The sequence below is a fragment of the Ischnura elegans genome, chromosome 12 (genome assembly GCF_921293095.1).
Source record: "Ischnura elegans chromosome 12, ioIscEleg1.1, whole genome shotgun sequence".
NCBI lineage: Eukaryota > Metazoa > Arthropoda > Insecta > Odonata > Coenagrionidae > Ischnura > Ischnura elegans.
The window spans coordinates 71630323-71774501 of NC_060257.1; the positions used below are offsets into that span (position 1 = coordinate 71630323).

Below are 144179 nucleotides of genomic sequence, written 5' to 3' on the forward strand. Positions count from 1 at the left end.
TTGAATAAGAAGTTCGAGTATTGCGTTTGCTTACTTTCGTTGGTTTAGTTTGCAATCGTAAATAAATAGGGTGTATGAGCCAAATAAAGTAAATATCAAATATTTATGGTAAAGAGTTTTATGTAGCAAAGTAAATGCGAAGTAATTCGAGTATCTAATCGGAAAGATTCACGCTCAGTCTAGTTGCGATCATTCAAGCGAACGAAGAGTGAAGAATCTAACCCTTCTTGTCGTTACGTCACGGCTGGTTTCTCAGGCCTTGTCTCTCGGTGGCTACGGCTGAATGCGGCACCGTTGGGCATGCTTAAAGACGGACTAAGAGACTAAATACTACAAGGAGAACGCGTGAGGTTTGGCAACATTTCTCCAGTAGCAGATTCATGATGTTAACATAACGAAGGTGTGAGAGGAACTGAATTTCTGAAGCGCTAGGCCACGCCTGCTGTCTGCTGATTGGCTAAGGGAAAGTCACGTGTCGAGAAACTTTCCTTCCCCTAACCCCCACTTAATTGAGCCACGCCAGCTCACCCGCAAAGATAATATGAGTAGAGTCAAGTCGGTGGAGTGGTACGGAAAGTCGTAGTTCCGTGGTTCGAATTCCGGTACGGTGGGGACTTTTAACCCGTGGTAGTTTTCACATATTATTTTCCTTGTCTACATTTAATGCTTTTGGAGCAGAGATTAAAATAGTTGTTACTCGCGTTCTTTTAGCAAAGAAATTTAGATTTTTTAGGGAAAGCATTAGTATTGACATGAGATACTCCACTAGGGTTGCAAAATTGGTCGTTTTCTTGAGAGAACAGAGCAATTGCTTTCACGGTTCCCCCTACAATGTCTCATGGGAGTATGTCAAAACCGAAAAGGTAAGATGGAATACATTTTGCTATCCCTTCATTGTACCACTACTACCCGGGAAATATCAATACCCTAAATTTACGGTTATGTCGATTACTTCGTAATCATGACCTCCCCAAAAAAAATATTTTCACGCTAATTAAGTGAAAACGCTAATTAAGAATCCTTAGATATGATAGCTTTACTCCAAAAAAGGCCAAGTTTCACTTTTTTCTATTTTTGATTGGAAGACTTAAAACTTTAAAAAAAATTTACTCCATGCTTGTTCATTATTTATTACATGCCTGCGAAATTTTGAAATTTATCGAACGATGGCCCTCACAGAAAATTAACCTTAACAAATAATATCAAATATTACATCAGAATATCAAACCATTCCATGATATATTGGTATACTAACATGACAGAAAATGTGGGTGTTTTTTGATGCCTAAATAATCTCTGGATGTTACATGCATCTAAAAGACGAGAAAAGAGTGAAAACATTCACGAATGAAAAGTTTGGTAGATGGCTGCAATATGTAGAAGGCTTCATTATACATTTAAAATGAGTTTAATAAACTTCTACGAAAGGGGACCTTTTGGCGATAAATATAGGGCACTTTTAAGGCATGTTTATTAAGCAATGGGTACCTACATTTTATTTATTTGAACTTCATCTTCTCGATAATTCTCATGTATAGCAGATTCATGAAGCCTTCTCACATTTTAATTAATTGGTATTAAAAAAAACAGGAAGGCCTGTATCTCGTGTTTTTTATCGTCCAAGTAAAGCAATTTCGGCTATCTTCGCGTTGGAATGAGTAAGATGGACTATGACGAGGAAATGTAGGTAGCATGATGAAGATTCATCTTTCATCATTTTAGTTTTATATTTTCTTATTTCGTGGAGAACCCTTGGGATTTCCTCGCCTGGGCGGCAGGCGAAAGATTCTCGTGCAGAGGAATGGAGGTCAAAGTAGGGCCGACTCAATTTGCCCGTACGTTAAAGAGAACTTGACCTCGTTACCGTCCATGTGTTGCTCTTACGTAATAATCTCCGTCGCGTGCAGACATAGGTCATGCTGTAACGCTCCACTGCTCTTTTTGCGTACCTTAGCGTAGCTTCGAGCCGAATTCACACGATAGTACGAAATAACTCGAAAGACTTGCTAGGTAGAGACGGACAACCAATAAGATACGGAAGAATCTTGAGAGACGGTGGACTCTAGAAGGTATGGTATTTGGAGGAGGCGACCGACAGCTGAGGTCACTTGCACCATGAGGGAAGGGTATGGAAGGAAGGGTGGAGAGAAACCCGGCGTCGGAATTAGCCGGCTCTTAACGAAAGGCGCCAAGGGGACCACGGCTTTACGTCCCATCCGACGGACGGAGAGTTGCGCTTGAAATGTCCTCCACACACAACATTCAAGCAGGGATCGGGCAGTCTCTGAAAATACTCTGCCACTGCCGGGATTTGAACCCGAGCCCGCCGGGTGGGAAGCCAACACTCTAGCCACCACACCAACCCGATCCCCCGTGGACTCTAGATATAAGGTAAAACTCACTCATAACAAACCTCATGGGGATGGCCCCATGAGGCCCCATGGATGTTATATTTTATCATAAAAGGGATTTCGTGTGAAATTATATCCATAATAAAGGAGTTTCTCGTATTTGTCATTAGATTTCCCGAGTAAATCGTCTTTTTTTGAGCAAAGCAAAGAATTAACCTTTAAGAGACCAAAGAACAGTTTGTAAGAGCGGAGATTTCGTATAGTCCAGGGAAATTAACAATGGCGATCGTAGGAAAGTCCGGAATCACCTCGCTATAAGCGGGATTTCGTAACTGTACCTCCTGTAGGGAAGGATTTTATGATCAACGGTAGAACTATGTGGTTATGGCCACACGTTAGAATAACTGATGATAAGGTAAGGAACGGTTAAGTAGCGAAGATAGCCTTAATTTCTTTATAAAAGAGGGAATAATTTCCCAAGGGACCAAAGACTAGATCGTACCAGCGGAATTATAGGAAAGTCCAAAGTACTGGAATCACACCTCATTACATGCGTGGTCGTTAAAAGAGAGTTTTACTGTCCCTAAATATGCTAGAAAAAATCGCTTTATCAAAAGGAAATGGCATCGTTCACACTCACCAGAAATAACTGTTCATTTTAGAATTTTGGTTGACGGAAGGGTAAGATAATTTACTACGAAAACAAAATATTCCCCATTTAGTAATTTTCTCGAAAGTTTACAGTAAGGAAACGCGACATTTACCGCCCACTTTTCAATCGGTTGGTGACGTCACTGGAATTATTGTTTATTTAGTCGGTCAAATAAAACAGTTACCATGGGACTGGAATCTCTCGCGTGCCGAGATAGCTTATGCTGAAACGCTCGACTGCTCTTTTTTGGGCATCTTCGCGAAGATTATTAGGATTCATAAGGTAGTACCTCGCTATGCTAGAAACATTCGCTTTTTCACGAGAAAATAGGCTCATTCTTACGCACCAGAAATAGCAATTTATTTTTTTATATTATTGGTTGGATGATTAAGATAATTCATGACAAAAACAAATACAGTAGTCTCTCGTTAATCCGGCAGGTATCGGACCAGAGTACTGCCGGATCACTGAATATCACTAATAATGACGCAATTAAACGAAAGAAGTTATGTTTTATCGTATACGTAGATGCACATATTGAATTTTATTTTACATACATTAGTACATACTCGCAATTGAAGTTATAATCTAAAGTAAAACTAGAATAACTACGTTCCCCCTCCCTTTCCACCATTGGACAACTGTTTGTGCATGTCTCCTTTCTCAGTAAGCTTTACTTCCCCTATTTTCTGAGTTGAACTAGTCTCACTTGCTAAGTAGACTACTTTAAATTACCTAGCTACCCGCTTGATGGCTGCTTGTATAAAAACGCCGGATTACTAGCATGGAACAGTGAAGTGCCAGATTAGAGAGGCAGTACTGTAATCAATATTCAGCCATTTTCTCGTAAGTAAGATAACGTGAAATTTACCACCACATTTTTCCTGAGTTGGTGACGTTATTAGATTTCTGGCTCATTTACTCGGTCAAGGAGAACGTTTACTGAGAGATTGGAACCTTTTTCTTCACTAAAAAGCAACGAACCGCGCGAGGCCCATGCGTGAGGTCGAGGAGGAGCTGAGAAATCAGCCACCTGCTCGGTATGAGTGCGTGACGTCATCTGCAAATATGTTACTATTGGTAATTTTTTATCAAGAGTGGTTCCAGAAGTAGGCGACGACTTAAAAAACGGAAAAAATAAGTCCTTTTATCTTTCAAACTCGAGACGATGCACATTCTTATTAGGACGTATTAGCACTTTTTTTTACCAATGAATTGACATTCTTTAAAGCTACTTACAGGAATACCTGATGTCTACTTCTACGATTCCAATATTTTGTCGTATTTATGCTCATTTAAATTTTTGTTTCAAAATTAATAATAGTTAAATAATTAATTAATAAAAGTAATGAATAGTTTAATTTTTCAAAATGAAAAAGTAATTTTCATCTAACAAGCCCACTTTTAATGTATATTTTTCAATGGTTTTTTAAATTATTTATAGTGTTCGTACTCTCATCGTTATTTTGATATGTCGCTAATTTAAATTATATCTTTATTGGGATGCTAGAGTTTTGTCTTCACCGATTGCAAAACTTTAACAACCCAGCAGGTATCGTGTTTGCTTCATGTTCTAATTAGTGATTAGGGCTTCTTGGCCCGTTGAATAATGACTGAAACGAAATATGCCGGAAAATTTTGAGAAATTTTAATCTCTCTCATGGAGATGATACTGAAGTTCGCATCAGTGTGTGTACACGGAAGGAGGAATAGGTCGTCGGGATGAGAGACAGCGTGGGTTGGAGTGGGATTTTATGACGTGAAAAGGTGACGTATCCTTGACGACCGAGAGGGTGAGAAGGTTAACAGGGGTAGCGCAAAAGGGGAAGGGTAAACCCTGGATCTTTGGAGGGAAAAAATTGGTGTTTAGGGTGCTTTTCGGAGCTGTGATGGGGGATAGGGTCGTTGGGAGTTTGGAAAGGATTGAGGGAGTCCAAAGAAAATTGAGGGTAGAGAGAATGAAGGCTTGGAGAAGGAAAGGTAGTGTGGGTCAGACCTTTTTCCTTCTCGTGTCGTTCGGCGGATTCTCTGATACACAAAGGACGGCGCTCTCTCAGCTATATGAACAACACCCAATGTAGTCCCAGGTTCATTTTCTCGGGATAAAAAAAATGTCGAATCGAGGAAGATTTTTATACGCCGCTCCCATTCCGAGCCTTCTTCATTATTTTTCCCTCCCTATCTTTGAACTGAACTATCTTTAATCTGAAGTTAAAAATTGCGTATCAGTTAAAACATTTTGAGCATCCAATTTTAATTCCCTGTAAAATGCTGTGGCAAGTTTAACCCTTTGTATCACTCATGGGCGTACCCAGGTTCATAACTAGGGGGGGGATTAAGCCATGGTCTAGGGAGGGGGAAACCATGGTCTAGTGGGGGGCAAGCCATGGGATTTATGAGATTATTTCCATGAAAAAAATAGTTTTATTTTAATTACATATCTTATGCTAATATATATCATTTTTCGTGAGTTTAAATATTTGTTGAATACTTTCGTTTCAATTCAGTACTAATTTTGCTTAAAGACTTTTGCGATTTTTGCTTCTAGGGTGGGGCTGCTGTCCCCCTTCCCCCTTGTCCATCGCTGGGTACTCCCATGGGTACACTAAATTCACTACCGGTTATTTCTGAAGAGCCCAATTCTTCCTCTCAAACGGGGCGTATCAGATATGATACGCCCCGCCGCTACTCTATGTAGTTCTCGAAGCTGTCATCAGGTAATGTAGGTGATCAGTTTCTCATTATGTAGAATGAAGTCCGCTCTCCGTATAACAACCCGAAGCCATCTGTAGAGTAATCAGTAGGTATAATAATGTTATCATTATAAGAAAGTAATTTGTAAAGGTACGGGCGCCGATGAGAATATTTTGAATGAGCATGTTTATCATATGTGATACATATACATGCATTGAATTTATAAGTTTATTGAACCATTATTTATCATAAGTGATAGACATTCAAATTTTCGTTAAAAAATTAAAAAATAGCCGAATAAGCTAATAAAATGTAATTATTGAAGCGTTTCTAGATATATTTTATGGGAAAAATTTTTTTTCTCGTATTTAGAAATTCATGCAGTTGAGGGTTAATACACAGGACTTCATTGCTGTTAGAATCGCTTTAGTATACTTCACTTTTTAGTAAATTCACTAAAAAAGTAATATAACGGCGCAAAAGCGAGGATACAACAATAGAGTCAATCAACCATGTCGTTTCCATGCAAAACACGCACTGAACCTTTTTATTTCCTCAGAGTATATTTCTCAAGCAACGTTTCTAAAAGAAACATCGCATAACTAAAATGTATGAATCAGGAAATGGACTTGGCAGCAGCTGATTATCATTTTAATGGGATAATAACGCATTATATAACAATAACAGAACCCTATAAAATATCACGCATCTTCCCGTAGTTCGGATATGACAAAGCTAATATTTGTATAGGGATGATTAGTTGCAAAGTTATATGTTGCTTGTTCATTGTGTCTGACACTAGTTCCCACATTTTATATCATTCTGGAAGTTGCCAAACATACCTAATGATATGGTGCTGTGCAGCATCTTTACGTTACATAGGCAGGTAAAGACAAGTACTTAGGGTAAATCATTGGTTTGCTTGCATTGATATTGTAAAATATTATGATTATTTACTTTCTCGGGAATCGCATAAGTTACTGAGAGTTTTTAATTGTGTTCTTGTTATTATGGTTCCTTTTTTTTCTGTTAGATTTTGTTTTTTGTTAAGTTAAGAATTCAATAAATTTTTGTGGTATATCAAATGCGACTAACTCGATTTTCTTTTTTTTTCTTAGGTACATGCTTTTGCTATGTTGGTTATGCTATGATATGGGAAAACATAGCTATCTTTATATTTTATCGTTTTTCTGAATAGCTGCATATTTTTCAATTTATGTGCCTGCAGATTGAATCTAGTGTTTTTGTTCTTACGGATTTTTGATACATGCTTTTGCTATTTTTGTTATTCTATGATATGGGAAAACATAGCTATCTTTATATTTTATCGTTTTTCTGAATATCTGCATATTTTTCAATTTATGTGCCTGCAGATTGAATCTAGTGTTTTTGTTCTTACGGATTTTTTAATAAATATTTTTTGTCTATCTTCTGATGAGAGAATAAATAAAATGGCGCAAAACATAACGATTTTGAATGTATTGAATACTAGTGCTGCGACCTGGAAGCAATGTTTCGTTGATTTTTTTCCTTATATGTCATCTCAGTGCTTTCTACGGATGCCCCGGGTTTATTGGTGGAAAAATGTTGGTCAATATTGATTTTTGGAGAAAACGATTGTTAATCGAAATGAAATGCACGAATTTTAAATAAAAATCGAAATTCGAACCAAAATATCGTTTGGTCGAAAAAATCTACGGTTCTTAAAAAATAGCTTGTACAGAAATATGTTTATTATTCTTTCTAAAAATCCTCAAAATGCACATTTGTGTAGGAGAAAAAATCTACTTAGGATACAACCTTAAATTATTAGTACTAAATATTTATAAATGCACCCACATTTAAGTTTCGGGAACAACGCTTGGTACACGAAATGGTCAAGATCCAAGTCGAAAAATCGAGTTCGGACTGAAACTCGAATATTATGGATCGATATCGATTACCTCGATCTTTCAATATTTAAACTCGATTTTCGATTTAAATCGAAACCGATTTTTTCGTCACTATTCGGGTATTACCAACGGCGGTTGGGCATCAATCGGAAAGATAGGAACGAAGGTAATCGGAGGAATTGGAGTTTGCCGGAGGATACGGAGGTTTTCGTAGCGGTAAGTCAAGCATGGATACGTGCATTGAGTCCTAAAATTTACTGATGCGCCATGTTTTCAGCGAACTGTATATTTACTGGCAACACTTTTATGCGCGATAATTATTACATTTGATGACCGGCCGGTAAAATTTTTCTCTGACCTGTTAGGGGATAAATCATTGGCCACGAAAATGAGGAATCTCATCGATTCAGAGCCATTTTAGACGCTTATTCAGGAAGAGTTTTTTTAGCTTTACGTCAATCAATTGACCGACCAAAAAATTATGGATTCCATTAATCGTTATGTATATTACCAAAGTAAAACTTTCATTTTATTCTATAGGTACAAGGATATTTTTTGCACTTAACAAACTTGCATTATCTCAAAAAAATTTAATAATATATCTCATAGAATAATCAAATTCGAACATTAATTATTTACGTTTTCCAGTTGCGCCGGATATAATTGTACCGTTCGTGAAATAAATAGAAAGACATTTGGGTGACATAATAAATTATTAAACTGTCATCCACACAAAGAACCTGCGGAAATGTTATCACCTATCCTTCGTCTACCGCCTTCATCTATTTCAGTCGTTATTTTGAACATCCAATAGTTATTTCGTGTAAAATGTCTGTAGCAAGTTTAAACAACAATACTTCATTGCAACACCATATAAATAATAGGTCACGCATCTTCCTTACGTTTGGATAGGATAAAGCGATTTTTTTGTATGATTAGTTGCAAATTTACATGTAGCTAATTAATTATTGGGCCTGACACTAGTTTCCACATTTAATAATATCAATCTGACGGCTGCCAAACAACCGTAATGGTATGATGCTTTACAACAGCTTTACATTACAGTGTACAGGTAAATACAAGTACTTCTCTAAAATCATTGGTTTCTTTTGCTTCTATGAAGAAAAATATTAATCTTTCATGATGCACTCTTCCATAAAACTTAAGGGAAGATTTAATTTGAATAAAACTCCTCATTGTGAAGATTCTCACTTCAAAATTCCGTTCAAGCTGTTTATCATGTCATATAGGATAAATAAGAGTGTACCAATTAAAAAATGTTATTTACATTATTATCAACTGATTGATGACTTAATTGTTTCGGATGCCATAGTTTTTTTAAATACGTTGCCAATAACTACGAGGTACTCTACCTCCTTTGCAAATGTGCGTAACTCTCTGATTATCGTGCGCTATGGTTATATCTTGCTGACTTTTTTGTGTATCTAATGAACTTGATTACCAAACCTTGAGCGTTGAACCAAACATTAATTGAATAGAGTGTTTAGTATGTAAAATATTTCAGTTTTTTGTGAGATCGATGATATTATTCTTTCATTAGTAGGTATATTTTCACCTGATTGTAAAGATTGGATATTGGGTTTGTATTTCACTTGGTGTAATAGAACACTCTTTCCTTCGGGTGAATTGTTGATATTACACGCTGCACTATGTGAATAAAATTACTTTTGGTTGAAGAAATTGATGGTATTGAGCCATCAAAGGAAACGCGGCCGTTGGACAGAAATATATTGAACTAAGGCGCAGTTTTCTTTGCCTTTTTTTTTAATTCTTCGCCTTTCAATATTTTCCGTGACCCAGTTTCTGGGGTTACTACGGCACCAATTAGCCTAAGTCACGTTTATCTAGACCTCTCTCATGCGCTTCGAAACTTCCCAAAATTGCTTTTTACTCCTTGAATCTATTTTATATTCTATCTCACGGTTCGAGCAAAGTTTAAAGCGGCATCTTGCGTTGCGTAAGAAATATTTCATATAAGGACGGAGTGGGATCCACCTTTTATGCTTTGATCAAAAGGGCCGTTTTTTAGTAAAATTTTGCACGCAAAAAAAAATGAACTCTTGCGCCAGATTGCCTCGCCTGGTGATTGCGATTCATGAGCAGCGTGAGAAGGACAGGGTTGAAGGCGGGAGCACTGTGATGTATTTCCGCAAGGTTAATCTGTTCTCGCGCCCTTACCGTAGTCACTCGTTTTTTTCCCCCGATCCTCTATTTTTTTCCCGCTGAATCAAATGCATGCCTGGAGGAAGCGGAGCCACGTCAAGAGAAACTAATTACAGCAGGTCGCGTACCAACGGCCTTTGCTTTTTGGATGCCAGACTCTTTCAGGGGAGCTTTGTTCACTGCTCATTATCAGTGGAGCGGCTATTTTCCCCTACTCTATCAACTATCTCCTCGAATATTAAAAACGGAGGAGCAGAGGAAGTGCTGACGTCTGCACCATTGAGTCCAGTACTCGTATACATCACTTATGAGCTCAGGACTCACGAGAAATATCAACATTCTGGACATTAATATTTGCTGTATTTGGGCTTATTTTCCAGTGAAATTTTTTTTGCAATTCAAGTCACAGAGGATGGGCCGACGTCTTCACCATTGATTCCATTACTCAGATGTGCAGTACATATCGAGTCCGGTACACTTATGAGTTCAGTGCTCACGAGAATATCAGGCTTCGGGACTTAAATTGTTGCTATCTATGGACTTCTTTTCCAGTGAAATTTTATTTTCAATTTCATCGTAAGATGTTTCTAACGCATATACACTTTTCATTTGAATGCTCTTCAATAATCTTTACCTGAATATTTTTTCTTGGCTCTTAGGATGCTAGCGTAGCATTGTGTAGTGGTCATCTACTATTTTCCACAGTCATCATTAAATATCCTCTAGAATATTAAAAACAAAGAAATAATCATAGGAAATTGGCTGACGTAAGGCACATAGCCAGATATTATCTTCAGGAAGGGGGGAGCCTGGGTGATATGCGAGTTGCCCGTACATGTTATTTGTGGTCATTTGCACGCATCGGAAAAGCTTACATTTAATCATACCAGCTGTAAATTTTGCTTTCAGAATGATGGAAGTTAAAAATAATTGTAGGTTAATTTCAGACATTATAAAATGTAGCTTTATCAAAAAATGTAGCGTCAGAGGATAAATTCGCCTAGCTTAGCAATGTCCTCAGCAGATGTACCGCGGGTAGTTCCCACAAAGGAAAAAATCGGGGGTGAGAGAAGCTTAAACCTCCAAAATACCCCTGAATCTGAAGTCATTATTAATGAGGTGGTAATGACCATGCATTTAATGTTAGATTTGATGCATAAACGGTTCCTTTGAATTATTGAAATTGAACGTATTTGAGTAGAGACTTGCGTGTTAATTATTGTTGTCAACATTTTTCCCATCAAGCGTTCCATAAATCAGGAATCAAGTCAGAAAAAGAAACCTATGCCATTTCTTTATAATTCTTCACCTCAGTCTGTACTGGCTCCTTATTCCGAGTAACTCGCATAGAGATGAAAAAATGCAAGTATGCCATTTATTTATAATTCTTCACCTCAGTCTGTACTAGCTCCATATTCCGAGTACCTCGCATAGAGATGAAAAAATGCAAATGCCTAACATAAAATTCGAAAAAAAGAACGATTTCATATTTTTTAAAGTAAATCAATGGGTTAGATTTATGTTTTCTTAATATATATGTTTAATCCTCATTTATTCCTAAAATTATAGTAAAACTGGGTTGAATTTTTTTATGATGGTTAAAAAAAATGTTTTCTATGCATATTTTTGTATTATTCTGGAAACTGAATCTATCTTCATTCCCTGAATTAAAATAATTATTCCCATAGTTTTTATGGTTTTATATGAAAGTGACGAGAATAACTTCATGGTCGACTATTAATCATGGAAAATGATGGAAAACAGTAGCACAATAACTTGGTTTTGAGTAGTAGTAAGTGGATTTCTCATGATTATTGGTAAGCAAATAATTTTTGCCGATCATCTCCTTAAGTTCTGAATTATTTGAAAATTATTTACTATTGGCACAAAAAAAGGTAAAAGGCTGAACTTTAAGTATTTGAATAAATACCTGCCGAGGCTCAATATGGTCGTGTAATATATCGTTTTGCTCATTATTTATTTGAATACAACAATGAATCATTAAACATTATTTAACCGTAAACGTTAAGCTTTACTGTCAAAATAGTGAAGAAGAAAACGCGGCATTGTACAATACCAAAACGGCGATTTTCGTCTTTTATAAATGAGGAACAACATAAACATTTCCTTACATGAAAAGCATAGAATCGTTTTTTATGTATATAACACTTAACATCGATATTCATTTTCTTTTCTACACCGCGGAAATCAAAATCTACCTTTCGTCCATTTTAAAAATCAAAGAATGGGTAAAATTCAATTTTTTAAAGTTATTTGTGGTGCGAAGTGGTATTCTTTCTATAAAAAAATACAATACAATCCACCAATCCCGTGACGAGATGAAGAAAACGACCGTTTCGCCGTTCCCATAGTTTTTCGTATGTTCTTCTTCACCCTTTCGATCGTACAAGCTAAACGTTTACGTTTAAAGAATATGCAATGATTTATTGTTGTAGTCGAATATAGAATGAGTAAAACGATATATTACACGGCCCTATGGAGCTTCGGCAGGATGTCATACAAATGTTTAAAGTTCAGCGTACTACCTTTTTTGCGCCGTTAGTAGCTCAAATTTGGCTCAGCATTTTACTCCTGCATATAAATAAACGTATACAAAGCGAGACAGCAACTAAATCTAAACTGTAGTCCTTCTCGTCTGAAGAGATTGAGAAAACTGGTATGTAACTGGGATAATAGCGTAGCAGCTGCAAATTTATAGGAGTTAACGTGTACAAGGTTCCTGTTATTTGAAAGGCAACACGTTTTAGAAGAGTCAGAAAACATTCTAAAGGGAAACGTTCTCTTTAGAGAGAGAAAAACGAGGGGCAATTACTCCGAACTTCTTTGATAAGTCTCAGCGTTGTAGCGTGTGATTGTGCATTTAGTTACGAAGAACCGTCATTAAGAAAGTTAATATTTTCCACGTGTTTCAGTTTATCCTATCGCTGCTTTGTTATGAATTTCCTTTACACCTTTTAGCGATGTATTTTCAGTCAGGCAAGAGTATTATCTCCATCTTTTCATGAAAAATATTTTCGAGCGCTACGCATTCTATTGGGATAGTAAGCTTCATTTGTTTCATCATCCAACAGCCGTGTCATAGCCTTAGCAGCAATCAATATCCCAACAATATCCAGACAACGTTTTTCGCGTCAAGATATGACATCTGTGCAAAATCCATGTTAATCTAATTAACGTTGCATGGGTATCTGTCAAATATCCGAAAGACCCACAATACAACGTTGCAGTGATGTCCAACAGTGGATATGGAGGTATCTCCATATACGAGCATCTCTTATATACGAGGGTGCATTGAAAAGTAAGGCCTACAACGACGCCATTTCTGAACACGATTCACTAGGCAAAATTAGACTACAGCAATGCAATCCTTGGTTCGTTTTCCATAGTGCAGAACTATCCACGTGATATTAAGCCGCTCAGTCGCTGCGTAGCAGTGATTTTGGATGGAGCTCCCGCTTTGCTCGCCCGCCAGGTGCCAACTACGCTTAGTCATTCCATTTTTTAAATAAAAAATGTTTTTACAGATAGCATTTTGTCACCAGTTTATGAAAGTGTACGGTGAGAAGTGTATGGCCATCAAAACATTGGGAATTAAGGGCCGAGAGTTTTCTGATGGTCGGGAAAACGTCCATGATGAGCATCGGTCGGGTAGGCCGAGTTTGGCAGAATAAAAGGCGGCTCGAATTGACGATATGGTGCGCAATAACCGGAGAATAACCCTTAATGAGGTAAAATAAGGTCTTAATGAAGAGTGCGGCTACTTCTTTGTGCAGAATAATGTGTCGAAGGTCTTCGGTAACAACAAGATGTCCGCCAGGTCGGTCCCTAAGCAGCTCATCTATGAACACAAGAAAGAGCGCGTCCACATCTGTCTCATCAAACGATCACGCCACTCAATGAATTCGGTTGGGATATCATCGACCGCATCCCGTACAGCCCGAAAGATGCCCCTTTTTAGCGACTACCACCTTTTTCCCGGTTTCAAAAAAACTCCTTGGAGAACAAATTCTTATCACACGAGGGAGTTCAAGACGCAGTCGTCAGTTGGCTTCATCGACGCGGCGGGAGAGTGTTGCGACGCCGTAATTGAAAAGCTGGTTGCAAGAATGCCAAAAATAATTGATCGCCGAGGCGACTACGTAGAAAAATATCTATGCTCAGTAGAGCGGATCGGAAAAATCGATTTTATTTTTCAAATCCATCTGGCCCAGGGAAATAAAGTTTTGAAACCGATCAAAAATAAGGCCTGAAGGCTTTGAGACCTCTAGGTGAACCCCTGACCCTCGCTCGAATGCAATTTAGGGGGGGAGGGTCAAAATTCGAAAAATATAATATTTTATGGCCATTCTCCATAGATATTGCCGAGTTACTGCCCTTATAAGGCAAAAATTTAAAAGAGGCCTCTTCATTGACCATATGCTCCTTGCCTGCGATCTCGGATCTAAAAATATTTCATCACTTCTCTAAAAGCTTGCCTAAATTGCATTTGAGCGAAGGGTCAGGGGTTCACCTAGAGGTCTCAACATTTTCAGGCCTTTTCTTTGATCGGCCCCACAACTTTTTTTCATTGGGCCAGACGAATTAGAAAAAAAATCGATTTTTCCGATCCGCCCTGATGCTTTCCAATGATGTACGCAAAGTTGACAAGAAATTGCTTTTCGGTTTTTTTTTAATAGGAGACCTTACTTATCAATATACCCTCGCACTTCATAACATCTAATACTTAGATATTTAAATAAATAAAAGATCGTAGCACTTTTCCACAAGATTTTGTACGCAGTAAACTGCTACGATATTTCATTTATTTAATTATGTCTAACTTCCACCAATTGAAGCCTGAATCTGTTGAACTTAATAAGTAGATATTTAGAGTGCTTATTATGGTTTTTGGTAATCCCCAGACACACAGAAAAACATTTTTGCTCTTCTGTTCTGTACAGAAAACTTGATATTTATGGGTACTGTTTGGAATAACAGTTTTTCAATATCACGGATGTTACACCTTGGATATTTATGCACCGTTATTTTTACAACTCGTCTTCAATATTACAATATGTAACGCTATCAAAATATTCATCGTGTTATGACAACGTGTTTCGGATATATCAACCTAATTTAGGTATCCAGTGGATATCGTCTGCTGCTTGGGAGTTTAGTTTGCATGAGTTCTACGAAGCGGAAGAAGCGTTAGAGAAGTTAGATTGAGGCCGTCGATAATACGTCTCGGTTTAGCTCCGATGGAAAAGAGGGTGGAAAGCAGCGCAAGTGGAAACCAGAAGAAAAAAATATTTCGTAGACGACATGGTGGAGAGTGGGTCGAACGTAAAAGAGGATGGTTGCGATGCAACGAGTGTAATGAGCCGCGTATCCCGGAAACCGATTGACGGATGAATTATCGAATTTATCGATTCGGTTGTTCTATCGCCTGAGAGGAAGACGGGAGTGGATGGGGGAAATGGAACATGCTCCCTGTATCCCTATATCTAACAGAAAAATTCGGATCACGCCATGTTGAATGGTGGTGTAAAGCAGAGAAAAGACGTCGAGCAACCTAGGGACATAACGAAATGCTTGAGTACATGTAACTGCGTTAAGGTATGGTGGATTCTTTGTAGCCACTAATGATGTATATATTTTATTTTGAGATGCAGGAATCTCTTGAATCAACGTATTGATACATTCTACCTTCCGTTTATCAAGTTATTCATGTCTTTTTTTAATTTCATAATTACTATATTACCTATATATTTATTGAATGACTTGTTTATAGTCCAAGTAACACAATCATAGATGTCGGGTTATGTCTGTATTATTACACAGCGTAACTTAATTTATAATGGAATTTACAACAAGTAGAAATCTTATTAGAGCCCAAGAATGTATAAGAAGTGTCTTAGGATATATGCACTGTTTTCAATTTTTTTGTAATCCAGTGTAAAAGACGCAGATTCGGTATATATTAAAGTTTTAGGAAATTTATATTACCATTTCTGGAAATATTCATTTAAGTTTATGAATCAAGTTTTGTGAATAGGCGATGGTATTTTTTAGTTTACCCGACAGGAATGAAATATGCCGCAATAGGAATCGATAATTTTACACTTACAATAACGAGAAACGTGTTAAGGGTTTTTATTGCTTACACTAATTTAAATAAAATAAAAACTTTGATAATTATATACTTTAAAATTTTGACATTGATATTTTATTGAAAAATATTGATAAAAATAGAATGTATTGGCCCTGATCTACCTCCCCCTACCCCACATTCCCGTGGCTTTTAAAACCTGGAGAGGACTCAACCCCACCCCCGCCACCCTCCCAACTTCCACCCTACTCCCCCCACCTAAATTCAACCCCCCCTCCACTCCCTCTAGTTTGTAAGACTATCTCAAGTGTTACCCTCTAATATATAATATGGTGCCCCAATTCATTCCTCACCAGAAGACGACGTTAACCGTCGAAACCATGGTCGTGTTTTAATAAAGATTCCGTGGAAAAACAAAGTTTACAAAAACTTTGTAGTTTTATTCGTCCAAAATGTTCGGAAATTTCCACGAATTATCGCCGGAAACCACCAACTGTAAAAATAGGATATTGTAAAAATTTTGGTATTTTTTTCCTCTTAGCACTTAAGATTTAAACCAGGGTTGGTCGGTGAAACGAAAAGAAAGGCAAAATCAGTACAATTTCAATAGTTCCGTTCCAGATAGCGGAATATATAAATGAAACGAAATGGATTTTAGGGAGCTAAACTCGGGGTCGGAACGAAATCGGAGTCAAAACTACTTTGGGTTGAAACTAAAGTAAAACTCTGCGACGAAACGAAGCGCAGACAATGTTTCGCACCGCAGGGATCACGTGCTTCATCTTCGAACAGTTTAGTTTCGACCCACATACTGAGTGAGAAGTTTGGTTGAATGAAGTAGAGGTTCGGCCTACCGCCATTAGATGCATGAGGCACTCCTATTTTTATCACTAAGGGGAGAACGGTGAACGCAAACTGACCATTCGATTTTTAAGCTCAATGTTTTAACCTCTGTTAACAAATGTCAAACGTAATTGGTCGAAACTATTCTCCCTTACCCCCCTCCATTCAACTTTTGGGAACGAAAATTAACTATGAGCTGCGAAGTTTCGATCAATTTAGTTTCGATCCCGGGAGTAAAGTTTCGTCCCGGGTCGAAACTAAACTCCTTGGTGATTTTAATTTCGTGCGGGAAAGAAACTAAACTTGGGCCTCTTGTTTTTGTTTCCCTCGGGATCGAAACGAAACATTATCGTATCTTTTCACTTGCCAACCCTGATTTAAGCATGTCATTCGAGGAAATGATATGACACTGCTCTACTGTTCTAGATTCAGCGCAAAAGGTTGTTGTCAATCATTTTCCCATATTGGCGGCTGGAATCAGTTTTTTGACGCTTTATTACCGGGACCTCTATGTTCTAGCTCTGAGTGGAAGCACTCTATTCGGTCAATACTGTGCGTCTATTTCAGAGGCCCTAGCGGCGCATTTTATAGTCGGAAGCGTAATGTTGAATGGGGCGGATCCATTAAACTTTTAGAAGCCGGAAGTCGGTCTAATGAGTCTAGCGATGAATAAATACGTATCGAGTTGCGATTCTGGGGAGGGGAAAATCCGCCCGTGTTCAATCGACGGTAAAACATGGCAGCCTTCCGTTTCGGCAAATAAATGACTGGTGGTGGTACGTGGAAAGGTAAAACACGTGCAATCGAAGACTCTGGGCGGAGATGTAAAACATCGCGGATATTGGAGATGGAGGGCTAAATATATGGAGAGGAAAAGAAACGTTATTAGATCGGCTTTATCGTTATCGAACAGGAGAGAAGTTATAAAAGCACCAAGAGGCATTCATTCCTAAACCGAAAAATATTTTATGCTGATAGGACACCTATATATAATTTTATTCGCTCTGAGAGAGAATCGGTGACCTTCGATGGGAATATATCATAACTCTTACTTACTCAGTGATTCAGCCCTTCGGTTGGCTTAGATAGAGGAGGATATAGGTCACTTAAGGTATCATCAAACTTCTTAATAAGGAAGTATTTAGCAAGTGCAAAAGCCCGCGGCAACAAGTATGGAGTTATACGGAAAATGATTTCCCCTTAGCGATTCAACTGAAATGTTCTTCAGAATTATGAAGATGGAGCTCAACCCAGACTAAGCCACAGGCACATGAATAGAACATTTTCAGGGTAGAGGGCTCCAGTTCCTTTTCTTAGGGAACCATCTCTTTCTTTCACGGCTTTCTTTGGTGGTTTTATCTTGATACTGAAATATTGGAATTACCAACCTCGTAACGAGGATGATTGAATCGAAGTAACTAATAAGCTGAAATAAATCTTTGTCGAATATCATGTCAATAAATGTGGCCGGGGTTTCTTGCGACTTAATCATTATTCATTTGGTCGAGCCATTTGGTTTTCATCACTATTTTTGCCTTCTTATTTTCCATCCTTAAATTTTCTGCAGTTAGTATCGTCCATGTTCGCACATTTATAAGTTTATGCTATATAAAGGCCCAAAATTTACATTAATTATCTCATAATCGCAATTATTGTAAAGGAAATCATTATTTCACCAGTTTACCTGTGATCGGACTGAGAAACGATCGCATTGACATGGATAGCTAAGATGGGCTTTCTAACGACGGTATAGTTCAGTGAGGAATGAAATATTGAGGTCGTTACCTTGATAAGGAGAATGCTTGAATCGAAAAAATTAAGGATCCAGAATTGACGAGTGTTAATTAATCCAACATATATCAAGATGTGGTCGATGAAGCTCTTAATTTTTTAGTGCGACTACCTCTTTTAACCTTCTTTTTTTTACAAGGTTTTTTATTGCTCACTCCGATTAATCTTTTAAAATTTCATCATTCTTTCGCAATGGAAGGCTTCCAACTCATACTTTTCTGTTGTACTAATCGTCAGTGCTTCCGTAATTCATGCTGCCATTTCTTTTAAAGGTCTTAAAATTTTAAATTGAAGTGGACACATTCTTTCCTCTCAATCTGCCGTATTTTGTCTATTTTGGTATTTAGGGTAAATAGAGTACACTGATGTTAAAATTTACCTGCGTCTCAAATATGAAAATATTACATCTTAGAAAAAATTCGGAAAAAATATTAAGGAATTTGAGATATTACCAAACGTTGCCCAGGGTCTATTATTTATAACCTGAATATTTTTAGATGATAGTACAAGATTGAAGCGAGTAATCCGTCACCAAAAAGGGAAGAATGCATCTTCTTAATGATCTCGTAGACATAATTATGATAGATGAATGTCATTTACTTTGCCGTTATACCCTTGGGTCGAACCGAGATACGATCATATTGAAATGGATTGCTTAAGATAGACTTGTCGGAAGACAATATCGTTAAGTGAGGAGTGAAATATTAGAGTCGGCGACCTGATAAAGCGAATGGTTTAATCGAGGTAGAATGGATATTGGAAGGGAAGGGATTTGATCGAAATGAAATGGGATGAGGAAGTGATGGAGGATATCCTGGAGCGAAAAAGGCCGCCCTTTGGCAGGAACAGGGCCGATCAAGAGGAAGAGAAATACTGGGGTGAGATGCAACGCATTTCCAGGAAGAGAGAGAGAGAGAAGATGACGGATAAAAAAAGAATAATATTATCGAGAGGAAGGGAGTTGCCACCCGGAAGAGCCATTAGGTAGATGAAAGGTGTGAAGGCCGTAGGAGGAGGTTTTTTTTCGCGTGGCCTTCCCGAATATTTTAAGGTTCCCTGGACAATTGGTCGTAGTGGTTTCCTATCGATCGGAAATTCTGCTCCCCAATCTTTCCCCGCCTCTTCGCCGCCCACCTCTCTCTCCCGAATAAATTCTTTCTCACCAATGCCTTCGCTCCCTTAAGCCTATCCCGCAATATCTATCTTAAGAGGTCTTGTCAATCCAGTGGCGGATAAATTTGGGGGACAGGGGGCGCCCCCTCCTCTTGAGGGGTTGACCGCATTTCCGAACGTTGCGAACCACAATTCGCGATTCCAGCCAAGGGAGACACCACCTGGCGGAGAACGCTCGAAACAGAGGAACGATGGTCATGACGCGGTAGTGCTATGAGGAATAGTGTATATGAGACCTTTACACTGTTTTATTGACTAGTTACGGGGTGATACCTACTTTTTGGTTTCAAAGCAATTATTACCGTTACTTGAGGTTAAATATTCTGTAATTCTACGACCTTGTATTAACTGCAGCACAAGTGGAATTGTTTCAAAGCGAGGCGACGGCTGTTGTTCCCGCACGTAGGTAGGAGCAGAAAGCTCTTGCTTAGGACGATTTTAATGGAGATACGTTGGTTTTACATGTCATAGCTATTAATATAGTGTTATTTAAATTGAAAATCGTTCATGTGTCAGGTTACGCAGAAAAAAGTAGAAAAATAGCGTATATCCAATGCATCAAAGTATCCGATATCCGTGATCGCTGTTTTCAAGATTTTCAATATAACATACTCAATATTTACATCGCCATTATTATGATCGGGATGGTATTTGCCCGTGTTAGTCTGATAAATGTGTTTTTTCTTCTGTGCGCGATGTGCTATTGAACAATTTACCTAAAGTTGCTGAATATAGTAACTCTAGATTTACGTTAAGTTTCAATAGCAAGGAGGATGAACCTACTGTACCATTGAACGTTTGATTTTTAACAGCGTCTCACGATGTAAATTAGTAATATATGCACTATGGTAAACATTGTTAGCTTATTTTGATTGATTCCAGGTGTCAATTCGAAGTCATACATAGTCACAGAACATAGTGATTTCAGACAAGAAATGGACGACTTTCACCTATTCAAGGCAATGCCAAGTTTCATTTCGACTTTGAAATGTAATAGTGGGCAAAGAAACTTAGTCCCCAAATTCCTTTCCCCGTAGACAGTTACAATAACTCATTCAACCGATTATTATTTAACTGTGACACCCAATTTAAATTCAAAACCTAGCCAATTTCATGTGATGCTCTGTCAAATAACCATAAACTGGTGTTAATAAGATTGCTTTAAGTAATATTGTTTCTACAGAATATTACAAAGATAATATTGCAATTCCTTTCTATGAGGTAGCCGAACGACTAAAACTAATATTATTAAGACAAGTACAACATATCATACTATGACATAATTCATGTAAAAATATCAGGTAATTCAGTTTCCTTCTAACCATCAGCAGTTGGATATCTAAAATATGCATTGTTTCTCTGTATGGGGTGTGTTTAGTATTGAATCCACCATAGTAGTTTAAAATTTGCTTTGTACCCTTTCAGTTGTAATCATTTACACTTTATAATATGGATGCCATATAACTCTGTTAAATTCGAGAATATAGGGCATACTAGTTCTGAATGCAATACTTTGAGCAAATGAATGTGTTTTTGTTACTCAAAGCAGACGATTTATAGAACCTAACATACATACGAGCCTTTTACAAATTATTAATTACAACCTATTAATTACACCAACTTGTATATTTTCATCTGAGGAATTATTTAAAAAAATTATTAAATATAGCTAAATTAGTAGTAGTAGACATTATTTATCTGAAACCTTGCTGTTCAGTAACTCGTATGTACATACTTCAACATGGTGATAAAGAATGAAGAACTATCGTCTCCATGATTTTACCAAGAACAGGGAATCAACAGTAAAGATCCTTAAGTCGTCCTTAAATTTCTAAATCATACCAAACAATTTCATTTCCCAATGGTAAATCACATCACATCACTATTTAGTTCATTTCTTATCCGGAAATATGATAATAATATAGGTGAACACAGCAATCCACATCACTGAAGCAGACGGCTGTGGCACGCAAATACAACATGAAAACTGCCTGAAATGGATTATGGTTCCATGTATTGAAGCGGCAGATTGTGTATAAAATACTATTAAGTTCTTTTGTAGTGTTTTCCATAGAAATGGCTAAGAAGTAACGCGATGCGAGTCGGATAGAGTCGAGAATCAAACCTGACTCCGTAATGATTAGGTACATTATTAACACCTTTAGTTTTATCGTCAAGCAGTTTTCTTCAGTTCTAGATCTTCTTACGGACGAAAGAAGCCGAGAAATACACCGTACGAAGGTTTTAAAAGAATATTTCTATCTTATTAGCTCTTTATATTATGGTTTATGTTCTCTCCGTACGCCAAAGCTTTATGATTGTTTTGATTTTACCATCACTCTGGCGGCCATATTGGAAATTGACGTCACTGACAGCAGCGCCGCCATCGATCATTTGAGTCTCGAATAGAGTAGTTTCCTTCATCAAAGAAAACGAAGGCATTGATTGCGATTCGTTACCTACCATTCGTGTATTCATAATATACAAAATATTTGGTTTTAGAAATCCCAGTTTAGACGAATGGCAATGGTCAATTTTAACTGCATTTGAAAAAGGCCAGATTGGCGCCCATGCGATGCCACTCCACGTGACGTCACAGGGCCTAGATTCTATACGATAGGAGTGTTACATCGTCTGAGATTACCAATGCATGCATGAGGCACAGACTTCAGGGAAACATCTCTAATAATCACCTATTAAAACTGGCTATGGTCGGAAAGCTTCCTTCGTTTGATAAGGTATTAATAACCCTTATTTAAGCCAAGCGCTACCTGCTAGCAGGGTACTCGCCGATGCATCGCATCGGCACACACATCCTCGCCCCAAGGTCACCTCACAATGCGGCAGCGGTAACCAACTTAGCCATCGCGTTTTCACGTGCTTGAAAATTTTCAACTTTCATTTAATCGCGATAAATAGATATCGTCATTTAAAAATCTAAAAGCGTGAAATGCATACTCCAGAAGTACTAATTTCTTGATTTGGGCAGTAAAAAAATAATAGGAAACCACCCTATTGTTAATTTTTTATATCATAAGATAGCACTGTCTTGTATATGCGTATGATCAGTATCTATATAAAACCATCTTAAACTTTGCATGTAACTTGATTATTTTGAAACGATTTTAATTTCTCCTGGTATATACTATTGACGAATTCTTATCGGGTTCTCAACCAGGTTAATTCTGTCGTATAAGCCAACGTTTCACAAGACGACTTGTCCACCATCTTCAAGGCCGTATTACTCATTAAAAGTCCAATTTCACAATAAATTGAAATTGGACTTGAACTAAAGTAATTGTAAAATTGGACTTTTGATAAATAACACGGGTTTGAAGATGGTAGGCAAGCCGTCTTCCGAAACGTCGATTTATATAGCATTATAAACTGACGTTTCGAGGGACGACTCCCTTCCTCGAGGCCGTGTTACTCATTGAAATTGTAAATTGAAGTGAAATTGGGCTTTCAATGAGTAACACGGCCTTGAAAATAGAAGACAAGTCGTCTTCCGAAACGTCGATAGTTACGATATTATAAACCGACGTTTCGGAAGACGACTTGTCTCCCGAGTCAAGGCCGAGAGAATTAACTTGGTTGATAACCCGAGAAGAATTCGTCAGTTGATTATTTTTCATTACGATAGAAGTATAGGTATTTCAAAATATTTATTTCGTCCCCCTTGAGTTTTTTCTGTATCCCACAGTGCGTCAATTTTGCTCGCCCGGTCATTTTTGGCCAATTGATAGCAAAATGTTATTATATATTGCTGACGTACTACGTAAATAAGATATTATGAAGAGTACATGGTGTTGCGAAATTTTAACAATAGAACTATCCGCAGAAAACTGGAAGTACTTACTTCATAATAACTCCATCCGTTTCCTTTTAAGCCCTCCAAAAGCAACTACATTGCAAGATACCATTTCCGCTCATAGTTATAACCAATTCATTACCAATCTACAAAATAATTTTATACCCAGGCTCGGGGCAACAAAAATTCATTACTTACAGACATTTGGAAAACGTCAAATCCAACAACATATACACAGCCTCTTCAAGCAACTCTTCCATGAGTCGTATGTCTTTCACTCTTCTAGGATTTAGATTTTGTTTTTAATTGAATTGTTCAAATCATTTAATTATTGTTGAACATATTCGTACATAATTTAATAAAAAGAATGAGACATGAGTCAAAAGAATAATATAAAATAATGAAAATGAAAATTTTGCTACTCGCAACGAAACAATTTTTTTTATTAAAAAGGTATGTATACTTATTACAATATTAATAATAAAAAATTACTCATGGATCATTTATTATGATTGTGAAGAAAATATAAAATTCTGTTCAGAATATAATCAATTCAGTTTTAAGTTTCTGCTGGCGCATACTGCTCACAACACAAGCATATGCGCAAAATGTAAAATTAATATTGTAAACAGGCTGGTAGTGGTGTACTTGGTTCACTGGGATGATGGAAAGCGCACTTGCTGCGCGTCAAATGATGTGAGATTGTTTTTGGTGTTGTTGTATCGGGTGTATCCCACGTACTTATTCGATATGTCACCTGACGTTTCGTGGCCATTGCTAGTCACTTCTTCGTAGGGAATAAGGATTATCTAAAAAAATAATTTACGATCATAGCAAACCGGGATGTGTCGGCGTAGCTGAAAATGCTACACAGCAGTTTCGCCTGTCGTTATTCTGGCATCCTAAGGGGAAGGATGTCGAGAAGTTCTCTGCTGCCCTCTTGTGGGGTAAACCTGGAAATGCCTTGTCCGAGAGAATAGTTTTCCTTCAATCTTCTGCCTCCTGTGAGATAATTTTCTTCCATGAAATGTGAATTGGATACTCGTCTTCTCAACTGAAGAACATAGGTGACTTGATAATGTCTACCTTCTGACTTCCCTTACGCCTTCCTAATTATTAATTAAAATAAATCGCAAGAGCCGAATTTTCGAGATTCAGATCCAAAGAAAGGTCATTTTGGCAGCAAAAAGGTTTCTATCGAAAATTTAATCTAAGAAAGTGTGTCTAGTACCTACCAAGCTATGAAAATCTTGGAATCACTCGGAGAACTTGGGGTAATGTCTTTCTTATTCAACGTGACTTTTAATGTTTAATTACTTTTAATGGTTGTATGTCATTAGTTAATGAATCGGTAGTTTATATCCCCCTAATAATAGCAAATTTCATTGCGTGCTCCGACTCAAAATATGATTAAATTTACAGGTTATTGAGCAAGGAAGCCTTTAAAGATGCATTATTTATTTCTACTGCCAAAATTAACCTGGCCTTAAGAAAAAATCGTGGGAAAAAGGTGGAAGTGAAGTATATAAAGGGACGGCCCCGAGTGAGTTACATAGGACAGATTACGTAGGATGTAAAGCAGACGAAATATATCACTATTAAATGGCTAGCGGATTGAAGAGCAGAATGGAGAGGTGAAGCATAACAATATTAGGATTGTTGTCTTTGATGATAACAAATGTTTAAGAACTTGTTAATTGTTTTTATTTCAACAAGAGATATAGGCATTCAAATATTTAACATTCCCGGCGTGTGATGTACTCCGTAAGTTTTGTCATTCTGTTCCGTATTGTTATCGATTCTAGTGAATATGTTGTTCTTTTAGTGTCAAATTTGAACGCATGACATTTATTTGAAAAAATAAGACCATATCGTTAGCCTTTTGAGGCAAACGTTTGCTAAAAACCTGTAACAAAGAATTTTTCCACTTTGAGGCCAAAAAAAGCGGGCAAACGTTTTAGTACTCATCCATTTCCCGTATTCGGTGGGACTTGTGCATTTCCTCTCTGCATTAGCTTCATGTTGAGTTAGATAATGGATTCCGATGTATTCATGAGGAGTTTTTGCCGCTGGAGGAGGAAGAATTACTCTCCCGCTGCAGTGCTGAAAATAAGGTCATCTGAGGATTGGTGTTTAAAAGGCATGAGCCCATTAACATCCAAGGCCCAACCTTGGCAGCGACGTTTCATTTGTTTTTTAACACTTAACTGGCGCTAGTACACGGATAATGTTTTTATACCCTACGACTGTGAAAATAAAGATTCTCTCAAAGTAATTCTGTAGTATGGTACGATCATTATATTTTCGTTTTTCTTGTTCAGTTTTTTTACTATTTTATTTTTTTGCTGTTAAATATTTTTGTTGCTCAGATATTTCCACATATTTCCCTGTATTTTCAATTGCTCTAAGCAGTATTGATCGCTAATTTTTCCACGTGCTACATTTATTTTTTTGTGCATATTTGATGTGTGTACAAATTCTAAGCCCAAAAATTTGTTCTTGATATTATTCCCTACGCTAAATTAAAATTGAATACAACCTGAATGCGAGGTGAATCTGTGCAATACGAGGTCGTTCGCTTTGCCAATTATTCCTTTTTTAATGCGTATTTTAAAAATTCATTAATTTAGTCACACAACCCCAATGTTATTTTGGATATATGAGGGCAGTCCTCACCTTGTATTAACTAGTTTGGTGCTCATGATGCAACATCTACAACATAGGTGCCGCTAGCGAGTAACCGAGGATGAAAGCGTATAATCCAAAATTGGGACCAAAACCTCCGTGAAAAGTAACGGTAACGCTCGTTATATTTACTTTAGTGCGCTTAAACTTATAAAATGGTATCAATTAATATCATTACCAGGGAAGCAAACTAATTTTGGATGTATCATCATGTTGCTTACAATCTTTTTCATAAAATTAAAAGGCCTGGTTGAATTTTCACCAAAATACTGTTTAAGAGCAAAAAAACAGCGGAAATAAAGAAGTGTACTGCGGGAATGTATTAATAATTAAGCAGGATACTTGCAAGAATAGAATTTCAAATTTATGAAAAAAGAGGAATGATTAAAAAAAAGAACGAAAGCAAGGTACCAGTATCAAAATTAATTATATGGCTTTGTTAAATAGAATTAAAAAATACCACAAGGATTGCCAAAGTTTCAATCACGGAGGATTGTCTTTAAATATGGTAAGCATGGAATGCGTTAAGCCTGGTATGTCAATTTTACACATTCAGGGTAGCGGAGTCAGTTTCTCTCCAGGACCACTTCCAGGGTATTGGTTTGGGGTGACCGAAGACTTAACCCGGAGATTGAACCCGGCTCTCCTATATCAGCTTCCTAGTGGTCCATCCACTAGTTTATCTCGCTACACCATTTCAAAAGAATAATTTTCAAGCCCAATTTTTTATAAATAAGCAATTTAATTTCGTATTTTTACATAAATTTCAAATTGTAATTCCCTGTTTTTTAGGTTGTAAATTGCAATAAACTCTTGAGTCATCGGTTCAAAGGTTAGCCCTTGAAAAGGATCTTTTGAAATCAATTTCACCTTGTTTTTCCTACACCATGATCTCTTTTCATCTCTTCATGTAGAACAGGTAAAGCTGAAATAGTGCTGAAAGTCCCGTCGATTAATTCACTCCCGCAACAATTATTCGAATGAGAAAGAACTTGAAAGGGCCGATTCGTGCCTCGCACAATCTCTTAAAGAGGTTGGTATAAGAAATTAAAACTGTCATGTTAATAACAGAGTCAAAATATGCTGTTTCAATTATGCCTCAACGGTGTTGCATGGTCATTACTTTAAGTGTATTCTCATTTCGTGTCGCATTTAGAGGCAAAGAGAATCCTCGTAAAAACCTTGATTAGTACAAGAAACATGGGTACCCCTTATGCTAACCTCAAGGTGAGTTCTATCCTCGCATATCCAAACCCTATTGGCCGTATCTTGAGACATGATGGCCCGATGAAGATAATCTAAGGGAGACAAGTACAATTCAAGGATTGAAATGGAAGACAACGAATAAATTTAAGAGAGCAGGTGAAGAAGGAGGTGAAATGGAAGATATACGTAGGTGTAAAAACATTACCTGACAGGAGAATTCAGTGGAGGTAATAGCGTCAAATCTTAGACTAGGGTTGATGATGACTCGTAGCCCAGGCAAATGTGAAGTTAAATTGAAAATTATGATTCCAATGCAGTACATATGTATATTTTTAATTCTATAAAACTTAAGCGTGGTTTCCTAGTGGGCTAAGCGCTTGCCTGCTTATCGATTAGTCCCGGATATAAATCTCAGGTGAAACATTAGGACTCCCCTCATTAATTGGCGAAGTCCGAGTTGGCGCAGGCAGAGGATCTAGCCCCCCTGTATCCATATCTAGCACCCTACACTGAATGGGTGATATTCACACGTTTAAGGCTACGCTTGGGGTGAGTTCTATCCTCGCATATCTAAACCAACATGGAGTGAGATAGTGAAGACATATACTCAAGATAGCTGAATAGGTGATAATAACAAATATCAAGAAGTAATAAACAATTATTCATTCACAGTGAAATTAGTGTAGGATATAGGTTTCAAAGCTATATATTTTCCATTTAATTAAATTTATTTGGAAATCTAGGCTCGTTTTCTCTTGCCAGGGGAGGTACAATGCCCCCCCCCCTCCGAACCAATTAATTTTAGCAGAAAAATATTAACCTATAAAGCAAATTTATTCTGCACCACCAATACGTTTTAGCAAAGCAGCTTCCCGATGACCAATCAATTTTGTAATTTTAAGTGCCAAAGTAGTACAAAATGTGATTTCTAGAGATAAAAATTTTCATATTTTCCCCATAGTGGGGTCCCACCTCCTAACCTCCGGGGTCGTGCCCCCCACCTTTCAACACATATTCCTCGCTCTGTCCCTGGCCAGTGACGCAGCAAGGGGGGGTTTTGGGGCATAGCTCAGAGAAATTTTTAAGTTTAATCCATGTTACTTATTTGAATAGGTATTACTTATAGAATAGCGTTAAGATTTATCAAATATCCCTCAGAAAGCCGTAAAACTCGCCATTTTGAACCATTATTCTTCAAATTTTTCTGGAGGAGGGCCCCCGCAACTCCTGCTTACCCTTGTGGGTATGCAATACCCCCACACTCGTAAATATTAGTTGCTCCTAAAACCCCCCCTAGCCTCAATTCCTAGCTGCGCCCCTGTCCCTGGCCATACCTTTGCGCGGTAAGCAAAATATCACGGAATGATGCCTTTATTCTCTTTTCTCCTCCTTACAGCTTCCTTCTACGGAGCGAGCTATGTGGCCGTCCCACTGCAGGATGCCAAGAGCACGACGGACCTCAGGCTGCGCTTCCGGACGAGGCGCTCCGACGCCATGTTGTTCCTCGCCGCAGGAAGGACCGATTACTGCCTCGTGCGGCTTGAGACTGGACGCCTCAAGGTAAGTGCTGCTCCATAGCTGTCAGTCTACCAACAATCAATCTAACAGAAGTATCAATGAGTAAACCTAATTAACTCGTTTCTTTAAAGGCGGTTTCACACTGTCAAATTCACGTCAAATTCCGTTCAAGACTCGTTGAACAAGCTTTCTCGAATGGATATGACGTCATTTTAATCGTCATGACTGCGGAAAATTCGTCTTGAATGCTCTTGAATACCTTCGTTTCCATCAAATTCATCTTGTCTTGAAGGGTTCTAATTTCTTTTCGTTCTCGAATGGTGTTGAAGCATTTCGTGAAGGTTGTCTAGCATTTTCTTGCCCTCCCTTCGAGATGGGATATTAATAAGTATTGACATCATGGCCGCTCCCATTCAATTTTACGAGGGAAAAAGGTGTCTATATTAAGTGAACTACTGCATGAAGTAGAGGAGAAGTTTGACACTGAAAGAAGTTAATACAAATTTGTTGCCCGTGCGTAAAATTTTGATTTAAATTATCTCTCGGTCTCGCTTTTCGTTATGCCCATTTCAATCATATTTTCTATTGTTATTCAAGTGAATTCAAGCTTTTCACAATAGTATTAACTCTTTTCAAGATATGTTGAATAATTATTGTTGAAAGGCCGTCTCGAATGGTCTTGAATATGGTTTTAGCGTTCAAGACGACGTGTTCCACGTTCCTTGTTCAAGATATCTCGAGTAGTGTGAAAGATGCTTAATTATAATTTATTTATTCACCAAAAGCATCTCATATTTTATGCAAAACAATACAATGTTTATAAGAAAGGTTTAGTGCTTTCCCAGCCGATTGACTGCAGGCAATAATGCAGTTCCTAACCTGGCGGCGATTACGAGAACTCTTTGCGCAATACAATGTTTGTTTTTATAACAAATACAAATATTAATAAAAATAAATGTATTTATATCATTATTCACAAATTTTTATATTATGAGCACCGTAAATCCCACTAACATATAAATCACTTTCCATGTAATTCTTCGCGAAAACGTTCCTGGGTGTCCGTCAATCTAGTAAAATACTTTTCGGATATTGGGAAATTCATCGATGCCTACGTGGCCCCAACGCTTTTCAACCAATGTGGTCACTTTTTGAAGCAATTTTATTGTATTTGCAAACTTTATTCCCTTAATAACCAACCAGCATTGTTCGAGAAAGTTTTGGGCCGCTTCCACTCAAATAGTGACGCGAAGATATATCCAAAAGATTTCGGCTGAGTTAATCTCCATATTCTTCAGAGTTCCTGCTTCCGACTGAGTTGCCGTCTTCAGGGAAATAAACCTTTAATTACCTCCAATATCATCACTTAAATTCACTTCAATTATCAAGTACCTTTGTATGAACATTTTATATTAATGTACAATATTTCCTGTACAGTTTCAACTAAGTTATAATATGCCATATTAGGTGGTTCCTTCTTCAATCATATATAATAAATATGATTGAAGAAGGAACGTGCAGGATTTTCTTTAAATCGTATACATACACAGTCCATAACATGCCATCACTTGGCGTACTGTGCATAGCTTAAACGATTTTTATTATGCTTAAAATAAACTCTTAAGAGCAGAATTGAATATTTCAAATATTTTTATGCTAGTATTAGGTCCGAAGAATTATTATTATTCGGAGAAAATTAATAGTTATAAGGCTGGCTTACCTTGAAAACAGAGTTGCAAAATGCAAATTATTAGCGTACAGTGTAAAAATAAAACAGACAGTTGTACAGTTGACCATCTACTAGTAAAATCCTAATAAATATACACAATGATCCTCATTAAATAAAGAGAGCTGTGATACGGGCCTTGAGTTTTTAGGGTGAAGCAGAGGTAAATAATAAAGGATACTTTTGATGGAACGATGGGTGATTTTCTCAAAGCCAAATGGGATGGAGTAGGCGGTGTTTGCAAACGATTTCTACTGAAAACCTTCCAATAGTTTTTTTCCGAACAATGTTTGCTTTCCAAACCTCATAGGCGCATAAGAATATTTAAGATATTTAGATAGAGATGTCACCCATTAACCCTAAAGTTACTGTGAGTAATCCCATGATACTGTTTACTTCATGGAATTAAGTTTCAATCAAATCTTTGGGTCATTTATTTATCAAGTAATGCCTCAATGTTTGTTCATTGATTTACTTCCAATCCTGCAATAACGTAAATGGATCGGCCGATTGTGACCTGAAAGGATTTAAAACTTGGCTTGAATATCGGCGCATTGTAGGGTGCGCCTTTAAGCCTGACATTGATCACTTGCTCGAGCTTGGTGGTGGCATATACGTCTTGGAAACTCCATACTGCAAATCCTGGGTCACTCCTTCTATCCCGAATATTTTCCTCTCTGAAATATGGGTTTTCTGCGCCTCTATATTCAAGAAAGTTTGCCCTTAAAAGCTTTCTAAACAATCTTTGTGCCAAGAATTTCCCAAAATGAAACGAAAATACGGCGATAAATACTAATAGTTTTTCAAAAAATATTCAAACGATGGAAACCTCTGGATCCAAGGTCTCCCAAGAAAATAAGTATTCCAGGAAAGTGGCTGAAAATGCCAACTTAATGGGTGCCTTAAATTTTAGCACTTAGCATTTTTATGCGCGACGCATAACGCACACATTTTTGTTCGCGAAAGTTTCCGGGAAAGCAATAAAAAATAAATTCCTTTTCCGGGAGGAATCTTACATAACGCCTAAGTGATTACCTTTTTTAGTATGCAAAGAAAGTCGTAGCATATAAATTTCAATAACCTTCTTGAGTCGCGTCGTTAAAAATTTTATCCCCGCGGAATAAACTAAGCGCTTAAGTTGGGGAAATTAATGTTTATTCATATTCTTCCTCGAGAGACCATCTATGTAAATGAAATTTTGAGCTACATTACTTCAGACCACTATATTCCGTGTTCTAAAAGTTGCATTTTCCCAAGCTAAAGTTACCAGCATACTATGTAGTCTCTAATCTGTTCAGATTTCTTACTAAATTTTTACTTTGCTTAAACGCCCTCTCCGAGCCTTAAAATACTTCCTCAGAATCTGTTTTATTTCAGTCACACCAAGGTATTTATACCAAAATATCGACAGAGGTCGGTCAAAAATGGGAAAACAAAGTGATTTCTAGCCTTTTAATCGACATGTAAACTGTAACGACATTAATAAACTCATGATCTGACAGAAATGTTCTTCTTTTATATTACATTTTATCAGTGTTATTTTTATTAACTTTTATACATTATTCAACATTTCCTACGGGATGAAACGTACTTTATTCCACTGGTTTTGTGCTGTCATTTTGTACATACATATGAATAATCAATTTAATTTTACAGTACTGAATTTTGAGTCATATTTCAAAATTTTACATGACATAATAACTTCATTTATTAAAATACAATGTTTTTTTATTTAGTGAATATACTTGGCTTTACATTGGCTTTGAGTCAATGAAATAATTTGACTTTACTAAGTTATTCCTTCAAAAAAATTGTCATGGTTTTTGATTTAGTACCGTACTCTATTATCATCACTTTGAATTAAATACTGCGTTTCTATTGATGACAGGTGCACATCAACCTTGGGGCTGGCGAGTCGGAGGTGGCGTCGGCGAAAGGACTTCGTCTTGATGACCTCATGTGGCACGACGTGGTCATCACGAGGAAGGACGGGGACATGACGCTGCAAGTGGACACCATACACATCACGAGGTGAGACTGTTCTTAGTCTCCTGCCAATATGAGAATATGCAATCCGCCTTATTGTAGTGTTTGGAAAATGCGTGATATTCAGGAGACATAATGTTTTCAGCATGTTCACTGAAATTTGATTTTCGAATATAAATACGCTCTTTGGCTGCAGGACACATCTATGTGCCCTTATACCACAAAGCCTAAAATTCTAATTGCAATCATGGTGTAAATAATTCCTAAAGCTCCCAAATGTTTCCCGTTTTATCTCTTTCCTATGCTTTAACGTTCGTTACGTTAAATAATAATAAAATGTTAACTGCTGTATGTCGAAATGGCTAAAATAGATGTTGATAAGTATAGAATTGGAACTCCTCCTTCTGCTTAGTAGAAGAATGGTGTATTGAAATACTTCCCTGGAGTTTTATTCAACGTATATTGGCAAATCAGTACAAAATGCATGGTTTGTGTATTTTTCTCTCTTTTTCTTTCTCTGTGAGTATCAACTCAAAATCTGAATCAATGATCCCCATCATTGCATTTTCTGGGTAGCCGATGACCGAATTGTTGTGGGGTATCAACGTGGCGGCGACGCATTTTTTTCGGCGCGGAATCTGAAGTGAAATCTTACTGGGTGCGAAAAATCTACATAGAAAAAGTTATCACCGTGGCTAGTCCCGGTATACTTAAATTACTTGATAGGAGTGAAAATATTTACTTAATTAGTGTAATCCTTTCTGGTGCTGTTCCATGAAATAAATACTCCATGTTAATACAATCGTGTATTTTTGATGATTCCATATATTTGCTAAGTTGATAATTTTATTTCAAAGGTCAAATCATTGTTTACTTAGATTATTTGACTAGAAAATCCAATTAAGGAAATAGAAATGATTCTCGTTATCTCAAAAATGATTTCGTGCAGTTGATTCAATACGATGGCTTTGTCGAAGAGGCGAAATCATTGGCCTAGAAAATAACATTTAAAAATTTGTTCAAAAATTAGTAATGATAAAAAATATCAGATACAGCTCTCTGCATTAACAAATTAGCGTAGCTCCACATAAGAATATTATTCATATAAAGGAATGCAATCGAGGAAATAAATTCCACCCTCATTCAGATATTTTTGAAATTATTATCATAACGAAGAGTCAATTCAGGCAGTTCACCAATCACGCATATAATGGAGAATGTGTACACTTATTCCATTAGCTATTTTTAAAATGAAATTTCATTAATTTCATCCCACTAACACCTTCACTTATAAGCCTATATGATAATACCTAACTAATTCCAAAGTCTATCAATTAGACTGGGGAACAGCCTATTTATTTTCCTAGATCTGAAACATGTTTTTTGACCTCTGGATAAGTAAATAGCCGCAGTTTTCAATTATGCTACCAGGTTAGGGGCAGATTTAGGTTATTCTTTTGACGGTTAAGGAGTGCGGTCCATTATTTTCCGCGGACTCTTAGTGGTATTCAATACCGGTCAGCGCTAATATGTCTGAAGTAAATTAAGTATGTAAACCGTAGTCGAAATTGCTAACGTAGCAATTCAATTCATTAAGACTATGAGGTTTTATTTAAACTCTTGGAAATAGAAAATAAATTGGATAAATACATTTTTTCTCTATCGATCAATGCGATTTTTGACGAGTGCGTCGATGTTTGGTTTTATATTTGTAGTTGCGATAGATATTTTCTTTTGCCTGTAGGGACCAAAATAAATAAGCCGGCGGGCCGCATGTGGCCCGGGAGCCGTGGGCTGAAAACTCCAAACTGCTATAGAGTCCATCCAGTCCATTTTAATTATTTTCATAATGTAAATTTTCAGTATGTCAAAATTAATAGTATGCTATTTTCTGCACTCTGCTTAGCAAGGGCATATATATATTGATTATTGATTATTTGTGCTGTGAAATCATGTTCTTTAGATAATAAATCAGTTATTATATTTGAGCATTAGCTTTTATATTAAACGGTCTTTTTACATTTTCCAGGGAGGCTTTGCCTGGTCGATTCTATGAGCTCAACATCCACTTCGGCCTGTTCGTGGGTGGGCGCGGGGACTTTTCGGAGCTCTTCCTCGGCCACGTGGACAACCTGCGCGGCTGCATCGCCGACGTGGTCTACAACGGCGTGGACGTGCTCTCGCGTGCCCGTGAGCGCATCGGACAGGTTGACGTGCACGGCGTCACGTGGAGCTGCGCCGAAGAGTTCGACGCAGGAAAGGATCGGGACATCAGCTTCGTGGAGGAGGGCGCGTTCATGGCCCTACCCAACGCCATCACGAGGACAGGGGCCAGGTACGTTATGACTATAATTGCCCTTATATTTTACCTCAAGGCAAATTAAGCCGTTTCCTGTCGTGGTAAATTAAAGTTTGAGGAACTATTTTCGATACCTATTCCCGCCTTGCTCAAAAAAGCGTTTTTTTTTCGTGGGGCTTCAATTTTCACGTTTAAATTTATTATAAAAATATTACGCGTCAAGTTAGATTGTAACGGTGGTAAAAACATTCTCCAGGCTTGATTGAGGCTCATTAGTTAAACTCAATTTATGGTATCCTGAGAATTATTGTTATAACTCAAATACGTTCCTACTTGTAAATTAATAAAATCCACAGATTCAAGTGTGATGGAGTGGAATTTTTCTATATTGAAATAAAGAAGTTGCAATTTTCCACGATTATAAAATTTATTACGACCTAGGTTTCAAAGTTACTCCATCATCTTCAAGGTGAATGCATTTATTTTAACGAAAAACACTATGTCTTTCCAAAGGAAAACGGAAAAAAGCTTGGGAAAAAATCCTTGGAGAAAAACTAACCACGACTAAAAAAGGTTCAATTCGTCATTCTTTCCTATCTCGTAAATTCTAAATCATTTTCAGTGAGGTGGTTATTCAATTATTACGCAAGTATATTTTTGCTTATTTTTGACTCCTGCCGTCATATTAGCAAAAATAAGAATTCGCCGAACCCCAAAAAGAAGCAAACTCGTTACCCTCACTCTCCCAGAAGTGCTTACGTAATACCTCCTCTTCCCCTGAGAATCAATTTATTGTTTCGCTAGAAGCGATGTTTTGAACTCAAATTTACTGGTAAATTTTCTTTCTCAATTCAGTTCGGAGAAAGATATTTTTGAGGTATCTTTACGTACGGGTTCTGAGGGGCTTTAGCTCCGAACTGCATGAAAATATCCTTCTCGGTCGTATACTGAGAATTGTACCTCGATCCCACTTAGCGTGTCCGCCGTCATGTTTGGAGGGATGCATTATTTTGCATGTGCGGCGGATTTGAAATGATTTAAGGCTTGTCTCGCTGCCCGGCTCTCAAGATCATGAGTGCGCGCGATATATGGGTCAGAATCCTGGACATACATTAGCGTTAACGGCCAGCGGGGTCGACGTGGACATGAATTTATTACCAAAAGGATAGAGGAGGAAGGAAGTTCCGGGTTCCATCCATCGGGGGCGCCACTTTCTGTATAGAATTGAATCCAATGCTGTAGTTTCGTAAGTGGCAGAATGTTTCGCTGGGTTCGTGAGGAAGTAAATGAGTTTTGGACGTTGAAATAACTGAGAAATGGAGCATTCACGGAATACTAGCCCAATTAACTAGAAATACTTATTTTGATTTAGCACAATTTCAACTGTGTGCAAGCATTAATAGTTTACGTCACCATCTTACAATATCTGCTTCATTGTTATATAAAATATAAAATATTCCTATAAAATGTAGAATTTTAGTTTTTCCCGGCGTATTGCTTGAAGGAATAATTCTCGGGCTTATAAACGGGTGTGGTTTTGAGTAATTGGTCCCACGTTTCGACGGCTGAGTCTGCCATCGTCTTTAGTGGTACAATCCGGAGCCAAATTCATTTCAATATTTTTGTTTATTTATTTATTTTCTTGGTTGCCTTATTGTTGTTTTCGTATTAAGCGTATTCACGTACAACCAATGCAGCCGAAAATCGCCGAACTTATAAAAATATGTCTAACCTTAGCGGCTACCAAAGACAAAGTAAATTCTTCGTAAAGTTACTAACTGCAATTACACCAGGTTAATATGGTTGGATTGTGCTTCACTAAAGCAAGTTCTGCTATTTTTAACCAACTAAGAGTTCCTTTTTTCCATATGATACCATAAATCTATTTTCTACGTTTCATCAATTAATATACCACTGGAAATATTTTTCAAGTAGAAGGATGTGATTTAAATGGTTGGCAAACACGCAATATCACGTGCATGTCGATACGTGCCCATGTTGTGGAAATAATATTAGCTGGAATTAGTTCCACCTGGGAAATATTCCCAGGGTAAATTTATAAATAAGCCTTGTCGTATAAAAATCCTTCTTGCATGTTCTACGTACCGTGAAACCTCGGAGGAAATAAGGTTCCCTTTACGTCAAACGTGTAGGCAAAGGTCTTGTTTTGGATATGGGGAGAATTCGTGATTAGCGCATGTTGGAGGGTAATTGCTCCCAGATTTGCCTTGAGCATTACCATAAGTACATTTTTCTGGGCGGAAATTGCTTAGAGAAAATAGCCATTAGCATTGTCCTGAACTCGAATCAAGTTCCTCGGATTCGAAGCCGGATGCTTGATGGTAAGATAGTAGTAATGTAGATCCATGTCTACTTGAGTGTCAGTTTGTGCGGATGTTATTCGTCTTGTTCTGTAAGTACAATAAGTATCCTTAAATTGAAAGATATTTTTGGAAATTAGCGCGGACTAGCCAACGGCCTACGATTATAGTCACCCTCAAGTACACCTTACATGGGAAAATTTACCAGAGAAAAATAATTTTCTTTATCCGGGAATTTAATAGGAATGTTCAGGAAATAACGAGAATTGACTTTTTTTAATATTTATTTATTCGACTACATTAATGTTGTAGTCTTAAAAATAGTTCCCTTTATATATTATATTGTGCCAGCACTTCTTCCAATCCACAAAGCACTCCTCAAACACAGGGGTGCCGACTTACAAAAAATATTGGGGGGGTCCAAACCGGGGATCTTGCTCCGGGAAATATTATGAGTAGTGAGTTTTAAGGTTTTTAAGCATTTTAGAAGAGTCATATGAACAACACTAGAGCCCTGATAACTAGAATATCGATATCTGGACACTCCAGGGAAAATCAGCAAGCCTGACACATTTTTGCCTCACACCCATAACGAATTTTTGAGGGGGCTCGGGCCCCCCCAGGCCCCATGGAGTCGGCGCCACTGATCAAACACGATCTTTAGGATAGCATGTATCCCTTCAAGCGATTGGCTTTCAATGCCATCTATGCTTGTAAAAAGACGGACTTTTAAAGTTTTATTTATTTTCGGAAATCGGAAAGAGTCAAACGGAGCCATGTCTAGCGAATATGGACGCTGAGGCATCGTTACAGCAATGTCTTTCACCGAAAATTTACGAACAAGCACTGCATTTTAGCTTAAAATCACCGATCTCTTAAAAAACGCGTCTTAATGGCACCCCAGACAAAGTGAACAGTGAAGTCTGCGGAAAATATTATCTTACTTCAGGGTTACGTATGCCAACACTATGTAAAAAATTGACTATCGGACTCTACAACCTCCAAGCCCGTGAAATTCAGCATTTTTCCGTTATTTATTAAGGCATTACGTTGATTTGGTTTCGGGAGATCTGGTTTCGTATACCGGTCGAGGAAAATGAATTTTCATTTTTCGAGCCATTTGCACTCACATGGGAAGGGATCACATCAGTATCTCATTTTTTTGGGTTGTTCAACTGATATCAGAAGTCATTTTATGAAATTTCCATTATAATCACACCTTAATGAATTTGTGATTAGTATAGAAATTAATTAATAGAAAATTAATTAAAAGAAATTAATATTTGCAATTAATTAAGAAATTATTGCCCATTAGTACCAAAAGACATTTTTAAACAACGGAATAGTCTAGAAACAGTTTTCCATCCGCAGAGGAGACGGAGGGCGTGGTCACTGGTCAGGGATCAAGAGGCTGATGCATGGTGCTGCACTTTTTGCTGCCTTATTTTGTGTAAATTAGCTCTGCAATGTTCTCTTAAATGGTAACACAGTAATAATTAATTCAATCGAAGTATGATATAAATAATACTTTTTATTGTCAAATTTACTTTTTAAATCATGAGTCATGACTGAACCTATGAAAAATACTCTATTAGATTGTGTAACACATATACGACTTGCACTGTAAATGTTCGCGCATTGTTGGAAGCATATCACGTGACCCCTAGGCCAAAAATAATGTTAAACTGAAACTCTTGAGTTCAGAAGTAGTATTATTTATGAGATATAGAGAATAAAATGCGACAGAAATTTTCCTGAGAACAATCCATGAAATCTAATTTTAATGATTTGTATTGTCCATATTTTAATCATACAACTCCCCCTCACAGTGTGTTTTATATTATTAATGCCAACTGGGATCTACTGAAATTGTTATTTATGCCGAAACAGGCATGCTTTCAACGAAATCGCTAACGTATAAGGTTTTTCCTCTCCGACTTGCCGTATAATGCCTCAAGTCACGTAAATCACATGAAAATCGTCGGCTCATAGAGTCTTAAAAAGTATTCCTTTAAAAATAATTAATTAGTTCGTTGGTTTGGCGTTTCGAGTACACTGGTGGCGGGATTCTGAAGTGGGCTCGGTATGGATCGCAGATTTTTGAATTATCTGTCCTAATCCCAGAAAACATTGAGTTACCCAAAACATTTGGTCAATGTACCCCTTAAAGTGACCTCCGATTCTCAAAATGTCCTCCCTCCCAACCTGTATTATAAAATATTCCATCTTCGGCCTTGAGACACATTCTTAGTCCCTGTATATGTTTCATTATCTACCTATGGAAGGTTTAGTACTAAAAAAAACATCAGTGGTTTGTTGCTCTTATGAATGAGGTCACGCGATTAAAATTTAGGATTTTAAATGGTGATATGCGTGCTTCGCTTCGCGTGATATGCGTATGGCTGTTATCTGATATTCTAAACACTTCTACCGCGTTGCCCTAAACAGCACGAAAATTACCACCGTATAATTTAATGATAATAAGCGCACTTTTTTTGCCTAAGATTTTCCCTTTTTGCTTAAGTCTAAGACAAACTAATCACATTTTATATTTTTATCAGATGTTTTATTAAGGTACGTTTACGTAACATGTTATATAAACATATTATTTGTAACAAGTTACGTTTAACATTTGTTTTATATAACATTTGTTTGATAACAAAAGTCCAGTGGAGCCAAAAATGCACAAATGACATGTTACGGATTCAGTCTGGCTTGACTCTGGCAGAACTGGCTATCCCCATAATGCACCTCACCGCTTTTCTGTAACAAGTTATAAAATAAATGATGTGTTAGAGCACAATTTATTTCTATTGTGCACCCAATCACCGCGTTGGAAATTTTTGGCATTAACCACTTACATGCATTTATCGGTGTATTTCATATATATTTTAGAATCTTCATTTTATTTTAGGCGTGATGTGTTATTTATGGCAAACAACGTACGTTTGAAATCGAATCGCCATGCGTATTTTTTACATCCCGCCAAATGACTCTTATTCAAAGTCTTAAACACGGAAAGTGCCCCTGTGACAGACCAAGAGCCCAAATCTATCTTCTCTCTGATCCCCTCCTCACGGATTCTGTCGGATTGCGTATTTCCACGTCAATGGTGAAATAAACATGAGCTGGAGTAGTTCCAGATGCCTTGATGGATCTCGAAGAAAGTGTAGGTGGTGGACCCACTCAGTGAATGGGCAGCACGTGAAAAATATGTAGTGAGGAGAAAAGGAAATACGATATTATTGCTATTTGAAACAATTTTAATTGCGGTGCAAAAAACATTATGATTATTTTCGTACTATTTGATGACAGTTATCGTCCTCGTTTTCGGGTGATTTTATGTCAAAGGAATCAGAAATAGTGCATAGAATTCGACTGAAATTTTCTCGAGAAAAATCAATTATATTTATTCTCATTGTTAGTTAAAATGGACATGCAATATTTTCACTGGACTTATTTCAGCACGGCGCATTTCGTTGTTATAAAGAAATTCTCAGGTATTAGTTAAATGAGACAATGAAATATTTCACTGAATTTATTTTAGTATGATTTGTTTCGTTGTTGCAGCAACATTCTCAAGTCCAACAGCGAAACGCGTTGTGCTTAAATTAATTCAGAGGAAATATTTCAATGTATTATTAAGCTAAAATTATTTTCTTCCGCCACATCGTGCCACATATCATTCAAGTTATTCTTATTGATCTATTATATGTAACGGTTGCGCTTAATGCTCGGCTCATACATTGAATTACGTTTCAGGGTATAAAAAAATGTTTTGCACGTTTCTTGAGGTAGTCGCCATTGCACCATGCCTGAAAGGCTTCAAGTGAAATAAATGTCAAATTTAGTCAAGTAACAGAGTTTCCCTTCAATTTATCTCATCGTAAGGGCGAATTTCAATTTCATTTTGTTTAAAAAGTTTAGAAAATTAAATAATATGATTATAAATAGATTAAAGAACATCATACGAAATATAATTGCTTTGACATTTACATTGAAAGTGCAGTCCCCTACGTAGCGACGAGGAAATACTGAGCGCCGCAGCGGCGCCGTAAATCCAACGACGTAACTTTTTTCATTAGAGGCCAATAAAATGTAAACTATCAACGCTATGCAAACAAAATTTTTTATGTAGACGATGAAAGCAGAAAAAATACACAACTGAAAATTTCAAAATGATCCATCGGAATGGAAAATTTTTACACCACTTTTAAAACCACGAGCGTCGCTAAGGCGCAGCGAATCCATATGAGGGTTAAAAATATCATCGCGAGAATTTCCAGGAGACACAAAAGGGATCATTGAAAGCCCTATTTGCGTTACCCACTTCTTTTGTGTTGATAACAAAACGCTCTGAAACTCACTTTAGTCAGCCATACAATTTCCTTCACGTAGCGCAATGATGAACCAAATCACTCCTAACTCTTCTCTTCCGTAGTATCTTTCATTATTATTTTTTTCTCTCTCTCTGACCTCTCTTAGCCTCTATCCACTTTTGCGACCTCCGTCAACTATCGTATCTCAACGCCGGCATGGTGTAAACAGGGAACGTAGGAGTGTTTCCAGACGGCAGAGGCGCTGGTTTCAGATTAGTGAACCAAGGGCACGTGGGCTGCGGTTGTAAGGGATGGCTCTCATAAAGCGAGGGAAGTTCCATCGCATCGGGCGGGAATTTTGGGGAGACGCGGGTTAATTTAAACTCACCGAATCTATTCCGATCCCTCTTTGGATGATGGTCGGTTATTTATAAGCGGCGCGAAGAGCCCACTACGCGTAGGAGTCCCAGGAAGGAAGGGCTGCCTCGAAATCGAGGCCATGTGTTATTACACCTCCCAGTATCATCGCCTTCAGCTTGTATGACTTGAGTCAGTTACTAGGAAATATTGGCACCCGAAGTTCGAAAGGGGAGGGTGGTAGTTACCGCCAGCACTAGCTTGAAGAGATTTAATTGAAAGAAAAAATGTCATCGTTATCAAAATAATTGATTCAAAATATTGCATTCTGTCGGTATTCAAGTTACTTAGATAAATTTTAATAATTTGCTGTTTTTCTGCGTTTTTATGCCGTATAAAAATTCATTGTTGGTGATAATTCCATTCTCTAGAGCAGGGGTTCCCGAACTGGGGGGCGCGCCCACCCAAATGAAATAAATAAAAAAATGACAAAAATAATTTCCTCAGATCCTTGAAATAGTTTCAGAGAAAGAAGTTGTGCCTTTTTCAACAACATACATGTGCGAAAAATAGTTTTCAACTCTTGTGGCGATCAAAACCAAGTACCGCAACAAACTTGATGTCGAAAGTGACCTACGCTGTGCTTTGTCTGAAACTCAACCCAGGATCTGTCAACTTATCCAGAACATGCAAGTGCACCCATCTCACTAAAATACATTTTATGCTTTGTTTTTGTAAGTAGGTAGGCCTATTGTTTCACCTTCCTTAATTTGAAAATGTATCTGTGTTACAATGTTAAATTTTGTATCAGTAATTATATTCGTTTTTCGTTAAACACTTGTTTTAATTTTCATCATACGTACAATTATTGAATCTTTCCATTCTGCGTTACCGCACTCAACAGTGAACAAAAAAATCTACCTACTCACCGTATCAAGTAGGCACATACTCGTACGAGTACAAGTACTTGTACAAGTAGGAGTTGGTATGTACGGCACCGTGGAAATAGGGTATTGCAAAATGGAAAGCTGATATGTGTAGCGGGGGGGGCGGGGTACAAAAATTTTGGGAACCCCTGCTCTAGAGAGTGTTTTCTATCATTGCTGAGAATAGTGAAACGCGACAAACGCATGTTTCCTTGCACTGATATCATGACTAATTATAATACATTATGAGTCTGTTACGTTCTGCATTACTCCTCACTGATGCTTGCTTTCCAATTTATAAAAGAAAAAAAGGGAAATCTTTAAATTACGGAACATTGGTTGAAATTCACTTGTCATTTCGTAAAATCCATTAATTAAAGATTAACGTTTACCACACAAAATAAATTACTTTCAGAGTCTTGATTAATGAATTATACCCCTTAAGAGTCACTCCATTAAAAACTTGTTCTCTTTGGATATCCTGTCGGCCTCCGAAACTAAGAAATAAGAAAGCCTTCTGAAGGAGAAGCGTAAACAACTTCAGCTATGAAATTCTTGGAATTACTTCACCCTTTAACTCCATTAACGCTGCTAAATTCAGTTCTACCTCGAGCGGGATACATTTCAAAATGACCCATAGTCGTGTAATGAGTTTTGGTTGTCCAAGTTAGTAGCTCTATGGAGTTCTGGTATCTACAGTTTTTTGAAGGATGAATAATCGGATATGCGAAAAATAAACAAAATTGGGTGTTTCTTGATAGAAAAGCACGGGGGGGTGGTCCCCGTCTGGGGTCACACGCGAAAAACGCGGGCATGGGAAAGGGTTCGTGGTACCTGCCGGGTTTCCTGAGTGGCCATGACGTCGATAGACGACGTGCCACAGTCCAATACGTGCGTTGGCTTCACCGCCAATGCATGTTCTGGGAGGGTGCAACTGTCATTCAGGCATAATGTAGGTGATTCGTAAAAATAATATTGAAATACATTTACCACAAGCCTAAAATATGATACAATGGCCAAATAATCTATGGAAGTTCTGAATTGGGAATTTAAACCGAAACGTCTGCATGTGAAATACTGCCTCGCTCGGGGTACATGATCTTCAGTGTTGTGCACGATGGGTCCTTAGCAACCCATGCAAGATTGAACCCTAATATTTTTGTTCCCACTCCACTTATACGAAAAAAAGCTTATCTATTACTTTCTTTGAAGTTATACTGGTTAAGAATGACCATTAGGGAAAAATATTTCATGGATAATAATATTTAAGCATTAATTGTTCAAGGAGAGGCACGGTTGCATCATAATAAGTTTTTTTTAATGCTGTAAATGCTGTTTTGCGCTTAAATACGTAAACTCGTTGAATAACATAAGCTTAATGTTATAACAAACCAATAAAAAATTTTAACACTAAATTCGAAAATATTTTATGAGTTATAATATTTTTCAAAGTCAGTCGCTAACGACCCATTGTCATTGGGCAATAATGGGTTAATGAAGTCTCAAAGATACGCTTTGATCTGAACTGTTAGACGTCGATGATAATGCGAAACCTTAAAAAGTGAAGTACACGATCAGGAATATTTTCCGCCCTAGTATCTTGCTTCAAAAGCAAGTGAGTTCGTCTCACTTTTTGCCAAGAGAACCGTTTCACGGTCATGGATTTTTCATTTCGTGGAGACCAGAGGAAATTTTATATGTTCATAGCAGGGCGTGCAATTATGAGATTGGTACTCCATTCCTCTCCATTTCGTCTTTCCAAAGCAAGTTCCCAAATTCCAAAGTTTCCCAAGTGTCCCAAGTTTCTTTCGTTTGTCCTTCATCTCCCCCAATCAAATATTTCGAAACTTTTCTTCTGGGTATCTGTCCCTCTATTTTTACCTACATTGCATGTTGCTCGTAGTCAGTATGTCGTATAATCTAGCCCATCTCCAGTTCTTCCTTCGACGTATGGCATTATGTAGCTCCCCTATTTCTCCTTCTCTTCGGTATATCTCCTCGTTTCACGCCCAGTCAGTCTATTTCATCATCAGCATTCATTGCTAGCACCATGCGTCAGTGGCTTAAAAAATGTGAAATTTAGACAGGTAATTCAGTTTTTCATTGATTGGTCTTGCCTTTGAAGCAGTCTAAAAATCAGTGAGGGAATTTGTATATGGCGAATAATGTGTCATTCTGATTTTTAATTTTGTTTTTGAGAAATGAATTCGTCAGGTCGTGAAAATCAGAGTGGAAGTGGAAAGCAACAAAATGAAAAATGAACGAAAGGAAAAAAAAGTTGAATGATGAATTAATTTAGAGTAGCGAGCTCATAAAAGTGAAGTAACTTTCGAGGTCAAAACGATGAATATCATGCCTTCAAATCCGTGCCGTCCACGAATATTCTGGAGTTGGCAGTTTAAAACTCCTCAAAATTACCGTTCGTGGCGTCAAATTTCTTTACTTTTGGAAAATATGGTAGACACGTGAAATATTTCGCTTTATTTCTATATATGTACTCACATTGGGTACGCTAAAGACACAGCCAAATCATGTTTATATTTTCAAAGTTCTTTATGCCGATTTTACTCTTGAATTAGGATTGTATCCCTGTCTTATGAGATGAATACCTGTCATGGGTGAAGAAATTCATGAGTTTTAATATCCACAAGTTAGTCAAGGTTTATAAAGTATAGTCTAGAAGTACTGTGCAAATTTTTAGAACATGTACTTGAATTTCTGAATGAAATTTTAGAGAAAATAGTAGATTTCAGTTTTTGCATGATTCATTCTTGTAAGTGCTAAAATCATAGGCATTAGGCATAAAGCAGTCCTCTGTTTCTTCTTTTCACAAGCTAGTTTCAATTCCCTCATACTCTTAACGCTCTTAACCCTTGTGTCCTGTGTTGGTTCCAAGAACTTATATCTAGGTCTTACTCGGTTCACTTTTACTTCAGCTTTTCTTCCGTTATATTAGTCGTGTATCTTCTATGCCTTATAAAATGATCTTTCCCAAGGGTCTTTCTCTGGCGTACAGTACTCCATAGTTCCCTATCTTATTCTTCGGTATTCTTCTTTGCTTTTTCACCCTATTTGCTCATTACATCTTCTGCACACACCACCGGCATCAAGTCTTGAAGACTTCCAAGTATTTTCTATCCAGGTTTTCTGACTGTCCAAGCTATTGATCCATAGAGTGGAATACACGAATGTTTTCATCCGCAATTTTCTTTTGCCTAATGGGTGGTTACCATTTTCTTTTGCTTTAATTGGTGGTGATGAGTGAAAGAGTGGTAAATCAAGAAAGAAAAGGAAAAACTATTTCAGAAAAACGAGTGAACGGACTGAATCCTAAATTAAATTGAGAAAGAAGAAGAGGAAGCAAACAATGGAGAGCTGATTTAAAGCTTCGTGTTTTTCGAAGCGAAATGAGTTCCTATGGAGACCGAAACGGGAAGGAAATTGCCATGAATGTAATACGATTCGAATCCGTGTCTTCTGCGATTCGCCCCGGCAGTTGGCGACATAAAACTTCCCAGAAGTTTATCAAGCTTTGTGACCGTGAAATCCCTCCTGTTTGAGCACTTCGGTCGTTAAACTGAGCGTCGCACGTAGCTGTTTGATGTGGAAATCCTGAGAGCAGTTTGCCGGCAGCGTTAGGAAATGCGCAAGCGAACGAAGTTTTAAGTTGGTTTCGTGGTGAAGCGTTTGATGACTTCTTGAAATGCACTATCTTGCTGCTTGCTACCGTTCAACTTTTGTCATTTGAAGTAATTAGATCGCTGAAACTGTGGATGCCTCTTACGCCAGGCGAAGTTATAGAGTCATGACTCAACATGCGAGTATTACGGCCTCCATGCTTCGTAACAAAAATTATATTTATTTAAAAAAAGTAAAATATTTAAGGTTAGTTCGTATTCTCCGAGGCTAAAAACCCATTTTTAACTTATGGTTTATATAAAAAAGAAACGCCGGCTTACTACCGACATTCTTGCTTAATATTTACTCCTCTTTTATCATAAGAAGTTTCTTGGCATCCCTCTGGTTATAGCTGGATAACTTCATTATTAACTAGGAGTACAGTTATTTCTTTTCACCAGAGTGTACGTCAAATCACTTATCGGGTGAGGAATACTCATTCATACTTCAGGCGTCAAGCACTCAACACAGTGCATGAGAAAAAGATGTTAAATATTAAATAATAAACTTTTATTGTTGTGGACCCTTATGTTCCTAAAGGCTTTATAGGCAAACACATTTTTCGTGCTTTTACAATTAGAAAACTATAAGAAATAATGATATATTACAAGGAACTTCATAAAAAAGTTAATAGTATCATCCACATTGCAACAACAACTTCCACTCAATTCATAACTAGACCTGAAATAGGAAAGAGTTTATCTAGAGCAGAATGGAATTTGGAAAAAATAAAATTGGGAAATTTCACATAATATAAAAGAAAAAGTGACTGAAGCGTGATACATATACAAAAGATACCATATCTATTTACCATTTACAGGAATTCGAGGTTTGCATTTATACAAAAGGAATAAACCGATGATACGTATGATGATGGGAAGACTTTTCCTTTTTCACAATGTATGAAATATAAATAAAATGTATGAAATATAAATAATGCTAAATTTTCTCTAAAAGAAAAACCGTATGTAAGGATAAGATTACATTTATCACCGATAAATTAGAGAATTGTGTTAAAAGTATTCAAGAATTCAATGACGTCATGATTGTTCCTTCTGGTAACATACTCTCTCTAGACTGTATTGTGCAAGCGTGAATTGTGTTTTTTTTGCAAACAAACAAGTGTGAAAAAGGTACTTAATGTATTACTGAAAAGTACTTAATCTTCTTCTCTATTTAAAACCCAATTGCACTGTTTCCTTGACATACTTATTCCCTGCTAGCGTAAAAGAACGAAATTTTCACTTGGATTACCTAGTAACATTTATTTTAATATGTTTGTCAACGTATCAAATAGAATAGAAAAAGGTTCGAAGTAATGCGAATCATGATAGCACTAATATGCAATGAAAAGTAATCCCAATTTGCAAACATTGAAAAACTCAAAAGTGTTGAAATGAGGTTGTATTTGTATTACCTGCATTTAAATATTTGGCTATCATAATCAAAATTATAATTTGCTGTTATAAACTAGGAACGTTATGCTATGGAGACAAAACTTCAAAATGAATTCATTCACCTCGGCATTTTGCCAGGCTCTCTTCTCTTAAATGACTCTTAAACAAGGAAATTTGGTTTCATTATACGTATTTTGAAATTAAATTACGGTTATTGTACGTTTGCAGAGATATTTCGTCATAAACCCAAACCCCATATTTTATGATTAAAATATCTCAATAATTAAACTGTTCAGCTTCATTAGCCTTTTTTACTTTAATTCAAAAGGCTTTCAAAACCAGCCCAGTCAATCAAATTCGTATATTAGTTAATTATCTCCTGTGTTTTAATTTTATCTCGTCACTAATGATTTCTCTTTCTCTTCATTTTCCCATTATTTTGCCTGTAATTACGTAATTATAGAGTCTAAAAACACAGTTCAGATTTCAATGATGAAATTTTGTTCTCTGTATTTTGAAACTTTTCAAATCTAAAATAATTTTGCTCGACTTCTTCCTAACTTAACCTTAATGGCGTTTGCAATTAAAATTTATTTATGGAATTCAGCTTTTTGGCAATCAGTAACTGATGTAATCTTCCCTTTACCCTAAGCTGGTTTACGTATTAATGAATCCAAATCTTACCTCACAATAATGAGTTTTGAAGGGTGATGTAGACAAAGGGCTATGGTGAAGATAAATAAGAATTTGGATTACAAACCTACGTTAACTAATGAAACCGGAATGATCGGGCAACCCTCCGGAAATGTGTCAGTATGCCTTCACCACGAAACTGGAACAAGTTAAGACTACGTTCAATACACGAAATATATTTTTAATTAACTCAACCAGTATTGGTTATGAAATTGAAGATGGCCAAACGGGGGTAGCATAGTAGTACTTATCAAACTTCTGGTTTGAGCAGAATAATTCTGGTAAATCCGACGTATAGTATGATCGTAAAAACAGCAATTTTGAAATTAGATGTACAGCTGCTTTTTTCGATTGCCGCTAAACCCAAACAATGGTATTTTTCCTACGACGAGGCATACGCCTTGTTCACCATGTTATTCAAATCGTGGTATAGTTTTGAAAATGAAGAGACCCTTTACCGTTTTTCGATCTGACACCTGCTTCTCTAGCGATTCGCGGTGAAAAATCGGCGGCCTTCCGAAGGTGGGTTTATGACGTCCCGAGCTCATACCAAACGAATCACTGCTTCTCAGATACTCCTTCGCCTTGTGCACGATCATCCCGTGGTTCATCGTCGTGAAGGATTCCTTACCTAGTGTGAGGACGAGAATATCTCTCTGAACTAGTAAATGGGACAGAAATCTAATGATGTCACTAACTAATGAAAACTGGGCGAAAACTTTTTAATATTCTTATTTTCTACTTCCGAGATAATGGCTGGTTGGTGACGATTTTTTCTGTATAAACAATCTTTCCTTTCCATCTCCCGAATTATATTATTGAATTGTGTTTGCGGGCCTAATTGAACAATCCATATGTTATTAATTTTTTTATTATTTAAACTAATATCGTTTTATAAAATTATAAGTCCTAAGGATTACGTTAAGAAATAAAGAAAAGGAAAAATTTTTAACTTGAGTGTGTCAGTGATAAAAAAAATAACTTTAGGCGTACAAGCATTCTCATAATTAATCTTTGGTAACGCAATCCTCTTCCTAGTGTCATCACTGCTGTATCAGATTTCCCTCTGTGTTCTGTCCAAGCAGTCGAACCGCTCCACTTACACAGGCTTGTGACTACCTACTTCTATCTTGATCATTACATTCTTTGCTCGCGGTGCTTTAAAAAAGCACATAACTTCGGTCCTCCCTTTTAAGAGTTAAATTTATAATTATTGCTAAGTTTATGTAAGACCCGGCCTTAAAAATTGAAAATTCAGTGGAACTCCAACTACCCGAATTCCAAACATCCGCTTTCAGAAAAAAAAACTTTTTACTCCGAAAACTTATAAAATTTGCAAATTAACGGTTCTGCCTTATAGTTTTTTCTCTCCACGAAGGTAGTATAGGCGCTGATGATGATAAACTTTTTGAAAATGTGAGGGAACAATCTGTTGAGGAAGAAGATGACGATAATGTGGATGTTTAAGTAGACATGGGACCATCAGCTAGCGAAGCGTTTGCTCTTAAACAACTTAAATGAAACACTTTTACGTACAGTAGTATGCGCAAAATAATCTTTAAAAGTGTTCTTTTTACATTTAAAATTAATTAAAAATGCATACAGCACTGAAAATGAAATCTTTCTTCATAATATCCCAGTTTTCGGGAAAAAAATCGATTATCCAATTTTTTTTATTACCGAATGGGTTTCGGTCCCAATTATAATAATAATTATGTTTCTTTATTTTACACAAAAATACAATTTTTGTGGTGCTTGTATAATTTGGAACATAGGTAGGTACTCCATTGGATTTAAGATTCCGTTTAGGGGTTACCGACCCTTTTTACATTTGGATCTTTGGGATGTGTTGTTATTGTTGTTGTGTGTCATTATATTTGAACAAAAGAGTCTCAATTCTGGAAGTTACAAGAGAAATCCAGTATTTTTGCGAAAAATTCACAGAGAAAAAATCATTCGCCTTGACCGGGGTTCGCACCCGGATGCCCAGTCGGGTGCTTTTAGCCAGTTAAGCTACCGAGTATCTTTACTAGCTAAAATCACTCGCTAGCATAGGCAGTAGGCGAATGATTTTTTCTCTGTGGATTTCTCGCACAATTGGTCCATCTTGGGTGTCTACGTTAAGTTATCACCGTGGCTAGTCCCGGCATACTTTAATTAAAAATCCACGAGTTGAACAAACAATTGATTCAGATAATTCTAATGTATATTAATCGATTTAGGTGGCAGCTGGACTTGAAGACGTCGTCTCGTCGGGGTACCCTCCTGTACAACACCGGCCCTTCCTCCCGGTCGGACTTTGTGGGCGTGGAGCTCTGGGAGGGTCGTGTTCGCCTCACGGTGGACAAGGGCAACGGGCCCGCGGAGTTGGTGTCGGAGGCCACCGTGTCGGACGGCCGGTGGCACTCGGTTGCCGTTCAATTCAACCCCGCATACCTCGAGATCACGGTGGACGGGCGCGTGTCCAGCCTGAGGCTGCCGCTCACGGGGTCTGGCTCCAGATACCTCGACCTCGCCGAGACGGTCTACGTTGGCGGCATCGAGCTGAACAAGAGGGCCAGGGCGCTACACCAGGTATGTATATATGAACGGTTGTGGAGTAATTGAGGAGGTTGGTATGAGAGACGAAGTATATTTCCATGAAAACTTCGAAATATGATCTTGTAATTATAATTCATTTTAACTCGCATTGGCATTCGTGGATACGATATGTTTCTCATTCATTTCGCCAATATTTCGTTCCTTTATTGAGGCATCATGATATTTATTAATTTAATTTACTTTACTTTAATAAATACGTATAAAATATAGGTAAATGAACGCTCCACGGCCGTTTATGAGTTGAAAGAAAATAAATTCCCCTAGGCCGTACTCTTTGTTGGGCAAAAAAAGGGGGGGGTGTACAGGCGGGCAAAAAAAAAGGCGGGAAAAGGCGGATCAATCACGAGTCACCTGATCAGGAGTCCAAACTATATAAGTCGGATCACTCAACTGGAAGACATGCCCTGATGGCGATGGACGACACGGCCATCGAAACGTTGGCAGAGATGGAGAACCTCACCCGGTGGAAAACCCGAAACAACTTCAACATCATCATACGCCGGGAAAACCTTAGGTCTTTCTTCACTAGATAGAATGGTTATTTTTGTTCGGACCCGCATTACTCCGGGGAGTATACTCCATACTTAGTCCCCCCTTGTCCCTATCCTGGATCCGCTACTACGTGGGGGTATATGTTCGTGTGCACAGCAGGGATTGCAAGTGAAACATAACGAAAATGTTTCCTTTCGACCTGATGGAAAAGGAAAATACGAAATTTAGTTTCGTTCCTGCACGAAATTAAAATCACCAAGGAGTTTAGTTTCGACCCGGGACGAAACTTAACTCCCAGAAATGATACAAAATTAATCGAAACCCCGCTGCTCATAGTTAAGTTTCGATTCCAGAAGTTTAAGGCAAATCATGAAGGGGGATAAGAAAGAATAGTTTCGAATAATAACGTTTGTCATTTGTTTACAAAGTTTGAAAAATTGAGCTTAAAAATTGAATGTGCAGTTTGCGTTCACCGTTATCCTGTTAGTGGTAAAAATATGAGTGCCCCATGCATCTAATGGCGGTAGGCCAAACCTCTACTTCATTCAACCATACTTCGTACTCGGTGTGTGGGTCGAAACTAAACCGCTCGAAGGTGAAGCACGTGGTCCCTGCGGTGCGATACATTATCTGCGTTTCGTTTCGTCGCAAAGTTTTACTTTAGTTTCAACTCGAAGTAGTTTTGATTCCGATTTCGTTACGACCATGAGTTTAGCTCCCCGGGTTTAAATCCATTTCGTTTAGTTTATACATTTCGCTCCTGGGAACGAAACTATTGAATATTAACAATGAAAACACTTTTTTACTTCCACAAAATACACAGTTTCTATTTATTACCGGTTTCGGCTATTACACCATTTTCAAATACTTGATGTAATACTTGGTGTAATAGCCGAAACCGGTAATAAATAGAAACTGTGTATTTTGTGGAAGTAACAAAGTGTTTTCATTGTTAATATGGAACCCTTCCACCACGTAAATGCTTCAAGTTTTTATTTAAGAAACTATTGAAATTTTACTGGTTTTGATTTTCGTTTAGTTTCTGTAGCCATCCCTGGTGCACAGGCAACTGCAGGAAAACAAGTATGAAGTTCTTATCTGCTGTCTCATTCTTATCTGCTGTCCCATTCTTATCTTTTTACCCCATATTTTAGCTTTCTTGATACGGGAAATCGACGGCCGTATTTTTTTTAACAAGATAGTTCACCCTTCACACAGCAAGACTCCCAATCCATCTCTGTGCGCTGTGAAATTTTCTTTCATTTATCTTTCGTTCACTCTGGTAGTCTGTCTAGAAAGGAGTAAATATTAAATAGATCTTGCGTATCGAATGAATCAGAAAATTACGAAAAAAATACTTGATAAAACCAAGTACTTTGCGTGGTATTGACGTAATATTACGCCACGTGAAATACTTCGATTTAAGCTGCGGGCGTAATATTACGCCATCCGTCTTTTAATAAAGTCGTATTTTTCAATTTTTTAAGCGCTAATCTTTAAATAAACAAACGAAATATCAAAAGCTAAATTCATTCATTAAAATGATATCTACCAAACACTTATTCCTCGCATCAAAGGTTGGTTGTTAAGGAATAGCACAAAAGTATTGAAAATCAGTACACGTAGATTCGTACGTACAGTACAGTATCAGCATGGTAAGTGCTCATGTAGAAAGGTAATTCGAAAGGTGTAAATAATTCGGTTAATGATTTTTTTACTCCCATAGTTATTTTATGAATGTGTCTAATTTTAAGGCAAATCATGTTTTCCATAATTTTAACGAATTTTCAATTTTTGATTGTTTTACCATGAGTGGTGACAATACGAGACTGATGAAAATAGAATTTCCGTTTACATATTTATGAAAACTATTTTTGGGGAACGTCTGTGTTATATTAGATAAAATAATCATAATTTTCTTCTGCAGTACCGTTTTATCTCAGTGATTTAAGCGGTTTTTAATGAATATGATTATCGACAAAATAATTACCACTGTATCGCTGTACTTTCCCTAAAAATAGGCTTGTACAGTCAGTTGCGGAGTTAGTTGGCCGAATTAATAAGTCCCAGGTGTTTTCTTCGTGATAATTGAGGATAAAAGCAAACAAAGTGGAGTTGTGAAACTAGAAAACTTTTATTTCCATCTCGAAATAGCGGGGAGCATTTTTTTAAACGACTTTCATATCGACCAATTTTAAGTGTTCAATTGTTTTTTTTTACGAGTGCTCCTATTCGCTTCCATTAAAGCATGCTGTTATTTTTTTCATTGCTGTACTCTCACCTTGACCTACATTCATGTTGTGTCGACTTAATACGCGTAATAATACCACATCCCGCTTTTAAAGGGTCTTCCTCTCTCTCTCTCTCTTTCTCTCTCACACACACACGAATAAGGTTTTTGAGTCAGGCAATTGGCAACTGCTCGTGCTACGTCAATATTCGTTGCCCCGCGCGTATTTGCTGCGAATTAGTTCTCTGCCGGGTACCGTTGTTTGTTACGATTGGCCTGCAGTTAGGGACGAAACACGTCACCACTTACCTTACGAGCAGCGAGACCGCATCAATTCATTTTCGCCTGGAATCGACTCGCGAGCCATGTGCAAAAAAATAGGAATGCGATTCCTGTGTTCCAATTTTGGATAGAGTGGTACTGGGATGTCCGTTGGTGAACTTGTAATTTCCACGTTCAAAATGACACCGCTAAGCCGCTCATTGAATATGAAACATCGGTGTAACCATGACGACATAACCAAGTGGTCGGCATCGTCCGGCCGACCGATGTACTAGAAATAACAAGTTCCTCCCACCCTTCCTCTTGTCTTTGCTAGACGTCATGTTCGTATCATTACCTCATCAGCGGTGTACACGTAATTAGCCGCTTTCAATTGAGGGAAGCGTTTTTCTCTTTCACAGTCCATCAGAAAATTGCCTCAATGAATTTAGCGCTCCTGTTCTGTCGCTCATGTGCCTCGAACGCGCATGTGAATGCTTCAAACTAGAAATCACATCAGGAAATCGTTCATCGGTTCCTTAATTTCATTCACGGACAAATTAGGAGAGGTAACCAAAACCAACATTTGCTTAAATCACTATGTGACTGGCTTCAAAACATTCAATACAATTTGGACCAAATTTCGATTAAAGAGAGATGATTTTCTCTGAAAATTTTGATACTCGTGTAAAGAAAATGCAAGGGGTACTAAATAAAATATTAATTTGCAATGTTTGCCGTAACATTATTGTGTAAGATATTTTTTATATATTTGCTCGTTATCAAACTTTTATCATTTTATTTTTTGGTGACTAATTGAAAAATTCAAAGTAAAAAAATATGAAGTCGATAGTTATGTAAATGTTTTCACTGTCAGTTATATATTCCTAGTTAGTCTAAGAAATAAGTCTAAACAAAGGAGTAACAACATTATTTGAAATTAAAAAAATACCTCCGATTTAGTATTTCAATTGGGCATCTAGCGACAGCGTTACGAAAAAAGTCATTTTTGGATGGCTATATATCTAACTAAAGATTAAATTTTTTCATTATTTTTGTTTTCTTGTTTATCATTTGAACTTGAAGATCAACGTAAAATCTATAGGAGTCGGAGAAAACCTTGCATATCACCACGTCTTTAATCATGCATCACAGTGTTCTCTGCAAAGTGTCTACCTATTGAGTTCCATCCTCGGAGGGCTCATTGCAGCATGAAAGATAACTGATATTTGGGTCAAAATACTAAATATTTTATATCTTTCACTAAAGCGTGCCTGGCTTTTATTTCGGGAGTCTGATCTTGGAGTGCCACTGGATTCATATATCGGACTTTTAAGAGTCTTCATCTACTAAAAATGGGGTGCGAGCGAAGTTTACGAATAATATTACCACGCAAATCTGAGGTGTTAACCCTCCACTCCAAACCCACCAACTTCATTTAATTCACCTTTCTGTAGTGTGCTAGAATTCGGAAGGCACAATGTAAAGTGCTACTAGCCCCCAAATTATCTCGTAAGAGGATGGATCTGAAGTGGATTATCTCTTGTACTCGTCTAAGTGCCAGCGTTCATTCCATTAATATTTATTTCATTCCTTGACATGTCTATAAATAGATACAGAAATTCGAGTGGCCCGTAAGAATTAATAAATATATAACTCTTGACGTCACTATTTTTCAACTATTCCATGAATTGATATAAGAAAGTTTTATTGCGGAATGTGACCTCAGTAGGTTTTTTCATCGTGGCGAATAATCTTAAAAATATGCTGTTTTTAAAGCATTTCATTTTGTATGCATGAGAGTCAAACCTCGGTTGCGTTGGAAAGGTACTTGAATTTAGTAGGGTAAAAAAGTTTTGAAGAAGTGGATCTCAAATAAAACCCAGTCAACTCAATTTACTCAGCCTGTGAGTCTATGAGCAATAACCTCAAGATGATGTTCCGGCAACTATAGCTCAATAGCAGGGGCGGTCTGGCCAGGTCGGCTGGCCGACAATCGCCGAGGGTCCAGAGCTTAAGGGGGCCCCATAACGCCCGCGTCTATCGCGAAGCGAATATGAAAGATGTAATGAAAAAAGACTCCCGATCACTTGAACCATATTTTTTTGCAATTTTTAAATCCTACGTTTTCAATATGCTTTATTTTCAACATACTCAGTCTAAAAATACATATTATATAATATTATAATTAAAATAAATAAAGAAGTCAGAAGACAAAAGAGAACCTGATGATTTTTGAAAGGGCAATTCAAAAAGATTATTTTAATGTTTTTACATATCAGTGCAGTGTAAAGGAGCAAATTCACTAAACATATTATAGAGCCATAATACATTTTCAAATTTTTAATCTGTGAAATTCTAACTTTAACTAATATTTTTCTTGCGAAATTGCCATTTTTATGAATTTTTACCTAGTTTTTAAAGGCCTGAATAGCAAAAAATGTATTTCCGGTGATGAAATTTCCTAAACTTTTCCGGGAAAGGACACCCAAATACTCCGGTAAGGAGGGCCCCACTATGAGCCCTAGACGAGGGCCCCTAATCACTCCAGACCGCCCCAGCTCACTAGCTAGCTGGAGTTCTCCTCGGGAAGTCCTGATCCCTCTAGGCATGCTTTCCGCCAATTCCTCACTCCCATTTCTGTAATCAATATCTCACACCACAATATTTTCTTACCCTGGCTCCACCCATGCACCTACTCGCGTGAGAAATCACGTTGGCTATTTATTTCCAGTCTTTATAAATTCTTTTTAGTGCGGTACATGAGCACAATTGATTTTAGCCGCCTTTCCCAAATTTCCATCAGAATTGAAATCTTTGCACTTCTCAAAACTAATATTGCCCGTTTCCAAAACATACGTTGTTTTTCTGCTGCTTACAGAGGATGCGATCCTCCAATATCGGGAGGTATGCGTCCCGCTTAACCGGTATTTTTTTAGTGACGTATTGCTCGAATTCAATCATTGTTCATTACTTTTGTAATTACATTTAAAAATTAAGATTTGCTATCATAATAGTCCAAGGCAGTGGCGTAGCCAGGGGGGTCCGAAACCCCCCAAAATATAAAATCACAATTATTTTCCTTCATGATAGAAAACAAATAGGTATTGAAAAATCATGAATTTACGAAATATTTCTTTTACAAATGAGGTTTTTTCGATAATAAAAAGTGTTCAAAGTAGTTTAAACCCCATTATTACCCCAGGATTACTTAGTAGGTACACTGTTTTTTTAAGTTTTCTCCTCTGGTTTTGGACACCTCTCTTCCCCCCCTGCCCCCTACCGAAAGTCCAGGCTACACCACTGGTCCAAGGGATCGGGAACTCACCTCGTTATAGGCGGATCGTATTTCGTTACATAAGTGATTGATATAAGCGAGTTTTACTTTAGTTTTAATTTTAATATTTTAAATTTTTTGTGAGCTTATATGGTGAGAATATGCTTATTTTATTCAACCAGGGCGTGAGGTCTGCGGAGGAGAGCTTCAAGGGTTGTCTGCGCGGCATGGAGTTGGACGGCCGTCGGCTGGGCATCCCTGAGGCCAGGGTCACCATGGGCATCCGAGCGGACTGCGTATGGGAATACCCCTGCACGGGCGACCCCTGCGTCCCTGGGGCCGTCTGCCTGCAGCAGGGCGTCGACTCGTTCCGCTGCGAATGCGGACAGCCCCTGTGCGTCAAGCCAGACTACGCCACCAGCTACAAGGTGAGTGGAAAACATTCATATTTGACGTGGTATGGGTCAAGCCTGTAGCGTGAAGGGCGGAGAAATTAACGTTAATTGCCGCGCGAAAATATTCCCCTGTAGCGGGAATCGATCGACGAATCCAGCAACGTGGACATCGGTAAAATTGTCATGGATCTAATTGACAGTCGAGTTTTATCTTGTAGCCAATTTTTATGTCAAATTTTCATCAAATTTAAGATTTTTCACGTATTTCAATTTCTAAAGTATACTAGATGTGGAAAAAAGCGCTGCAGAGTTGTGAAAATGACTTCCAGCACTTAAACTTACTACTGTTTTGATTGTGTGCATTGCCGCGGGGCTATTTTAGTCTTTGTGGTTTATTTTAAGTAAGAGGAACAATATCGATATTTCTTTACATTAAAAGTTTAGATATATTTTTTACATATAGCATACGTAACTTCAATATTCATTCACTCTTCTAAACCTCGGAAATTGAAATCTAACTTTCGGCCATTTTAAAAATCAAGGATTGGGTAAAATTTAATTTTAAAAAGCTCTTTATAATGGAAATATATTTTTCCCTTTATGAAAAATATAGTAAAATGCATCAGACGAATATTTTTCCCGTGACGAGATGAAGAAAACGACCGTTTCGCCGTTCTCCAAGTTTTTCGCGTGTTCTTCTTCACTCTTTCGACCATAGAAGCTAAATTTTTACGTTTAAACAATGTTTAATGATATATTTTTGTAGTCAAATAAATAATGAGTAATACGATATATTACAAGACCCTATGGAGCTTCAGTAGTATTTTGACCTCAATAGTGTATTTTAGGTGTGTGCGCCGACGTTGAGAATTCGATTGTGGCGGAGTCTAGAAAATATTTTTTTGCGGCATACGACACGCTCCGATATCCACGCCCTAGTCCACACGGCGCCAATATCCAACAAATGGTTAAAAATTGAGTTCCCAGCATCATGAAGTGCAAAACAAATATTTAATAACGAGCACAAAATCAGCGGTGAGCTTATTCTGGACTATTCGCGATCTTATTTCCGTCGGGCTCTGCGTCGGCGCCTCGGCAAGGGGTGCCAACTGTGTAATATATTAATGGCCACTCAATCTAGTACGTACTCCAAGGATAGATGGCGTTATCTAGTTGTCACCGGAAAATTCAAACTAACCTTATTCCCATTTCCATTTAAGTTTTAGACTGAAAATTTGTACATGGAGATTTCAGTCCATAGAAAATCAAATTGTAAACAATTCAATAAACTGGAGGTAACTTCAATTTTTTTACCGAAATATCCATAGAAAAACCTCTCCATCATTATTAAGCAGTAGACAGCGATTCTTCCGGGTTTCCTTCCGCGTTTATCCATTTTGCTATACATCTATGCCTCCTTGATGATCCAAAATCGCCAAAACACCCAAGAAGGGGACACCCAAGGTGTCCTCATCAGAGTTTTTCTTCGGTATGAAAAAAAATTTACCCCGCATTTCATTGAAAACACTCTGAAATTTTTTTAAGGTAACTAACAGTGAATTTATGGCACAATATATATTTTTTTATTACACACAAAACCAACATTGAAATATATATTACCATATTTCACTAGATACATCAAATATATCGTCGTAGATAACAGGCGCAGATATCACACGCAGCAATGTTTAAGATATTTATGTCTTCATGTCAGAGTTTTCATGACGAAAACATTACCCCACATTTACTTGAAAACACTGTATGAGAATTTTTTGAGATAACTGACAACGAATTTACGACCACGAATTTTTGAAAAATTTACACACATAACTCATGGTGAAATATATGAAGCAATATTTCAATATACCCATCAAATATCTAGTCGTACATAGCAGCTATCACTTCAGCTGAGCTCCAAAACAAGTATGTGCTCCAAGACAGAGCATGCATCATCATTACGATGATTTGTATTTTGCGTCATAACGCAAGAGACATTCCAACATTTTACGTCAGCTCTCTTATTGTACGAAATAGTCCAGTTTTTATCGATGCTCCCTTATCGCTTTTTGACCAGCCCGCTGACCTTGACATCCCTCCCGTTAACGGCTAGGTGATCAATTCTGACCCATTCCAGGGGAGACCAACCATTTGGACCATGTCCAAAGATTTATCTCGCCTCCTCTATTTGGCTCTGAACTAGGCCGTTATTAATTAGACTCCCCTTCCTCTCCTTGATGAGCCGTGATTTTTCTTGCGATGCAGCGTGCGAGGCGTTTTGGTGGAAAGGGCCTCGCTATATGTTTCCCGCAGATGCTCCGTCCATGCGGGGAAAAATGACCGTGTAGTTATCCCGTGGCGCGATGCAAGCAACACAAAGGCACTCGGGAGAGGAAATTTCGTCGGACGAACGCAGGGAAGGTTCCGCATAAGCGAGACAAAGTGCGGCTTTCGGATGCCCGCTCCATTTCGCCGAGCCGCAAAAACAGCGCTGGAGGAATGGAAGGGCGAAAAAGCGAAATGAAACGTATATAACATACGAGTATATATGTGCGCTTACGTTTCCGTGAAATAGAACTCCATGAAGAGTAGTCTTTGACGAAAGATTGAGGACTTGGTGCGTGAAAATATTCGCGTAGTGATGAGAAAATGTCGGCCGAAATCGATTTTTCGAAAATCGATTTTTAATCGAAATGAAAAGCTCGACTTTTTTTAGGAAATCGAAATTTCATCTACATCTACATACTGCCCCGCAAGCCACCTCAAAGGCGTGTGGTAGGGGGTGCAGCTGACACCAGCCATTTACGCATTAAAAGGAAATGCTCTAACGAAATTACGACTAGCATTTATTAAAGTCCTTCATGGTTCGGGGGAAAAACGAATTCCCATATCTATCCGTTCGGCAAAACATCTCTCTTAATTTATTGGTTATCGTTAGACGACCTCTACAAAAAATGCACGGACATGCATTTAATCAGGTTAAGTTCGAGTCCTCACTCTTGGCTCCACAAATGAACGTTGTTTAAATCCGATGATGGAATTGCATAGTCACGGTGATCATTAATTTCGCGATACATGACAGAGTCGTCAGCGATTAAACGTATTTTACTGCTAATGGGAGCAGAGTCATTGATGTTTATAATGAACAAAAGGGACCAAAATATCGACTGGTCCTTTAAAATAAACTGTTAAGATAACTACATATTTATTGTGCATTTTACAAACACTCAAAATACATATTTGAGTAGTAGAGAATGATCTTCTTAGAATACACGCTTGCATTTTTAGAAGTAAAGATTTACAAATACACGCGGATTAAAGTTTTGGGATGACCGGTTGGAACTATTCTATACCTGCATAATACTCAGCATGAAAATTTTTGAGAAAGATCAACTGATTGAAATGCTTTCTTGATAGTCGGAGGCGTGCCTTTCTAATATTACCGGCCGTAGAGAAAATTCTTTCACCCGGACGGATGACGCTACTGAAATCAAACGAAATGGTCAAGATCGTTTTGCATCCATTTTAGAGTGCTTGCACATGCCAATTTAAATCATCACTTTCCGTTCCGGCAATTTCACCTGATATCCCAGCCGTTAACCCACAATCAAATGCTTATGCAGTATGAAATTAAATACAATACGAGATTGATAAAGAAATTGAAGTGGTGGTTACCAGGGGTGCAGCGAGTGGGTGTTTTGGGGGATAACCCCCCCAGAGCTCCGAGAAAGTTTTAAAGAAAGTTTAATCCATTTCACTTAATTGGATTAATATTATTTATTGTATATTGTGTATTATAATTGGATTAATAGAATAGTGTAAGGATCAATGAAATATCCCACAGAAAGCCGTTAAACTCGCCATTTAACTGAGCACTAAATTTTTAAGTTTAATCCATTTCATTTGAATGGATTAATATTACTTATAGATATAATAGTGTAAGTATCCATGAAAAAATCCCTCAGAAAGCCGTAAAACTCACCATTTTGAGCCATTTACCTTAAATTTTTCCTATGGGAGGACCCTCGCACCTCCCGCTTATCCTGGCGGGATTTCCACACCCTCAGACCCCCCAGTGTTAGTTGCACCTAAAACCTCCCCAAGACTTAATTTATAGCTGCGCCCCTGCTGGTTACAAGCATGGCCTGGTTATAAATTGGTATTTACAAGAGATGTATCACAATTTTCACCCATGGGCAGAGTTTTGGGGGGGCAGCCGGTAAATTAGTCCAAAAAAATAATGAAACATGTTATACTTTCAAGTACAATAGAAAAATCAAACTTAACTATAAGAGAATTTAGGCTTGCATGGAACTTAAAACGTTGTTTTCAGAGGCTAATTGAAACAAATTTTCCAGGGAAAGGCTCCAGGGGCCCTGTTTCACTGGGGAGTTTTCCATAGTCCCTGAGCCTCCAGTAAGATTTCTGGCTCCCCCAACATAAAACACTAAACTCCATCCATGTTTTTGCTCTATGCATGCATGCCATGGAAATGTTTCTTCCTGAATGTCTTCATGAAATTTCATGCTGTAATTTTAAGGATCCCACAAGTATTTGCATCTATAGGGAATATGTGTGTAAAGGAGAAGTTTCATGGTTTGTGCCAGCTGAGTATCATTTCAGCATTGCTCTCTTCATCCCTTTTGCAGGTGTTCACCAAGACAACCCTCCCCGTTGACTTGGAGATAATTGAGCTGACGCCGTTGCAAGTAGCAGAGGGTCGCAATGCCCTGGTCACCACTGCCAACCTTGACGTGGTCCTCGACTACCCCAAATACGGCGTCCGGGACTCTGGTGTTCTTTTTCGACAGGTGGCACCACCGCCACCCCGACATGGACAACTGCAGGTGGACATGTCTATAAGGCGCCTGGAGGACTCTTCGAGTACCATGTTCACTCTGCTGGACGTGGCGAAAGATAAGGTTCGCTACCTTCACGATGGCTCAGAGAGTCACCAGGATGCCATAGTGTTGGAGATGGAGCTGTCTGCTGGCAGTGGGTTCACTCTTCCAGGGTATCTCCAGGGGAGGCATAGGTTCGTGCTGCCTGTGAACATCACACCCGTGAACGACCCACCGCAGTTGATCCTCCAGCCGGGTGAAGTGCTCAGGATAGCCCAGGTTTGCAATCCATCATTATTCTGTTATTTTAGCGCTATCTTTCAATCTACCTTCAATTATTGCTCTTCACGTTAAAAATTATAAAACTTTTATCAAGAAAACAAAATTTGGTTCAATTAATAGTGCTGAAGTATGATTTTTTTAGTGTGCGAACACTTCAGTACTCCCTCAGGTATCCACGTAGCACACTTCTCAGCAAAATTATATAAGTACTTATTACATTCTCCTATAAATAGGTTTAGACGAAATTGGAATTTGTTACCAGCAAATTTTCGTGCTGAAAATACATTATCAGTCTTTATGAGAGCATTATATCCACAGATGTTTATTCACTGATGACATACCTTAGTGAATATTAAATCTAATTCTTAATATTCGTTATTAATTTAATTTAAATTTGAATGATATTATGTACTTTTTAAGTTATTATTTTTTTGCGTAAAAAGGCAGTTGCCCGTTGATCTTGAAATAAAATTAAAAGTATTTGGTAAAAGGTCTCTACTTTTGACACAAGAAAATTTTCATACAATGACCTAGTAAAATGTCTTATTGAGGTACTGAAATACTGAACAAGAGTATGCCTTTCATCAGTCCGAATATTTGACGGAAAGCAAAATATTCAATAATATCAAATTGGTGGCAAAGTTAAAAATATGCTCCATTCTCTTCAATGGTAGAGATTGCTGGCCAGGAATCTTTATTTGCTGCTCTTGGAATCAGCACCTTTTCATTTAAAAATGAACATATTTCAGCCATATTCCATAAGAAATTTTACAAGTGAAGTGCCCTACGGTTAAAATTCTTCTATTCAGGAAAAAAAGAGCTGTAAAAGAGAATTATTTCTCTAAAAATTGTTTTAAAATATTGACGATTTTTTTTTTCAATTCTGAATTCATCACGTTAAAAGGAGTGCACCACGAAACTCACTCAGAAAGGTAAGACCGTTCTATTGTGCCCGAAAAAAAATTTCTCAGAGCCCTGAAGACGGTAATAGATTTAGCTTTGGAAACATTGGAATAAATAAGCCGAATTACTTACATAGATTTAAGCCCAAGAAAACTTTAGAAATTTCTATTCTGGTTCTTCCAATAGAAAAAAAGTTGGTAAACCACGTAAATTTGGATACAAAAATCAAGAAAAATGCCATCATCGCCTGACAATTAGATGAGTATTAAATATTACACAATTCGTAAATGCTTTGAAAAAAGATTAATGGTATTACATTCCTGAAATGTTAAGAATATTTCAGGATATCAATTTCCTACCTTTTTTGCATCATCTTTTTCAGAGATAGTTTTAAGATAGACAACAGAGGATTCCGTAGAGTCCTTCCTCTTGAAGGACTAGGAGGCTGTGCGCTAGGCTTAGATTGCTCGAGTAATCTTTAAGAGCGCCTCGGAGATCATATTAGAACCTCACTGCATTCCCAAGTACGATAATAACGATAAAATAATGGAGATATTTAGGCAAACGGGTAGGTGCGGGAATTCGTTATTTCCCCGCACGACAGAGGGCTTTAAAAATGCGAGGCGTAATTTCGTAAGAACAATTCCTTTTCATATGAATACGGCGGGTGTCCTGACATCCCCCGCCACACGCCTATGGAGGCAGCTAGCGGGGTAGTATGTAGATAACCTCCATAAAACTTTCGCTAACAAAACGACCTACTACATGTGCATAGTAATGTCTTTCTTATCAAAGAATTTGCCAAAAGCCGCCGTTTTTGAGTCTTGAAAATTCCAAATACTTATCCTTTATCCCCGAACCCCCCTTCGGCAGGGGGTAATTCCCCAGATCCCTGGTCCCCCCTCACCTTTGGTCCAAACTTAGATCCGCCTGTGGCATCAAGTGTATCACTACAGGTTTCGCTATAGTAGATCGTTTCTTTCCATTCTTTGCGTTTGACGCAATATATTGAAAATAGAAACTAAGCGCACAAAAAAATAAAATACGCTTTCAAAACGGGATAAAAAATAAATGCAATTGTTGAGAGTAGAAAGAGCCGCACAGCAATTAGACTCGAAACCTGTCACAAGACGGTATTTTTCTAACTATTAAACTGAAAATACGAATATCCCCTCGTACCTGAATCTGTATCTAAAATCTCATAGTGTATTAAATCGATACGGGAACCACTGTTCTTGTTCAGCCAAGCACTCAAGTTCTTTGAGACATAATTAACATAAAAGAGTTTCTTCTCATTTCTTTTCTCCATACCGCTTTTGTAAACACCTTTCATATTAACTCTTCCAAGAGGATGAAATTCTCTCACTAACCACACTCACTGAACTACTTAGGATTTCGCGATCTATGTGGAAAAAGAGAGAATATTTGTTCTGTGCGAGCTCAACTTCTCCCCTTCATTAACGCTTCCTTCCCTACTTCCCCTTCGTGGCTCCGAGTCCCACGGTAATTGATACCCCTCTCAATTAGTCAAAAACTCAGATAAGTTAGATGCGTAATTATACCCAAACATTGTAATCTGATATTTTTTTCTCGGCGAATGAATTGAGGTATCGACTACCCAGAAACACCTGCGGGGATATCGGGTTTCGCTACGGAATTGGAGACTTGGAGAAGAGAGGTCGAACTTTTTTAATGGAATGTCACATGATCCGTAGTAGTCAGGGATGCCGACTTAAAAAAATTGTGGGGGGCCCAAACCGGGGATCTTGCCCCGGGAAATTTTATAAGTAGCTAGTTTTAAGTTTTTTAAGCATTTTAGAAGAGCCATATGATCAACATTAGAACCCTGATAACTCGAATCTCGATATCTGGACACTCCGGGGAAAATCGACAAGCCTGACACATTTTTTCCTCATACCCATAACGAATTTTCGAGGGGGCTCGGGCCCCCCAAGGCCCCATGGAGTCGGCGCCTCTGGTAGTAGTTCCCCAAAATAAACTGACATATTATACACGGTCGCACTTGCGATTGCCACCGTGGTATCTTCTCACGAGGGAGATACACACGAACTCGTCGTCGTATTTGGTCTAATTGTAAGCGCAGGAAAGGAGAGAGAGAAGAGACACGACCAGCGCTCCCAGCGCATGCCGGCCGCTTCATGATATGCGCGAGCGTTGTGGGCGCCTCAGAAGCTCGCCCCCCCCCCCTCCCCCGCAGTCCTCTGAATGGCAATTCTTTACACTTCTTCCTCATAGGGTTACGAGGGTTATAAACTATGTAGTGTATTATCGACAATCCAGAGGACTCTGGGGGCCCCCTGAGCTCGGGGCCCTCGGCGATCGCCGACCAGCCGACCTGGGGGGTGTTTCAGAGTCTCATAGGATTGGCGGCGTCGGAAACGGATTCATTCCGAGTCGATCGGGAACCTATCCTGGCCAGACCGCCCCTGCTAGTTTGTTTAGATTAAAAAAATAATATATAGTATCATAATTGTTTACTTTTGTATTCTAACAATGTTTCGTTCTTGCTTTGTGCTCTTTTCTCATTTTTATGATAAAATAAACATGCATAATTTATTCTCCTAAAATGTGAATTTGCGGCATAAATGTGCCCTGTAGTCCTCGGAATGTGTTTTCTTAAACTTTTTTCATCATTTATATTCTTTCTTCACTCAGGGTACCAAGAAGACGCTAACCGCAGAGCTACTGCATGCCGAGGATCCGGACAATCCAAACTCGGATCTGGTGTACACAGTGCTGAGTTCTGGGGGAGAGGGCAAGGGGTTTATCGAGAACTCGCGCAACCCAGGCAAGTCTGTGGACACTTTCACCCAGAAGGATGTGGATCTCGGCCTCATATCCTATGTCCACCGCGGGGGAGGGCAGGGTGCTGGAGGAGAAATGTCTGGCAGGTAGGGATGGCACTGCATGATAATCTTCTTTTTTTGTTTATTTCCATACCACTGAAAACAGCTCTATGCAGCTTTCACATTGAGGTTATTACAGGGATGCCGACTTACAAAAAATATTTGGGGGGCCCAAATCGGGGATCTTACCCTGGGAAATTTTATAAGTAGTGAGTTTGAAGTTTTTTAAGCATGTTAGAAGAGTCATATGATCAACATTAAAACCCTGATAACTCGAATCCCGATACCTGGACACTCCGGGGAAAATCGACAAGCCTGGCACATTTTTTCCTCACGCCCATAACGAATTTTTGAAGGGGCTCGGGCCCCCTCAGGCCCCATGGAGTTGACGCCATTGGGTTATGAACATGTTGGCAGTTTAACGTGCACAAACAACCATCCCCTGGATAGGGGTAACTTACCCAGGCGGGACTCGAACTCACGACCTCCTGTTTGGCAGGCAAGGACTTTACCCTGCTGCCAGCGTGGCCAGAAATACATGGGCATACCCAGCAGGAGGCAGGAGGGGGCAGATGCCCCCCTAGAAGTAAAAGTAAATTTAGTTCAAAACAAAATTTTTGAACAAATTTTCTTTAAATAGAAGGAAAGTGATATTAGTATGAAACATGTAATTAAAATTAAAATATTTTTTTCCGACAAATCATTAAAAACTAAAAAATTGCTATTTTGGTTTCATAACCTTGTCTATGTTACAACTTGAACGACCCCCTCTAGTTTTGATCCTGGGTAGGCCGTTGCAGCAATATTTGTATTACATACATATTTATGTTCAAATGAAAGAGGATGTCTGCTTATCTGTCCACTATTCTTTTCCAAATAGCTTCATAGATTGCTATCAAAGTTAGTATCTTGGTGCATCTCATACTACTTAAGCCCATAGTGCTACTTCTGGTTGCAAGGGCGTACCCAGGATCAAGACTAGGGGGGGTCAAGCCATGGTTGTTCATGTTCAAGATGTAGGTAAGATTTAAGCATGGAAAAGGTGAATGAAATCAACATTTTAAGGAAACTTTAACAGCTCTTTATTAGTTTTTAAATTTATTTGCTTGAGAAAATATTATTTCCCTTAAATACATTTGCGATTTTTGCTTCTAAAGGGGGTGGGGACAGCTGCCCCCTCCTGCCCCTCGCTTGGTATGCCCATGCATTGTTTTCTCATCACCGTTTGCTAGGTTACATCATGCAACCTCTGTAGTTCGACATCCATTCTTATAGTCACACCTCTTGACACACTCAATGGGAAAAACTGCTCAAAGGATTTTATGCTTAACTCTTAATTCTCTTGGAGCAAACCTTTCTACTGGGGCATGCATTCACATGACATTTTTGTTCCATGCATGTATTGACTTACATAATGATCAATGTTGTGGAGTAGGGTATAAACTGATCCCATGTACAGTAAATGGACATAGTTTTTTTTCTATTGTCTGCTATTATGCATGTATACCATCATCATACCTACTTCATTCCTATCCTTAAAAATCCTGCCATTTGCATATGAATTCCAAGTACCAAGTTTCCCGCTCCTCTGGGTACTATCCTTCCCAAGCAATGCAGTAAAGCAGGCCTAATAGTAGTTGCTATTGGTCGCTTTACCTAATTTTCTCAGTTGCTTATGAAAAATATGTCGATGACAACTTTCCTGTAACCATTCCCTATTGGAAATTTCTTATAAGAAAATTTCCTATCAGAAATTGGGCATTTTTCTTATAAGAAAATTTCTTATAAGAATTTTTCTCTTAAGAAAATTTCTTATCAAAAGTATCAATTACAAAATGTTATTTATTAGAAATTTTCTCATGGAAATATTTATTATAAATATCATATCATCATGCTTAAAACACTTGTGCAAACTTCTATAAAAAGCTACATGAGATTTACATCCCTCCTTAGAGTACAAAGTTAGCATTATACCTAATTTTTTCCAAATGAAGGTGCCTATATCTGGTACACAGCAAACCTAATGATTTCCCATGTACCAAATGTAATGTCCATAGGCGGATCCAGGGGGGGGGGGCACGGGGGCACGTGCCCCCCTCAGACCCTTAAAAATATGCTAGATTTTTAATACGGTCCCATTATCATTGCGCTCGTTTTGTATTACGAGGTATCCTTGTGCTCCCCCCTGAACAAAATCCTGGATACGGCCTTGCTAGTGCCCCTCCCAGAAAAAAATCCTGGATCCGCCCCTGGTAATGTCTATCTTTAGTGTGCATCAAGCAAGGACATTCAAGTTCTGTAAAGTTCACCTGACTGGCCAGACAATGCGAGATACCATAGAGGTCCTTCAGGTCATGGGTTCTGCATAGGGTTAACGCCCCCCACATTTTAAAACTAAAAAACTAAAAGCAATGAAACCAACGATATCCTGGAATCATGGACTGATAATAGAATATGGCTTTGGCAATCACTACGCAATGAAATATAAAGGAATTGCAATATGGAATGATTTAACCTTGAAAATTGAAGAAGCAAATGAAATAAAATTCAAGTTCGACTTGGGATACTTCAAGAAATTATTTGGGAAGGAAAAGGAAAAATTGATAAATCGAATACATAGGAGAAATGTTTATTTAAGATACCAGAGAGAATGACCTCTACATGCAGATTTGGATAGATAATGAAAGAAATAAATAAAGTAAAATGGAATTTGATGCCATTTGGAGAAAAGGATAGGTAGAATATGGCTAACAATTAGTGCAAGATTTAGGGAAATTAATAGGAATCCCAGAAACACTGATTGAGAATAATAGTTGATGTATTTTCCATAAAATAATAATTGTGCAGATGTTATTTAGGTTTACTCATACAAATTCATTCTCTCCAGAGACGACTAAATCACTCACTTTGTCCATTGAAACACTGTTTTCATTAAAACTTCCACTTATATTAGATATGTCACAATCTGAAAAATATACAAGTCTATCTAAATTAATGATGAAAAGTTTAAAATTCCACGAAACTGTTTGTTTAAGGTGACATGATTTTAGGAATGCCAGTTTTGTAAGACTTACCAAATGAGGTCAATGCCTTATTTTTGTTAGAAACACACGACTTATGTCATTAAACAGGTCACACAAAAACATGGTGAATGATTAACATATAAAAGCAATACCTAGCAACCTAACAACCAAACAAGGTTTCCATGGCAACCGTATCCTGCAACGTATGCAATCGTAGTATACATCATGCTTATTCATGGCCCATATCAAACTTCCATCGGTTAAGTAATCTATAGACTCGAAACAGACAGATTTTATAAGTGTACAATTTTTCGTGTGCTCTTAGGGATATATATTAACAAGTCTCATAAGAAGAAGCCTCAACTTCTTGGAACCATTTATGTCAAATACCATGCTGAAAACGCCAATAAATTAGCAGAACATTACTTAACAAAGAGTTATACATTATTTCCAAAAAAATCTTATAAGAATTTCTTAAATAATTATAAATTGCCAACATAAGTTATGGTGACTTAAATGCATGCCGGATAAAAACCTGAAAGTTATGTGACCTGCGCAACATTCTTATAGAATGCTATAAGAAATGCAAAGTTCTTATAAGAATTTCTGTAAGACTTATAGAATCCTATAAGAATTTCTGTAAGACTTATAGAATCCTATAAGAATTTCTGTAAGACTTGTAGCAGGAGTCGATGTAGGCTGCTAACAATGAAGATTCGATGGAATGGTTTGGACGATGTTTATTGAATTGTGTACTATTCTACACTGAACTGCCGGCCGAAAGGCCGCAGTATTTATTCAGTTTGCCAACTTCCAGTATATTCTATCTTACTGTTCTTGAACATTAAAGAAACTTCTAGAAGGGAATTCTAGAAGGCTAGAAAAATTAAGTAATAAAACTTTCCGGCACGGAGAATCGAACCCGGGCCGCCCGCTTGGGAGGCGACTGCGCTACCGCTGGGCTATCTGGACTGTTGGAAGGAAGCGATGACGGAGCGCGCTTTAAATTGCCTCCGGGCAAGCGATGTGGCGGCGAGGCAGGAGGTGCGGCCGCCACACTACTCCCGCCCGGGGAAATACAGCTGGCGTTGTAGCGTACAGGTGAACGAAGAGTCCGACCCGAGCGCGTCGTTGGATGGGGGGCGGCAGAGGTGTCCGCGGGCGAAGGCGACGTCCCGGTCGATGGCGCGGAAGATGGTTTTCCGGAGGTCGGTTCAGAAGGTCTCGATGTCCTTTCTTGAAAATCGTCCGGCTGGAGAATGTGCGCAGGCTTAAGTCGGTCGATGGAGACGACTGTTGGTTTCCCGTTGATGTTGATGGTGAATGTTTTCTCGCTGCGGGTGATGACTGGATATGACCCTAGATATGGTGGCTGGAGGGCCGTCCGAACTGCGTCTTGTCGCAGGAAGACGTGCGACGTCGTGGCTAGAGCTTTGTGAACAAATATTTTCCGGCTGTTGGAATGATGAGTTGCAGGAGTTGGTCTCACTTTTGACATGTGAGTACGCAACCGAGAGACCAGATCCTCAGAACCGATGCTTGCCGGAGAGTCGGCGAAGAAATCACCCGGGAGACGCAGCCGTTCTCCATAGAGGAGTTCCGCTGGTGAAGCCTTCAGGCCCTCGCGCCAGGTGGTGCGGAGTCCGAGGAGAACCATTGGCAGTGCGTCGATCCAGGACTCCGGGGAGTGCGTCATTAGTGCTGTCTTGAGAGGGCGGTGCCAACGTTCTAGCATTCCATCAGCTTGAGGATGGTAGCTTGTGGTAGGGTGAAGAGCAATGCCCAGGGTGGCGCAGAGCTTTTTGAAGAGTCCTGATTCGAACTGTCGTCCTCGATCGCAGGTGAGGCGTTTTGGACAACCGTAGTGGGCAACCCATCCTAGGAGAAAACCTCGGCAGACGGATTCGGCAGTGATGTCGGCGAGAGGTTCTGCTGTCGGCCAACGTGAAAAGCGGTCGATCATCGTGAGAAGATATCGGAACCCAGAGGCGTAAGGCAGAGGTCCGACGATATCGACGTGGACGTGGTCGAAACGTGCTGTAGGTATGGTGAAGTTAGCCAGAGGAGACAATACGTGACGATGCACTTTGGATCGCTGGCATGGAAGGCAATTGCGAACCCAAGTGCGACAGTCCTTGGACATGTACGGCCAAACGTAGCGGTTGGATATGTTTTTAAGAGTGGAGTTGGAACCGGGATGATCAAGACTGTGGACTTGATCAAAGACACGTCGACGGAACGGTGGTGTGATATAGGGTCGAGGCGTGTCCTTAGATGTGTCACACCAGAGTTTGACGGTTGTTCCAGGAATTGGCATTTGAGAAAGCTTGAGTGAAGTACCGCTGTCGAGGAGTCCACGAAGTTCTTCGTCGGTGTCCTGCGAACGGGACAAGGCGACGAAGTCTAACGGTGTAGAGGCGCTGACAGATTCCACTCTTGACAGACAGTCGGCGACGACATTGTTCTGGCCGGAGACGTGGCGTACGTCAGTTGTGAATTGAGTGATGAACTCCAGGTGTTTGAACTGACGTGGCGAGCAGCTGTCAGCGTTCTTGGTACGATGGCTGAAGGCGAAAGTCAACGGTTTGTGGTCCGTAAAAATGGCGAAGTCGCGGGCTTCTACCATGTTACGGAAGTGTTTCACTGCCTGATACATCGCGTAGAGTTCTCTGTCATAGGTGCTCCACATCCGTTGCGACGGCTTTAGTTTCCGTGAAAAGAAAGCGAGCGGTTGCCAATTGTCACCTGAGCGTTGTTGCAAAGCAGCACCAATCGCGGTCTGGCTGGCGTCGACGAAGAGGGCCAGGGAAGCTTCAGGGTCCGGGTGAGCTAGAATGGTAGCCCGGGCGAGACCGGTTTTGCATTCTTGGAAGCTGTGAAGAAGTTCCTGAGTCCAGGTGATTGGCGTGGAACTCTTGACTGAAGGACCTTGCAGGAGCGCGTTGAGTGGTGTCTGGGCTGAAGCTGCGTGTGGGATGTGGGGCCTGTAAAAGTTGAGCATACCCAGGAAACGACGGAGGTCTCGAATGGTCTTCGGTTGTGGAAAGTCGTTGATGGCAGCAACTTTTTCGGGTAGGGGTGAGCACCCATCAGAAGTTACGGAGTACCCGAGGAAGGTGACTTTTGTAGCTCCGAAGACACATTTGGCTGGATTAATGACGATTCCATGGTGAGAAAGGCGTTCGAAGAGGGTGTGGAGATGCTGAAGATGCTCCTCTTCCGTTTTTGAGAACACAAGGATGTCGTCCAGATAGGCGTAGCAGAAAGGAAGTCCTTCTAGAGCTCCGTCGATGAAACGCTGCCAGGTCTGCGCGGCGTTCCGAAGTCCAAATGGCATGAAGTTGAATTCAAAAAGGCCAAATGGAGTTATAATGGCTGTTTTGGGGATATCCTCTGGAGCCATGGGAATTTGTGTGAAGGCTTTTGCGCAGTCGACAACGCTAAAAATGTTGCAGCCGTGGAGGGCAACGGAGAAATCTTGCAGAGTGCGAACTGGATAGCGATCTGGGATAGTTCGACTGTTGAGCTTCCTATAGTCACCGCATGGGCGCCACCCATCGTTTCGTTTGCGGACCATGTGCAGAGGCGAGGCGAAGGGGCTGTTGGAGCGACGTGCCGTTCCCTCGCGGAGCATGGCATCGAACTCAGCTTTAGCAGCGCGGAGGCGGTCTGGGGCCAGGCGTCGAGCTCGATGATATATGGGAGGTCCAGGTGTAAGCTCGATGTGATGCTGTGTTTGATGGCGCACTTCTCTTGGAGCGCCTGGAGGTTTGGTGATTTCAGGAAACTTGGCGAGCAGGCGGTGATACGCTGTTGTGCCGGGGATTGTCCGAATGCTGGCCTGACGAGAAAAAGCACGGTGTCCCTGAGTACACAGGCCAGTAACTTGGTCGATGAGCTGGGCAGTTTTTAAATCCGGAACCAGGTGAAAATGATCGAGGAAATCCGCTCCAATGAGTGGCTCGCTGACTTTGGCGACGGTGAAACGCCAGACAAAATCACGACGAAGGCCTAAGTTGAGTCGGAGTGGCATCGTTCCATATGTGCTGATCCGGGATTCGTTGGCCGCGGAGAGATCGTAGTTGGTTTCGACTCGTCTGTCGTTGCAGAACTTTACCGGAAAGATTGACAGATCAGAGCCGGTATCGACGAGAAATCGATGACGGGAGTATTTATCAGTAATGAAAAGGCGGCTGCTCCCTATAGGGCGGGCGGTGGCCGCCGTCACTGCTCGCCGCTGGAGTTTTCCGTAGCTCGGGAGCAGGGCGCTTGGCACCTCCTGGCTGCATTACCGAAGCGCCGATGGTAGTAGCACAAGCTGGCGTCGTCGGCTGGGTGGTAAGTCTGGGAGGGGCTTCTGGACCGTGAGGGAAAATAGTCTCGGCTGCGGGAACTGCTGCGTGAGCGCCGGTGCTGATCGTTTAGTTGCGAGAGGAGAGCCGTTAGCTGTTTTTCGAGGCTCCCAAGTCGTCTGGCCAGCGAAGAGAAATCTGTTGAGCTTGTTGTAGCGCAGACGGCGGGAGATGAAGTGTCCGTTGAGCTGGCAACAGCGTTGACGGCTAGGGCTGGTGGTGGAGGCAGCGGTGTGATCTCGACGATCCGATCGGCGATTTTGGCGAGTTCGTCTAGCGGCAGTGTTGTCTGTGCTTGCAGAATAGCTTGGACGGTAATTGGAAGGCGCGTCAGCCATATTTGTCGCAAGAGTGTATCCTGGATTTGGAATGATCCGTTGAGTGAGCGCAGATGGCGTAGGAGTTGCGACGGCTGCCTATCCCCAAGTTCTTCAGCCTGAAGGAGTTGCCTAACCCTCTTTTCCTCGGAGAGTGAAAGGCGGCGGATAAGTTCATTCTTCAGGTGTTCATACCGGTTTTGAGCTGGTGGATTTGATAGGATGTCTTCCACTTCCTCAGCGAAATGGTTGTCCAATATGGAGACGACGTGGTTGTATTTAGTCTCTTCCCGTGTTATGTTGGCAAGTTCGAACTGCGCCTCGGCTTGTGCGAACCAAACTGAAGGCTTACTTGGCCAGAAGGACGGTAGTTTCACGGCTACGCGGCATGCCTCCTGTTGATTGGTTGCCTGGAGTCGTGCGGCATTTGCTTCGGCGTCGTGCTGGGGTGGCGGAGGTTGCGAAGGCTGCTGCTGCAGTGGTTGCTGTGGCGGCAAAAGTGGCTGCGGTTTTTGCTGCTCCGCCGCAAATGCCTGTTGAAATTGTTGGGCCTGATCGGCGAGGGCCTGCTGGTGTTGTCCAACAAGTGCCTGTTGTGCTTCCGCGTGTTGCATAGCCGCCGTCTCGAGTTCTGTTCGAAGGTCGTTCAGTTGACGAGTAAGCTCGGCGATTTCTTCGTCCTTGCTGGGCATTGCTGGTTGCGTTCGTAGTTCGGGGTCACCAATGTAGCAGGAGTCGATGTAGGCTGCTAACAATGAAGATTCGATGGAATGGTTTGGACGATGTTTATTGAATTGTGTACTATTCTACACTGAACTGCCGGCCGAAAGGCCGCAGTATTTATTCAGTTTGCCAACTTCCAGTATATTCTATCTTACTGTTCTTGAACATTAAAGAAACTTCTAGAAGGGAATTCTAGAAGGCTAGAAAAATTAAGTAATAAAACTTTCCGGCACGGAGAATCGAACCCGGGCCGCCCGCTTGGGAGGCGACTGCGCTACCGCTGGGCTATCTGGACTGTTGGAAGGAAGCGATGACGGAGCGCGCTTTAAATTGCCTCCGGGCAAGCGATGTGGCGGCGAGGCAGGAGGTGCGGCCGCCACAGACTTATAAGAAATTTCCATTAGGGATTCTCCATGGAGATATTCCGTAGCGAGTTGATTTCATCCTTTAGATGATCCGAGTCTGTTAGATGAAGTGAAGTTAAACCAAGTTTCCACGGTATATATATAATAGAATTAGATTGTGTTTTTTATTATCATTGCATTGATCCCTTTCTTGCTGTTGAAATGCTTCAGTAAGGTTCTCACATTCAGATATGCTTCATATATGTTATAGGTACAACTTTATTTTAACCATCTGTAATTGGTAGACTCGATTTGGCGTAGCAGATCCTATCCCCATTGTTCAGAAATTGCCATGCCTATATTGAGATCAATTTATTGTACGATAAAAATAAAATATTCAATAATTAAATCATCACCATCTCTACTGGCAGGGTGGTCCTCAGGGTGTCTGATGGAATAGAGGCTGGCCCAGCGGCTGTTTTGAGGGTGTCAGCCTTTGAACTGCAGCTGAGGCTGGTGAACAACACAGGTCTGGTATTGACGCACAACACTTCAGCCATAATTACACCAGAAGAGCTTTCCTTTGCAACAAATGCAGAGGATCAAGGTCTGGAGGTGCGCTATGATGTGACACAGGCACCACAATATGGGATACTGCAGAGGATGAGAGGAGGGGCATCTGGAGGAATGGCTAGATGGCAGGCTGTGGACCACTTCACAAGCAGGCAGCTAGCCAGGGACCAGATACGATATCAGCATACCATTGGAGAGCCAGAGCATGATTTTTTCAAGGTAATGATCAAGGAAGTGATGGTGGTGAAGTATAGGATGAAAAGAGGCTACCGAATTATGATTGTTCTTGTTTCAATATATGTATTTCAATTAACTAATAGCAAACTGGTAATATTACACACAGTGGCATAGTGAGGAGGGGGTTTGGAGGGGAAGGAGTCCAGATCCTTCCCCTATATCCCCCAAAATATAAAAACAAAATCCATCACTTAGCTTCATTATATAAGAAAACAAAATATTGAGAGATCAAGAATTTACAAAAGATTTCTTTGAAAAATTAAGTTTTTTTCAATTTTGAAAAGTGTTAAAATTAGTTTAAAACCCTCTACTAAGTCCCTGTTTTTCAAAAATTTCCCCCAGACCTCCCTCCCACCTGAACGAAATTCCTTGCACTGCCACTGATCACACGCTTTTTCGGGGTAACAATAGAGGTGGTAATGATCATCAAATAAGGGAGGAAAATAAGTTAACGAATCAGGCTTGATGAAGTGTCGTTACATGTCAATCATGTTAATAGCAAAAGTAACACCACACAAATTCTATAAAATACCTTATATTTTGATGTAACAACAACCATGAGTTGTACTTGCAAATTCAAAGAAAGTGTCTTACACTTGGCAGCCAAAAATCAAATCTCCAGAAGCGTGATCGAGAGAGGAAAGTGGTTTGAATGGATGATTTTTGTTCCATATATCTGGGAAAAATGTGATTAATGTTATCAATATGATCTGAAATAGCTTCCAAGAAATATTCCCTTATTATGTAATTTATTTTCACTGAAATAAATTTTTATTACAAAAGTGATGTATAAAAAGCATTTGATATGCATGCCTCTTGGGGGGTATCAAGAGTCCTCAACAACATATTTACACCTTTGCAAACGAGGCATGCTCATTATGTTTCATTGGATTTAGCATTGAAGCATTTACATGCTGAAATGTTATGTCCAAGGTAAAAATACATGTGTACATAAACTCATACATTTTTCATTAATGACTAGGTTCCATATCTTCTCAAATGAATTCAGGGAATTAAAAACTTTAACCTGAGTACTCTAACTAATTTTATCATTATCAATGAACCTAAGTTTGATTTAACAAATCTGACACAGGCTTGGAACCTTTATGTTAATAGGCAAACCCATATTGACACAGGCATAACCTATGCATTTAAAAAACAGGTCTTAAATTTGATATACGTACAATGAATTTTTTCAGGAGTATGATTTATCTCAATCTCCTTTCATGTGCTTTCTGAAAAAAATTCTACTAGGAAAGCTGAAATGAAAATTTAAAAATTATTTATCTTTCGGAAATTATTAATGGGATGGTTTATGATTATGACAAATAATTACAGTAGTTCTGCTGCTTGAATGGTCTGCTATTTCATGTATGTCTTCTCTCAAACTGTGCTGACATTTTACTTAAGAATGCTATCTGTTTCTTTTCCATTTGCAGTTTAAAGTGTCTGTCATGGAAGCCAAGAATCCAACTGTATACGACTTCAGGATTAAATTTGTTGAACTCCGTTTGGAGCATGTGAGAAACCTGGAACTGACAATGGATGGAATACAAGAGATACCCATTACAGAAGACAACCTGCTCTACCAAACGAAGCCAACACCAACTGATCCATCCCGTTTGATTTACCATCTCTTACGCGGCACTAGATACGGAGCTCTAACAGTCTTACGTCCTGAGCCATCAGGCCCAAAACAGCAACACAGGAGACTGATGCCAGGTGACACATTTAACCAGAAAGATTTGGCCGATGGTAAGGTCAGATATCGCTTACACCGCAGGACCTACTCACGAGCCCATGATGACTTCCTGTTCCGGGTGACAACCCCTGAACTCTCCACGGATCCAGCAACCTTTTCGATTGCTCATGTGCCTGGCCCTGATGAGTACGCTGCAGTTTCTGCCACCATCGAGAGACTAGAAGTTCTAGAAGGTGGTCGAGCAACAATATCTCGTAGACACCTTCACCTCCAGACTGACAGAATCTTCGACGTCTCCTACAATGTGACTCGAGGACCGCACCATGGGCACCTTGATGTGCTAGACTCCACCCTGACCGAGACTGTACGACACAATGCATCCTGGTTTGATTCTCGCGAGATCACGGCCGACAAGCTCATATATGTCCATGATGACTCTGAAAGCAAGAGAGACTCCTTCCACTTTGTCGCCCTTGGCGACAACTTCCAGTTTGTTGGTGTGTTCCACGTCGAGATTGTGCTCAAGAATGATAATACTCCAACCAGGGCTGTTGACAGGGTGTTCCGTGTGGTCAGTGGGGGAGAGAGGTTACTGACGGGCCGTGATCTTAGGTACGATGATGCAGATATTGATTCTAGACCATCAGAGATTGTTTACACCAGGAGGGGCATACCGAATGGTAGTTTACTGTCTGCCTCTGATCCAGCCAAGCCCATTTTTGAGTTCACCCAGGAAGACCTTAACGAGGGCAGGGTATTGTTCAGGCATGAAGGAGATGAATATGGGAAGATTGGTCTTTGGATAACGGATGGACAGTTCTATGCCAATGGTGTATTAGAGGTTCGTGCTTCACCGCCGTTTGTTGAAATTACGAATGCTACTGGTCTCGTGGTGAGACGAGGGGGGATCACAACGATATCATCCTACAATCTGAGTGCTGAAACAAACGTCAATGCCTTTGGGGAACAGCTGCAGTATTTCGTGATCGAAGGCCCAAGGCATGGTAGACTCGATGTTGGGGGTCGTCCTGCTGAGAAGTTCACGGAGAGGGACCTCGAAGCAGGAAGGTTGACTTACAGGCATGACGGCGGTGCAGCTGTGAGAGATCACTTTGTCTTCAGGGTGGATGCAAGGGGAGAAGCTAGCGTAGATGGGAGGTTTGACATTCGGATATTCCCTGCAAGTTATTGGGAGCCATTGGTGGTGTCTATCAACAGGACATTGGAAGTGGAGGAATCGACAAGCGTGTGCATATGTTCCAGTGCTCTGAAGGTATTTGCTCTATGATATTTATTCATAGTGTTGGTAAAAGTACTGATAAAAAGTAAATGGGCTCATTAACAGATACATAATAAAAAAGTAATAAAGTAGGACTACAAATTACTGATTTTAAAGAGTATGTAATCACTAAAATTACAGTTACAACCAATGACGTCAATACAAAATTAGCAGTGCCGGAATGCACTTTCCTCAACTTTCTTTAGAAGTGAAATATTATTTTGTGTTTCTTTATTACAAGTCATAATTTACATTTTATTACTATATTTTTCGTTTTGGTTTTGAAGGTATATATTAGAAATTTTGAGGGCAGCAAAATTGATAAGTGTTATTTGACTATTATGTCTTTTGTTAACCAGTGCCGGAATGGTGGTCCGGTGCGTTCCGGCACCATGACAACACTTGTTGCAACTAAAATTACTTCTTGTAAAATTTTCCACTCCAGAGACCACTTGGAAACTATTGAATAGTGCAGTAAAAATGTGGAATAATTGGGTCATAGAAATAGCTAAATTTGCAATTTGACAAGTGATACATACTTATAACTTTTGTAACAACACAAGGGGTGTCATATTTTGTGCCATAATAAGTAGGCTACAACATAAGGGTGGCTCAAACTACACAAGCAAATTATGGTACTCAGGGATTCGAAGTTATTTGTAAATCAGTGAAATCATTAAAGTAATCTATGATTATGAGCAAGTAAGGATTACAAAAAAGTAGCAATTCCTTTTTCACCATAAGGAGTAAATTACTAGTAAAAATTACATTTTATAAAAAGTAATCATTACAGGTACAAATTACAGAAAAAGTAATCATTACAAGGATGTAATCCGATTCCTTTTACTTGATTACTTACCAACACTGTTTATTCATTTTCATCAATTGGTAGGGAGAGGCTGCGCATGAATTATTTTTTTTACTGATTATTAAAGTTAGAAAATGTTTGTAAAAAGTTATGCCCATTTGTGTGATTTACTACAGTGACGACATTTGCTCACAGCATCATCCCTTACCTCTCATGTCATATTAGTACTGTATTTTTACTGGGGATGGATAGATCCAACATTTAATTTGGATCCAGATTGGATCATTGATTTGGGCTGTTAGATCTTTGAATATTTTTGGATCCAAGCAAAATTTTAATGGCGTAAGATAGGGTAGTCATAGAAATCAATTTTCTTTTTGGTACATACGATAAAAGTAATGCAAACTAAGTATTTTAATTGCATCTTCCCCATTTAGTTAGTACTTATTTTAGGCATTTCCTGGAGACTAATTATATTTTCAATCCAAAAATAATTATCATACAGTATTATTATAAGAAACATCAATACGAGGATTTTATAGAGGTATTTAAATAACCTTCCATTTTTCAATTCAAAATGTTGACACTCCCAGGTGAGAATTAAGGTTGTTTGTTTTTAGGGGGCAGTTTATCTTTTATGCGGCACCTTTGAAAAGGAGAAAGTTCCTTCTACCAAAACAATCATTTTGACAAGAAACCTCACATGTAAAAACTTTTTTTAAAGTGCCTGGCTGATAATGGGTATCACATAGGGTTTAATGTACCCACTTTAAAAATTGGAATTTTGCTAAAAAATACCTAGGTCTATTAAGATAAACATGTAATTTTGCAACATAGTTTGGAAAAAATATTGCTAATATTATCCTAACTTTGACTGTTTCTGAGTTATTGGAGGACAATGTGAGTGTACAAAGGGGTGCCAAATCATCATCCCCTACAGTGTAAGAAGTTGCCAACAGTGTGCCTGATTAAGATGTGGCATGCAGTGTTTTTGCGATCACATTTTATCTCAATTTCAGCATCCCATCTATCTTCCATATTATCTTTATGTTCACCAACCAGCTCTTCTAAAAATGATGAATAGCAGGCTTTTGTTAAGTATAACTAGACAAAAATAATGAAAAATGTGCCGCAAGCGAGATTTTAACATGGGACATCTGCATAGCAGTCAAACACCTAAACCGCAAGGCTATGGCTGCTCACTCATACTTATATCAGAATGGATTTGACCAGTAAATATTTAACTGAATTTCTTGTTTAAACTATTGGTTATATAATCCTATATGGTAGCTGTTTGAGGACAGCTCCTGATGGACTATAACATTTCAAAGTTGGATTGAATTCTGAGACAAACTTTTCGGATAATAACTTGTAAGAAAGTTAATTTCTATACATGAAAAGAATGTATGATATGCGAAAGGTAAACTCATCGTGATATCTTTTGACAGGTAATGCATCCCATGATTCCATCCTCGGATATAACATTCTTTGTGCAGAAGCCTCCAGTCAATGGTTACCTCGAGGTGGAAGACAACAATGCAATCACAGACGACTTTCCCGATGACGTGGGGCTTGTGGATGGTAGCTCTTCCCTTGCCCCTCCCTTCCCTTCAGCAAACCCTTCAGCCTTCCAGGATGAAGTCACTGTCTTTGACCAGTCCCTCATAGACGACAGCCGCCTTCAGTACATCCAAGGGGTCGCAAATGCCACCGAAGACCACTTTGTCCTGGATGCGACTAATGGCATTACTTGGCTAAGGGGACTGATTGTGAAGTTTGTCGTTGTGCCAAAGAATATTTTCATCGGAACCAGTGGAGAGTTGACGGTCACAGAAGGTGGTTCGGTGACCTTACCCTCTTCATTGCTGGTTGTCCTCACCGGGTACTACGCAGGAAGGGTTTTGGAATACCGGGTTGTCCAACAGCCGATGGCTGGCTCCTTGAGAGCATCTCACCGTCCCGGGAAGGTCATGGATAAGTTCACCTTGAGGCAGCTTGAAGAAAATCAGATAACCGTAAGTTAGATTTCTTTACCTTCCTCTGTTTTTCCCTTAATCTCTGGTTTGCAATGGCTTTATATTCTACAAACAAAACACATCAGATGTCATATACTGCTTGCGCACAGTTCTTTACCTCAATATTTAAATAAAAGCATTAATCAACAGAAAAATAATTATTCAAATGAAATTAAGAAGTCATAATAATGACTTCTTTAATAAAGTCATAATAATCAGCAACCATATCTTACATCTTGTTAGAATGAATATCTGAATTAATAGTGTGTATATCATTAGCAGTTCTTTTGGCAAATTCATCACTATCTTGATTTTTCTGTTTTCAGTACCAGCATGATGGGAGTGAAACATCAGAGGATGAGTTTGCGGTGGTAGGGCGAGCAGGTGACAAGGAGAGCATTCCGGTTGTTGTGAGGATTGTTGTGTCACCTGTCAATGATGAACCACCCAGGCTTGTCAACAACACGGGACTAGAACTGTGGGAAGGAGCCTCCGCACCAGTCACAAACACTCATCTCGGTAAGCACCAATTTTAGGTATAATTTCTTCAAGGGTAGGTAACTCCTTTTAAAAATATCAGTAATCAGGGCCAGATCAAATGGGGGACCCAAGGGCTACCCACCAACCAAGGGCCTCTCTCCAAGCATGAGCCTTATGCCAATATAGGGGTAAATCTCTCAAAATTGGAAAAACAGAAAAAAACCATCATGTATAGAAAATAGAAATAGAAAATGAAATTTATTATTCTGGGACAAGTATGACCCTTACAAACATGCATGATTATAAATATAAGAGAGTCAAATATATTACAAATAATATGTGGATTTGCATTAAACATCAATTTCACAGAATGTGGCTTAATACATATATGACAAAATAGAACAAAAAATACATGTTAAAAAATATATAATTATCAGCAAGACTAACGTATGAATACATCTGATTTTGTTCCATTTCGCACAATATTCAGTTAACTTGCAATATTCATTTTACACGTAGCAATATTTCACAGGTATTTCTTTTTGAATGGACTTGACTTTACATCTAATGACATAGATTCCATACTTTGCAAGAGGTGACATGGAAAGACCTAGTGTAAATAGATGTTCGATAGTGTGGCATGTAAGGTTCTTCCATGTGGAGTGTTGGACGTTTATTTGTTCTAGCATTATATTGTTCATTTTGTGTAAGTATGTGGGAAGTTCTGTCGTTATTAATTTGTACATAAATGTTGCATTATAAAGTAAGCGCCTATTTTGTATTTTTAACCATCATGTGTGAGGGGATCCAAAGTGGGTTGGGTTGTTTTTTGGTTAACATATAGTCGTCAACATTTACGCCAATAAGTTAACACTGCTTATTAAAAAACACTTTATACATTGGCATTGTTAATGCAGCTCTGAACGCAACCAGTGGCACCTCCTGGCCCGCAACTAACATAGACCCCAGGTGTTGGGGGTACCCAGAATAAAAACTAAGGGGGGCTAAAATTAGCCATGGTCTTTCAATTTTTAACTTTTTTTGCACGGAAAAGGTTAATGAAACCAACATTTTAAGGAAATTATGGCTGCAATTTTTATAGTTTTTATATTTAACTATTTGCTTGGAAAAATTATGATTTTTATTTTACTTCCATGTCTTTTACTAAAATCATTTTTCTTCAAAAGGAAAATTTGTTCATAACTTTTGTTTTGAACTAAATTTATTTTCACTTTTAGGGGAGGGTCAGTTGCTCCCCGCTGGTTACGCCCAAACCCAGGCCACCCACATTCTAAATCTAGCCATGTCATAATAGACAATTCATTCTTTCCATGGCAATGAAAGTGGGCTATAGCCGAAGGAGGTTAGGATAATATGTAAAGTATCTAATCAAACAATGAATATGTGAAAGAATAATTTTAAACTAAACAATTAGAGATGAGCTCACTCTCAAATTGGTATCATCCAACTATAATACAACATATATTAAATGTTTTAAAGAATCATTACCACTCCTTCTCATAACCATAGCCTTAGTTTTTCCTCATTCATAAGGCAGATTCGGCAGATTCTTCCTCATTTTTCATCCATTTGCTCTGAGGCTATAAGTGTAGATTTCTACGTGAATCTCATTTTAAAATTATTTTCATTTCAGCTGCTGAGGATCCAGATTCGTCCGCTGAGAACATAACCTTCACCATATCGTCCGTGAAATCAGGTTATGTTGCCCTAAAATCAGCATCCAGACTGCCCATAACCCAGTTCACTCAAGCACAAATCAATGCTGGGGTCATCCTATTTGTCCACATGGGTGAGTGCTCCTTGAACTTGAATAATCTGAAATTTTTCGTGTTCCTTCGGCCAAAATTATCCAAATATGTATAGATACATTTTGAGTCATTTGCTTGCATGATAAAAATTTGCAGTGAAATGTGGGAAGAAGATAAATAGGTAGTTGAGTATTAGTTCCAAGATTAGTTTAGAACCATATTTAATCATTTAGCTACACAATTCATGGTCATGGTTAGGGCTAAGGAAGGTCTAAAATTATTTTACAATGTTTTCAAACCATTTACAATTAATGCAATCATAGAAAACTCCACTCACAATTAGTCATTGCCAAAGATTATTCTTCTTTCAGTGAGCCTTATGTATCTCTGTAGTATAATGCTGTAAAACTATTTTTTTAAATATCTTCATGGGAGAGTATTGCGTGCAAACGAAAATACTAGAAAAAAAATCTGAGCCCCATTTTCAGTGCAGAAATCGATTTTAAGTTGACACAAAGGTGGTAGGTTCAAGATTAACAAGTTGATTTTATGAAAACATTGTATTGCAATTGCAACCCGTCTGAAGTCAAGGTGTGCGGGATATTCAAGTGAATATAATACACTCATTAACTGTGCAAAATTTTAGCACAACTCTTAAGTACCTACCTCCAATATCTAGCTCACCTTCAGCATAATTTACCCAAGCGTTTTTGTGATACTTTACATTCTTGCTCAGTGACTTTCAGTGAATAACGGTGTTCTTATGGTGAGGGATTGCTGATGAATATTGTCTTGATTAAGACAGATATTTTTGCTCTCATTTCGCAATTACAATTTATATATAGACTACAATTGATGGAATGGAGTATTTTATTTCATGTTTTCAGAGGCCACTATGAATAAATAAATCGTGTAGTATAATATGTGAATAGTATTTGTGAATAATGGAAAATGAGAATTATTCAAAACATTGTACCTGTGGCAGACTCCTATAGAAGCTAGAATTAGTCAAGCATGTTGCAGTAAGGTTTTCTGATGGAAAAAAGAAAGAGAGGTGCTACTTCACACTTGTCAGGCCACGCCTCAAAGTCACACCTATACATTAAGCACTTAATCAATGTTTCGTTAATTAACTTTAGTTAATTAAATTTGATTCCAAGTACCTACTTATTCCAGCGTAATAAATTGCTGCCCTCTGTTTGCAAGTTTTATTTTGAGGGCAGGTAATCAGGAAGGCTACACTCCATAAACGGCAGCAATATTTAGGTATCTCTGTTGCTGGTTAGGTAATGTCTGCGATTAACTAACTTAATTCAAAGAAATATTTCATTCCTTCATGAAATTCACCTTTAACTCTAAATATTTCAATCAATAAGTACAAATTTGTAAATTACTTGACTAGTTGTGGACATACTCCTTCTTAACATTTGTGCCTTTGCAAGTTGCTTGCATAAAGACTGTCATTGGATGGTCCTCATTAATAAATGGGATATTCTGTTACACAAGAGCAAGGAAAATACTTTTAAAGTTAATGCCCTGCCATTTCAAAGTGGTGTACAACTTTGTGTGAAATGCATACATTTCATGCGTCATGCCATGACGTTTGGAATTTAAGTTGAAGAAAATGGGATTGGTACCGACCATGTGAGTGGTGGAAAGATTTTGTGCTTCCCTCGCGAATGGACTTGGTGAAGAGTTCTCAGGATCGATATCAGGTCAGGAACTCCATAACTGCCGACGTTTCGATGACCGACTCGGTCATCGAAACGTCGGCAGTTATGGAGTTCCTGACCTGATATCGATCCCAAGAACTCTTCACTAACATCTGAGTGGTGCTCCTAGGTGGTGCTCTATCAGGCCCTGGCCACAGTCAAATCCTCAGTTTGCAAAAGTCCAGGCTATAGTCCAGTAAACAGGTATACCTGTGACCCAACGGAGGGTCTCATCACAATCTAAACTATGGAAGGCAGATTCAAATTTGCAATGAATGTGTTTAGGGGCATTTATTGATTTTTCGTCACATTCATCATTCCAGGAGGTCGTAGCGGTGGCTTCCGCCTAACCTTGAGTGACGGAGTCAACTCAGGTGGCACCCACGACTTTGAGGTCACGGCCCTGGACTTGACCCTCCGCCTGGCAGCCAACAACCCCTTACACGTGTTCCCGATGCTGAGGCAACCACTCGCCTCTGACGAATTGTTGGCCGTCACCTCAGACACCACCTCACCAGGCCGAAGGATCGTCTTCTCCATTCGAACGCCCCCTGTGCTTGGGCGCCTGCTGGTGGAGCCCTCAGGAGGAGCTGCTGGCTCGAGCCCCAGCCTTCCACGTGGGGCCCTTGTCCCTACGGCTCGTGACCCTGCTCTGCCCGCCTCTAATTTCACGCAGCATGACATTAATGAGAACCGGGTGTGGTATGAGCACACACACCCCTTCACAGACCTCATGGCCAACGACTCATTCATCTTCGATGTCAGTGCAGACTTTGCGGAGCCCTTGCTTGAACAGGTAATTGTAAATATAATCTTACTAGTTGGGCGGAATTCGAGTGAGCTATTGATAGGCCGGACATTTCATAATTATTACGGAAAGAAAAGTGGACCGAAACAAAAACAGAAAAAAGATAATGGGCCTGCAGGAGAGCACTGAGTGACTTACCCCAGGTCTCCAGGCTAGAAGCTCTACCGTCAGACGTCTGGATGATAATGGTGATACCTTTTCGACGGTTAGTCTTAGTAGTTAGTGAGGCTGAGTTCATCGCCTCATGGTCCCAGGAAAGCAATATATATCAACGAAATATTCCGATAGGTGTCGGGATAAGGGGCAAGTCCCTCACTGCCCTCTTTAGGCCAAAAAGTAAAATAGACTTAGGGTGCGAAGACCAAACACTAGTATTGTAAAATAAAATAAAAATGCCTTGTTCTATTCCATATTTTATTTTAAATAGTACGACCCAGGTTTCTGCATCTCATGCTATCATCAGGTGATAGCATGCATAAATACTTTGTTCTATCTATACACAGAATTAATACTTTGTACTATCAATACAATAATAAAGTGTGGAATGGAACAAAGTATTTTAATTTTATTTTATGATGAAGCAGTTCCACAATGTATTGCCTGAGACCGTGTCTTATATTACTAGTATTGGTAAAAAATACTGTGAAAAAGTAACTTGGTTCATTTACAGTGAATTTATAAAAAAAGTTATCAATTACAAGTACAAATTACATTTTGTTTTTAAATAGTAATCAGTAAAATTATATGTATAATTACAATCAGGGGTGGATCCAGGATTTTTTCTGGCGGGCACGAGGGTCTGACAGGTCTTGTCATATATGAGATTAAAAACAAAATTCAACAATTACTATAGAAAATATTCTCTTAATTTTGATATAAAAGTTATTAATATTAAATGAAATGATTGAGGCTCCTTAATACACAAAATAAAACGAATGTGATGATAACCATATTAAAAATCTTGCCCATTTTTTTAGTGTCTGGGGGGGGCCCCTGTGACCTCCCCCCTAAATCTGCCAATAATTACAACTACAATTACTTCTAGTAAGATCGTCCTTTTTAGAGACAACCTGGCAACTGTCGTATAGTGCAGTAAAAATGTGGAATAATTGAGTCCCCAAAAGTCACCACTGACCAGCACTAATTTTTACCATCTTCAACTGTCAGAAATCCAAGGATTGGTGTCACACAGCTCTGCACTCATTAGGACACTTTTGAGGTGTACTATACAGATTACAGTCAAAATTGACAGGGTGATAAAGTGTGGTAATAAAGCACAAATGCAAAACTTATATAAGGCTACCACCTGGTGGGGGGACAGTGGGTTCAATAGGGAGCTGACATCACTGGGGCGGTGGTCTTATGGTTGCATAGTCAGTAAACTCAGGAGGGTAACTTCTGAAAATAGCTTACCTTTTTCGGAAGAATAAAATTAAATGTTGTTTTTCTACAGAATTTTTTGTTTTTACTTCAGAAGGTAACTTTGGGCAACAAACCCAACAGTTTTTCTGTTTTCCAAAAAAAATTGGCCCAGGAAGATGGTGGAAAAATATGTTTCAGACATGTGTGGATGTAGCAGCACTCCAATTTGGACATTTTACACTCAGTTTTTCAGAGGCTTCTTTTTAATTCTTCTGGTGATGAAACTTGTTGCTTTACGTTCCTGATGCGGCACCATTGTATGGAATTAAAAAATCCCATTGAGAGCAGTAATTAGGTATATTACTGGACTGTTACGTGTGTAATTTGCCAATGAGTAAAGCTTTGTGTGGATTTTTCAATTCAAATTAAATTAGAAGTGAAGTGAAACAGTATAATTTCACTAATATTACTAATATTCCATATTTTCACCATTCCATGTAAGTCACCTCTCCATGAAGTACAGAATAATTGTTTAAATTATAAAGAGTGGCACTTCCTTATTTAACACAAACATAAAAGTAACGATTAAAATCATATCGAAAAGTTCAATTTGAAAAAATTTACAATATAAACACAGCATTCCCTCAGACTTCACCTTAGTAGTTAAAGTACATATAACAATAGGTTAACCCCTTTATTTCTCTTGTTTGTCCCAATAGGTTTTCAGAATAGACATATCAGTCTCCTCCATGACCTCTGGAGGACTCGACCGCTTCCTCGTCCTTGAACCCATAGAAGTGGAGGAGGGAGGTTCTGCTGTTCTTCGCATGAACACCACTGGCGTTGCTGCATTCATTGAGGCACACAGTGGCTGGGCACCTCCAGTCATCATAGAGGTTGCCTTGTGGTCAGCCCCGAGGCATGGAACCCTAGCTGTAGCAGGAGTGAATGCCTCTTCCGGTACAACCTTCACTCAGGCTCACCTGGATGCGGGAGAGGTCATCTACAACCACGACCACAGCGATACAGTTGAAGATGATGTGCCCTTTTCCCTCCGTTTACCCTCTCCAGAAGACTCAACCCCAGGTGACGTTCTCCTCTACAATGGCACCATACGTATAAACATCCGTCCAATAAATGATCAGCCTTTCCACCTCCTGACCCGAGCCCCACACGTTGCCGTAGTACAAGGAGGCATGCGAGCAATCACCCAGGAAGACCTCTGCACAGAAGACCCAGACACTCCCTCTGAAGAACTCATATACGATGTAATCAGTGGTCCCAGTGCTGGGCGGCTCATGCTGGCTTCAAATTCCTCAGGGCAAGGTGGAAGTGATGCAGTCCTGCAGTTCCCAGCTGTGAGGTTCACCCAGGCAGACATAAACTCTGGCAGGGTGTCCTATGAGCACACCGGACCTCTAGCGCCAGCTTCATTCTATTTCCGTGTCTGGGATGGGCAGTTCAACCCTGTTTACACAGTCTTCAATATCCGCGTCCTGCCCCTGTCGCTAAATATAACCAGGCTTGCCCCAATACCCATCCGTCAAGGTTCCAGCGTGACGTTCATTGAAGAGGCTCACCTTAACCTTACCACCAATGGGAGGAGAGAGAGTGTGCGCTATAATGTCACTCAACCTCCAAGGCACGGTACCATATTTGTTCATGATGTGGCCGTCTCCTCTTTTGGACAGGCGGATGTGGACTCAAAGAAGGTGATGTACATGCAGACTGATATGACAGCCCCTGGAGACAGTTTCTCCCTTTCAGCTTGGCTTGAGGATTCTGATGTAAAACTCCCAAACATGAGGTTCAACATCACTGTCACCCCATTCATCAACATTGGCAACTTCACCCCAATATCTGGGGGTAGAAATGTTATCACCCCAAAGTTTTTGGATGCATCACCTCTTGCTCACTTGACCTCCAGCAACCCAACCTACACAATCACACGTCGGCCAAAGTTGGGGAGATTCAAGAGGATAATTAGGAGCACTGAGGCTCGGAGGGTCCGGGAGAAAGAGGTGACAAGGTTTACACATGAAGAAGTGGAGAGTGGGGTCATTTACTATGTAGCAAGGAGAATGGAGGGTCCTGGCCAAGAAGACTCCTTCTCATTCCTCCTGACGGCCACGATCTTCCAGCCAGCCCACGGCGAGGTCAAGTTCAGGGTCAGTCCAGAGTCAGAAAGGAGGGTCCAGGATCAGGCCACAGCAGGAGTCTCGTCTGATGCTACGCCACCACCAAGGAAGAGTTCTGGCCACTCGGGTGATGTGGCCAGTGGTATCGGCAATAGACCAGAAGTGGCTAGCCCCAATATGAGTAACGACTATGTCCTGATTGTGGCCGTTGGGGCAGGTGTCGTCACATTAGCCGTCCTAATAATTGTAGCCGTTAAGTGCTGTTCCTTGAGAACTAGGGAAGACAGGGGTTCTTCAGGGAAGCACCACGAGGCCAGGCCGGGTTCTGCATATGGTCCAGGTGGGGTGCCGGTCACGGGGCCCAATGGCGACCTCTATGGGGGCGACCTGGACTCCGCCCCACCCTTACCCAGACCTCCAGATCACCTTTTACCCCTGCACCCGACGTCACCCCGGCCGCCGCGGGGCAAGCGCTTCGTGGCGGCCAATGGGTCCACCCAGAGAGGTGATATCGGGAAGGTGGCCTTGGACTCCTGGCGAGACGGGTCTCCCACAGTTCCCCAGTGTAAAGTGATCCCCCTGGAGCCAATGGACGTGGGGGTCGTAGTTGGAGGTGGTGTCGTGGTTGGGGGAGGGGAGGCCGTGGATGTGAACGCCAGGTATCCCTATGGCGTTCCAGACGAGCCAACAGAAGACTGGAGCAGCTACGATACGTCGACAGAGCTCCAATATCCCCCCAGGACCACCAACCCAATGCTGCGTAGGAACCAGTACTGGGTCTGAGAGAGGTCCCTTCTCATTGCCATGAAGAGAGGGTCATGCTTGGGAATTCTATACACACTGTAAAAGAGTTGCTCATATTGAAGAAATAAGTACGAGTTGTCCCTCAGATAACGTTCCTCAATTTTAAAATGCCCTCCTGGGAAAAAAATGGTGAACTGGCTGTCTCAAAGTGTGGACTACAGGTGTCTCCTCTGAAACTGAAGCTCATGTTTGTAATAATAATGTTAATTATTCGGCTGCCGTGTTTTTAGGATTTTTCTGCCAAATGATATCAAACGAATGACACATTTTTTCGTTTGCCTGTTGTTTCCTACATGATAGGACCTGATGATGGACATGGTATTATTTTTCTCATCATCATTTGGAGCCATTTTATGAGGGTAAGTGTTGGGTCATACCATGTATTGTGCCAATTACCCGATCTCCGTAGTATTGATGAGTGGAAATCGCATTTGTTTCTTTTATTCAAAGTGAAAATCATGAGTTGAAAAAATGTGCGAGTGTCTGTTGAGGGTGATGTGATGTTGCTCGTGAGAATACAAATGAAGTGGCTGGACCGAAATAAAAGACATAAAAGACTAGATTTGACTTTTATGTACATTCAGGTGAACTGGAGAGTTTTTTAAATGAAAAAAGATAAGGTGCCTATGTGTTATCCGTGCATTTTTAGTGAAAATCGCTGAGAGCTGTTGAAAAATTGTTTTGTCGCTCAGTATTCAGCAGTCTCTTTTTGTTGTACCTCCATGCATTGTTTTTATCTGGAGATGAAGAATAGAAACCCTTTAGGTATACATTGTTTTTTCCTATCGTTGTACCCTCCAAGTGCAAGAACCATGCATTTAAGAAGAGTTGATTTGGTGAAAATATTGTGTACAACATGAGGAGAAAATGAACGAGCCGTTTATTCTTTTTCTGTCCCTTGCAAGAAGGAAAGAGTGAGTTATTGGATTGCATGCATGCTCAATTGTTATCGGGTTTGAAGAGCAAATAGATTACTTGGCTTTGAGTCAAATGAATAAGCATTGAGAAAGCGAAGTGCATATAATTTTGAGACAAAAGAGATGGAAAGACTTGGTGGAGTTCCTAGTCCTGGTGTGAGAAGTGATGAGCAAATAAATTTTGTGCATCACCCATCGTCATTTTGAATTATAAGAGAGAAATAAAATTAAGGGTGGAATAGGTCTTTTTAGCTCGTTTTTGGTTTGTGATGTATTCCAAGTGGTTATTTCTGATAATAGAACCTACCTGGCCAAGGTATGAACATGCTGACAAGCATGGATAAGTTGAACTTTGTAACATTTTTATAAGGATGATAGCATGTTGAATGCATTTATTTTGTGGCAAGTAAAAATATCCAAGTCAATCGAATTGAAACCTTTCTTCAGTGCTTCATGACTGACAGAGATCATTTAGGTGAGTAATGAAACCATTCTGAGCAAATTGTCATGTTTTATGTAATGGGAGAAGGAATACTGTCTGAAGGAACACAAATTAGGTTTTTTTTCTACATTCTTTGTTTGCGATTTAATCTCCAGGTAAAATGGCTGAGAGTGGATGAGACTTTTTGTAATAATTGCATCCCTTTGGCCAATACTGATTTGGAAAAGGAGTGTTATTGTTGGTGGTAAAGTGGTGATGCAAAATCTTGTTCAAAGGATACATATGTGAGTGCCTATGAATGAAAGTTGAGTGGGATTGAGTGTATAAGTCATTTATATTGTAAAAATAAAGATGCTAAGATATTTGCTATTACTCAGTGTTTTCACATCTTATCGGTGATTGTATGTTGTCTGTTCCTGTTTCAGGCTGAATGGGTAATATATTAGCACCTGGAGGTTTCTTTTCACCATTTGCTGCCTAATGCTTCCTAGCTTTAGCGTTTTATGAGTGCTTTATTAGAATGCAGCAGGCCCAATGAACCTGGTAATGATAGAGATTTTCAATTAGAGCAAGAATACAGAGCCTCCAAGTAAAGAACCTCACTGTAAATGTACGTGTACACTGTAGAGCAAAATCTCTTGAGACTTCGACTACTCTAGCCAGACTTAATCTAGAGAGTGTACTCACTGGGGAGAGATTCTCACAAGGGGCTGTAGGGCAGCTAGGGAGACTTAGTCTAGAGACTGTACACACTGACACGAAATTTACTCTTGCAAGAGACGTTCTCCTCTCTCTTCTATTTTCAAATTTTCTGCTATCTCCTTCAATGGTTTTGTTTTTGTTGTGACTATTCCAAAATTCCTTACTTGCAGTAATCCAAAGTTCTGGGTAACTAAATGAAATGCTCTCGGGTCTTCCAGCGGATGAGATTCTTCTACACTACAGACGTTTCGACAAGCGACTCGCAGTACTCCTGATGACGACCAACGAATCACTGGTGGAAATGCCTACTGTAATCAGGCAACTCGCATGGTGAGAGTGATTCGAGAGCATTTCATTCAACCGAGAATATTACAGCACAGTGGCAGACCAGAATCCCAGATTAGTTACAATTTTTCTTTGCCTCTTTGATATCCAGATCAGTTCAGTACTGTTACAGATAAGTTACAGAACAAAATCTAGCCTTTCAGATCACTCACAGACCAGATTCGTTACAGACCAAATATTTTTACCTGGACTCTTCGCCATTATAAGCTATAGTAAACCATAAAGGAGTACGGAAATTTGGCTGTGGAGTTGAAAATATCAATATCTATAGTAAATGCCAATAAGAATGAACAGAAAATAAAACAGCATGTTTCATTTCCGTAAAGACGAAATTCGTCATTTGATATCAGCTTATGAGGAAAACATGGATGAGAAGGGAAGAGACACTGATAGAGGAAAAACGTTGATTCCGCTATGAGCTTAGAAAAAATGGGAGAGCTTTGTATGAAATAAAACAATTTAAAGGTTGCTACAATAAAGCAGTGCAAAAAGGGAATTATGCTAAAGAAGAAAATTGAAAAAAGTAACAACTTCTTGCTCCGGATGTCTTAAGGAACCATTTTGTCATAATTTGTTTTAACACCACATACAGAAATAAAAACACTTTAGATGAATTTTAAAATATTTGCTTAAAGCGTTTCTGAAATAGACTTTCACATAATATAGAGTAAGTTTATTTTAGTCACAATAATCAGCACTGTTCCTCAAAATTGACGTTACGAGTTAACTCATGAAACATATTGCATTTTGCCGACTGATGAGAGATATACTAATCATCTGTCGAAAATTTAATCATATGATGTTATGACTTAGAACTGAATTAATTCGTAAAACTAGCATATAATGTATATGATACCGAAGTACTGCCGCACATCCTTTCGCGAGGAAAGAATTCCTAAATTCCAAATTCCCGGAATTTGTTTTTGAGTTTTTGCGGTTAGCGCTGCTCTGTCAAGAAAAAAGCATCGTAATCGCTGCGTGCGTCGTGGTGCGTCGCGTGCTCGCATCCATGGAGAATACATTATATGTAATGTGTTAATCATGCTCGCATCCAAGAACCCTCTCGCATCATAGATCTTTTATACCATTTTATACAGATCTATGGCCTATATAAAAGATCTATGGCTCGCATGCGGTCGCATGATGAGACGCGGTAACTGGGACTGGGATAAAGGTGAGTCACGCAGATTAGAAGCTGGCCGGGGCAACGTGTTTACATGTGGTCGCACGAGTGGCACGAGTATAAGTACATCAATGGAGTCCTCTTGGCATCGTGTATGGGCATTGATAATGCTGTGGGGTTCGAAAAAGTTATCGTGAGCACTTGAGAAAATGAGTTCTGGTCGCCATCTCCGCTGAATTTTATGTTGCTGTCTTCGACGTACTTAGGCCTATCAGTTAGCCTGCATCGCCTTGGTGTGATGATTCATGTAACATCAGGGCTCCTGAGGCTGCTGGATTCAAGACAAGATCGCGTAACATCACCAGGGATCCGGATCCGAAGGTATGTTCGTATATTATTAATGGTTTATCTATCCATAAATAGCGCAAGTATCTGGTATGTGGGAGTCCAAATGCATGCTGCATGCTGGTGATTGATCACCCCCTGCCAAACACTCTAGAGGTGGCTCGCAGGGTATTATGTAGATGTATTTGGACTTAGGACCCATGTTTGGACAGAGCGATCTCGGTAATCGGACCCATATGCAGCCGTGGAATAGCCGGATTATCGAAAACATCAGAATATTGGCTACGCGTAGGAATCAATCACCATACACAGAGAACATTTTAAGATATAATTTTGGTGTTAAATATGTATATTGAGAGACGCCAACTCTCCATCCATCTTTGGGTGAGAATCAGGTAGATAACGGAATTACTGATAACGATAATGATCGATACAGGTTGAACGAATCTTGAACACCACTGTGACTCTGCAGTAAAGTTGCATCTCAGTCGCATCCATAACGGCGAAGTTATAGGGGAATAGGTATGTCATTATTTGCATACAGAGCTTTATTCTCTCAGAAAACACCGGCCATATTTTTACAAGATAACTATTATTATAGCTAATATTTTGTCTGTATTCGTTAAAATTACTCAACCCAGGAATTTAATTGGGGGGGGTCCAAAACCAGGGGGACAATTTTTGAAAAACAGGGTACTAAACTAATTTTAACACTTTTCATAATCGAAAAAACTTCATTTGTTTAAGAAATATTTTGTAAATTCATGATTTTTCAATATTTTGTTTTCTTTTATGAAGGAAAATAATTGTGTTTTTATATTTCGGGGGAGGGGGGTTCCGGACCCTCTGGACCCCTCCTTGGCTATACCACTGCTTGTAGTCTTCTAATTGTAGGAATAGCACCAGCTTTTACGATTATTTCCTCCGCCCAGTTAAGACACACATTGAAAGCAGTCATGGTGTCATCGTGTTGTGTGAATCATGATAAAATCGGCTGTGTGTTTGATTCTAGCTCATCCTAGACATTATCGTCTTCTGCATTGCTGATTATGTCACTATCTGTCATGAATTTTAAGTTTTCCTCATCACTTCCGATTGGCCAATCATTTGTATCATCAGCTGTTGGACACTGCGATTTCTTTCTGCAGAGTTCTACTCTAGGTTCTTCAAGATCAGCGTTGCAGAATGCATCACCACCGTCATTTTTGAAGTGCTCATGAAACCATTTAGTAAACACTTCCTTAGTTACCATTCGTTGGCTTTGATTTTTGTAAGTGGCATTTTACATGCTCTTGGGTGCCTAGCTTAACCAAACACAAAAAAATCAAGTATGTGGGTACCACTAGACTTTGCTCATGGCATGAGGGTAATTCAGTCTTTGGAAATTTTGGGGCCAGGTGCACACTCTTCATCTCGATGAACAAATTTTTTATGAGGCTGGAGACTCCAAAATAAACCTCTCTCATCCGCGTTGTAAACTTGATCTGGTCCAAGTCCTAGTATGTACTTCAATTTTTTCTTGAAATTTTTTAATGAATGTGTCAACAACTTATGCACCACAAGATGCTGTCTCTCCTGCTATAGTTAGAAAACAGACCCCTTCACGCTTTTTGAATTTATCCAGCCATCCATCACTTGATCTAAAACAGTCTTTATTAACAATTTCGCTGTAAAAATATCTAGCATTTTCTTTGCTGATTTCACCTGAAATAAGTGTCTGTTATGTTCTTGCAAAAATCATGTGTAAAGAGCAGCTTCTGCTTAAGGGTACTCACCAGATTTTAGAGTTTGTCCGTTACTGATATGTAGCACTGTCGGTACCTCTCACAAAACTCTCAATTTTGTCTCGGTTTTCTTGATATTTTATGTTGTAGCATGTCCAACACCATAGTATTTTGCCAAATCAGTTTTTTGCTTTTATTTTGATGAGTTTCTTGATGAATTCCACTCATAGCACTCAAAATTAATGTTTCATGCTTAACCCGGTAACGCCTGAATTAAAAAGTTTCTGCGATTTTTGTGGTAATCATATGTTTAAATACGAATGAAATTCTGAGTCATTCAGTCCAAATTTTATTCTTTTATCTCTAATAGTTACCGAGATACAGCCTGGTACCATATGGTACCGCTAGGCGTTTAAGGGGTCAAAAAATCGAAATTTGAAAAAGTTTTTGGAAATCACATTTTTAAGCCAAAAACGTTAAATATTTATTATTTTCTGGAAAATACATTCATTTTTATCCAAAATCACGCTCAAATATCGATAATATTCAATTAATTATTAAATATTATTGTGTATAAAATAGAAGTTATGTATAATTGACGTAGAAATCAAGAATAACATGATTTTAGTGTTTCACTCAGTCGTTGCCGCACATGTAAATGAACAAAGCAGTCACTGCATTGCATTTCAAGCATTCTGTTCTTATTCTACTGGTTCAGTTTTCAGTAGCACACCGTCCCCGCTTGGGCTTGGAGTTTATTTGTTGGTTGTGCCCGTCGAACCTATCAGGGGCATTGGAAAGAAGATAGGCCGCTGTCAGTTGAATGCAATCTTTGAAACATGAATCAATTACAAATCTATTTCTTTAGCCAAGTTCCCCATTCCAGTCGCCGCACTTCTGGTAAATTGAGTACGTCCTTGATATTTTAGGGGATCCTTGTATCCAGCTGTGATTATACTACTGGCCATCGGAACTCAAGCTGAGTTATGTTTTTTCACGATTTCCGCATCAGCATCCATGCGTTGGGCGTCATTTAAACTAGAATCCAAGTAAAAATGGGCCACGAACATTTTGTCGACCCCCACACTATCTTTCCCAATACCTTTTTTGTAGGCTTTCACATTCCTGAGTTTTACGAAGTAGCTATCTGAGCTATTGATGCATCACACTTTCTAGCCAAACCTAATTAGCCTCCCCCGCATGAATTGCTAACAGCCATGTCTTCCAAAAGAGAACATTATCGACTCATTGAAACTTAAGGACTGCTTTTCTCTGAAATTACCGCCGAATCTTTCTTTTGCCATGCCCATAAAAGGGCGCATTTTCCATATCTTATATGATTTATCCATAGCGGTGTAATCACCGCAATGAATAAACCTACGAAGTTGTAGAAACCTGTTGCGTCTCATTGTGTAATAAACAAGATTATTTATGGCGTTTAGTTCTGCCTCACAATAGTGCCTTTTACTGGGAGTCGTTTTATGCCAACTTATAAAAAGAATTGCAACAAATATTTTCAGTACCTCATGTGTTATATTTGGGTCATAACAGTTGCAGAATTGTACATACCTATTCGACTCTAACACTCAGTGAGTATGGATATTTTCGTCAAAGAACAGTTCAAATATTCTAGTTGGGGATGCTTCATAAAACAGTGAGTTGGTAATCAGGATTACGAGATCTCCTTTCGTGCTTTACGATCTGTTCATCATAAAAAACGCGTCCTTCCTCCCTATTTTTATACCTTTTGGGTGCTTTACGGCTCTGTCCAGTTTAACAACACTTTTGAAAATTCTCAGACATTTCTTGAGATAAACTCAGCTGACTGTCCACCTTTTCGAACAACAACTTCAAATTCGAGCAAAATTGGTGTCCACTCGTTATTCCATTTTCCTCAGTCAGAAGGAAGGTATTCATCCTCTCTTTGCAGCAGCACATGCTATATTATAAACAGTATGTGTAAGTTATTTCGGTTTTACTAGCACATGAAAGTGTGAAAAGTATCGGAGTGTGATTGAGATACGTTAGACAAAAATTAGGATTACGCTGCTATTGTCGAAGTGATGCCTGTCGCGTGGTCGTCTCTCGCCGCCAGCCGTCATCGAATTTTCCCTTAGCAAGCCCCCTTATTCCCCATCATACCCCCTTCCTATTTGAGTACACGGATACTCTTCCTATTCATGTATTTCTAAATAGGATTCAGGTATGCAATTATACCTCCCACTCCTTGAGCCCTCGTGAGGGTACGATATTCTGAAAAAATGCGGACAATTTAGGCCTTATGTACTTGGATGATGTCCTTATAACAAAAAAATTAATTTATGTACACATTTAATATGCGTTATAACATTTAAATAACGCAAAATTTATAATATAAATGATAAAAAATAAATAATTGTAAAATAAATAACTGTTAGAAAACGAAAACAACAGAAATATTCGTATTTACGCTTTCCGCCAAAACATGGTAGTGCAAGCGCCTAGCGGTACCATATGGTACCACCAAAATGTTTTGCATCATAACATCCCAAATATTAGGCTCACATACAAAAACCATGCTTAATATGAAATGTACATATTATAACAATCATAATTACATAAAAACATCTTCGTATTATGAGTACATAAGTCGCAAGTAAAGAAAATCGAAATGCTTGCACTAAAAATTCCGTTTTTTTCGCATAGCTGAAAATTTTCAATTTTCAAACGGCTCTAAATACGTTAATTTCAGCTTTAAAAAGGCAAACTTTTCGGGAAAATGTAAATAAAAACATTCTTATTATGTTTAAGCTCTAAAAAACCCAAATACATTACAATAAAAGACAAAAAAGTTACGTTTAGCATTGCGCTACCGGCTGGTACCATATGGTACCGCTAGGCGTTAACGGGTTAAGTATATTTTACAAGGCGTGACATTTGAGATCACAAATGAAAATTAAGAAGTTATTGCAGTTTCTCAAATTAAAACATTGTTAGTTCACTATTCTCACTCAGTGAAAGACAAAAGGGCAGACGACTCATTGTCACTGCATGGTGGTTCAAGCAACTCTGGCATAATAAAATCGTGTCACTTGGTATCATCACTCTTGATAACAGGTTGACTCATGGGGTGATGAGCCTAAATCTGAGTTGATTGTGCAATGTTGCAGGGTGTAACAGCAAAATTACATTCACCGCGTGCCCGCCCAATTTTATTTTTTCAGATAACTAGTTTTCTTTTTCAGTGGGATTTAATGGGTCATGTAGCCAAAACATTCTGCAAATTATGACCTGACAAACACCTGCATACATAATGACGAAGAAAATACTATCTATTGAAAATAGTTTAAAAGCAACATAATTATGTTAGCTGAAGGAAGGTCTTCTGCCCTGCACACCAGATTAGTGTACGTGTCACATTACCTTCTCTCCAGATTACTGAGATTGTGCTGTAATAATAACAGAGAGAAAAAAAGGTAATTACTGAGTACGGGATCATTAAAAACTAGAATGGTAGCCATTGACTCCTTTTCAGCATCAACTTTTCTAATTAATATATTGCTGTGTGCTTCCAATTGGGTAGTAATATTTGTCTTTTCAAACATTTGGGGTTCATGTTTAGGCCGGAAGTTGTTCACAATGTGTATAATTCCTTTTGTGTAGTTGTTTTTTTGATCAAAAGTTAGTTTGCATTTTAAGTTAATGATATTCATTTGTGGTCATTTTGAGCAGCAAGGCCACGTGTAGCTGGCAGTTAACTCCTCAAATCATAAGCCAGCATATTGTTATCAATCTATTCACTGTCTGCAGGTGAGTTTTCCTGAGAGTTCGGACACTCGCATAAGGCTTCACTAATTGGTTAGGGGTAGTACCGAGAGAAGAGAGAGGAGGAGTGAACTCAAAGTTGCCAAATGTTCGTACCCCCCTTAGTTTGTCACTGAAAACATGGGAGTCATGGCCGTCCACAGGTACTTTGACCACTGTACCGAGACAATATACCTACTCATTCAGTAGGTATTGAGGATAATCCTTTCACAGAAGCAGTGGCATAGGAAGGGGTAGGGTCCAGGGGTCCGAACCCCCCTCCCCTGAAATGTAAAAGCACACTAACTTTGCATCACAAAAGAAAACCAAATATTGAAAAAACATAAGTTTACAAAAAATTTCTCTGATAAGTGAAGTTTTTTCGATTATGAAAGGTGTTAAAATAAGTTGAAAACCTCCTCTAAGCACCCTGTTTTTCATAAAATTTGGACCCCCCCCCCCCCCTGAAAAAAATTCGTGGCTACGCCACTCCACAGAAGCCCATGACATTGTCTTCTACCACACTGATTGAGGCACTGTTGGTGAAAGGCATTCTTAATGACAAGGAGACCGCATCATGTTTTGCTACACTGCTTCATGAGCAGATTTACGATGTTAACTTGACGGAGGTCTGAGAGCGATTGACTGAGGCAGCGTCTGGTGTTTTATACACAGCAATACCCGAGAACCACCACCAACATAGATAAATATATGCTTCTTTCTCAAAAAATGTAAACTAAGAATTGAATTCTTTGTCTTTTGAGCAGCATTAAAATATTTAAACAATATTCTACCATAAATATTAACTAATATTTCGATTTCAATATAAAAATCAACGTATGGAAATTGTTAATGCATGATCTATAGATCTTAGTTCAAAATTTGAAAATTCTCAGAATAAAATGACGAATTCAATTCGAAGTCTGCAATTTAAGTGCAAGGAACAATCATCCATGTACCTAATTCATATAAACTAAGCATGAGTTGACAGCGAACCAATGCTGGAAATTACTACAAAAGAAAATTCCTGAGGTTCAGTGAATATAAATAAAGCAATCCAGGAGCTCAAATTATCTGAGACATCGCTTGTATGTAAGTGCCTTTAACAATTTGGATCTTCTCTGCAAATGTGGACTCGGAAAGATTTTTTTTCCTGCTATAGCATTGTGTTAAAAGAGAAGAGAACAAATCTAAAGGAAGACCACTTGATCACAATAGCAATATTTCATTTGAAATCACAGACATTCAAAAGAAATTTCTCTTCTATGTAAGCTGGATATGTTGATACGCGAAAGATAAAATATGTAAAATAGGTGAATTCAGTCAATATTCCATGCTTATAATAATAATATCTTTATTGTTCTGTAGGTCATACATGCGACATAGAACATTGTCAGGGAGGACATCAAAACATACATGTTGTCATAAACTGTCAGACAAAAATTCATTTACATTGTAATAACCCTTAGGCTGTAGAAATTTTTTAAATTCTGTCTTAAAAACATTAATATTTGAAATATGTTTTATACTCATAGGCAATTTGTTAAAAATAAGCAAGGCAGAGTGATGTGGACCTCTTTTGGCACATAATTGTTGTAAGATATGTATATTTTCACTCCCACGGGTCAGATAGGCATGAACCGAGGAGTTTGGTAAAAATAAGGTAGGGTTCTTTTTTACAAATAATGCACAGTAAAAAATGTACATACTTGGTAGTGTCATTATATTATATTTTAGAAATAATGGCTTTCCAGGAGACCTGATGGACACATTTGCCATAACTTTCAAAGCTCTTTTTTATAGCTTAAATTATCCCCCGTCAATAAAATCCTAAATTTAGAGCAATGGGCGAGCCACTGAAATCATGGCTCTCGATCAACATCAATTATTTTGACATTAAAATAACACCGATTTCAGTGCAAAATAACATCGCCTTTGTAAAAATATAACATGACTTTTGGCTATAAAATAACCCCACCTTTTTAATGTCCCTACCCATGACAACCATTTTCAGGGCGGCTATGTACATTTGGCAACGTTAAGTTCGCTATTGCTCTCTCTCTCTCTCTTGCTACTACCCCTTCCCCATTAGCAAAGCCTTCCAAGTGTGTCTGGGCTCTCACAAAAGCTCACTCACAAGTATGAAGTGAATTGATTACATAGGGTCATAGAAAAAAGATGAAAATTGTGGTTGAGTGTTTCTACATTTGAGCTGTGAGATGGGCATTTTGCTCTGGTTCTGGCTGGGCAGCACAAGGTAGTGCTGACTTGGCTTTGTTTATGCTTCTACCGCTACTGCTTAATGTGACACTATTAAGTGCTGTATTTTTCCACAAATTGCCTTTATATGACTGCTTTGCCGTTGATGCAGGTTCAGACTTCACACAGTTATGGATCAGAAGTTCCTTAACCCTCTCCTTCCTAAACCGCGCAAAACCGGCCGTAAACATTTCTCCGTAATGTACGAAGTTTAAATACCCATTTGCCCTGCTGGTAGACCTATTTTTCTCCGCGATGAGGAACTGACGCAGGTTACTTCAATTAACTTACAATAACTTGAAAGGTATTTAAGTGTTTTATTTTAAAATTTGTGTACATTTTAAGAATATATTGATTTATTGAAAGAAGTTTGCCTTACCTTATATTGAATTTAATTCCCTCCTTCAACTCCCTTTTCTTGGTGATAACATCCTAATTTGGAAAGGGGTAAATCGTATCTGATGCATTTCCATGACGTTTCTATGCTCCGACCAGTAGGAGTTTTTCTTTTTTTCGAGCTGCAATAGGCACACGCTTTTTTTCTCCCCACGATCTTGACTGGAGAGTGTTGCTGTCTCTGTGAAAATGTGCCCATCGGAAGGATTCTTTTACATCCTACTACTTTACGGGAGGAGAATTTCCCTATCATCTGCCTGTAAAGTGCTAAACGAAAATTCTTCTGTGGTACTCCATGCCTAGTATTTGAGGGTGTATTGGTTTCTTTGTACAGAATAAAACTGTTCACTACAGCTGTGTTTACGACGAAGGCAAATAAATATTTCCACCACTTTTTTGTTTTCTTACATAGACTTTGTTATTGGGATCGCAATTGGTTTGAAGGGTACAAACATCACGATTATCATGCCAAACCGTTGCTGTAACTTTTCTGCTCTGTATATGTTTACTCTCTACTCTCAGGAGTCTAAGTTTTGTTTGGATATTTTAATTCCACAGGCCATTCTTTACAAGATGATCTTGTAGTAGCGCATGCACATGTGTTATTCGTAAGTAGTAATTTCATGAGCGTCACACTTGAAAAAAAGCTATCAAAGTACACATGATGATTTATCCCTAAATAGTTTTTCATTAAATTCATTACAATTTGCATCCCAAAAAACATTTCACGATTTCTTATATCTTTTTTTCCTAGGTACATATTTCCCTGCAGAACGTAGCCATGGGAGTTTGCTGAAACCCAAACTTTAAATCCCCACTTCGTTGGCTTTCCTTGGATTTATTGTTTTATGCAATGACGTCCTTTAAAAGCAACCATCGCCTCGTCAACACTTAATTCCCTACCTGGTTTATACTTTTGATGAAAAGTTTCCATTACATCAAGAACCGGCCTAATTTTATGCAATACGTCAAAACCCTCCTCTCCCTGTTTTTTTTCCTGTGTTATATCATTAATATGGAAATATTTTGAAATTTTTGTGTATCTTCCAAAGGTCATACAATCACGAACAATTGAGCAGTCAATATCTTGGCTATGTCAGTAATCCCTACTTTCAGGCAAATGGAATATGTATACAAGCACTCCAATGTATGCCACCATTTCATCACACATAACATCTTCCCAGTCTTTGTCAGCCTTTCCTGAGGAATGTTGAAGATGTTCTGCATATTTGTTTGTGTTCTTGACAATGTTGTAAAAAAATCTTCGCCGCCTAGTATATAGGAAGGAAAATTCATTGTCACCTATCGCCAAATTATGAATAGGCCCTCTCTCTTCTTTGAACTCCGACGGTTCTTCGAAAATCAGGGTGTCCCTCCTAGAGTCATGCACCTGATCATCACCTTTTAAATCACTCGTGCTTGGGGTAACGTCATCCTCCTGTTCTACTTCACTTGATTTGTCACTATCACTGTATCCATCTTCTCCATTCAAACAACTAGAACTATCTGAGTCACTCAAAAATTCACTTCTGGTCCCTTATTCTGCCTTAGCATCCTCACTTAAAGAAGCCATGGTCAGGACTGAGGGGTTTCTTTTCATTTGAGCTGAGCTTCGCCTCCTTGCCATATGAGATAGGAAAAGTGTGAGGGTGTGTGTGACCACCCACAAACAGAACTGAGGGGTATTAATTTTATTTTCATTTGAGCTGAGCTTCGCCTCCTAGCCATGTGAGACAGGAAAAGATTGTACGTGAGATTGTGTGTGACCACACACAAAGAAATATCACCATTAGATATGACAGTCACTCTAAATAACACAGGGCTGGCCTAGGGTTTTCATATCACATCATATCAAAACTGCCCCTCCTAAAAATACCTTCGTAATGGCTTAAGAATCTTCTCTCATTACTTCCCAGTTAATATACCACGCTGGAACAAAGCACCTTATTGTCTCAGGATTTTGGCTTATGGTGACGACGTTCTGCTTCTTCTTAATGAAACGGGAGATAAGAAGGCGGATTCGGCTGTTTTATGAAGGAGTGAGTTAAATGGCAGCGGCCGGGTTAGGACGGAGCGGCGAATGTGGCATTTAAACTTCAATAGGGAGGGAATTAAAGTCTTACAGATAAGGCCTCTAAGTTACTGGGACTACACGCTGGAATTATATTGGTGTACTGTTTTGTTATGCACATCGTTGCTGTTGAAAATTTATCATTGAATACGTTTATGGTACCCTCCTAAATTCACACAAGGCTACACAGATGTTGCCAAAATATTTTTATTAGGATGTGCTTTGTAGAAAGTAAGAATCAACTGATGCTTCTGAATTTAAGAGTCATATATTAGTATGTAGATTTAAAAAAATGTTTTTGAGAGGAAAAATCTTCTCTTTTTGTCCAGAAATGTCCAGTAGTGTCAACAGCTCATCATTCAGGCTAATTGAGGATAAAACTTTTCAAGCATCTTATCTTTACTTTGGATATTGTGCAGTGTGAAGAGGCATGGAAGGTTATTGACCCCTTTATTTTATTTATTTCTTAAAAGGAAATATGGGGCTTCATCATTTGGTGTTTTTATTACATATGTTGTGAATGGTATTGTTTGAATGGGAACTATCTGGCCACATTTAATAAATGTAGGCTAATAATATCTATTGAACAGGTGATACCAAGGTTTCGTATGAAGTTGTGTAATAAAAAACCTCACCTTTTTGTGTGCCAACTGTCTAATTTTGCCATATCCATATAAGTAGTTACACCTGGTTTTCCCCAAATTGCACATCATCCTCTTGTTCCATCCCAAATATATTTGCATTTCATGCTATAGTTAACTCTTTTGCACTCAGATTTCACCTTTTTCGTTTCTCTTACAGGGTCAGCTCCTGAAATTTGGCATACCTTAACACCATGTTTGGTGTCAATTGACTATCTACTTGCGTGGTTCCTTTAACCTGTTGGTGTATCTTGTCATAAGATGACGTAAGTAACTATCATCCTGTATCTATCTTTCCTATTATATCCATTTTATTTGAACTTGTTACTCACGACTGCATTTTATCATTTACTGTAGCTTACATCTGATCCGAGCAGCATGGCTTTCTCCCAGCCAGCTCCTGTGCTACGAACCTCTGTCCTGCAGCAGCATATCACTCCTGCATTCGGAGCCACTTCACAATTGTATGTTTGCCATATTGACTTAGCGAAAGCCTTCGACTCTATCAATCACACCCATCTTATTCACAAACTCGCATCGATATAATATCCACGATTCTTTCTTATCAATACTTTCAAATTCCCTTACCGACCGCACTCAGCGTGTTGTTCTTGGAGCATCTTCCCCAAGCATCCTCATCCTGTCAGGTGTCTCCCAAGACAGTGTTCTCGGACTTCCTCTCTTTTCCCTCTTCATTGATAATATTACCAGCTGTGCACTTTGCGACGCATGTGGAATTCTCCTCTTTGCAGATGACTGCAACATTTTCAAAAGAGTTGAGAATACCTCTGTCTCTCAGTCATTGCATTCTTCCCTTCATTCCCTCGAGGCCTGGTGCCTTCAGTGCCTTGATACAAGCAAATCCAAATACATACCTTTTTCTTTAAAATGCACTGTCACTCCTAATAAAAACAGTATTTTTAATGAAATTGTACTAATAGATTCCATCATAAATGACCGTGGTGTTACTTTCGACCCCGAACTCACTTTTGTTCCACACCTCAACAAAATAAAATCAAAGGCCATGTCAGCTGTGAGAGTTCTGTATAGACTCACTACTGTTACTAACCCTATTGCTGTGAAAGCTATTTTCATTGGATGCGTTTTCCCAATCCTCGAATACTGCTCCATTATCTACTCCACTGCAATTCTCTCAAATGCCAATTCTTGAATCCCCTGTTAATTTCTTCATTTTAGTAGCCCAATACCACCACAAATCTTTTTGTTAATAACCTCAGTAGCTCTTCCCGCTCTGAAATAATTTGTGTCCTTTCAATGGCCCCACTATCCATCCGTAGGAATATTTATCATCTTTCTTTCATTTTCACTGCCTTGCATTGCAAGTACTCATCCTTTGAACCACTCCCATTTTTTTCACTTCACATTCCTACCTGCACCTTCTGTAACAACCATTTACTATACCTACCTAAATTCTGTCTTTCTCTCTCTCAGAGATCAGGTTTTTTACAGACTTCCTACCTTGTTCAACACCATTTTGTCTACCTACCCTTCCATAGATCTCGGACCACCCTTCAGAACATTCAAGAGGCAGCTTAAAAATAGCTTCTCCTGAATTGTATTTTTCTCTATATATAGTTTATATTTATTAAAGCCTCAGATTATAGGTTTTTTTATTTAATGTTTAGGCCAAATCGGCTGTTTTGTTTGGTTAAATAAATAAAACTTGCTTATAATTTAAAAAGTTTGTCATATTGCTAAATTGTTATATATTTTTTGATCCATTGCATCCATACAGTCCTATTTTGTGTAATTTTGTTTCTGCAGTTGGTAATTTTGAGATGTCTGTGATATTTTAATTTGTTGCTTTTCAATTCATTCTTGCTAGTTGGTATATTCTGCTAACTCTGGTTGGTCCATATTTGTTGTTGTGAGAGAATACTATTATATTGTATATATATGTACTTCTTTTACGTGAAGAGATTAAAATCAATCCGGAGAAAGTGATACTGGGGTCTTGTTCTTTTTTTATTCTTAAGAGTTACCCATTGCCCTAGCATGCTCATGGGATGCAGTTTCCATTAGGTTTACAATTCCATCCAGAATACAATGCAGGTGAGCATGAGCATACTATGAATATGTACCTTGACGTCACTGATGTAGGTTCTGTGTGAGTTGGCAGGATAGCAAGGAGCACAAGATTATATCTCAGAGGAACCCCGAGTTTACTTGAAAATTGAGATTACTTTAAGACTTACATGAATCTGATGAGATGGAGTTCTAAAATATGCTCTCAGTTCTTTTACAAGGCAAGAATAAATTCATGTGGGGGAAAATCTTTAGAATCTCCTGCCTTAAATTTGAAATTCTCTTGGTTTTGCAAGCAGTATGGTCTGAACTAATCCGTTGAAGACCTCGCTGAAATTGCATTGTAGTAGTGTTGTTGCTAGGTGTTTATCATTACCCTTGAGAATATAATTCATAAGTTTGATTAAGGCTGTTTCAGTACTCTGATGTTTCTTGAAGCCCACATGCTATTGATTGATTACACTCTACCCCAAAAAAGGGAGTGATTTATTGGTGGGTGGGGAACCCAAAAAAATTCTGCATTGCTAAGTAAGTGTGTTGAAATCTTGTCATTCCACATAGCTTTGCGTTAAAAACCTCAGCCGGTTAGAATTCTCCTTTTTAAAGTTGTAGACGAAATGTCTGGATTCCATGAAAGTTTCATGGTGCTACCCTCTGGCTCTCTTCTGTATATTTTGTATGGGGAATGGTTCTATACTAGCAGTGTTGCAGAAGTTGGTTCTCTAATTACTGAGAAAAATAATTTTAAACCAACTGCATTGATTCAATTTGAAATATGCAAGACATTTTTAAGTAAGAGTTTTGAAAGTTATAAAGTTGAAAATTTGTCTGTCCAGTGTCTTACAGTTTTCATTTTTCGTGGTGATATAAGTAGAGCATCTGTTAAATGTGGCCCTGTGGGCTGGGGCTTTTAGAATACTCCCACAGTATCCCTGCTTGTCGTAAAAGGCGACCAAAAGGGTCTAGGCTATCTCTCTGGGTCTTGAATTTATCCTTAGGGACAAATAATTGTTATTGTAGCCATGAAATAATGAATCGACATCACAACTTCCATCTTCCTCTGTATTATGAGTATAGCATCTGTTAAATGTTAGTCCTGTGAGTTGGGGCTTTTAGAATGCTCCCACAGTATCCCTGCTTGTCTTAAAAGGGTGGAGGTTCTCTCTGCATCTTGAAGTTGTGCTGAGGGATTAGTAATTATCACGTCAGCTGAGGTAATTTATCAGCTTCTTTCTTTTGCTTGAGCTATACTACCAAAAGCAACGGTAAAAGATTTGTCATAAATGACAGTTCAGAGATGAGGCATAGCAAGATTCTGATTTGCCATATGGACTGTGTCAAGATTCTTAAATTTTATATTATATATTTGCGGAAACACTAAATGAGGATAAGTTTTACATTCCTCGCATAGGGAATGTATCGGGACCCCAAAAAATAAGCATTAAATGCAAAAACCTTAAATCCGGATCTGACTGTAAATAAATTATGGAAGCTGGGCGCTCCTGCAATAGAGAGGAAAAATAACTGATGAGTCACAAATGACTTAACTCAAAACCAAATTTTAAAATAGATAGTCGATTATGATAAGGTAACTAGTGAAAGCATAATGATCACACAATTGTTTGCAAAAAAAAAAATCAAATGACATTAAAACACAGAACGTTGTTTCCCTCATTAATGACACTGGATTCATACCACCATCAAACAAAGGACGTCTTACCGTCAATTATTTCAAATGGGAAAGATACTAGGCATCTTAAAAATGGCTGTGTGTGAAACTTCTGCAAAAGGAATACATTCCAAGCACAAATGATGGTACTCAAAGTTTTCATCTAAAAAATGAACAGTCAAACTAAGGTAATCATCAGAAGATGTTGAAGTCCACATATCTGTTGTGACGGCAAGAGAGTCAATTTTTTTTAAACTCTTCAACTTCTACTTTTTCTCCCACATAAATATCTGGAATTACCTTCTGGGAAATAAATTTCCTGCTTGGCATTACATATCTCGGCTCAAGGTGGTTAATCAGCTTTTTAAAACCTTCATGTTCCACTATGGACAGTGGTTGGTTATCTTTGCAGATCATTTCAGCTACTAATTTGGTAATTGTTTTAGTTCTTTTGTCTCCAGACTTAAAACATTGCATTTTATCAACAAATGATCTCAGAGTTGGTTGGTTGGTAGACAATAACTTGCGTTTCCCTGGAGGTTGTCTGAAAGGGCTGAGTTCTCCACAGGAGGAAGCAGCAGAATCTGGACTAGGAATTGAGCTAATCGATGTAGGACTACCATCAGCAGTGGGTTCACCAATACCTTTGGTTGGGGAATCAATTATGACAACTAAAGGACCAAATGTAGGAGAAGCTGGAGTCAGCACTGGTGTTAATGCACTTGACCCTTTCAGTTCTTGAAACCTGGATGAATGTATAGGGGAAGGTGTTGTACCTTGGAACAGATTTTGGTTTTTTAATCATTTTGATACTTTAAAGGAGAGGTCGGAGGTTCTGCCTGTTTCCATTCTTTGGTACCACTATTGTATATGTTTTCTAAATGCCATTCAGATAAATAATAAACAGATCCTTAATGCAATCATTTAATTTTGATATCAATGACATGTGTTCCAAGGTACAGTGACTTCTTGTACCTTGGAACATCTCATGTTGTACCTTGGAACATGGCTTGTATAAATCTGGCAAACGTATTAGCAGTCCATCTAATCTTTTAATATGAAAACATCTATACTCATACAAATACTAAGTGAACATTTAGCAAACGTTATGTCCTAATTCATTGAGTTTAATTCTGGTACATGAAAAAATCCTCTTTTTGAAATTTGCCTTGGAGAGTTAATACCACCTAAAATATCTTCCCATGGATATATTAAAATGTCTTCTTTCTCTGGCCATTTCCATGACTTTTTTGATTTTGTCATTGAGCTAATGGTTGCCCCATCATCATTAACATTGATTATTTTCCCAGGATACAATTCGTTATCATATGTAACTGCTACAAACTGCCCCACTGCACGAACAACACTTTTTAGAGGAAGAACATATTTCATGCTTTTTTCTCCCATACCCACTGCAATGGCATTTTCTTCGATTTTGTCTTCAGCATCTTGTTCAAGTATTTCTTGCACACTCACTTCTTTATATGAAGAATCTTGACAAATCACCTGTTCGCACTCGTCCCCACTATCGTCTATTATCAACTTACGTTTAACGGGCTTTTTCTTCTTACTGATACCACTTGTTTTCTGTGCTGCAATTTCCTCCTTGTTGGGTGTGTCTGTTAGAATTCTAGATTTTCCTTTTGCTCTTCCTTTAGAAGTCCCCTTCCTAGGCAGCGCCTTTGGAAACGGTCTGATCATCACTGGTGAGATTGTAGGCTCTTCACTTGTTGAAGGTTTACTCACCAATTGCAGTGGCTCATGCCTTTCTCCTGGATTCAGTGCTGGATCGGGACGGTCTGAGACATACGAGGAAAGAAACTCATCTTCCTGAAAAATGTCCTCATTCAGTGGCGAGATGCCAGTAGCACTAAAACCACTCAGAATGTTGCTGGTAGTAAAAGCAAGAGGAAATGCTCTGCCCACCAATTGAGCAACATCATACACTGACACAGATTTCCCTGGGTTGGAGGACATCCAGTTATTCATTGCCCTATTATAATGCATCTTGAAAGAACCAAAAACTGTCCGATCTAGAGGCTGAAGTTTATGTGAAGTGTGTGGAGGAAATGTGATCATAATTATTCCTGAAGCTCGGGCCTTCTCAATAACTGGGATATTCACATGGCTATCATGGTTGTCAAGGAACATGAGAATTGGTTCCTCTTTTGAAGGCTTTGCATGTTGTATGAAATGATCTAAAAATTTCAAGAATAGACTCTCATTGGACCACCCGGATGGGTTAGCACCTCCTATGCTACCTACTGGAGCTCCAGTTAACATGAAATCCTTGAAATTTACTCTCGGAAACACAAACATAGGAGGAATGTGATTCCCAACAGCGTTAATTGCAGCAATCATGGTCACATTCTGTCCCCTTTCTCCAGAAGTCATACTTCCCAACTGTTTTATGCCTTTTGGAGCCACAATTTTCGGTGGTACGTGGACCGTTGATAGCCCTGTCTCATCCACATTGTAAATTTGATATGCAGGAAATGGACCATGCTTTTCCAGAACAGTTTTAACATTTTTAAAGAATGCTTGTACATTGAATTTATTAAAGCTTGTTGATCGAGCAAGAGACGTTGCTTCAGGCTTCCGAAGTGCAACCGAAGCTTCATGTTTCTTCATAAAATTTCTCATCCATTCACCTCCGGCAGTTTGGTTTTCATCCCACTGTTGAGGATATTTAACTTTGTTTGCTTTAGCATACTGGTATGCAAGCTCCCGTATCTCCCATTTCGTTAACCCATAATGCAGAAGAGCTGCCTGCTTTATGTAGTCAAGCAGTTCCTCCTCCATTGTAATATTAAAAACTTGTTTTACTGCATTTGTTGCTTCATATTTATACACATCTGAACCTGACTGTTTATGAATTTCAATATGTCTGTGTAGTGTTCCCAATTTTACTGTAAAATCTGCACATGCTTGCCGCAATGACATTTCACCATTTATGACTGCCATAACTGCACATTCAATATTTTCTTTTACAACTGCTGATCGTTTCTTACCTTCTTTACTTCTAGGCATATTCTGGCCTAACCTAAAACAAAATAGATACTGGTATGTAGCTTCATCATAATTGTCTTTAGTAAGTAATTTACAAAAATGATTCATGTTAGTGTACCTTGGAACATGTTCCAAGGTACACTAACAATAGTGTTCAGAGGTACACCAACTACAACATTCATTTCCAAACACCGACTTCTTCATATAAATTACAACAATTAACATTAAAATAAGTAGTAATAGACACAGTTATACTTACAGTTTAAGAACAACTAGATGAAAATTCACTAACAATCGTGATGAAGATTCAGTCAATCGAAAATACTATCTCTGAATAATTACTTTTTCGCCACATAAAATTCAACTGGAGTTTACATCAAAACTTGTAAACATCAGGCAGCCATTTCAAAACAATTGAGCATCTACTGGAGGTAGCTTCACATAGTTCAAACCATTCCCACTAGATGCCATGGTAAGTACTAAATATCTTCAATGTTCCAAGGTACAAGTGTTCCAAGGTACAACACCTTCCCCTAGCTTTCAGATGTTTCCACATGGCAGAAGTAGTGTGCGATTCTTTTCCTCTAGATATTTTCACTGAACACAGATAACGTATAGCATAATTTTCACTGGTTGAAATTTGGTAATAGTTCCAAATATTCGATGCTCGAGGGATTATATGAAGAGCTGCTGGTCAAAGATGAGAATGCTGTGCGCATTCGGTGAACTCCAACCTTGGGCTGAAAATAAAGAATCGATGTCTTCCTTATTTTTCATGACTATGCATCCATATGACCGTAGGTCTATTATACTTGATCAATAATATGCGTTAGTACTTGATTATTTCATCCATCACTAGTTTGAATAAATAAAAAATCAGTTCCTTTGTTTGCAAATTTCTTGTGAAAACGACTTACCATCTGCTTGAGGAATGAACGATCACCACAGGTTTTGACACTGGTGCGTAGGTAATTGGCCCGATGAGCGAGCAGTCGTTTTGATTCTAGGGTCCAGCTGTTGCTTCAGTGTTTTAAAAGTTTTATTAGAGGTTTTTAGCGAACTAAAATACTTTGGCGGAGTTTACTCCCAAGAGAAGTTCTAATATTCACGATACAACTTCTACGAACTGTAGCAGAGAAGCGGTTGGCGCAGTCTCTCGTAAACTCGTAAATAGTTCTTTGTGAATCATTAATTAAGACAAATGTATTCATAAAAATGCAGATGATCGTAATTTGAAAATTCGAGAGACAAAAACCATTCTGAAATAATAGTAATTTTTCATTATAGAACCTCAGTCACAAATAGAGCTGCTACATTCGGAGAAGCTTCTGCAGCAGTGACTCCCGAGTCATTAACCCTACCAGGGAAGCCAACATGGGTGTAGCTGAACCTAAAATTATAACATCCCATCAGAAGAACGAACAAGCCAAGAAATATTCAGTTCCAATGCTTACCGGTATCGACTGCTAACCACTGCTAGCAAAATGATGGAATGCCACCCTTTATAGTTAAAGTAATCGGCACCATCTCTGGATGGTGTCCGGATTGGGATGTGGCAACCGTCTACAGCACCTAGCACTCCAGGGAATTGCCACCTAGTGAGGAATTCATCCGCACTGTTCCTCATCTCTTCCTCGGTTTCCGGAAACCGATTTTTTTCGATGTATACTGCGAGCACTGCGGTGCAAAAGTCCTCGACTATAGAGTGCACAGTGCTTTTACCCACGCCGAAAGTAAGGCCAATGGTGCCGTAGTCAGCGCCTGACTTCAAAAAGAAAATGGCGATGGCAATTCTCTTTTCTACACTAATTGCCTCCCGTAAACGGCTGTCCCTCCTCGACAACCACGGCCCAAGGTCGACACTTAGCATATTAAAAGTGTCCCTGCCCATTCTGAACACCGAATGAAACTTGTCCTCGGGCCAGAGGGTGACATCTCTCTCCCAAAAGAATTGCGCGTTGACGTACTTCCACACCCTGCGGTACACCCGTTCCCTTCTTCGTCGCAAGAGTGGAGCAACTAACAAAGCACGACGACGCTGGACGGCAAGTCTATCGCGACGAATTCTAATGTACTCGGCGTACAAATTATACATCACAGCAATAACCGCAACAATTTCCTCCTCTACATCCATGATGCGATTTTCAATGTTATCTGCGTTGCTACCTACTTCCCGCCAAATCAAATTATTCGCACCTGTCATTTCATTTTTTTTTACTTGGACTTACTTACCATTCATCAGATGTCGCCAGTGTCTAACCATGGTAAGTGTGAGCGCGCGTTGGTTCTGACGTCATCTTACGCTGGTTAAGAAAGATGGTAATGTGAACGGGGCATCAGCTGATTCTCGTATTCAAAATTTTAGATTAAAGAGTGTTTCATTATTAATTTATATGGCGAATAAATATGATTAATTGATGTGACGTGACTGAACTACAGTGCAATTACAACATATTCCGGCAAATAAATTCAACAGTCACCGTTCTTCTCATTCGCGTTTCGTTTTTGAGTCGCAATAGGGGTGTTAACCTCAAACGAAAATACCCATTTAAGTAGATGATAATGGTGAGTTTTGGGTAATAATTCACATTGGTGAAAAAATTTCTGCAATAGGTGTATTACATTTTCTTTTGTGCTCCGATGGAATTTGTGCGCCTTTGAAACGGCCAGTTTCGGCGGGAAGTCAGGCTCGAATGGCTCTGACGTCACACACAGCTACTTCGCTGGCTGTACGCTTTCAGTGAACGTCGTTATCCGAGCCGTGTTTGAATTTGTGGATGCCGCGGTGAGAAACGGCTTTTGGATTGTGGTTTTGTGAGGGCTAATTCTATTACTGTGCCTGAAACGAGTGCTCTGATGCTCCTCAGTAAAAAGAGGTCAAGACAAGAAAAAAATCTAAATACGCAGCACTGACATTTTTAGCGCTCCGGAAATTGAAGGAGTCAAGCAGGCAAGTTAGGAGTCAATGCATATTAACTATGATAGCACTGTTAAATATGTTAATCGTACTTAGTATATTTTGCATCAAATACTTAATTTTGTTACTATTTACTCAGCCTTGTCTTCCATTTTTATTCGAATTATCCCCTGGTAAACGCTGAAATGGTTCTCGAGGGGTACATTTCAAATTATATCACAAATCCCTGTCACGCAATGCTCGTTTTTTTAGTTTCAGAGGCTTTTGATAATTTCTAGCCTATAAAAACTTAGATGACGTAAGGAAACTGATGTCGTTAAATGATCACTTTTTTTCGTCTCAGATTTGTCTGAATCATGATATGGAATGGCAAATTTTTATCAATATTTATTCTTGTGAATGTTACTGTAAGGCCCCTTGCACACGCACCGATTTTGGACGGCCGGTAATATACCGGCCGATATTTTACCGGTGAAGCGCTGCTTGCTTACACGCCGGATTTTTACAGGTCAAAAGATAAGTTGCTTGGTTGTTGAGCTAACCGACTTTTTACCAGTGCCGGTGCGCGGTCTGTCAGTGTGCAAGCTCCCATGCCCTTCCATTGTTCACTATTGGAATTTGGACGGCCGTCCAAAATCGGCATGTGCTTAGGGTCTAAGGGTTGAAAACTATTTCAGCGCTGCCAGAAAAGATTACGGCGATTCAGCAGTTTGCTATATCCATCTTAAAAGAGAATAATATATACACTATGAAAGGAAGAGTTTGTCCTGAGCACAAAATCATAAGAAACCACAAGAAAAAAATTTATTGTCACTTTTTCTTCCGCTATACCCAGAGGAAACTAATTTTACAAATTCATTTGGTTCACAAGATAATAAATACTTGATGGCATTACATTTTTTATACTCACTCCATGTCAAAGCTTGATTTATTGGATCAGAGGGCTTTTGAATTTGAATTTCAAAACATTCAATTATATACTGTACATTGCTGTAATAAGCTTGAAAAGACAAAGGTAGATCAAATTTGTTATGCTTCGGAAAAAATATTAATTTTTTTAAGCAATGTGAAATAAGAGGTAGAGTTGTGTGGATTGTAGAAGAAACTCTTGTCTTACTGATTTGTAATTGGTCTCCTAATCTCTCCAAGTTGTCATTTAATTTAAATTTGATGATGGTGATGAAAATGTCTCTGATGGCAATCTTAAATATTCCAGAGGGCAAATCAATGACGTACATTGGATCATTAGGTATTCCTAAGTACCTCTTGGGGTAACTTCATTATTAAGTCAGTTATATTATTGTTTTCACCAACTCCAAAACTCTCGGCTGAGAATGCGCTCGAGAATATTTCATCAATAAACATACTGTATGGAAAATAAATAAACTGTATGGCTCAACTGTTTAATAAACTGTATGGCTAAACTGTTTAATAAACTGTATGGCAATCTCTGGTTTATTAAATATTTAAATCTAACACTAAGTTAGCATCAATTAACTTCGGTGATCATTGAATAGTAGCATAAACATTATTCTTACTCTTTTGTAAATTATTTCTCTTCAAATAACTTAAATTAAAATTGTTTTCGTCCGTTCGTCTTATTTCGGAAGACCGCAAGTAAAACAGTAAATCACGTTAACTCACGTTGTGAGCTGGCATTTAGTATAAATTTCACACTAACATTAAAATAATATTCACAGCAATAATAAGATGTCTTGCCGTTGATGTTTTTGGTCATCTCACATTGCTGCAGTTAACCATTTCATTCGCACACGAGAATAAAGAGGCATAGCAATAAAACCTCTTCCCGGATTTCTTATTGTGGTAGATTTACAAAGCGGTAGAAAGCATTTTATATACGCCCTCTTCCTAATTTCCTCCATTTTCACCCTCGTTGTTTCTTCTCTGACGCAAGGTCACAGGTTTTTCGACGGGGTTGACGGGTTCCGCGAGAAGTTCGCTGTGTGTGACGTCAGCATGCCTTCGGCACCCATTGTGCGCTTTCGGAGCGTTTGAGCCGGCCCTCGGATTCCACACTTTTCGCTTAGCCTTTTTAGGATTAAATATTTGAATAGAGAAGCGCTGAAACTGCCGCCGGTATCCCCTCGGTGTGTACTTTCATTTAAGGGAGTAAAAAAAATTGGTGAACATCCCTATTATTGGCCGCTAGTTTGACGAAGATTCGAAAGATTCGAATCACGAACAAAGCATGAAATATTCGAGTTTTCGAATCTCGAATATTTTCTAAGATTCGAATGGCCCATCTCTAAAATTTACAATATATGCAAAAAAAATAAATTAGAGAATATCTTTCAGGTATTCAGTCAAGTTGTAATATCGTTTGTTATAAAGAATTTTACATAATCTGCTTTTGAAAATGGCTGGATAAGAGACAGACTTTAAAGAACTTGTGAGCTTATTGTATATTTGGGAAGCTGGGTGGAAAGGACCTCGCCTAAAATACTCTAAATTGTGCCCAAATGCATGTATATTGCCTCTACCACGTGTATTGTATGAATGGTAGTCACTGTTTGGTGGGAATAGAGAAGGATTGTTTTTAACCAACATAGAGCATTGCAGAAGTTAGATATGAAAGTTAGATAGCCTTTTGTTGGCTCGTCTTTGTCACAGCCATGAAAAAAATGGAACATGGGCAAAACTTAACCAAGGGTTGTTTCCTTAGGATACTTTGTGCATACATTTCTAAAACCTTGTAGCCGTTAATTTTCTATCTTGGATTTGACTTTTCATGTTCACTGATTTGATACTATCTCAACTATGTTTGGAACTAACTTCAGGAATGAAATAAGATTAATCTGAAATAGTGAATACCTCTCTTAGAAAACTTCATCAAGTGGACATTCTATTGCATTTCTGAAGTAACCATTATTACCAAAGTAACAACATATTTATTACCAGTGGTTGCCACTGGAACATCCCATGTCGCACGGAAACATTGCAATAATGTTATATGAATGTTCACCAATTGATTGCAAGTACATTACACAAGCATTTAAAGAATGGTTCAGTGAATGTTCAAAATGTCTCTACTTGATATGTTCCTGCAACGTTCATAATGAACCTTCAGTTAATGTTCTTGCAACCATTACTCATACTCCTTTAATATTATATGAACGTTCCTGCAACCATTACTCATACTCCTTTAATATTATATGAACGTTCCTGCAACCATTACTCATACTCCTTTAATATTATATGAACGTTCCTGCAACCATTACTCATACTCCTTTAATATTATATGAATGTTCCTGCAACCATTTCAGGGTTATCTGAATGACTCTGCAAGCTTTCCTAAGCATTCTATGAATGTTCCAGCTACCATTCAATGGTTGTACAAATGCTATTGCAATAATACTCATTGAGTACTGAACTTCTCCATGAAGCACTCAACTAGAGACTGGGAATCCTCCACAAAAATTTTCCACTGACAGGTTTAGAACCTAGCCTCCCCAAGGTAGGAAACTATAACTGCACCAAAAATAAAAGTTAAAAGCTCAATACTGCAAATATATTGAATGAAAGTACGTAGCAAATAATTATACAGGACAATAAAACTGTCATAAACTGTTTCAAGACATTAAAAAATTGCACAAAATCAAAAACCCCTCTCTCCCTCTTCATCCTCTGACCCATCACCAGGGTTATTCCTCACAGCAGCCTGAGGTTTTTTATAGGAGGAAGCCAAGCGAAAGGAAAAAATCAGCCACTTCTTTATTTCATACTCGAGAGCATCTATTGGGGTACTTTTGAATGATTGACTCATTCTCACAGCACCTAACGAACAAGAGTAGTTAATACATGAGGAACTCGTTCCATATGCATATGTTGTAAATAAGTAAAAAGACTCAATATCGACTAAAAATGTTCAAAATTCGGAAACTGTGAGAAAAGGAATGTTTAAAAACCATACACACCTTTCACAACCCCCTGTAAATGACTCTGTTTAATTCCTTTTTTCAGGCCTCTTCCAGCCCAGTTTAAATTTTTAGCAAATTCTGGGTCTAGTACCTTCATCATTATTGATTTAATGCTCCCTTTCACACATGAGTGATTATATTGGCTGAAATGTACCCCCTACAAATGCGAAGGAAAAATAACCCAAATAAAAATGTCTAGCTAACAAGCAGTGACCTAAAATATAACAATAAATGGAATACTAAATTTATAAGTGGATGAAGTTCCATACCATTGATTGCGTGAGTGATGTTGAATTCAATTCCATCTCACTATGTTCAAAATCCTCCCATGTCTCAAGTGGGTATATCTTAAGCAGCTCTTCAAGAGCTGGATTGATTGAAGCATCAGTAGTACTTTCAGCCAGTTTGTGGATTTTTCTGGTCAGAACCTTTACCTCATCTTGGAGCTCAACCACCATCTTCACCAAATACTCCAATGTTTCTATCACATAAATGAAATTAACAGTGTTATTTAAGAATAAACATAATGCTGGTAAAATAGACTATCATACAAGCCAATTAATGTCTGAATCATGGAGTAACTCACTGCTAAGCTCAGTAGAAGATTAACCATGAACATGCCATCGTTGTCCTTACAGCTTTTATCTGAAAGTAATTAACATCACTCATTGCTTTCAAAGATAAATTATTGCAGATATTCATTAAAATCAGCATAAGAATTCCATGTAGTACATACCACGACTTCCATTATGGAGTGTCACAGAGGGTCCTCCCATAGGCATTCTCCCCTCACCAGAGCTCAGTTGCCTTGGTTCACCTGGTGACTTAAACGCTTTTCTCTGCATGGGGATTGCAGTAATATCTCGCCCCCCAGTAATGAGAAGTGCTGTAAAAATCCAAGTACCCAATAGTCATCCATAATTAGTTTTACATACGTGCATACCTTAAGCTTTAATTTTTAGAATCTACCGAATCAACGGCGTGGTTGCTCTTCCGCAGTTCATCACTTAAGATGCAGGATTGATGAAAACAGGAGACAGACGACATTCGCCGTGCGCTACCCTCACCGCCGATCATGCTGATTCGCAGACAGAAAATACCCGCCAAGGCAGTATATAAGTTTATTTAAATATAACTCTATGGAAGGAGCTCAGGAAATGGTAATGGGTGCATTGTCTCGCGGCACTTCGTATAAGGGAAGATTTATTGCTCAGGATCTGCCGAAGTCTCGGGAATGAGCTTTCCCTCTCATTTTCTCTTTCACATGATGGCATGTTATGCTCTCAATGGAAGTGTTTCCATTGAACTTTAATTGTTGACCCAAATTTCTGCGTTTGCATCGAATCAGACGTGGTGCAAGAGACTTTGACGTAGGATTCCCTAAATTTTATGATATAATTGGATTCAAGTTCATAATTATGGTACAAAGTAATTTCAGTTAACAATATCATTTGGAGGACCTCCTGCTTTAATTTAAAATATGAAAACATTTTCACCCTCATAGGATCATTACATACGTGAATAATGTAATAAATTACATATTTAAATTATATGACACATGTAAATGTTATAAAACAATTTATATATTTGTCTTGAGGAAAGCATTGTATGTAAGTTTCAAATGCATTGCATTTACATTCGCTTCATTGCATATGCATTACTTATGCAACCAAATTGCAATGAATGAAAAAATTGCATTCATTCCATTTACCTTAATTTTAACCCAAAAAAAGTGTATTCGGTGATTTTTATCCAAAAAATATGATTTTATAATCAAACATAAAGTATTGCAAAAGCATTACAGAACCATTCTGAACATTCCTGCAATTGAGATGAGCCATTCTGTGCAACAGGGGATACTTGAAAATGCAAACTATATAACACAAAGGAAGAGGTAATTGCAGTAAAATAAGGGAAAATACTCAAACTACAGTTCAACCACGCTTCAACATACCCTCATTTTATATTTTTCTGCAATGCACGTGATTTTCCTTTTGTCCGAAGAACTTTTAAAAATTAGAATTTTCCTGTGATGTACTGATATTTTCTTAATCACTCTCATGTATGTAAAAGTGAGGTTTCACAGTACTCAGATCTGCCTTCTCTGCTTCACCCACAGATTATTTGAAAGGGTGTTGAAAGCATGATTTATTGTGGGCAAATCCTTTTCGCCGCGGAATCTGCAGTGGACAAAATCTAAAAAGTATAAAAGAACGAAGAAATTAAATTACAACGCTCAAAACATTCACTTTCCAAAAATGAAGCCCTTTAAAATTCTACAGCAAATATAATTGTAATACATGATGGTATGACCATGGAATAAGATAGGAAGCGCAGCTCCCATAAGACCAATGGTAATATAGTGACGGTGCTGCTCTCTAGCGGCCAGAGTGCATACGGTTTGAATTTTGAGCGCCAAATTTGAATTAATGATTTACTGCATTCGTTAGAAGAGTCCACTATCGCAAGAACGCCGTGAAGTCTCCTCGACGAGCATGGAAATGAATAACTATCTCTACTGTACACTAGATAAATTCAACTAATAAGCAGTTACTTTCAGTGCAGCACAAGTAATCATGGTCAATAAAAACACTTATTGCGAGGGAATAGATTTTATTGTCAAAAGAAACATTTTACAAAGAAAAAATTCTGGATGATTCAAAAACCACACAATAGACAAAAACTGAAAGATAAAGCATGTACAGGGAAGTCATGGACAAGGTAACTTTATAATTTAAACAAAGTAACATTGGTAAAACAACAGACTAGACACTGGATTACTCAATAAATTCGTCTACTGAATTGAGTGTCTATTAATCATGAGATAAGCCCATTAATCATATATTTTAATAATATCATCCCCAGAGCGCGGAATTGGAACAATAAAACTAAGACAAGTAATACATTAAATCATCAAAGCCCTGCCCATTTATGTTATCTTCACAATATACTTCCAAGCACCCTGAATGACAAAACAATCCATCTAAATCAATAAACAATCAATTTAAATAAACATAAGGCACAATCCAGACTACCCAGTAATTTCATCCACTGAACTGAATGGCAACCATAGTCATGAGATCAGCCCATTAATGCAATTCCATCCCAAACACTCTAAATTACAACAATCTAAGGCAAGTAACATTTAAATCAGCAAAAGACACATTCCAGACTACCCATTAATTCTATATACTGAACTAAGTAACTAACTTAGATACTAGGTACTACAGATACTAACTACTATACATATGGGAACTAATTATCTAATATACATCAATTGGAAATACAATTGTAACAACTAAACATTTCAATAAATTTTTTTACAACTGCTAAATGCCGACAAACCTCACCTTTCCTGGTTGAGGAAGCGAACTCCCCAAAAGATCCTTATCTTGACATATATTTGTAGTAGCAACTCCTTTGCCTTTTCACAAGGGAGGGAAAACGAATGGTACCTTTCGCTGGAATTTTCAATAGGGATGTTAACCTCAAACGAAATTACCCATTTGAGTAGATGCTAACGGTGAGTTTTGGCTAATAATTAACATTGGTGAAAAAATTTCTGCAATGGGTGCATTACATTTTCTTTTGTGCTCCGATGAAATTTATGCGCTTTCGAAACGGCCAGTTTCGGCGGGAAGTCGGGCTCGAATGGCTCTGAAGTCACACACAGCTACTTCGCTGACTGTATGCTTTCGGTGAACGCCGTTATCCGAGCCGTGCTTGAGTTTGTGAATGCCGTGGTGAGACAGGCCTTCGGATTGTTGTGTTGTGAGGGCTAATTCTAATACTGTGCCTAATATGAGTGCTCTGATGCTCATTTTTCATTATTAATAAATAGAGGACAAGGCAAAGAAAACATACGCAAAAATACATCTACGAGTAATATTGACATTGTTAGCGCTCCGGGAATGCAAGGTTTCAAGCAGGCAAGTTAGCAGTCAATGCATATTAATTATGATAGCACTGTTGAATATGTTAATCGTACTTATGAGTATATTTTGCATCAAATTTTGTTACGATTTACTCAGCCTTGGCTTCCATTTTTATTCAAATTATCCCCTAGTAAACGCTGAAATGATTCTCGAGGGGTACATTTCATATTATATCACAAATCCCTGTCACGCAATGCTCGTTTTTTTAGTTTTAAAGGCTTTTCATAATTTATCGACAATAAAAACTTAGATGACACAAGGAACTAATATCGTGAAATAATCACTTTTGTTCGTCTCAGATTTGTCTGAATCACAATATAGACTGGCGAATTATTGTCAATATTTATTCTTGTGAATGTTACTGTAAGGTCCCGTGCACATGCACCGATTTTGGACGGCCGGTAAAATATCAGCTGATATTTTACCGGTGAAGCGCAGCGTGCACACACGCCGGATTTTTACAGGTCAAAAGATAAGTTGCTTGGTTTGTTGAGCTGGCGCAGGGGATCCGCAGTGGCATTGGCCGGTAGCTAACCGACTTTTTACCAGTGCCGGTGCGCGGTCGGTCAGTGTGCAAGCTCCCATGCCCTTCCATTGTTCACTACTAAATACTTGATGGCATTACATTTTTTATACTCACCTAATGTCAAAGCTTGATTTATTAGATCAGAGGGCTTTCTAATTTGAATTTCAGAACATTCAATTATATGCTGTACATTGTTGAATTGACTTGAAAAGGCAAAGGTAGATCAAAAATTTGTTATGCTTCGGAAAAAATATTAAATTTTTTAAGCACTGTGAAATAAGAGGTAAAGTTGTGTGGATAGTGGAAGAAACTCTTGTCTTACTGATTTGTAATTGGCCACCTAATCTCTCCAAGTTGTCATTTAATTTAATTTTGATGATGGTCATGAAAATGTCTCTGGTGGCAATCATAAATATACCAGAGGGCAAATCAATGACGTACATTGGATCATTAGGTATTCCTAAGTACCCATTGGGATAGCTTCATTATTAAGTCAGTTATATTATTGTTTTCACCAACTCCAAAACTCTCGGCTGAGAATGTGCTCGAGAATATTTCGTCAATAATCAATATGTTTGGTTACCGTATTGCAATCTATGGTGCATTAAATCTAAGAATAAGTTAGCATCAATTAACGTCGGTGATCATTGAATAGTAGCATAAATATTTTTCTTAATCTTTTGTAAATTATTTCCCTTCAAATAACTTATAAATTAAAATTGTTTTCGTCCGTTCGACTTATTTTGGAAGACCGCAAGTAAAACAATAAATCACGTTTACTGGCGTTGTGATACTGGTATTTAGTATAAATTTAACACTAACATTTAAATAATCTTCACAGCAATAATATGATGTCTTGCCGTTGATGTTTTTGGTCATCTCGCATTGCTGCAGTTAACCATTTCCTTCGCTCACGAGAATGAAGAGGCACAGCAATAAAACGTTTTCCCGGATTTCTTATTGTGGTAGATTTACAAAGCTGTAGAAAGCAATATATAGACGCCTTCTTCCTAATTTCCTCCATTTTCACCCTCGTTGTTTCTTCTCTGACGCAGGATCACAGGTTTTTCGACGGGGTTGACGGGTTCCGCGAGAAGTTCGCTGTGTGTGACGTCAGCGTGCCTTCGGCAACCATCGTGCGCTTTCGGAGCGTTTGAGCCGGCCCTCGGATTCCACACTTTTCGCTTAGCCTTTTTAGGGTTAATTTTTTGAATAGAAAAGCGCTGAAACTGCCGCCGGTATCCCCTCGGTGTGTACTGTCATTTAAGACAGTAAAAAAAATTGGTGAACAACCCTATTACGGCTCTGATTGAGACCCCTACATGTGGATGATGGGCTTGTCCAATAAAAGTTGGCTGAAATATGGCCTCCCATTCCTTTATCAACAAAAATATATCATCAGTGACTGAAATTAATTTTCCTCCAACCTCAGCCCTGCCCTTTAGATGCATGAAAACCTCAGCCCGATGGAAACCCTACAGAAGGACTTTTAACCATGGCTTCCCTGCAAGGTGAACAATCATGGCGCCTCATGAACACCGTACAGATGAAGCCTGACACATAGTATATAACATTTAATTCATCTATATCTAACTGTACTAACTCTAAGATCACTAAAGTCTACCTCCACTTCTACTGCCTGGGACTCAGTGCTACCATTATCAATATTTTTAAAGTCACTAATCTTAACAAGGAAATTCTCTACATCTAACTCACAGTTACTAAAACTAGACAGTTTGGAAATAGATGTCAGCAAGAGGTGCTTATACCCCTTGCCAAACTGCATTACTGTTGGGTGGTCATTGCACCCATGTTGTTGTCGGACCACAGAAAACAAGTTTTCCAAGGAATCCTGGTTCAGAACTCTGGTACATAGTTTTGGGATGCCGCAATGATCCTTCAAGTCATGAAATAAATTAATCAAAGAACTAATAGTAAGGATCCACCCAGCTAAGCATGGTGGCTGCCGCTTGCAGCCAATGAATTTACTCCTCTCCAGCTTATGCTTAGCATCCTGCAGGAACTGGATGTGGGGTGTGTCACAGCCCATTGCATACCTCATTTTAAATGGATGGAACGCAATTTGGTTGCTGTTGAAGAAATCAAACAGCTTGTCCATTAACTCAAAAAAGTCAGCTGTGTGTACAGCATGGTTTGGCAACTCACCCATTGCAACAAAAGCAGAAATGGCTACACTAACACTACCACTAAACACTTGAGATGCCAACTTAACTTTCATTTTCTTGAAAGCCTTGACAGTCACGTGGAAATTTGTAATCTTTGGAATCATCTTCAGCTTGAGAGGATCAGTCATGTCAAATAAGCTCCTTAGATGACACCATTGGACTACATTGCCATTAAAACTAAAATTATAACGTGCAAGATTGTTCCTCATAGACTTCAATAAATGAGGGGGGTCAAACATGAAAAAGATCTTTTGCCCTTCAAAGTCAAAAAAGGGTGCCTGTTTAGTGACCCCAAGATTTCTCTTCAACTTTAAATTATGAGGCCTCTGGTCACACAAAATTACCTTAACCTTAAAACCTATTGCACTAACCCTATGAATACAATCCAATACTATACTACGTAACACATCAGCATCAGTACTGTCATGAGTTATCCAGTAACCAATGCACTGTTTCCACTTTTTTGTAATACCTTTAACCATTACAACTAGGCACCGATTCCCAACCGTGGAGTTCACAGAATTCCCATAATCACAATAAGCTCGCTCGCTACATCCGGTATAGATAAGAGTGGCCTCTTTCTCTCATGCCAAAGGATGTCCGCTGCAAGTCCGCATGTCAGTAAAAAAGGCCTACGGACGTCCTGAAAGTGTCCGCTCCGGACACCTTCACGACACGTTTAGGTTAGGATTGCATTTTGTTCGATACTAATAAATAATAGGTCCAGACAAGAATTTAAATAAATAAGGCATCAATTTCATGCACAATATTTATTTGGCTTCTTGAAATAATCCAATGCAAGAAACTACATACGATTTATTTAACTTTCTTCTTCCCCTGCAACCGTGTTGCTGCTGTCACTTGGCGTGCCTTAGTGAGTTTCTGATAGCCACCTCCACATCTTTTTCAGGGACTGACATGCTCTCCTGCACTGCTCCTGTAATAATGAAGTATATAAAAATTTCACTGTCGCAAGAAATCGTCTCTTGTAGGTAACAAGCAGATTACATAGGACAGGAAACCACAGTCTTATTAGTCTCGTGTTTAACATTCTTAAGGTTTCAAAATTAGGAAACCTGTCCATTTTAGGCCGTAAACATTTAAGAAACTTTTCTTTGGCTTTTTGTTCTTGTCGTATCCTCCGCTGCTGAGTCGTTGAGGGGTCCTGGCTGGGAGCGGGTCCTCATGAGTAGTCTGGGAGAAGGACAAGCAGGAAACATATACACACAACTACAAATTTTAGTCGACCCAGGTTTATTGGTCGTCTGGTTGGAACATGGGGCCTTACTCCGCGTAGGGAGCAGGCGTTGTCAAACAAATCACACAAATCGCCTGAAGGGCGTCCGGCCGCGGGCTGCAGGCCTAGTCAGTCTTCTGCGTTGGTCTCCTGGTCGGCTGCTTCTGAGGCGAGGGCCCAACCAACATCCTCACCACCGTCGGGTCGCTGATCCTCCGGGGTAGTCTGGTCACCGTGGCGTAAGGGGTGAGCGGCGAGTCGAGTGGTCGCAGTCCGTATGATGGCGGCGTCGGCGGCAGCGGGCTCAGGAGCGGCTCGAGTTGATACCGGGCGTAGGGCGGCGGCGGCGTCGGCGGCAGCGGACTCAGGATTGGCCAGGGGTGGGCGGCTGCTTCTGCGGCCCACTGTTGGTAGTCCTCGACACTGGGGGACTGCGTTGGCCTTCTGGTCACTGGTGCTGGTGGCGGCGTCGAGCATGAAACTCCAGGTTGGTCCGGTGGTCGGCGCGCTGCTTCCTCCTGCCGCTGGCGGGCTCTGGCGGCGTTCCGGGCGAGGCGGGGTCGTCTCGGCATTCGGCTTCGGGTTCGGCTGCACCGTGGAGAGTTGTGCCGCTTCGCAAAAAGCGCGGGTTACGGCGTCGGGGTGAGGATGCGCTCGCTCCACCCTCGTAGCAGTTGAAGGTGACGACTCGAGGCTGCTCGCACTTCGATCCGTCTCCTTGCTCTCCCTCCTCCGTTCTGTCTTTTCGGGCAAGTTCAAGTTCAAGTTCAAAAATCGTTTATTCCACGAGCAAATGGTTACAAAATTAACAACAATAACAACATAACAACTACTCGCGGAGCTGGTGTAGGCTTTCGCCTCTTCAGCATTACTGGGGATTTTCACTGGTACGGGAGTGGTGTCGGCCCGGCATTCGCCCTAAGGAGGTGGGAAACCCGTAAAACCACCATCAGGCCACCACGGTTCGCAATAAAATATATATAATAAAATCAACAAAATAGTCACCCACGTGCCAAAATAGATTACGGTGGTAACTTAACAATAAATATACTCTGGAAATAAATAAGGGACAAAACACAATAAATAAATAAAATAAATAAGTAAATAAATAGACATATATCACTGGAGTGGGTCTGATACCCGACACTGGAGTTCACTGACATTTTAACTGGAGTTTGTTATGTCTGTAATGTCTTTGCTCTATCTGCCAATAGTAGGAGGTGCACTTTGGGGACTTTGGGGACACACTGGGGGGTCACTTTCACTGTCGTTGATTGCCGATGTCGATGTCCTCTTCCTTTTTCGTGTCCTCTTCTTCCGCACGAGTGGGAGTCCTGGGATGATGGTTAGTGTCTCTGGAGCTGGTATTGCTGGTCGATTCGTTGGAGTGTGCGGTAATATGACGTCCCGGTGGTAGAGGTGCATGTGGTCATTGATGAACCGGGGGGCAGAGTAGAGCTTCTTCCTCTTTCTTTTAATGATGACCCCCTTAGATGGAAGCATGATGTCCTCGAAGAGCCTGGGGTTGTGTATGGAGATCCGTTTGGCCGCGTTGGTCCTTAGTCTGCATAATCTGTGGAGGAGAGGTTCAGTATTAGTTGTTTCGTATACTCTTCGAGCCTTCGTTCGAGGGTGCAACAGGAAAATCTGACGTAAAACCCGTCTTTCAAGTGCGGCGTATTGTCTTAGGGCATTTCCGGTCGGGAGGACAGCCAGTGCAGCGTACTCCATGACAGGTCTAATGAAGGCCTTGTATAGGAGCAGGCCGCACTGTTCTGAGACCCCGCGCCCTCTTGCTCTTACTGCGCGGATTAAATTACTTCGTCTGTTGCACCTCGACCATATGATGTGGACATGCTTCCTGAAATTGAGGTTGTGGTCAATTAGGGTCCCCAGGTAAGTTGCGGTGTCTGCACGGTGAATTTCTTGGCCCCATAGGGAGACGCTGAGGTTGTCATAGTGCTTCTTCGCTGCGGGTTTGATTATAATCAGCTGCGTCTTCTTTGGGTTGGGCCGGATTCTCCAGTCCTTGAACCACCTCTCTAGCCGGGAGAGCATGGTTTGGACTTTCTTCACTGCCTTGTCGGCCTGCGGGGATGTACTCCATAGGGCAGTGTCGTCAGCGTACTGTATTACTTCCACTTTTTGGCTCCTGATGCGGCGGTTGTTAGTGGGGATGTCGTGGCAGTACAACGAGAAGAGCAGGGGGGACAGCACAGTGCCCTGTGGGACACCTGCTCGTAGTGGGAATGCGGAAGAGAGCTGCGATGCAACTCTCACCTTCGCGTTTCTGTCTCTCAGGAAACAGTTGATGAGCCTCAGGATGTCCGGCTCCATCCCGGGCAGCTTCTCAAGCTTGTACATGAGGCCGTCGTGCCACACGCTGTCGAATGCCCTCTCTATGTCCAGGAACAGTGCTGCCGTGTATTGATTCCTGTTGCTGGCTTCTGCGGCGGTGCTGGTCAGGAGTGTCAAAGGGTCCGTGGTGCACCTGTGGGGACGGAACCCATACTGGAGCTGTGGTAGTCCTCCGTTACTCTCCAGGAGATCCGTCAGTCTCCGGACGATGATCCTCTCGAACCATTTTCCCACGGTGCTGGTCAGACTGATGGGCCTGTAGTTTTCTGCCTTGGCTTTGTCCTTTCCAGGCTTGGGGATCATCACCATCGTCATTTTCTTCCAGGCCCGAGGGTAATATCCGAGTGCGAGGGAGGCGTTGAAGATTTTGTTCAGGAGTGGAAGGCACGCTGGGGCTTTCTGTAGGTGGAGGGTCCGGATGCCGTCGTCGCCCGGTGCTTTGTTCTTCCTGGGCCTGGTGTCTTCCATTTCCTCTTCTGAGATGTGTTTGATTAGTTCCGTGTCCGGCTGGGCTGCATCCATCGTCTGTTTGGGCTGCAGGTAACCCCTCTTCCTTACTGCGTGCCTGGTGCAGATCGCAAACTTCTTTTCATTGAAGAGGGGGTCGCGCATCGGTGAGTATACATTCTCGAGCACTCGCCGGAATTCCTCTGCTTTTCCTGCCGCGTCTGCGATTGGTATTTCATCGGGGCCTTTTAGGGAGGTAGGCGTGTTCGTCATCTGGCCTGTGAGTATTTTAAATTTCCGCCAGAATGCCCCTCCGTCCCGGTAGTCCAATTTCTTGCAGGCGGCGGCCCATGCTTTCTCTTTCATCTGGATGACGTTCTGCCTTATGATAGCGTTTTGCCTGTTCCACTCCTGTTTCAATGCCGGGTCTTTGGTTTTAATCCAGTCCCTGTAGAGCGCCCGTTTGTCTTTAATCCTGCGGACGATATGTGGAGCCAGGGGCGGGCACGCGGTGTCGATCTTCCTCATTGGTATGGTGGCGACTGCTTCGTTGAAGGCTGCCTCCATCGTTGCTATTGCCTTGTCCACTTCTGCTACCGTGTGGATTTCTTCTGTAGGTGTGGTTTTCTCTCGCACCTTCCCGTTGAAGGCCTGCCAGTCCACTTTCTTCCAGTCCGGGGTTTCGAAGACGTAGTTCCCACGATGCTTGACCCACCTGAAAGGGAAAGAAAAAGGGAGGTGATCAGATGTCAAGCAGTCGTCGACGGTGACATCGCCCACGTAGGGCGAGAGGTCACTCGTTATGAGGGCGTGGTCCGGGTACGTGGCCCCTCTCCCGATACAGGTAGGAGAGGGGATGTCCATCCTCACTACGGGGCTACGTAGGAGGAAGGATAGAAGTTGTCGTCCTTTTGTAGATGTCACATGGTCCCTGAAGGCGTGATGGCGGGCGTTGAAGTCTCCAAGGATGATGGTGGGCTTCTTGCTATCCACGATGAAGTCCAGGAGCTTCATCGGGAGCTGCGCTCTTGGTCTGCAGTAGAGGACGCAAATCTGTATATCCCTACGTCCCAGTCGGACGCTGGCCATCACTGCGTCGTTCCCCTCTGGTAGGCAATCCTCCCGGATGTTAATTGATGATGCCGCAAGGTCTGAACGGATCAGAAGGGCGACCCCGCCGGATCGTGGTTGGGCCCTCGGCACGGAGAATTCCTGGAAGCCAGAGATCTTTATTTTAGCGGAGGGTTTGAGGAAGGTCTCCACCAGTCCCATGATGGCGACCTTCCTGCTCCGTAGGTGTTCCCGGAGCAGCGCCCGTTTCTGGGTCACTGCCCCGTTGATGTTGAGGAACGACACTCTAGGTTGGGACTTATCCATTGCGGGATAGAATGTTGGCGTAGCTGGCGTCGTCTCTGCCCCATCCGAAGACCTCTCTAGCTGCCGTGCGGATGATGGCTGCCAGTGCTCCCCCGTCTCTTGATGGTGACGTCTCCTTGACCACCCTGGCGAAGAACCGTACTACGTCGTTTGTTGTTGCCGGCCTGGACGTGTCGGTCTCCGGAACCTGTAAAAGGTCAGAGAAAGGGTCGGGGAGATTAGGTGTGTCTTCACGCTCCGCCGTCTGACGCTGGGGTCGCGCCGGAGTCGGGGCGTGGGAAGGGGCGGCCATTGGCGACGGGGGCCGCTGGTCGCGATGGGGGCGTCTCTCCTCTCCGTAAAACTCCCTGGAGACTGGGCGGGGCGGCTCGCACCGATACCAGCGATTGCCCAGCCAAAGCCCAGTCCTGCACATCTTATCGATAACGTCCTGTGCTGCCTGTGTGTCTCGGAGGAGGACCCGGATGTACTTCGTTCTCCGGTATCTGTAGTCGGTTATCCTCCATGCCTCGACGAACCGGATGCCCATCCTCTCCAGCTTCCGGCCGATAACTTTACCCTGGTGGAGAAATGAACTCCGCACACAACAAAGCATGTGCGGGCACGATCATTAGATGGCGATTCGGAGGGTGGTCGATTCCTGCTGTCGGGGGGGAAATGCCATCGGAGCGGCTCCCCCAGGCGGTGGTCTAGGAGGCGGTATCCGCGCCTGAGGAAGTCCATCTCCGTGGTCGTTACATGTACCACGGCTGTGCCTCTGTCTGTATTTACTATTCCGGAGACTTGGCTGAGTCCCGGGAAAACCGCTCGCCAGGCTTGGGAAAACCCGCGCTGACTGCAGCTTCTAGGGAGGCCCGAAATTTGGAGGGGAGAGGTTCTTCTAGGTTGCTGGGTAGGTTGAGTTGAGGTGAGGGTTGGTCTCTCGGGGGGGCAGGTGGTAGTAGGTGGGCGGCGTGCTGGGTCCCCGGATGGAGGCCTTGTTGTATTAACACACTCAATGCTGAGAAAATTTTTCATAACACACCGCCACGCGGAAAAAATATTTTGCAATAATATCAGAAATTATGTCTTCCTTAATCGTATACAATCATACATAGTTCAAAATTATTAAAAATTTCACTATTAATAAAGAAAATATTTATGCCTTGAATTCAAGGCATCCGCGTTTGACGATTACCCGTGGTTATGCAACCCGCGGCACTATTTTGTCGAACTAATATCTGAAATCAAATTTTCCATTAATAATGGTAAAAATATTATTTTATTTGTATTTTCCCAAAAAAATAAAACGCATAATACATTGATGTTTGATATGATGCAATTTAATAATATTTATCAAGAGAAATAAGTGATGCAAGTGAAGTCATGCATAAATAACTTTACATTTCAATAACATAATAAATTTATAGCTTTTAATCTCATAAGATAGAAGAATAAAATACATAAAATGGTAACATAATCTTGAAGACTTTAAACATCGTATTTTCAATTTTTTAGTTAATGTATACTCACATTCCATCACAAGAAAATCAAGGAAAAATGCATTTTTAAAATTAAATCCAAATAAATACGACATAATTATAAATTAGCTTTTTTGTGCTCCTACTTATCATGATCATACAGTGGAAAGCAATCAAGACAAATACCTGGCCCACCCTTGCAGTCTTTGCACATGTATGTCACCATTTTCTTGATGCCTTTAGTATGGCACACCCTGCACCTTTTTTGTATTCTGTGTTTTCTCTTGCCTTCAGAGATTGGGGTAGGTGAAGGCAAATGTTTAGGAACGATTGTAGGGTCGGATGGCCTTTCTTCACTACCTACGGAAAGTAATGACTGTATTACTTCATGCCTAAAGTCATGCAGATTCTTTTTTCCCCACTGTACTTATTGTACAATAGGTAGCTGTTTAGTAACATTATTTGAAAAATGTGTATAGCTACTTTTTTGTACCACTTGAGAGTGCGGTGCTCGCAAGTGTAATACGACATATACTGATCGAAATGATCGATGCCCCCCATACAGCGATTGTACTCTACCACCGCTCTAGGTTTCCTTACAAATTGCTTTCCGAGCACCTCAACCATTTCTGCACCAAACTCAGTGCTCAGAGCCAGGACCTCCCTCCTATCGCGCCACTTCAACACACACACCCCGTCGTCTGACCACTGATGGAATTCTTCTCCCTTTTTCAATTTCTGTTTTATAACATCAGGTGGGTTGTTCACACGTTGTGACCTTAGCGTTCCTGTCGTGTAGGTCTTTTCCCTGAGGAGTTGCCGGGACAGTTCGACACTGTTATAAAAATTGTCCATGTAAATGGCATGTCCCTTATTTTTAAAGTCCGTTAAAAGGGAATGTACCACTTTCCCTGCGTGCCCTTTCCCACCAATATCCTTGTCTCCAGCTCCAGCGTATATCAGTAACCGATGAACTAATCCTGATGGTTCAGTGAGCATATAAATTTTTATGCCAAATTTATGCCGCTTCCCTTGGACATACTGCCGAAAAAGTAAACGGCCTCGCCAAAGAAGCATTGATTCGTCCAAAGACAGGCTCCTGTTAGGGTAATCAATTTCCCTCATGCGTTTTTCAAAAAAATCTAAAAGAGGGCGAATTTTGTAAAGCCTGTCAGAAGGCTCGGGGTCATTTTCCCCAGGATTCTCATTAAAATGCAAGGCTTGCATTATGACGAGAAAGCGTGCATTATGACGAGAAAGCGATCTCGGCTCATTTTTTCCCGGAAAATACCTACATTGTAGAGCTTGTCGGTCCTCCAATAGACCTCTAATCTGTTTATTTGGATGTGCCCCATATGGAAAAGCAACCCTAGCCACACTCGAAACTCCTCTTTGTCCAATTTTTTCCACGAAGCAATTCGCGGTTTAACGTAGGGACTTTCCAAATACAAATGTTCAGCAAACTTTTCCGTCTCTTTAAGAATGAGTTCAAAGAACTCTTCGCCGAACAGCAGGTCAAAATACCCTCGGGGAGTTTGGGAATGCGGTGCTTCTTTCAGTCCGGGATTGCCAGTGAATGGAATACTGCCAAGAAGTGGTCGCGTCAATGACCATGCTAACGGATTAGTGGGGTGCAACTGGGTGACGGAACCACCCAAAGTATGGGCTGGGGTAGAAGGGCCTGAGACGGACGGCGAAATGGAGGGATTTTCTTGGGTTGTGAAGGCAAGGGTTTCACTGACGGTAGCGGGCACCGAAGAGTGTGAGTATGTTGTCCTTGAATCCTCCTCGCCCTCGAGAATACCTTGCATGGGTGTCCCAGGCCTCTCGTCTTCACTTTCCGAAGCAGAATCGGTGTCTTCGAATTCTTCATCCGATGAAAATGCTTTTAGTATCTCATCAATGGCACCCTCTGTGAGAGTTGATGTCGTCAAGGTGGATGTTGTTTTTACTTTCTTTCCAACAGGAACTCCTAGAACAATGCGTCCAAATATTATTATAGTTACATTGATTATTTAAATAAATAAATGCACTTCCCTATGGCTAAGATAAATAATATAAAGCAACAAATGGCTAACCTGTGCCCAAAGTGGTCATACGCCTCTTGCCTCCCGTTTTCGTTGGAACCCCTCGTCCTAAAAATTACGGAATGTAAATTATATTAAAATATAAAACCATAATAAACATTAATCTTCAAGAGACTGAATAGAATATTCACCAGAAGTCACACTAGATGGCCCTGCGACTGGTTCATCGGCATCCGCGGGTACTTCTTCAACACTTCCTGAAAATGGATTGTCCTTATTATTCATAATATATGCCCATAAACAGTAACTATATCTTCAATAATTATAAAAAAAGGGACATTTATTTCACTGCGCTAGAATTTGTAAAAAATATTAATGAGCATATATATACTAGACAAAATTTATCTTTAATTATGTCCGGTAGAGCAGTTTGTTTTGCAAAATAATACGAGCTCGTTAAATATTTTTAACCATTTAAATACGCAAAAATGGAATGTATTTCCATGATATATAACAATAAAAAATTGAACGAAATTAAGTTGAGGCCATTTAAATAAACAAATATTGATGTTATGCCATAAAAAATGAAAATTAGAAATAAAAATTAAAAATTGAGCGAAAATGCCTGGAGGAGGATATTTAAATAAAAGAACTGAATTTGTTGCCATTGAACAAAAAATTCAAAAATTGAAAAAAAAACGCTCTTTGGGAGTATAAAACCATAATGATATAAATAAAAAGTAAAACGTAACACTATTTCAAGTGGATTAGAAAAACAACATACCTATTCTGCGTTTATGTGCCATGGAAAGTCCTCTGCAGTAACAAAGTGCGGTGTGAAGGCAAAAAATCTGCTGCAAGCAAACGACTTGTATCCAGTCACAGGAAAAGACACACTGAGACGCTGAGCACAATTGCAGGGTCTAGTAGAAGACGCGGAGGCAGATGGCGGGCCGAAAAACCTAACGGGACCGATGCCTTGTATTCAAGGCATCCGCGTCCTAGGCTAGCGCGGGATGCCTTGAATTCAAGGCATCCGCATTGAGTGTGTTAAGGCGGACGGTGTTGCTCGGGTTCATGGAAGTGGGGTTGGCTGGAGTGGCGCGTACCATAGTAAGCACCGAGGATGGGGTTGAGGTAGCCGCAGGGTTGATTGGGACAAAGGCGGACCTAGGGGAGGTGAGCGACCTCATGGAGTTGTCCTGGAATGGCGAAAGGGAAGACATTGCAGCAGGGGGGGGAGTGTTGTCCTGCGCAGAGGGCGAGGCAGCATCATCAAGGGGTGCATCCCGACTCACTCGCGCTGACGGCACGCTTGAGCCCGGGGAGTCAGGCGAATCCGGCAGTGGCGAGGCAGACGGCTTCGCCACCTTGGAGACACCTTTGCCATCCGGGGGCACGCTGGGCGACACAAGGGTCGATAAGAAGGGTGGTGGCCCGTGCGACCTCAGGGCATAACCCCGTAGGGAGCTTGGGCGGCGGATGCGGGAGTTTGGGCGAGGGAGTCGGTCCATCCCTAGGCTTGCCCAGGCCCGTTGTCGGTGTCTGGTCCCCGGGAGGCGGGGCAGTCCTAAGAAAGTGGCCGATAGGCGGTTCTTTTGATGGCGGTCGCCGTGACGCGGCTAGTAGGTACAGTGCTACTTTTAAAGAGGACACGAAATGAACAAGTGAAGTTAAAAGCAAGTTGCTGTGGTACGTAGACAAGTGATTTAATTAATTGGTAGAGTGAAGTTTTTTATCAACAAGTCGCCAAGTGCGTTGCTTTAAGTAAAGTCAAGGATGAAACGGTGTGAATATGGTAGCAAGACTGTAGTTATAGATATGCACTAAGAGTGTTGTTACGTGTAGAATGAAAGGTTGAATAAAGTTTGGGGTGGAACTAAATGGAGTGAGCAATGAACAATTGGCTGGTGTTAGATTAGATGATAGGAAAGGGGCTCTTATACCCCTTCCGCCCTAACCAGTTGGGGAGCGCTGTGGGCTCTAATGCCCGGTACACTTAACCGTCAAAGGCTCTTATGCCTTTCGGTTTTAACCTTGCGGAGTACTTAGTTCGCTAGTGCAGGTAGTAGTAAAGGCTAAATGAAGTTGGAAAGTCCAAGAAGAGGTTAAATGAAGCTAAGGGCTGACGAAGGCCGAAGTGACTAAATGAAGTAAAGGAAACTAAGTGCCCAAGTTCGAAAGTTGACTACGTCCGGAAGAGAAGTTAAAGGAGGCTAAGTGTTGACGAAGGCCGAAGTGCCTAAGTCCAAAGGTGTAGTAAATAAACTAAGTGACCAAGATTCGAGAATTGACTAAGTCCGGAGAGAAGAAAATAAACTAAGTCCAAGTGAAGTTAAAATTGACTAAGTCCGGGGAGAAGAAATAAACTGAGTCCAAGTGAAGTTAAAAATTGACTAAGTCCGGAGGTGAAAGAATGGGCTAAGTGCCCAAGCTGGAAGGTGACTAAGTCCGGAGAGAGGAAAACAAACTAAGTCCAAGTGAAGTTAATAATTGACTAAGTCCGGGGAGAAGAAAATAAACTAAGTCCAAGTGACGTTAAAATTGACTAAGTCCGGGGAGAAGAAAATAAACTAAGTCCAAGTGAAGTTAAAAATTGACTAAGTCCGGAGAGAAGAAAATAAACTAAGTCTAAGTGAAGTTAAAAATTGACTAAGTCCGGAGGTGAAAAATGGGCTAAGTGCCCAAGCTCGAAATTGACTAAGTCCGGAGAGAGGAAAATAAACTAAGTCCAAGTGAAGTAAAAATTGACTAAGTCCGGAAGAGAAGAAATAAACTAAGTGAACTAGCGAACCAACCGCGGACTTACTGCTGGAGAGAGGCTCTTATGCCAACTCCCACACGATGGTCCTCTTCTGAGAGCGCGCTTAGATTCGAAGAGTTTAAGTCCGTAAAAGGCCCTCTTTGGGTCCTTTTTCGGTTTGGGTGGCTGAAGGCCCTGGTGTCCGGTCCCCCCCTGACGGGGGAGGGCCGCCTAGCGCTGTGTTGTCCCCCCTACCCCAGTGTGCCTATTGGACTACTTGCCCGCAGACAAGCAGAGAAGCCCCGACGATGAGCTGCCCCACGGCTGGAGAACCCACCGCACGTTACGTGGGCGCCGTATGTGTTTGTGATGGGGAGTTTCCTTCGGCTGCCAACGAGTGCGTTAGCGTGCAATGCCTCGGAAGTCAGGGACTCTCACTCTATGGCCGACGAGTGCGTCGGGGTAGATCGGATGAGAGGTTTTGCGTGTACCAGCCGGCGATTGGAGGACCGAACCCTCTCCACTAGCAGACTTCACTTGGGCAGATACTAGTTCCCCCGGGCGGGGGAATGCCCCTGCAGTCACAAGGGTGCAAACTTTGGGTTACCCGTAGGGCCCGCAGAAAGTTCCTTGCACTGGCCTAAAAGAGACAGGAGAGAAAATGGCCCCGAAGAGGACCAAGTAGCCGGGGAGAGGCCGGTGGTGACTCCCTCCTCCTGGTGGTGGACTTCCTTCCTTCCTAGTCCGGTCCTTGGGTTGGTGGTCTTCCTTCCTGGTCCGGTCCTTGGCTCCTAGCCTTCGGTCGCGACTAGCGCTTCCTCAGGCGGTTTCCTTTGGTGGCGGTGTTGTCCTCCTTCCTTGGTTGGTCCTGTCTCTTGTCCCCTGTGGAAGAAGGTTAGTCGGTAGGACCGACCGTATAGGCCCTTAAAAGGACCTTAAGCAAAGGAGAATAGGCTGCCTCCCTCCTCCTGGTGGAGGACTTCCTTCCTTCCTAGTCTGGTCCTTAGACTGGTGGTCTTCCTTCCCTGTCCGGTCCTTGGCTCGTAGCCTTCGGTCGCGACTAGCGCTTCCTCAGGCGGTTTCCCTTGGTGGCGGTGTTGTCCTCCTTCCTCGGTCGGTCCTGGCTCTTGTCCCCTGTGGAAGAAGGTTAGTCGGTCGGACCGACTGTGTAGGCCCTTAACCCTTTGACTACCTTTTTTTTCCTTTATATTTCTTGCTCTTTTTCATTATATTTTCGATTTGTTTACTCCAATGAAGATATTCATTCAATATTATGAACTTTTGATCAGGGGGGGCGGAGATGGAGGGGTGGGACATATGTGTCCCACTGGTATTACGGCGTGGGACATATGTGTCCCACTGGTCTTACAGGGTGGGACATATGTGTCCCACTGGTCTTAGAGGGTGGGATGCATGCGTCCCAATGGTCGTTAGATTTTTGGCTGTATATTCCCGTAACAATCCATTCTAAAAGCAAAAACACCATGATGTTTTCAAAGTATTTATTAGCTATACATCTTGATGTTTTTTTTGTAGATTGATACTCAAAGCTGAAAGATACTCCCACAAATCTCTTTCAAATATCAACATAACAATTTTGTTACAAATAAGAGGAAATGATTGAAAGTAATTATACTGGTACACATAAAACAAATATTCATTATATCCAAAAATGCTCAATAGTTTCAGCAGACAATGTCAGTTCTAATTATATTGTAGTCACTGAAAAGGGAATTACATTTATAAGTTTCAAAAGACAGAGTAAACCGGGAATACAATTGCTATGTGTGATAGGAAGTGAAACATTGTCTACAGAGTGGCACTTGACACATTGTGCACAGAGTTTTTGTTCTCTTTTCTACTTTGTTCTGTGCACATCTCATGCACCGTCTCCTTGTATTTCCCTCAACGGGAAGGTGGTCACCGACGTTCAGCATAAGCTTTGCTATTTTTGATGGTCTGCCTCTGCATCGCTTCCGTTTTACTTTGCTTTGTTCCTTACCCATTGCCATCATTTTTTCTGCCAAAGGCACGATGAACTGCAATAGCCTTACATCCTTTTTGGTTGTGTCCATATACAAAATCCATGAATTTACCACTGCTAACATAAGTACCTTATAAAATACTTTTTTCCACCACTTATTAGATCGCCTATCGAAGTCATACACGCCCACCTTCTGGTCTGAAAGATCTACTCCTCCCATGTATTTATTATAGAAGCAAATTAATTCTGGACAGTCTACCTTTACTTTTCTTCCATCCTTTTGCTTTCGGTTTGCTGTATTCACTGTTGCATCATGGCAATTACTGAGAACAGTTACTTCTTTGCTATCCTGCCACCGGGCTGCCATTGTTCGTTGGTGATTTGTAAGAAATTCGAATTCCCCTCTTTTCAATTTCCCTTGAAATTTCGGCATATTTTTTCTTGTACTAATAGCAGTACCTACTGCTGGATATTGAATACTATTTAGTAGATGCACGCTCGTGAAAAACCTATCAAAAACAAGAGTAACATCTGGATTTCTGATTGTTTTTGTTAGAGATAAGACAACTCTTTCCCCCAGAGTGGAACTCTCCGGTAGGTCTTGTCCCAATTCCTTGCCAGAGTATACATTCAAATCATATGCATATCCAGTCATTGCATCACAGCGCTCCCAAATTTTTATTCCTCGTTTTATAGGCTTGAGGGGAAGATATTGCTTTAGAGCTGACCTGCCCTTGAATTTCGTCATAGATTCGTCAATGCTCTGGTAGGGGCTTTCATCTCTAGCCTTGGAAAATGTATGTTTTAGGCAAGATATTACCTCATCAATATAGTATGTCTTTGAGGAGCTGGCAGGTTGCTCAGGATCTGTGAAGTAGAGCTTTGATATAAGCAGTTGAAACCTGTTTCGTGAAATGGCTCCTTTGATTGCCTCATTTCCCAAGGAAGGATTATGCGACCAATAGTCCGAAATGCTTGGAACTTTATTGTAGCTCATCACGAGCATGCATCCAAGAACTAACAATATCTCCCCTGGATCAGTTTCACAGAGATTGACCAAATTTTTCTTCTTGCGTAATATATCCAAACGTTTGTTAGTACACTGGCTGATAAAAATGATCAAACTTCGAGGAAACACTTTTAGAAAGTATGCCATTTCGTCAGATGACATATCCAAGTTGCATAATGAGGCTGTTCTACGATGTAATGTCACAGTGTGTCTAGGAATAAATAATACCTTCGGTGGAGACCAGCATATTTCACTAGAAACCTTTTTTTTAGATGAAGCCGGATAAGGAACCTCATCGCCACTCACCCCGTGCAGGAGATTGACACCATGAGCTTCTAACGAACTGTCCTCAGCATCCTGACTCACTCCAGAGCAGTCACTATCACTCTCTGTACTACTTTCATGTTCGGGCTGATATTCCCCATCTGATGAGTCGTCCGAAAAATATTCTTCTTCAGATTCATCCAGTATTTGGCAAAGCTCTGCTTCAGAATATTTCCTTTTATTGCTCATTTTTCACGTCTAAAAATAAAAAAATTCTGTTGATTATAAAATTGGATATTGTGAAATTATTACAATATATTCTTCTTTACTTACTCTTGCGGGTTGAGATGAACTGCATACACTGAACTTTTGACATAGGTCAAAAGGGCAACAAAGGAAAAACACTGGATAGCATTCAATGATCTGAAAGAGAGTTAAAATTTGTGTAAAAAAACATTCATGATGATAAAAACAATATAAATCATATAAGGTTTTCATTTACCATGAAATGAACATGGGCTGAAATCACAGGAGAAGAATACGTTTTGTGATGTCCACACGATCCTTTAGCTGGTAAAACCTGGTGCAGAGAAAATACATGAATCAAAACAGAAAATTTATCCATAGGTTAGGTACTACATCAGCAAATATTAGCGAAAGCTTACTTACCAAATGGATAGAGGAGTCGGGAAGGAAGATATAGTTGCACACTGGTACTCGATTAGAAGATACAGATGCACACTGACATGTAGAGTTCCCATAATGACATGTTGTACAGTAAAATATATTCATAAATGCCACTCTAATTTCAGTGGATGCGAAATTGATAATTCTTCACGTAAAATGAATGCTGTCAAATGATTATGATATGTGCATACTATAAAAATGAGAAGTATAACTTTACAAAATAAAGAATATTCAGTACGAGCGTAAGTTCACTGGAGAGCTAACGGGTGACGACCAAAAGGTATTTCACTAAAGTAAGGTAGATGCTGCTACCTGTTGCCGGAAATTCAACCTAAATAACAATTGGTACCAAAACAACCATTGGGACAAAAACATATGGGTTTTTCCAAAGCTTTTGCCCCATTGGTATCTCAATACTCCTTTGTGGGACATATATGTCCCGTTGGTAGTCAAAGGGTTAAAAGGACCTTAAGCAATGGAGATTGGTGGTAGGTGGGTTAGCCCGAGAAGGACTCTCCCTCCTTGGCACGCCTTGGCGGCTGTCCTCGGTTGCGGCAAGCGCTTCCTCGGACGGAACCTCCTTGGCGGGTGTTGTCCTATCTCCTTGACGCGGGTCGTCGACGGTACGCTCGCCTCCTTGCCGCTGTCCCTCGATGAGCTGCTCCTCGGTGATCCTCTCGGCGAAGTCTCCCTCGATGATCCTCGATCGCTGCCCGTCTACACTTTGTCTTTTCGGGCCCTGGGGCCCCCCTTATATTCCAGGCTGGGCCCTGCTGCTAGCCAATGAGCGTTCGTCTTGGGGCCCGGGGTAGGGGAAAAGAGAAAGTCCCTGCGACGTTGGCGTGGGTGGAAAGGGGAGTGAGGAGAAGTGAGGGGAGATTCGGGCTTCCCGGCTACGTGGCCCGGTGACGTCAACCCGTCCGCCCCTTCTCCTTGGCGTGGGGGGTGGACGGTGACGCGAGGGGAGTTAGGGGGAGGGTCCACGTGGTCGCTCTTCGTGCCGGGAGATTTAAATTTCTTGGCGCGGGTTTTGGCCATGTTGTTGGCGCACATCATTCTTCTTAAAAAAGAAGATTTTAAGTAAAAATATTAATACATTATATATTTAAATATGAAAGTTATAAATATTAATATATTAGTAATGCATGTTATATAATTAAGAACATTTTTCATTGAGCAATGTTCATTGAGCTTTGTTGCACGACAGAACCGAACGACAGAATACAAAAAAGACAACTAAAATGCAAGAATTTTCAAATGAATTGCCGCTAAAATATTTAAAATCAGCACTTTCAGTCCCGAGTCATTCATCAACATCTCGAAGCCACTTCTAACTAGAAATTACGTCCAAAGAATTTCAGGGAGAAAGGGTACATACCTTAATGTTTTTCGTAGGGGTGAAATTGTCTCTTCTTATCGCCCAAATACACTTCTTATTCAACCCAACATCTATAGGAAAGCTAAAAACTTGAACTTTGGGTCTAGTCCTCCAGGAGTTTCCTTCGCATACCGGCACCACACACGAAAAAGGCATTTTAACAAAAATGCCTCACAAAGAAAGTTTCTGAAGCCCACCGAATGAAACTAAAGAATAACGGAAACTTCACTATTCACAAAAACTCTAATTTTCACCAACTTAACCACAAAAATCCATGGAATACGGTGAAACGTAACGTTAACAACTTAATCTCCAACGGCGATACTGGGCGATCCTTCCGCGGGCCCTCTTTCTAGGTGGCTATGGCCCCATCCGCGAAAGAAAATAGTCCCACACCGGATATGAATCTTTGTCTCCGGCGTATCCAGATACGAAATGACTACTGTGTCATATATTAATTCACGAGTGTTTAGGAAATTTGGGCGTATGTGATACAATTTTATCGCTGAATATGAATTTGCTAGTGTACTGCTTAAAACCTTCGTACAAACGGGACACTACCTGGACATCCGGTGGACATCCGAATAGTACAGTGTGCGGACGGATGGCCAGGACAGCCAGCGGTTGTCCTCTGGCTGTCCTGAAAATCCGCGGACACTGAGAGGACGCGGAGGATGCGCAGCGGACGTCCTTTAGCAGCGATGTGCTGTGTGGGTTGAAGGCCAATCATGCTGAAGCTGTTAATGTTTGGGTTGCTGGTACCATTGGCACCCTTTTCGGTTTTAAGTTTACTTTTGCTGTTGGTAATGATCACAATGTACAAGGTTCATATTGGCTCACTATTTGCTTTGCAAGAATACCTAATAATGTAACAATGAATATTGGTGGCCTGGAGAGTTTTCCTGTATCTGATGTTTTGTGTTATAAAACTATTCAAATGAATAATTTTCAACCTTATCAGAAGGAGCATTGTAAAACCTTTCCTTCGAATGTATTAACATCTAAGAGGTGTATGAAATTTAAACCTGAAG

General features: G+C 39.7%; 3 protein-coding genes and 1 long non-coding RNA gene across 4 annotated transcripts; 2 read left to right on the top strand and 2 right to left on the bottom strand.

The window, feature by feature from the left end:
• The first annotated feature begins 19297 nt into the window (after positions 1 to 19297).
• LOC124168708 (chondroitin sulfate proteoglycan 4) lies at positions 19298 to 92934 on the top strand. The gene is made up of 15 exons (XM_046546974.1): positions 19298 to 19394; positions 28788 to 28951; positions 32524 to 32666; positions 34651 to 34956; positions 50834 to 51185; positions 57655 to 57900; positions 62514 to 62984; positions 66567 to 66802; positions 75948 to 76308; positions 77766 to 79301; positions 81564 to 82130; positions 82457 to 82649; positions 84265 to 84420; positions 86415 to 86887; positions 88981 to 92934. The coding sequence occupies exons 1-15, from the start codon at positions 19298 to 19300 to the stop codon at positions 91180 to 91182; spliced, it is 7503 nt and encodes a 2500-aa protein (XP_046402930.1). The 3' UTR covers positions 91183 to 92934.
• Positions 92935 to 94590: 1656 nt separating this feature from the next.
• On the top strand, positions 94591 to 107916 carry LOC124169443. The gene is made up of 3 exons (XR_006867130.1): positions 94591 to 95113; positions 106112 to 106217; positions 106309 to 107916. It is a non-coding gene; the product is annotated as an uncharacterized LOC124169443 (long non-coding RNA).
• Positions 107917 to 127539: 19623 nt separating this feature from the next.
• Positions 127540 to 127986, bottom strand: LOC124168709 (homeobox protein ESX1-like). The gene has a single exon (XM_046546975.1). The coding sequence runs from the start codon at positions 127984 to 127986 to the stop codon at positions 127540 to 127542; it is 447 nt and encodes a 148-aa protein (XP_046402931.1).
• Positions 127987 to 138349: 10363 nt separating this feature from the next.
• LOC124168710 (piggyBac transposable element-derived protein 4-like) lies at positions 138350 to 142261 on the bottom strand. Its single transcript, XM_046546976.1, has 3 exons — positions 141586 to 142261; positions 140001 to 141506; positions 138350 to 138466 (listed from the first exon to the last, which is right to left on the bottom strand). The coding sequence occupies exons 2-3, from the start codon at positions 141330 to 141332 to the stop codon at positions 138350 to 138352; spliced, it is 1449 nt and encodes a 482-aa protein (XP_046402932.1). The 5' UTR covers positions 141333 to 141506; positions 141586 to 142261.
• Between the last annotated feature and the right edge of the window lie 1918 nt (positions 142262 to 144179).

Excerpts from the sequence above, each read along its gene's own strand:
- LOC124168710 (XM_046546976.1), bottom strand. The coding sequence starts at position 141,332 with ATGAGCAATAAAAGGAAATATTCTGAAGCAGAGCTTTGCCAAATACTG. Across the intron at positions 138,467-140,000 it reads TAGATCTTTCAGACCAGAAG|GCCAGTGCAAGGAACTTTCT; the intron begins GTGGGCGTGTAT and ends TGTCTCTTTTAG.
- LOC124168708 (XM_046546974.1), top strand. The coding sequence starts at position 19,298 with ATGAAATGGGATGAGGAAGTGATGGAGGATATCCTGGAGCGAAAAAGG. Across the intron at positions 28,952-32,523 it reads TTGAGACTGGACGCCTCAAG|GTGCACATCAACCTTGGGGC; the intron begins GTAAGTGCTGCT and ends TATTGATGACAG. Across the intron at positions 66,803-75,947 it reads GGAGGAGAAATGTCTGGCAG|GGTGGTCCTCAGGGTGTCTG; the intron begins GTAGGGATGGCA and ends CTCTACTGGCAG.
- LOC124168709 (XM_046546975.1), bottom strand. The coding sequence starts at position 127,986 with ATGCCGAGACGACCCCGCCTCGCCCGGAACGCCGCCAGAGCCCGCCAG.